At 38.6% G+C, this 144,179-nt stretch overlaps 9 protein-coding genes and 1 non-coding gene across 11 annotated transcripts in view; 3 read left to right on the top strand and 7 right to left on the bottom strand.

Annotated features, from left to right (window-relative positions):
* LOC135608735 (uncharacterized) overlaps positions 1-15,934 on the bottom strand; it is a 20,693-nt gene extending 4,759 nt beyond the window's left edge. The window contains exons 1-12 of the mRNA XM_065101771.1: positions 14,670-15,934; positions 12,480-12,623; positions 12,167-12,319; positions 11,707-11,822; positions 11,451-11,618; positions 9,284-9,514; positions 9,060-9,202; positions 8,878-8,944; positions 3,279-3,585; positions 2,293-2,913; positions 1,384-1,699; positions 1,014-1,293 (exon numbers count right to left, since the gene is read on the bottom strand). Coding sequence (XP_064957843.1) covers positions 1,014-1,293; positions 1,384-1,699; positions 2,293-2,913; positions 3,279-3,585; positions 8,878-8,944; positions 9,060-9,202; positions 9,284-9,514; positions 11,451-11,618; positions 11,707-11,822; positions 12,167-12,319; positions 12,480-12,623; positions 14,670-15,186 — 3,063 coding nt within the window. The 5' untranslated portion in view covers positions 15,187-15,934. The remainder of the gene's footprint in view (positions 1-1,013; positions 1,294-1,383; positions 1,700-2,292; positions 2,914-3,278; positions 3,586-8,877; positions 8,945-9,059; positions 9,203-9,283; positions 9,515-11,450; positions 11,619-11,706; positions 11,823-12,166; positions 12,320-12,479; positions 12,624-14,669) is intronic.
* Positions 15,935-27,908: 11,974 nt separating this feature from the next.
* Positions 27,909-30,472, bottom strand: LOC103982034 (uncharacterized). The gene is made up of 2 exons (XM_009398825.3): positions 29,551-30,472; positions 27,909-28,350 (listed from the first exon to the last, which is right to left on the bottom strand). Exons 1-2 carry the CDS (start codon positions 30,430-30,432, stop codon positions 28,045-28,047), a joined length of 1,188 nt encoding a protein of 395 aa, XP_009397100.2. The 5' UTR covers positions 30,433-30,472; the 3' UTR covers positions 27,909-28,044.
* A 23,680-nt stretch (positions 30,473-54,152) lies between these two features.
* LOC103982033 (protein trichome birefringence-like 28) lies at positions 54,153-57,064 on the top strand. Its single transcript, XM_009398824.3, has 5 exons — positions 54,153-54,941; positions 55,048-55,219; positions 55,327-55,526; positions 55,614-55,769; positions 56,548-57,064. The coding sequence occupies exons 1-5, from the start codon at positions 54,397-54,399 to the stop codon at positions 56,903-56,905; spliced, it is 1,431 nt and encodes a 476-aa protein (XP_009397099.2). The 5' UTR covers positions 54,153-54,396; the 3' UTR covers positions 56,906-57,064.
* A 1,157-nt stretch (positions 57,065-58,221) lies between these two features.
* Positions 58,222-86,503, top strand: LOC135610229 (clathrin heavy chain 1-like). The gene is made up of 30 exons (XM_065104475.1): positions 58,222-58,378; positions 58,683-58,887; positions 73,096-73,184; positions 73,298-73,376; positions 73,484-73,611; positions 75,724-75,822; positions 75,931-76,039; positions 76,683-76,762; positions 76,846-77,073; positions 77,159-77,224; positions 78,520-78,636; positions 78,884-79,081; positions 79,161-79,277; positions 79,553-79,612; positions 79,860-79,946; positions 80,111-80,194; positions 80,275-80,409; positions 80,482-80,544; positions 80,673-80,777; positions 80,871-80,983; positions 81,089-81,341; positions 81,505-81,641; positions 81,725-82,003; positions 82,114-83,116; positions 83,231-83,716; positions 83,836-84,006; positions 84,087-84,272; positions 85,524-85,646; positions 85,761-85,871; positions 85,968-86,503. Exons 1-30 carry the CDS (start codon positions 58,334-58,336, stop codon positions 86,127-86,129), a joined length of 5,118 nt encoding a protein of 1,705 aa, XP_064960547.1. The 5' UTR covers positions 58,222-58,333; the 3' UTR covers positions 86,130-86,503.
* A 13,922-nt stretch (positions 86,504-100,425) lies between these two features.
* Positions 100,426-101,037, bottom strand: LOC135609088 (putative calcium-binding protein CML19). The gene has a single exon (XM_065102178.1). The coding sequence runs from the start codon at positions 100,997-100,999 to the stop codon at positions 100,556-100,558; it is 444 nt and encodes a 147-aa protein (XP_064958250.1). The 5' UTR covers positions 101,000-101,037; the 3' UTR covers positions 100,426-100,555.
* Positions 101,038-101,712: 675 nt separating this feature from the next.
* Positions 101,713-101,784, top strand: TRNAH-GUG (transfer RNA histidin (anticodon GUG)). Its single transcript has one exon. It is a non-coding gene; the product is annotated as a tRNA-His (tRNA).
* Positions 101,785-101,876: 92 nt separating this feature from the next.
* LOC135608734 (RING-H2 finger protein ATL66-like) lies at positions 101,877-102,275 on the bottom strand. The gene has a single exon (XM_065101770.1). It carries the CDS (start codon positions 102,273-102,275, stop codon positions 101,877-101,879), a length of 399 nt encoding a protein of 132 aa, XP_064957842.1.
* Positions 102,276-117,201: 14,926 nt separating this feature from the next.
* Positions 117,202-120,101, bottom strand: LOC103982029 (ammonium transporter 2 member 1). The gene is made up of 3 exons (XM_009398821.3): positions 119,370-120,101; positions 118,981-119,266; positions 117,202-118,162 (listed from the first exon to the last, which is right to left on the bottom strand). The coding sequence occupies exons 1-3, from the start codon at positions 120,009-120,011 to the stop codon at positions 117,627-117,629; spliced, it is 1,464 nt and encodes a 487-aa protein (XP_009397096.1). The 5' UTR covers positions 120,012-120,101; the 3' UTR covers positions 117,202-117,626.
* A 1,520-nt stretch (positions 120,102-121,621) lies between these two features.
* LOC135609087 (uncharacterized) lies at positions 121,622-125,694 on the bottom strand. Of its 2 annotated transcripts, XR_010485679.1 has the most exons (4): positions 125,585-125,694; positions 125,277-125,442; positions 125,067-125,159; positions 121,622-121,767 (listed from the first exon to the last, which is right to left on the bottom strand). XR_010485679.1 is itself a non-coding variant. In XM_065102177.1 (3 exons), the coding sequence occupies exons 1-3, from the start codon at positions 125,610-125,612 to the stop codon at positions 125,120-125,122; spliced, it is 234 nt and encodes a 77-aa protein (XP_064958249.1). In that variant the 5' UTR covers positions 125,613-125,694; the 3' UTR covers positions 124,538-125,119. The 2 variants fall into 2 exon arrangements, 1 of the variants encoding a protein (XP_064958249.1); XM_065102177.1 differs by lacking the exon at positions 121,622-121,767 and having other exon boundaries at positions 124,538-125,159.
* Positions 125,695-135,745: 10,051 nt separating this feature from the next.
* LOC135610228 (uncharacterized) lies at positions 135,746-143,600 on the bottom strand. Its single transcript, XM_065104473.1, has 4 exons — positions 142,962-143,600; positions 138,086-138,571; positions 136,157-136,705; positions 135,746-136,077 (listed from the first exon to the last, which is right to left on the bottom strand). The coding sequence occupies exons 1-4, from the start codon at positions 143,508-143,510 to the stop codon at positions 135,997-135,999; spliced, it is 1,665 nt and encodes a 554-aa protein (XP_064960545.1). The 5' UTR covers positions 143,511-143,600; the 3' UTR covers positions 135,746-135,996.
* Between the last annotated feature and the right edge of the window lie 579 nt (positions 143,601-144,179).

Genomic DNA, 144,179 nt, shown 5'->3' with positions numbered 1-144,179 from the left:
TGAATTTTAAGTAATGATGTAATAGTATGGACTTTTCACCAATGTAGCATCCTCAAAAGGAATTTATTGAGGATAGGCTGGGCTGGCATGTGGTAGCTATCTGATTCTTGCAGCAGACTCTTAGCTTACTGGACTAGCATTACTTTATGGTTTCTGTTCTACTGCAATTGGGGTCTCATTGTGTGAAGAGCTTGGTTTTTGGAGTCCAATATGTTTCAGGTCTAGATGAGAATCCGGAGTGCAAACAAGAGAATACAACCATTCATCTCAGTGCTTGGCATGATCCTTGCACATACTTTGCCTTGCATGCACTTATGGATAAGAAGAACCTTCTTTGCTGCAATAACTTTATATAGAGAAGTTCAAGGACTCCCATATTTTGGAATAAATATGACATGTTTACTCCCTTGCATCTGTTACCACTAAAATCATTTGTTACTTATTCGTATTACAAAGCCTCCTATTGTCATCATTTACAGCCTCTACATGACTTTATGCTGCCCTTGCAAGTGAGAAATGCACTGAAGCTTCCAGTGCTAATCAAAACTCGTTTTTGTTCCACCTCCACTGTGATGGATGTCATGTCATTTATCTAAATTCTTTATGAGTTACAGATTTAACTGAATGAGATGGTCACTGGCAGTCTGTAATGCTTGCAATGCAGATCAAGTAAGATCATCTATGACAACAGAGTAATATGACATAGAGAACACACTGTTGATCAATCATCAGCATTAGCTACAAAGCAAATATAAACCAATGATCTGTACTGAATGAAGGGATTGAACAATGCTCAATGCAGATCAAGTAAAATCATCTATGGAAACAGATTGATTTGACATAAGAGTAAACCCCATCAATCAATCTGCAGCATTAGCTAAAAGGAAATATAAACTAATGATCTGTAGTCTGTACTGAATCAAGAGACCGAAAACGATACCTAGAAGGAACAAGGAAAAACAAGCGTTTGACATTGTACCGATGATAACATATACAAAACAAAAAATGCATACCTGATGATAGAAGTAGTCATAAAGGCGTAATAGATGGCGTTCATCAGAAGGATCATGCTTATTAACAAATTTGAGGAGTTTAATTTCATCCAAACTCTGGTCAAAAAAATCCTTATCGTTCTTTATTATTTTAAGGCACACATCTATGCCTGTATGAAGATCACGTGCCTGGACAACATCGCTAAATGCAGCTGAACCAAGATATTCCATGATATAATATCTGCCTGCTATAACTGAATTCAAAACTATTGACAAATCTTTATTTTCTTCAAAACCAGTCCTGCAGTTGATTGCAAATAATATGTCAGCACAATGATTTTGTTTAATTTGTTTTCGCAAAAAGTTCCAAGAGGAAGTTGTGGATCTAAACCTGTTTTTCCGATGAACTATTCTCAAGTCAAATACTTCCATCTCATCCTCACAAGAATTATAAAGTTGAAGCTCATCATCCATACCATCTTCTCCTTCAAGGCCAACAGCTCTAGAGTCCTCCAAGTCTCTACCAATTGTCCCATAATCCCCAAATCCATAAGGATAATTAACATCTTGTTTGGAAGCCTCCTCTTCAGATGGTGGCATACTATAAGATTCCTTTTGTAACTCTTCATCATCCATCTTGTTTACGAAGATTAGATTTCTGTTACATGAATCTCCTCTGAGATCTTTATTGTGTGTGGGATCATATTCTGCATTCAAAGACAAACATCAATGAGGATGATACTTCAAAAGTGCAACCACAAGTCACCATGGAACAGAAAAGAAATAAAAATCGTCCAGAATACATTCAGATGATCAATATGAGAGACTACGGAGTAGTTCTCACAGGACAAAAAAAGCAATGTTCTCTGATCGAGGTGCAGCAAAATTCAGGCATGCCAGAAGCACTGAACGGTAACAGCCTCATTAAAATGCAGACCAGTATAAATCATCTTTAAAGTTGTTACTCAGGAATTATATAATGAAACAAAACCAAGTCAAATAGGGAAGGAAGTTCCATTGTTCATGACCATGGTCTACTGATATGAGAGAATGGTCACCTTATAATGGTGAAATGAAAACACAAGAAGACCATAGGAGACAGCACAATGAAGATCTTATACACGAGTCTTACAATAAACTGCAAATTAATAAAAGAGGAAAGCTCCGATCAAAGTCCACCGGTACAAGCAACTTTATTCAAGTTAGACAGAGAAATCAATCATCATGCTTGTTTAAGCGATAAATAAAGCTTCTTAATTCACCAATAAAGAGGATTACAAGTGATAAATAGAAGACTTACTCAAGCGGTTGCTATCATCAGCTGCATTATTGTCAAACATCTGCAATTCCTTGTCCGGCAGACCTGATTCTGAGCATTCCTTGTCTTCTACTGGATTTCCATTGTGAAAGAAATCATGCTCCAGAACAGTTTCAGGCCGCTCATTTACCCTTATTGACTGGAACTCATCCCCCCCACATTCATCTAACATCTCCGTATGATCATCCAATATCTGATAGCGGCCATAAATAGCGGAGCTCGAGCTCCTGATCATGTCGGCAACCTCTCCATTGTCATGCATCTTTGATCCACGGCAGCAATCACAAATAGGGAATGGACAACTGTAAATCTCAACACAGCCCTCGCAACCTTCATCATCATGATCACTCGATGCAAAACCAAAAGTAGCTCGCTTCTTGAACTGCTCCTTACCCTCTGTAGACAGGATGAACTTGTCCTGGCTATGCGATCGGCCAGGGTCACTCATCACGAGGAAGGGATCATTGTGACACCCTCCATACTGGTCGTCGTACCAGTAGTTGTTGTATTCTCGGGCGGTCCCAAATTCTGAATGCTGATCAGTTGACTCGTCATCCGATCTAGCCCGAGCGGGTGACCAGACTCCATAGGGATTCAAAAGCTCTGTTCCAAGAAATCCAAGTAAACGGAAAGGGCAGATTGACCAAAACTCGATTCAAGATTTAATCTTTAGCGAGTTGTCCAACAAAAAGATGGCCTTTTTTAACAGTTTCCAATTGCCATTTTCTTTCTTAGGAAATCGACAAATTGGTGAAAAGGAATAAGAAAAAAAAGAAGGGTACTCGCTGAACAAAAAGGAGTGGTTTTCTAATTCCAGATATCATTAAGTTCTTGGTAAAAGATTCGGCTCTCTTATCGAGAGGCCATCCCAAGCAGCACGTCGGAGGCCGAGGTAAGGTGGAGCAAATCATTCCCTGTGAAAGGAAAGGGAGACAACGGGCGCCGAGATCAAGAAACGACCCACGTACCGGAAGGGGACGAAGCAAGGCTGACGAACGCGTCGGAGGAGCTCGAGGTGGCGCTGGGAGGTGCGCCCTCTCCGGCGCCGCCGCTGCCACGGGACTGCGGCGACAGCCTCAGAGGCGGCAGCCCGGATCCGACGTCGAGGTCAAGGTCGGTGGCGCCGTCGGGGGCGCAGCGGGAGAGGAGGTCGTCGCGGAGGGCTGAGGCGGCGGCGGAGAAGCCGCGTGCCGTCAGGAAGGCGATCACGTCCTCCACCCGCGGCGCCTCCATGGACGATGGCACTCGAAGCCGCGGAAGTATCCAAGCCGCATGCTACCTTCGAAGCGAAGAGGAGGAGGAGGAGGAGGAGGAGGGAGGACCGGGTGGGTGGACAAGCGACCAAAGTCGAGCGGCGGGCCCCTCTCTGAGCGGGGGGATCGCCACGGTGGCCGACATCCCCTGCACCTCATGTTGCAGCGTTGGCGGGTCCAACCCTCCTCCCTCTGATTCCCAAGTATGGAAGGGTTTATGATCCGCCGCCACGTGTGCGTCTAGCACCGATAGCTGCAATCCGCATTGTAGGGGATCCGATTCCCTCGAGCGTCCATTGGCGCGGGCGGGCCCTGCATGCGGTGAGGCGGGGAAGGGTGAGTTGGTGGGGACGGGGTCTATTCTTTTTTTGTCCCAAAAAAGGGAAAACCAAAACTCACCCTCTTGCTGACCCAACTTGTGACCAGCTGAGGGAGCGACGGTGCCATGTTTTGGGCCCCGCAGAGCCTGTCTCGAATTCTATCGATTCACCGTAACGAAACGGAGAGTAGAATTGTGTCGGGGGCTTTTCCCAGCCGCTGATACTTCGCTTTCCATCTGATGCTCAACCGTCGTCTCCGCGTGGTCCGGTCACCGCCCGGTGCCACACGCAACCCACACGATATATATATATATATATCGTGATCTCTTTTGCCACATAAACAAAAGTGAAATCCTTCAGAAATAATAACATACATAGTCTTTTGCCATTATTATTATTTTATTTGCCAAAAGGATATTTATTTTCATAAATGGAAAAGCTATTATTTTCATAAACTGTGCGCTGGATTTCTTCGTTATTAGTCGAACATTTGTCATGTCTTTTGAGGAAACAACAACCTTTTCGTGTTACGGTGGAGAGTTACATCTTACCAATCTAAGGACAAGTCAAGATCAAAGATAGAAAAGCATGAGCTTGCTAGGAATTCAGTGTGATCCAGCGATCAACATAATCTTCTTCTAAATCTTTCATTATTCAATCAAATTGACGGTGGTAAAAATGACACTTGCTGTCTACGCAATACTCATAAAGTTTCCGTCTTCTGAACCACGCTGCAATGCGTGTCATGATCCAAAGATCTGAACTGGCACCCAATGGACTTGGACATCAAATCTAACAGACATTATTATCTTTGTCCTCGGGAATCCAAAAAGGGCATCTTCTTTCATCCTCGTAGATTTTAGGTGACGGCAGAAGCTGGTGCGTCGTCGGATTTGCATGAAAGAAAGGATGACTGTGTTCTTAGGGATAAGCCTCGCTCTGCTGATGATTCTGTACCACCTTGTGTTGTTTCATCCATAAACCCACCAGCCACGGGAGCACGCCCCTGCAAACATCATGATTCCTTGAGGGAACAGTTTGACTCCGAGACGAGTTTAGCTATCTATCTATGTGAGAGAAGCATCGGCTTCCGGTTACATAGATCAGCTGGTTTAGCTGCTTTCATTGCCGTGTCAGGAGACACTACTGAAGGGAAAAGAGTCCGCAAGGATGGATTCACTGGCTTCTTTTTCTAGTTTTGAGTAGGAATTATGTTGAGGAGCATAGTGTGCAAACTCATATCGACGGTGTCTCGCTCTTGGAGAGAGAAGAAGATCTGAGAAAGAGAGACACCTTTTCCCCACCCATAGAGAAAAGTGAAAGAGAGAAAAAGATGATACATAAAGGAAGAACTTTTCGGTGCTTTTTATTTTGTACCATCCATCTATCTATCTATCTCTTAGATTTCCGGTTACCTCTTTTAGTGTGACTATTTTGAATGAGCTCGTTGGTGCGGGGATTAATTTCCTTCACGAACGATGCTATCATAAAGAAGATGGACCTTTCTTCTTACACATGTTCTATTTCTGAATCCATGGTTAATGTTGCAGAGTCCAATGTCTTTTTTTAGATTAACTGTAGTTCCTCATTTATAAACTAGTGGATAAACTTATTGTAACTTTACATATTGTTGTTATTGTTCACTTGTTAATTATTTTAAGAAAGATGTGGTTGGTGAATTACAAGTCATTTTCAATCTTCCCATTATGTGTCATTGTGTAAATCTAAGAAGAATTATTCATGAATAAGATCATCAAAAAAATAACTTTTGTTCTCCTAAGCAAAGAATAATGGGTAGTCTTATTTTCGGAATCGATGATTTTGATTTTCTAGAAACAGAATCGGAATTGACGATTCCAATTTTGGTACCAATTTGAATCGATAATTTTTTTAATTAAAATTTATAATATAATTTTTTATAATTTTATTTTTTTAATTTAAAAATAGATTATACCTATAAAATAATGAGTGTAATGATATAAAAAAATGATATTAAATTGAGTGAAATTGTAAATTTTAATCGCTTTTGATGTTGAACCATTTGATGATCCCTTCCGTTGATATGTCGAATACAAAGTCATTATCTATCTATTAGTTCGATTTAGTCGTCTTTTGTCCAATTGTTAATATATGTTTGAACTTTAATTAATTCAAAGGTCATGTTTAATCTAACTTTATGTGAGATACATACTTCTACAATATAAGTTTGCCCCATAACTATCATCGATACTAGAATCGCTAATATTTGCCTTACGATCATCATCGTCAAAATTGAAAATTTTATTGTATATCATGCCACTATTTCAAAATAGGAAACTATGTCCTTGTAGTGCTGTCACTAAGCTCAAAGAAATTGTTAGATATATATATATCAAGCTTTGAGTTTGAGCTTGATGATCTCCCTTTTTTTTTTTTTACTTTGTAACCAAAGATTTGCTAACTTAATCCATAGATTAAAAAAGTTTAGGAGGTATCATATTATATACTATAGTTAGCACTGTAATGGTCATATAATTTAATGAACAATCTTTTAATTTCTCTAATTTTATCATCAATATTAACATCTATTCCTGAACTTTCATAATAAATAATTAAATAATCACTTAAGCCATCTAATCTAGTATGAGGATAAAAAACACAAGCAACTAAATAAATTAATAATTTTTTAAAAAAAATAATTTATCCATTTTAATTTCATAACCATTATAGACATATTTAAATCATTATCATATAGATATTCTTCTAAGCCACCAACTATATCAATATCAACAACTAAAAAAATATGGGTAGTAGGATACTAAACACTAGACAAAATATATTTTATATTATTAAAAACATTTAAATATTTTGGATATAAACTAACTTGTCTGACATTATTTATAATAAAAACACATAATAATTCGTTTATATTCAAAAGATATTTTAAATCATTCATATGTATGTTCAATTAGGTAGCAACATCCTAGGAAATCTTTTGGATCTTTTATCATTTAATTTATAAAATATGACTCACCCTTTCATTACTTATGGATGATCCTATAAGAATCAAATAGCTTACTAAATATGAGAAAAAAAACTTTAAAGAGATCTAAGATGTTAACTATGCCTAACATAAAAAAAGAAATGACTATAAGCAAGTTAATATACTTCTTGTAATTTTGGAATAGAAAACGATACTTATCGTTAAATTATCAAAATAAATGAAAAAATTTTAAAAACCAAATAATATTTTTTTAAATTATTTTTATCATTATATAAATATTATCGATTGTATGTCATTCATCAAAAATTCTAAAAGTAATATTATTTTTTTAGCATAGTCTAATCAATACTAATCCAATGACTAGTAATTCACATGTGGAAGTGCATTTGCTAGTGATCGCTTAAAATATCAGCACAAATAAAAGCTCAAAAAATATTTTATAATTATTTTTTATAAAGATGATGTAAAGTGTTGGTAAGAGTGGTTTGAGGAACTCATCGAGCGATGAGATTCAAAACTTCTCGACAATAATCAACAAAACTTACTTTTCAACTAAAAGTAAAATATAAATATTCAACGAAAATTAATCTAGTTAATGCTTCATAAGTTTTTTCAACATAAAAATAAAAGGTGAGATTAATAGGGTACCCAAAAATTAATTTTTTTTTTTCCATACCAACTTGTGTTGAATATTTCATCACAATATGCTTTCAAAAAATTTCATATCCCCCTACTTTAAATTTAAAATTTTGGCCACAGTAGTTGCATATGATATATATAGAGGTATCGGTGTTTCGGATATTCTTGAAATACAGCCTAAAGATGTTTGACTTGACTTTGATCATCGTATTTATTTTCTTTTGGCATGTACTCAATATTTATTTTCTAAAGCCTCCTTGGTGGCAAAGTGGTAGGTTTCAGTTACCATCGAAATCAGTAGAGAGCCTAAGAGCTTAGGAGAGAGTATGAGAGCTTAGCAACATTCAAAGAATGCCTAATCAAATGTGTGAGGAAGGAGTTTGGGATGGTAGTTTTAGGATTTTAGGATTTTTTTCTTAAAATATCTCCAAAATGGATTGTTATTTAGCTATTAAAAGGGGCAAATCTTTTTTTTTTCATATTGTTTATATTTTATAAATTATAAAATGATCAAAATATCTCTAAAAATAATCGTTAATATGACTATTGAGAGAGAGAGAGAGAGAGAGAGAGAGAGAGAGAGAGAGAGATATTGATCATTTGTCCCTCCATAGACCGTTGGGCCAAGCGTTGACCAGACTGTTGGGCTAACCGTTTGAGCCCAACGATAGGTCAAAAGCTCTATTTTATTATATTATTGTTTAAAAAAATTAAATAACGGTTCGAATTGGAGCCAAAACGAAACGAAACCAAACCACCTTTTGTTTGATTTTTAATTTGATTTAAAATTGATAAACTATGGAAACCAGTTCGATCTGATCAAATTCAATTTCGATCCAAATCAAAAGACAACTAGATGTCATGTCTCATGTTGAATCTCAAAACAAGGACGACTAGATGTCAGGTCTCATCTCCTGTCCGATCACAAAAGTTCTTTTTATTGCTGCTGATCATCATCTGATTGTCAAATAATTCTATGCAAATATATTGATAATTGAACCATCTGATAAATCTCATATTTGAATCCATCGCCATATACGTTATTTAATATAATAAAAATTTCTTGTGTGTGTGTTTTAACTGAACCATAATTGTCAAGAAAACCAACCTACAACACCTAATAATCATATGAAAGGGCACAGAGAGTACGATGGCCTGATTCGCCATTGGAGCTTTGATTATGTACGATGCTTTGGAATGAAAAAAGTACTTTCGATTCCCTAAACCAGCAAACATCTCAGTAGGATTCTAAAGCAACCACGGAGGCACTCAGAATGGATATTGTGCATGCATCTGGTTTACAGCAAACTCTTTTTATGGTACAATATTTCCACAGCAAATACAACCCACTGTATCTATCAGACAGCGGCACCTCTATCATGGCGGTGGAGGGAGAAGTGATTACATAGCGGAGCAAATCAAATAAGAGTCCATCAAACCTTTTTGCCCACCCAAGATAATTAAGATTGAAAAATATTTTGTGCATGGAGGACCCGTTCTCAACTCTACAAATAAGCAGATGACATCTAGCTATTCTTTTTTTTTATTCATTGCTCAAATTTAAGGATCCATCCATCATTAGTCTGACACTTTAGACTACTATTGAAACTTCCTCTTGAATGGTGCCATGAAGCCTTCCTCCAATCTGCTCCAGTTTTCATTATCACCACAAATTCATCGTAGCTGATCCGGCCATCCTGCGATTGTACAAAAAGATTTGCTTGTTGGTGATCAAAGAGACTAACAGCATAGCATCGAGAGAAGGAAGGGATCACTACCTTGTCAGTATCAACCTCGTATAAGATATCATTGGCCAATCCCGTGCTATCAGGGGCTCCATCTTCCTCTAGTGCCTCACGAAGTTCCTCTGATTCAATAAATCCGTTCCCATCTTTGTCAAAATAGGAGAAGGCCCTTCGGAGATGCTCATCGTTTGTCATTCTTTGAAAATGAAGAGAAACAGCTACAAAATCTCCATAATCTAGGGTTCCTTTTCCCTTGGAATCGATCTGTTTGGCAAATTTGAATAATTAGATTCTGCAGTATGTTGTTCACTGCCAAGCAAAAAACATATCAGATATATACAAAAGAATCAACCTACTAGGCGCATAGTATATAGATAACCCTTTCTTATCATTAAGCATGTCGCCAAGTAAATAAAGTAGCTTGTGATCTCATTTCCTTGTACATCAGATGTACTGTGATCTATGATTCCGCTGAAGATTTTTTCAATAAAACAATGGAAAGCAATAATGAGCAGAAAAGCACGACATGGATATGCAATCAATGAGATCCTTCAATTTGATCCATTATTCAAGGCTTCCAAGTAACTTAAAACAAAAGAAAGTATTTGTCATCATCGATAACTTTAAGATAAGAGCATAACAACAGCCATAAAGGGTAAACCGGATCTACCATTTAAGAAAAGCACTAAAAGAGTTCCCACATCATTTGGATTTACATGAAGGTCGTTCCACTGATTTTATTTCCTGATTATATAAGGATGAACTAGAATCTATATAACCTCTATAGGCTTGTATCTCTTTAGCCTTTGGTAAATAAGTAAATTAATCTTGAAATATAAGTGTATACCTAAACTATCATTAAGCAGGGAAGGAACTAGGAACACGACAATCTCTCAAATATTTGAAGAGAAAATTAAGGATCCAAAGCATGAAAAAAGAAGTAAATTACCATTAGCCTTCTATCCAGAAGCTATTTTCACAGACATCAGTATGGTGCAAGATTTTCACAACATAAAATTTGGTAATTAAATCAGCAATGAACCCTCTTTTAAAGCAATACGAATTCAAGGAATGCCGTATCGCGTACCGGATCCATACCGGTCAATGACTGACCGGTAGGTACTAGTGCTTCGAAGACGAAGAAGAAGAAAAAGAGGAAGGAAGAAGAGGAGGTGGTGGAGGAAGAAGAAGGCGCAAGAGAAAAGAAGAGGAATCAGTGGAGGAAGAGGAAGGCACAAAAGGAAGGAAGAAGCGGAGGCGGTGGACGCATACCGAGAGGTACGTGATGGGAATGGCATCGAATAGTAGGGGCGAACAACAGTTGCGGCAGCCAAGGTTCCATGCTCCCCACAAGAAGAGTTGGGCCCGACTGCCCTAATTAAGTTTTTCTATATTTTTCTATCAGGTTGGACCTGAGCACCCAAAATGGGGGCGATCCACAAACTGGTCCACGAACAGACCAGTTTATCAACTTATATTGCAGCTGTTGTCACCCTAATCCCTTTGCCACATATACAGAACCTCCTAGATCATAATTTTCTGGAAATTAACAAATAATTTTTTTTCCAAAAATTCTTCCTAGGTTCTGGTTCTGTATACTTGTATTAACAATTAATCTAAAAGAAAATTTTCTTGCAAAACAAACCTACACAGAAAACAAAGATTAATGGTGGAAACTTATCAATTTCAAACAATTTTCCTAAAGAAGAAAGAGAAAAGATGTTCCTCCATGATCTGAAACTTCATTGCTGATCATAAGATAGAATTAAGCCAAGCTTGACGGATGGGTTGACCAGGGCACTTAAGCCAGTCCCAAACTGTAATCAAGCCAAGCTCAAGAAGCTCAGAAATATCTCCTTGAGGGTTCCTAATAACCACAGGACACCCAGAGTTTATGCTTTGAGTTAAGCAAGTCAGTAGAACACAGTTAATGGATGAAATGCTTATAACTATGGTTCTTTTGCCTAAACAATAAATAGTTACAAGTTAAGTTTTGAGCATTTAGATGGAAATTGATTAGAACACAACGCATTCAGCCTAGACATCCCAAAATACAAATTTCAAGCCTAGACATAAGGTTGTGGTGCTGCACCATCTTATCAAATCAAATACAATTTTCCAAAGAGGTCTTTCATACTTAACTTTGGCCATAAAATACATGAAGATTGTAAGATCTCATAGATATGTGAAATAGACTTACAGCTTCAATAAGCATCTGCATTTCAGACTCCACAAGGTGCGAATCAAACTTAGGAAGCCCAGCTTTAAGCTCATCATGGGAAATGATGCCATCATTATCAGTGTCCATCATCCTAAACATCTCTTTAATATCCTCAGCTTCTTCGATGGACAAGTGATCAGCAATAACCTAATCAAAAGTCAATCAAAATTAATATACACTCGGGTTTCCAAAAACATTTGGAATAGTTAACCAAGATTAATATAGTGCATCGAACCATCAAAGCTCTTCTTTTAAATCCATTCATCCTTGAAAACTGTTTGAGCCTTGACTTGACAACATTACCAAGAGGTACATTTGGAGCTTTCTTAGTGTTTTGAATCCAAGGATGTTCTGCAAGAAGAAATAAACATCTAAGAACAAATTCAACATAATCTGGATGAAAACAAAATTTTTGTAGAGGGGCAGTCCTTGTATGTACAATACAAGATCAGGATTTCAAAATACAGAAAAAGAAAATCATTCCAGTTAATTCCTATGATCTCAAATTTGTCAATACCAATGACATCACATATTCCTTCTGGATAATATAAGCAATCAAAAGCCAATGCAATAGAACAGATAGAAGAATCTAACGAATTATCTTGATAATTGTGGAAGCAAAATTTTATAAAACCTTGTACTAACTGGATAATGACTTTATTAATGCGTAAGCAAGAAAACACAATGTACCATACCAAGAACTTGCTTTGCAGTTAATCGTAACTTGGGGTCAGGTTCCAACATCTGTTGAACCAAATTCTTAGCACTTTCTGAAACACTAGGCCATGGTTGACATTCAAAATCTATCACTCCCCGAAGAATGGCTTGTGCAACACCTTGTTCGGTTTCTACAATTCAAACGTTATATTTCTAATTAGAAAGAAAATTTATATGCAGAATTAATAAGGTACAAGCAAAATTTACTTATAAATAGTAGATTTTATATTACAGAATGAAGTATTAAAAATATTCAGTAACATCGGATGGATTCATTATTAAGGAGCTTACCAGCCCAAAATGGAGGAACTCCACATAGGAGGATGTAGAGAATAACTCCAGCACTCCATATATCAATTTCTGGTCCATAACTCCGCTTTAGAACTTCAGGAGCCATGTAATATGGGCTTCCAACTATCTCAGAAAACTTTTCACCTGGAATGGACAAAGAGAAACAATACAAACTACCCATTGCATTAAATTAAAATGAGAAGGAAACATGTAAGAATTTGTTAGAAAACCGTACATAAAAAGACTTCATGCTTTTAGCAATCTATTAACTCTCAGCTCCAGATGGAACAACTATCTGATGACAAATAAAGTTATAATTTTTAACAAGAATCAACAGCATTAATCAGAGTTGATAGATATAAAGCTTAGTAGTATTAACATATATAGAGTACTCTGGAAAATAATGGCTATTAGGCACATCAATGTAATTTATTACCTAATAGAACCTTCATTCAGACAAATGGAGATGAATTATATGATAAAAGGAAATTTGATTTCCTTCCCATATTTGAACTTAAATCTGTGTTCTGAATATTTGTCGATCGCCCAGCCATTGTGCTTTTTACACTCATACACCATCCACCTATGTCACATCACTGAAAGAGACAAAGTCTCACCCCAACAAATCTGCCACACTAGCCACAAATAGAGGCCACTCACGGTTACAGAAGATGCCAACTATAAAATGGAGGCACAAGCACAATTTTACAGGTCTGATCCTCTCTCATCCTTCCCCTATCCACCTCGAGATTATTAACGTGGAAGTCCAAGGGATGTATCAAAAAACCCTCCCGACATCAGTCTTCGTGCAGGAAAGAGACCTACAGCAACTTGGTATCACATCAGGAGCACTCGATACTCAAAGACAATGTTGGTTTTTTCCTTGTGCAAGTCGGGCTCAGACCAGGTCGGGCTGGTCATTCCTCTCGAATGTGACCACCGACATCAGGAGATAACCTACACACCTACACTCATAATCTTTCACAGGTATACAACTAACCCTCTCATTTGAGCTTATAAAGGTATCCAAGAAGTCTTAGGTGGTTAAGCCTGCTCCTCAACAAAACCATGCTCATCTTCATTTTTCAATAACTTCTTCAATCCACGCTAGTACTTTCATACCCAAGAAACAAATTTGATTCATTTCCAAATGTATCTCTTTGTCATGAGGAGTAATAGATTGCAAAGAAAGCCCAATCCACCCTCTGAAAATGAAACTAAATAGCTGACTTTTCAATTAATATACTTTTCTTTATTCTCTAAATTTAAGTGTACATTATATCCACAACAGGTGGGGCTGTCAATAAGTTATGCCAAACCTCAAAAAGAAAAAAGGGCCAAAGAAGTAAGTTTGGATTTTTCAAGTGCCAATCATCAAAGTGACATTTTAGGACTGGAAGTCAAATTCCTCCGACTAGTCAAATCAAAGTTATTGTAGGAGTGCTTCATAGAGTAGTCAGTTTGGGCTCTTGTAGCACACAATCACAACTAGCAACTAAAAGAAAAAGTTAAGGACAAAGGCTGCAAAACTGTGTTCAAAATCATAGCAACAGAAAACCTGAAAAGGAGAGTAGACTATGATAAAACAAGGAATTATTGGGAGTGATAAGTGCAAGTGAGAAGGCAACAATCTGCAACATCAAAGGATAATACAAAAAAGTCAATTAGATTGTTATGGAAATGTGCAATAGGTGGCTCATTGAACCCAAATCAGCGCGAAAGACCTAAAAACAAAAAAGATGGCATTTTATAGAAAAGGCATTTCATGATAGTAATGCCACCAGAGATGCCTCTTAACCGGACTAATCAACAAAACATAACTGAATAAGTCAATACACAATTATATAACTGCGTATTGTAGCTTGGACATTTTGAACGTTCTTTCCATTATCTATAGATTTACCATGCCATGATGTACGACATCTAGCAACACCAATGCAATAGCCTGGGAACTTAAAAATACCAAATTCAGTACAGCTATATATAGATTCCTAGTAGGAGCATGGAAATTCCAGTTTATGAAACAACTTAGCACTGATAAATTCCTAAACAGAATCAGACGTTTAGCAGAACTCAGCAGCGACGACAAGGTCCAGAAATATGTGTTTGGCAAGTATATCATCACAGTTAACCACAAACAACTTGCAATTTCATCATAAACAGACAGATAGAGCAGAGAAATAGACCCACCAGGCTCGAAGAATATAGACAACCCGAAGTCAATCGCCTTCAACGGTGAGTTATCCTTCTTGTCCACGAACAAAAAGTTCTCCGGCTTGAGGTCGCGATGGATGACCCCGTGTCGGTGGCACAGCTGCACAACCTCAACGATCGTCCTCATGATAGCAGCAGCGGCACGCTCCGAGTAGTGCCCCTTGGCCACAATGCGATCGAAGAGCTCCCCGCCCTCACAGAGCTCCATCACCAAATGCACGGCGCGGTCGTCCTCGCATGCCTCCCTGAGGCTCACGATGCTGGGGCTCGTCGGCACGTGCCGCATTATGGCCACCTCCCGCCGCACGTCCTCCACGTCCACCGCCGTCCGCAGCTTCCGCTTGGAGATCGACTTGCACGCGAAGAGCTCCCTGGTGTTCCGATCGATACAAAGGTAGGTGACGCCGAAATCCCCACGGCCGAGCTCGCGGGCGAGCACATACCTCTCTTCGATCCTGCCGACAGACTTGAACTCGCTTCCTAGAATCGTCATCCTCTCGCGGTGGCCGCCGCCGTTCTGCTGCAGTTGGTGGTTATTATTGAAGCCGGCGTCGGGGAAGGTGGGACACGGCCGTCGACGACCGGCAGCAGACGATCATCCCGCGCTCCGGATCCGATCCCTTTGCTTCCGGAAAGAGATCGAACACCGACGCGGTCGCTAGGGTTTCACATCATATCTCGCATATAATAAATCCAATTTCTTGAGGGGTTGGATTTGGTTAACTTTAGGGGAAAGGGACGGGGAAGCTTTTAGAGTGGGAAAGCCGAGAGCCGAGTCTGCCAGAAGTTACCGCGGACGCAGGTGCGACAACATGGAACGCGAGGAACGGCGAAAGGGAAGGAAGGGGAGGAGGAGGAGGACGAGGAGGCTCTTCATAGTGGTCTCCGTCATCATTACGGCAAGTGGAGCCGTTCGGGTTCGACACGTTGACTCACGATCGAACGGAAGGTAAAAGATCCAATAAAAAGTAGTGCGGATGGGAGGTCAGTCGATAGCCCTCTTCTGGAGAATTCCAAGCACCGGATGCTTTCTCCCCTCTCCTCCGTGCACTTGTTCTTTTCTTGCGCGAGTATACCATCGTCTCCATGATTTCATATTCGATTATGGTCTAACATGTCTCGTACCTCTGAGCTCCGAATCTTGTGCTCGGACCAAAAACAAAGAAACAGATCGGTGTAATGGTAGAGATGATGCTTTGGCGATAAAAAGAGAGTGAGCGCTGTAAATCTTTCATTAGCGCTCAGAATTATGTGCTGCAGATAAGAATTAAAGAATAAAGTAATGTATGGATATAAAGAACAGGTGGTTCACGAACCGCTGTGAGCTACGCGAAGAGAGAGAGAGAGAGAGAATCACACACCTTAAGACAAAAGTTAAAAGAGTAGCAGTCGTTTCAATGTCGCAATAATTGAGTAGAGACGGCTACTCTAATAAGAGGAGGAGCCCAGTCTCTTAGCGCTGAAACCGCAAACGCATCATCGTTTACGTCAGAAGAGGCATCAGCGTGCAAAGGATGGAAGCATGCGATGATGCTGACTGTGTTTCTCCAATCTGCTCAATCTGCATACAACGCATGTGCCACAGGAAAACTAAGTCTTCTTTACTTCCTGGAGATGGACGCTATAGGAAATAAATATTTTAACAATAAATACAAATATAAAAAAAAACTCTCGACACATCATGCTGTGTAAGGATAAGGCATCTCTCTGGAACCTGAACCAGCTAGAAACAGTTGTATTTGATGTTTTAAGTCATCTTCGATCTCAACCCAATTAAGGAGGCTGCCACTGTAGGATCGATCTAATCAAAGGCGTTGTCAGGATCATCCTACCTCGGTACTGATATGAGAGAGACGACCTCGATTAGTTTTTTTATCAGCTCGTACACCTCAATCTTGTGAACTTACAATGGAGAGGATCTGCATAAACAAACATCAATATAATTCATAGAATTCGATATTTGCAAATATCAGTGTAGAAGATTTCGTATTGGCACATGAGAGAGTCCACCGTACCTTCATTGCAAAATCACGAAGAATCTGTCCTTCCATGGCTTCAGTCAATTGCCGTGAACTGTTACAGATTGGGCTTATGCTTACAGATACACCTTACTTCACGAATTAAACTGAAGTCAATGAGTGTTTGACCAGAAGAGCAAAAGGCAACAGTGATTTCAAGGTGGCAAACAATTTACATTTTCCGGATCATCACTGCCATCAATTTTTCTGTATTATTCTTCGTAGGCTTCCAACCTTTAAGGCCTCACGTATCACTTGAGTTTGCTACATGAAGAAAATGGCATGTGAAGGATCGTTACTTACCAATAATAGACAAGTTAAAGAAAGAATAATTAAAGTGTTAGACATTAGGTATAAAACAATTATTGTGCCAGACAGAGTACCACATTCAATTAGCATCGGGGAACAAAAAGGCTTTCTTATGACATAAAACTTTTAATGTCAATTAATTACTCTGATCCGAATGTCAATTAATTACTCTGATCCGATGCAGGCATCAAAACCAATAATAAATAGTCTCGGTATGAAGCTGACTGAAGCAGCATTCCAGGATAGAAAAATCATGAACCTGACAAAAGAGACCACCAAATGCGAGGCAGCAAATAAATGAGGAAGCAAATATGTAGCTGGCTTTTACATATGTGACGATAACATATATCATAATTAGAGAAGGTTGTAGATTTCAACACTAAGTCCTAGGGGATTGACAGTTTGATATCTGCAAGTGTAACGAATATTAATTTGTATGGGGTTCAGGTTCAACAATCCATTGACTCAATACGACCTTTCGGAAGGAAGTTTTGGTAAAAAGGAAAACTATTGCTAGGAAACAAGCGTGAAACCTAAAAGAAACAACCTCTATTACTTGTAAAAGCAATGAAATTAAAAGTGTGATAGAACACTTATAAATGCATAAGAACGCAGGTTATCTTTGGACAACACCTGGGTACTCTCGATAGTTTGCAAAACGCTATTGGTTTTTTGTCTCCTCGTATCTCGTTGCTAGAACCTCCTAAGATTTGGACAACAGGCTTTGGGGGCTTCTCATAGCAGCTGGGCGGAGCTTGATGCAAAGCTTTGGTTACTGGAACTCGAGGAAAAAGATTGCGGTTGGAGGGCAAGACCCTTTTCTGAACTCCTCATCTTTTGACCCTCGACGCAAGCTGAAAGGCTAGAGCCAGCTAGGGCTATTTCTTGGTTGCCGTGGGGTCTTCTTCTTGTTGTTGCCAAAAGTCTCTTAGAAAGAAATTAAGGCTAGCAACACGTTGGAAAAGATCTCTATAGTAAGGTGGCTCTAGGCAGGAAGAAGGGCTGCAGAACTTGCAAACCTTTTCCTCTCTTTGCCTCCTCCCCCTCTCAGCCTAGGGTCAATTGGCTTCTCAAGAGAAGGCACAACTTAGATTGCTTTAGATGGAGCTATTCTCCTTTTATAGCCGAGGAAGGGATGGAGTCCTAGCTAGGTTAGGGCTAGTTTAGGGCTGGCTTATGAAAGTCCTACTCCTATTAAGAGTTGACGCCACGCTCTCCTCGTGGCTACCCCTATTTGGGTGAGGGCTGCCCTAATCTTAATCCTAGTAGGATTGTGATTAAGCTGAGTGCGCTACTATGTATGATATGGACTTTGCTTGGCCAAATAGGGTTTTGAGGCTTCAAAAGGCCCTTCAATAGGGGTCAACTAGTATGGTTGAGTGTTGTTGAGATTGTCCCTAATCACGACTCCTCCAATTAGGCGATTCATGTCTCGTTGAATCTTACTTTGAGGCATCTTCTCTCTCCATCCAGAGTTGGAGGTTTTGCTTTGGCCCATCAATGTGGTCGGCTTCGGTGCTTAACCATATGTCGTCCACGTGTGCCATTTTGATGTGGTTCACTTTGTTGCTGATCACCATCAACTTGAGGGCTTTGTTGGACTTCTTGGGGCTTCAAACTTGCTGCTACCCCTTTTGGTTTCTCCTCGTCTCTATTGTTGGAGGTAGACTTTGGTTTTTTGCATGCCGAAGAAAGAGTCATGAGCTTTCGACAAGCATTCACCGTCCGCTTTGTTGGGTCGATAGATGTCGAATCCTCCGTCGAACCAATCTAATCTCATGTGACAAGGAACTTCCTTCCATCTTTCTGAAGTTATACTTCTGAAGTTGGCGAAAGTAAACAACATCTCGATCCTATAAGTAGGGGCTCCCAAGGATGGGTTGGCATATATCAAGTGGAATCGCCTCACATGTCACCTCATTGATGAATCCCTTAATGATGACAAAGCATATCATGCATTGTTGGTCAATCTTCGTCTCTACATCATTATGAAACCATCCAAGAGGATACGGGCGTAGATACAATGTCGTCTCTAGGCCGAGCTTCTTCACCAAGCTCATCGAGACGAAGTTCTTTTACCACCCGGTATGACCTACATTATTGGTCAATCTTCTCTCATGTATGACATGCAATTTTACAGTGTTAATAGAATGAATCACTTCGTTTTGAGGAAGAAGTTTTACCATCTCCAAAATTCTCTTGGGCCTTTGGGTGGCTCCTTTTAACCTTCTTTGTAGGCTTCTTGTTGTGAGTGTGATTCTTTCTCTCGATTGCCATCACTATGTTATAACTGATCGAAATATCATATACTTTGAAGAGGCTCAACTCTGTATGAATCTATTCATGAAGGCCGATAGTGTATTTCATCACTGTTGAGTAATCGTTGAGCGAGTTTCCAAGTGTCATCGCTTGTCATCGAAACTTAATAGTGTATTCTTACATAGACTGGTCCTAGTCCAATAAGTTTAGTGCAAAGTCATAAAGTTTCTCCAAAGTAATCCAAGTGTCATCGAAAGCTAGACGATCATGCCACTTGATAAGGAAGTGTTGAGTAATGCTAGTAGCAGACATAACAAGGCTGTCATAAAAAATGGCCTCTACGTCATTCTTGTGTTATAGGAGAATTGATGTTTTGGGATGATTGTCACCTACAGGAACATCGTTAGACAAAGGAAGCTCAAAAGTATCATGATATAGAATTAAATCCTCCATATTGAAAACTGGACTAATATTTAAGTCGAAAGACAAATCGAGCATATTTGCATTAGATCCCAAATTTTGGATAATGGGAAAAGAATCAATAGCTCGAGCATGCAACTTTTTGAATGAGTTTTTCGGGGATCTCTCTGGGCGAATGCGAACCAAGACATAATCACAAACTTGAAACTCTTGACTTCTACGATGTGCATTAGCAACATATTTGTAACTTTCATTACTTACGGTAATTTTACGTTGAATCTCAACATACAAATAATGAATATGTTAAGCGAAGGAGTGGGCTAGTTCTAAGGCCCGATAGTCAAGTGGAAGGAGTGCAAGGTCAATGAGGGTGCGAGGAGTATAGCGGAGGATAGTTTGAAATAGGCTTTTTCTGGTGGAGCGATTGACTGAGTTATTGTATGCAAATTTTGTAGTGGGTAAGGTTAAGTCTTAATTTCCAGGTTTCTCCTTAACTAAACATCTAAGAATATTTTCTAAAGAACGATTAACAACCTTTGATTGCCCATCGGTCTAGATTTGAAAGGTTGAAGATAACTTTAATGTTGTGCCAAATAGTTTCCACAAAGTTTTCTAAAAGTAGCTAACAAATTTCACATCCCTATCGGATACCATGGTTAAGAGCAAGCCATGTAATTTAACCACTTCTCAAAAGAATAATTTAACATTGTGTGAGGCATTATTGGTCTTGTTATATGGGATAAAATAGGTCATTTTTGAAAATTGATCAACAACAACTAAAATAAAGTTATGGCCACAGGTTGTTTTGGGAAGTCCAAGGACAAAATTTAAACTCATATCTTGACATATGTGAATGTGGAACGGGTAAAGGGGTGTATAGGCTAGTATTGTATTTGCGAGTTTTCACAATTTGATAAGTGCAAAACCGCGACAGCATTCGAGCAACATCTCGCTTTAAGGAAGGCCAATAAAATCCATCCTCGACTAATGTAATGATCTTGTCTCGACCTAGGTGACCTACTAATCCACCCACGTACATTTCCCAAACAAGTTTCGAAGGGAAGAATGGGGAACACACAATCTAGTAGATCAAAAAAGGTAACCGTCCCTAAGAATGAAGTCCATATGTTCACGACGCTTTCCATCTTGGACTTCTCAATATATGTGACTAAAGTCTAGGCATTAGGTATACTCTTCTTTTAATTACTCGAATCCTATGACCTTGACACTCATGGAAGATAGGATTGTAGAAATTCGACTATTAGCAATTGTTTTGAGTGTAAGAACAATGCTTAATTACAAAAGAGTCTTTGTTAAGAAGCTCAACCCACTTGGTATGTCGAGTATTAACTTCTTTTGGGCATTTAAGTACCTTAAGGCCTAGTGGTCAGACAACAAGACAAACTCTTACGATAGAAGGTAATGTCGCCAATACTTAAGACATTGCATAATCATGTAGAATTATGTTGTAGGTAGAATAATGTTGTTTTGCATCATTGAGTTTCTTATTGAAAAAGGCGTATCGCTTGACTCTCTTGACTAAGAATCCCTCCTATGCCTACACTAGAGGCATCACAAAGTGACCTCAAAGGGTTTACTAAAGTCAGGGTGCCTAAGAACACGAGCGGTGGTCATTTTCGTCTTAATGTCAGCAAAGGCTTTAGTAGTAGTCAGGGTCTAAGAAAACTCATCTTTCTTTAGGTATTCAGTGATAGGTATCATGATGGAACTAAACCCTCTAATGAATCTCTTATAGAAAGAGACTAATCTATAGAAACTTTAAATCTCAGAAAGGTATTAGGCTCAGGCTATTCTAAAATGACGTGAATCTTTTATGGATCAGTGGCAATACCTTAGGTAGAAATGATGAAGCCTAGGAATAAAACATGGGTTTGCATGAACAAATACTTTTTAGATTGACATAGAGCTCAGCAACTTGAAGGGTAGTAAGAAACTATCGAAGATGTTTTAAATGATTCTCTTGGGTCTTACTAAAAACCAACATGTCATCAAAGTATACTACAACAAATTTACCTATGTATGGTTGTAAAACTTGGTTCATGACGCGCATGAAAGTGTTTCGGGTATTGGATAGACCAAAGGGTATAACTAGCCATTTGTATAGGCCATCTTGAGTTTTGAATATTGTTTTCCATTCGTCACTAGATCTAATACGAATTTGGTGCTTTCCGCTTCTCAGATCAAGATTCGACAACTAACTAGATCTAATAAGAAGGCCTAGCATATCCTCAAGTCGAGGAATCTGGAAGCGATATTTGATTGTTATTTTATTGATTGCTCAACTATCGACACACATCCTCTAAGGCCCATCTTTCTTAGGGGTTAACAAGGCAGGGACAACGCAACGACTCAGTCTGTGTCGTACAAAACCTTTAGCCAAAAGTTCTTCAACTTGCTTGTTTAACTCAGTTTTCTCCTTAGGATTTATTCTATAATGCGGGAGATTAAGGAGCTGCGATCGTTGGATGAGGGCAATGGCATGTTGGATTTCCTATGAGGGTGATAACTCACTAGGTAATTCTAAGGGTATGACATCAGAAAATTCATCTAAAAATGATTTAACCTCAGAGTTAGGTCAAGAATGGTACAAGAGCTAGGAATTTCTCTAGCAATGATGGCCACACAAAATTTGTTGTCTAGGCTCTCAATTTTAAAAGATTTAGGATCTAGTAAGTGGAATCCATTAGTGGTTGAGACTTGTGGAAGAGACTTAGGAGTTCATGTTTTGTCCTTTTCTAACGGTTTTGCTAGTCACAAGATAATGTTTTTGCCTCTGTATTGAAAGACATATGTGTTTTCTCTCCAATGATTGGTAACATCAACGTCATACAACCAAAGCCAATCTAAAAAAATGTGGGCAACATCCATTAGTATGACATCACAATAAATCTCATCCTAGTAATCGCCTATTTTGATTGGTACCAAGCATCTTTTGGTCACGAATAAAGTGGTTTTGTCAACCCAAGCTACTTTGAATGGGGTTGGATGTGACTCCACCTTAAGGTTTAGTCTTTTGATATCAGATTTTGATACTACGTTCATAGTGCTACCCTTATTTATAACCAATTTGCAAGTTCATTCCTCGCTTCGAATAAAAGTATGAAAGATACTTGTCCTCTTCTATTCATTGGAATCGCTAGCAGTAGAGAGAATAATGTGGACAACATTAACATGGGCAACTTCAATTTCTAATTCGCTTTCGTTGCTTGAGTAGGCTTCAGGTTCAACTACTTGGTCTGCTTCCTTGATTTAATCCTTTGGTTCTTGTTTTAAGATAAGGGTATGCTGAGGACAATGAGAGACAATGTGACATCTATTATGGCAATAATGTCGCTAGATTGAAGATGAACTAGTTTGAGAATCAACAGTTAAATGGTTGGGCTAGAATTGTAGCTAGCAATGGGGATTTTTGGCTTGGTAGAGCCACTACTTGGGGTAGATTGGGAAATAATTCTATTGTCGAGAGATTGAGGAAATGCTTAACGAAATGGATAAAGTTTGATGTACTTCTCAATCTCAAGGACTCGTCCGAAAGCTTCCTTTATAGTGTCGGGAAAACTAAGAGAGACTTTCGATTGAATACCAAACCTCAACCCATTAACAAATCATTGGACAATGATGATTTGGTCCTTTTCTACTTCATACTTAAGTAAAAATTCCTCAAATTGGACCAAATACTCTACCACACTAGAATTCAACTATTTAAGGTTTAATAATTGTTCAACCAGCTAACTTCGAAAGTAGGTTGATAAATATTTTTTCTTAAGTTTTTGTTTCATGACTTCCCATTAAGTGATGGGACACTCTTGATGATGTTTAAGACTATGTTGGACATGTTGTCAATATTTCCTAGCGGACCCTATCAGTTTTATTTTTGTAAACCGTACACGTTCAATATCAATCATTCAATACCACTCATAGTAGTCTTTCATGCTATCTAACCAGTCAACAAACACATTTGGGTCAAATCTACCATCAAAGTCCGGCGCATCCACTTTGACTCTCGTAGTCATTTCCCCTAGATTGTCAGCAAACTGAACTCGTTAGTCCATTACTCGAGTTTGTGAATTTCTAGTAGGTTATAGGAATTTATCGTTAAGTTTAAAAGCTTGATCATTAGAAATTGTTGGAGCATGATTATGAATAGGTGCCCTATAGGTGGATCTAGGATTTGTTCGAATTGGAGCTTAGGGAGTTAGTAAAATTCCTTGATTTAAAACTATGGATTGCGGAGAATGGATATGTTGCCTAATTGACTCACCAACCTCCTCATGAATCATTTTTCATGGTGTTGGAGATCTCTTTGGACTTGGGTCATTTGGTCAAATAGCTAGTTCAACATTGCGTCATGATTTGCTAGTTTGGTCCTAAGGATGTCTACCTCACTCGGTTTAGAGATTCATCAGAATTGGTTTGGTTTTTACCTTGCTAAGTCATTATTCTAATGCTATCAACAATTTACCTTTTGGTAATGAGGTTGTTAATTGTTGCAATGCACCAGGTAGAAATGCAATGTTTCAAATGATTCTCACTTGTTTTTTATTTTTTGTTTGGTTTTTTTTAAAGATAATTTTCAAGGGTTCAAATTTTAGTGGTACTATAGTTGTAGCTAAAGGGGAGAGAGAGGGTGATAAATATAAAAAAAAAGAAAAAAACGAGAGAAAAGTGATAAAAACCATGATCTAATGAAATATATGATTTTTCTTTTCGATAAAAATTATTAATAAAATTTTTAAATTTACTCGACACTGAGAGCTATGTGGTCCACCAATTCCATAGAGACAGTCACCCCAATGTCCAACTCCACACACAAGGGGTTGACATTGGAGGTGCAAGGATCCCTGAGTGTTGATCGAAGCTTTTGCTACTAGTTGGAACACAATGGGGTTTAGGGCGGGTTTGTTGATGTGCTCTAATATCAAACTGATATGGAACAAAGTAGAGAGAAGAGAGAAGTACAGAGAAAGCACAAGAGAAATAGAGCAAGATAGTAAGAGAAGAGTGTAAGAGACTAAGAGAGAGAAGATGCAAGCCTTTCTTTATTCAAATCGGAAGTGCTTGATCCATTAACAAGCTCTATTATTTATAGGGGTTTAGGAGCCTTGATACAATTAATAAAGACAATGATTCCCTAGAGAGAAGAGAGAAGAAGAGAGAAAGAACAAGAGAAATAGAACAAGATAGCAAGAGAAGAGTGTAAGAGACTAAAAGAGAGAAGATGCAAGCCTTTCTTTATTCAAATCTGAAGTGCTTGATCTATTAACAAGCTCTGTTATTTATAGAGGTTTAGGAGCCTTGATACAATTAATAAAGACAATGATTCCTAAGAGTAATCTCCTAGGGAATTAGTATGCCTCTTAGAAATCCAAGATGTGACTTCTAAGATACCTAAATAGTAAATGAGTGCACTTAATACAAAAAGAGTCGATAGAAAGACCAAAAGACTTTTCAATTTTCAACACGACTCTTAGAATTTCTAGACTAACTAATTGATGACTTTTTGTTGATATCTTTGCCTAGAATAATTTTTTTCGAAATCCTTTATAAAGCTTAATAGTTCTCTATTAATAACCCAACTATCACACAATCTTCCATATTAGCTATCATCTCCGTTAGTAGTGCACAAGTTTCAAAATCTCTATAGTTGATTTTGGTAATCTCCAAAATTTATGCAACCTAAATATGAAGGTCTTCAACAAAATAACAGATTGACCAAATGCATGGGTCTCCCACCAATATGGGATTGGTGATTAGCCAATGTCTACAGGCTTACTCATGTAAGAAAAAATATTGATTTGATCACTAGAATGCAAGTCAACAACGTCATAAGGAGCAACTAGAAGATCTTTTAAGGACTCAAACCAAAAGATAGAGCCCAGAAATATAAATAGAAAAGCTGATGTAAGAATTTAAGAAATCAATACCTTTATGCTCTTGAAGCATGCCAAGGAACAGCTGAACAAGCAAAAAATAAAATATATAATGTTAATAACCAGTACAACTGGGACGAGCATCAAAGAACACAATAAACTAAAAGAAAAAGGTTGCAGAGTTCCAGTTACAAATTAACCAAATAAAAGCCTCACAAAGGTTTAGAATTGACTTGCATAGTTCTTGAAGCATGTCAGCTAAAAAGCTAGATCGACATAGAAAGTTGCCCCTTACCAGACTCCTCATTACCTTGTATATTAGAGAGGATTAGCGTGGCTTGTTTTAGGGTTTCTAATATTGTCTACACTACAACATACTTGTTTGGCCTATCACGTATAGTGTGTCTTACACACTCTCTCATACGCATGCACTTTCTGCACAAGGTCTTCTTCTACAAACTAAACTGCTTGGAGAAGCTTTTGTTACTAAATTTTACTGACCAGAAATTGCTCTGAAACATTATCATTGGTCTCGTGTAGCACTCGAGCTAGACAACAATCACTCTAGCGTAGCGTTCCTTTAAAAATATTCAACATTTGCAACATGTTTCTCCGTGAGCATTAACACGATGCAAATCAAGTATCTAGCATTTAGTATATAGACCCTCCATTGGAGAGAATTCGAGCATCTAAAGAGTACCCTTTTGAGACAAGATCATGTTCAACAACGTGACTACAACATCATCACCACCCTAAAAAGAAAAAGGAAGGAATAAGAAAAAAGAACAAACATCAACAAATCAACATCTTTTAGTCAAACGCTACAAGTAAGAGACACCAATTAATTTCTGCACCTACAGATATGCGATGAAGAAAGGGCAAAAAAGAGGTACGGAACATGATGATGCGTACTACGGGGCAAGGCAGCTGAGAAACTTGTACTTGGATTGCGCTTCGTAGCAGACCTCGAACTCCAGAAGGGGAGGACGAGGACTCACCTCTGCTCGATTCTTGAGCCCCCCAACTCACCACCCTTGTTGTTCTCCGATTTCACCGTCGCACGAGTTCCTTCGCCGACAGAGGCGACAATCGATCGATCGGATACGGTTTGGGGAACCTGTGAGCGGATGGATTGTCGGGAAGTGGCGGAAGACGCCGCTAAAGGCCTTCGGAAGCGGAGCGGGCCGGGCCTGTCAATGTTGTGGGTTTGGTGAATGATTATATTCTTTTATTTTTATTTTTTTTGGGGAACCAATTCCCGGAAGAAATATTTTTAAAATTTTTCCTGTCCTTTTTCATATTTCAATGGAGAATCTCATCTTTTTATAATTCTTGGAATATCCTTGACATATCATAATAATAATAATTTTTTGTTTTTATGGATCGGTCAATCTATCAATTTTTGACATAGTGATAGGGGACCATTTGTCCAGGAGCCAAGGGCTCAAGGGGGGTTTGGGCCGCTCTGGCCCCACGATAGGTGCCAATCTAATAGGGAATCACTTGGTTCGTCTCGGTACATCTTAAGGGTGCGAAGGATTGTCCGCTTTAGGTGAGTGTGATCGAGCCCGCATGGTTTTGTCCTTTCGAAGCCACAGAACTCCAAAAAACGACTTTGAGAGTAAGGAAAGCACGATTACCTTATGAGCCCTTGATTCCCCCACTCCTCCGATGTGGGACTAAGTTGACCCTAGGATGAATCAATCAAATTTCTTAGTTATTATGTTTTTTAATAGACATAAATTTTTTTTAAATATGAGTATATTTAAAAATATCATAACTGATGTAAAAAAAATTATTATTTTTCATATAAAATGATTCATTTTATTTTGAATCCATTTGCTTTCATCACAATGTTTTTACATTGTTATGATGAAAATATCATAAATACTTTAATAAGCTTTAAAAATATTATAACTTGATGGTGTTTTTCAAGGATGATTGGATGGAAAAAGAGAGAATTTCAAGATTAGTGTCAAAATTATAAAATATTTTACAGGATGTTTGGATGGAAAAACTGAGAAAATTTCAAGGATTATGAAAAAATGGAGATGCTTGTTGAAAAATATGAAAAGGGGATACCTCCCATCAAAAACCCAAAAAAATAAAAAGTAATCATTTTTCTTTCCTCTCGTTCATATATGATGAGAAAAGAACCAAGATACGACATTCAAAATTCAATACAAACTTGTGAATAGCTGAGCTTTTATCTATCAATTTTGAATCACAGATACTAAAGAAAATTTTGATACCCCACTCCTTGAAATCTGACGTTGTCCAACGTTTCTTTTGCAATATACCATCATGAATTCAAGGAGGAAAAAACCAGCCAATCTAACATAAAAATTTCAAGATTCTGAACCAACAGCACAAAACCAAAAGATCTCAATTCTACAAACATACCGAGCAAGCTGACAACACAAGAAGGTAAACAAAGTACAGAGTAGGATGATATTACATCCAGTATCTCAGCAGCGGATCTTTCAAAGTGAGGCGTTCATGGTAGACTTTCCAAGCATATTCTTCCAAACAGAAGGCATGAAACCTCTTTCCATCATCATCGTCGTCATCACCTTCGTCACCAATGTCGGCGACACAGCCATCTACTGATAAAGGCATTAGGGGGGAGATAACACTATCAAGTGGAATGGTCACCAGCACCGTCACAGATATGCAGCCAGAACCATCACGGCCATCAAAGGGCAAGGAAGGCGGTTCAGGCCTGCTCCTCACCTTCTTAAACCTTCCGTTGCTCCAAACCTTAGGACGAGCAAATTGTCACAGCAAGTTAGAAATATGCATCAAGATACAAACTGCAATTTTATCCTAGCCTTTGAAGTTAAGCTCACAAGTTTTCATTGTGCTTAGCTACAAATGCATTTGGTTTACCTAACAATAAACACAAGACAACACATTGGTAGATAATATGTCCACTAGAATCAATTGACACTGTTTTGTAGGTTGCTCTTAACTCTTAAGCATGCAGGCAGAAACTAGAACAGGCTAATATGAACTTGACACCAGATCTTCAAAGACAATTAAAATGAGTTCCTATGAGATCTGTTCAACCTGAGTCATTTTCTTCGGCGAGGGTCTATATTAAGTTCAGCTAGAATCTAGGCTTAGCTGTTCTCTTTTCTCTAAAAAGCTATCAAGTTCTCAATTGTGATTGATGAGAACAACTAATGCACGCTTCTTAAATTGAATTCAAATGTGACATCTTTCATGACCATAAGAAAGAATTTGAATGTGGATGAAACCCTTGTGGGATCTCAATTTTCTACTCTACCCATAACTAATCCTTTGATGTTTGTCAAGCATGTCTCACATGGAAAGAAGTCAATATAGGCTGCCCGTGTAGTGCAGTTCAGCTGTCAAAAGCATCTAATGTGTACTTAACACCAGACCTTCAAAGACAATTAAAACGAGTTCCTGATGAGATGAGTTCAGCCTGAGTCAGATTGGTATTCTTCAACCAGGGTCTACATTAAATTCAGGTAGAATATAGGCTAAGCTGTTGTCTTTTATTTCAAAAGCTATCAAGTTCTCAATCGTGATTGTTGAGAACAACGAATGAGCGCTTCTTAAATTGAATTCAAACATGCCATCTTTCATGACTAAAAGAATGAATCTGAATGTGGATGAAACCCTCATGGGGTCTCAATTTTCTGCTCTACAGGATAACTAATCCTTTGATGGCTATCTCACATGGAAAGTAGTCAACAGGCTGCCAGTATAGTGCAGTTCAGCTGTCAGCAACAGATGCTGCCTATTCTCGAGTCATAGCAAGGGATTATTTTCAGCAAAAAAAAAGAAAAAAAAAGGCGGTATATATAGTAAGTGCAACACTTGTCGTCATAGCAATCGATTGTCACACCTATCTAAAAGCATTCGATTTAGTTCTGACTTCAAGATGGTTAACTGTAGTAGGAGAAGGGGATTGGCAGCCAAGAAACTCACCTGAGCAATGTCCCCGAGTGTAACAAGTATAGAATCGGCGATGGGAGCGATGCAGATCCGCTCACCTGAGTCACCGATAGCGTAACAGGGCTGCCTCCACCAATTCATTTCGTACTGAAGCCCCACCACGTACGGGTAGCACTTGCAGTTCCCCGTCTGAGAGGCAAGTTTGCCCGTATTGCTACAATCGTGGTGAGAAGAGATCCACAACAAACACCTTGGCGTATAATTCCGCTTCTCGAAGGGGTTTTCACAAAACCCCCTTTCCATGGCCGATAGCATCTGTACCACCCCCAATCCCACCTTCTCCAAGCATTTGCTGAACTCTTGCAACGCTGGAAAAGATGCAAACCCGCCCGCGTCCCCGTTTTCGCTGGTATCTAACATCAAAATCCGATCCTGATCATCGTGGTCGAGGCTATCACCGTCGCAGTCGTCGCGGTTGAGGCCTAGAGATAAGAGATTGTTGACCGGGAGCCATTGAGATTGGAGGAGGGACCGAGAATCGGCTACGGCCGAGTAGGCGAGGTCGGAGGGGACACCGTGGCCGGCGAGGTGGAAGAACCCGAAGTCGGATGCGGCGGAGAGGAGGAGGTCGCTTCGCAGCGGCTGATCGAAGGATATGACAGGCGGAGAAGCCGGATGCGGGGAACGGCGACGCGGCGATGGGCGAGAGAGGGTTGGAGTAGCGAGAAGCTGGTGGAGGAGGCGGGAGAGAGCGGCGTCGGCGTCGGCGGGAAGGGAGTTGGCCAGCGATTGGTTCGACGGCGTCGGTGGAGGAGGCGATGGGATGGCTGCGTCGCCAAAGCTATGGTGGTGATCGTCACCGACAGAGGAGGACGAGGCGGAAGCGGAGGTGGTGATGGTGGAGGACGACGCCATTTGGAGGGAACGGTCAGACTTTTCTCGAGATAGTATTTCTTTTTGGCTACTTATCGAAAGAGAGCAGGAGATCAATGTATGCTTACTCGCGGAACAGCATAGGAGAGTTCTGGGCAAGCCGGTCGGGTTCAACCCAAACCGAACCAATTGGTTTTGTAGACCGAGACCAATCTTAATCTCCTCGGTTTTCCTTTTGTTTCACAGTGCATAAAATCTAACACATTCGGGAATTGGTCTATTTTCTGATTCGATTTTTCCCCGGCTTAACCGAACCGAATTAACGGGTCGAATCGGGGTGGCATCCGCGCAGTAATCTTTGGTCCTCGTCACAAAATACCATTTATTTTCTGACACGGTGACTTTTGTGGTATTTCTGTGCGTGTTACAAGTTGCATGCGGCGGCGTTTAGGCTCTCAACGGGAATTCTAATGCCCGGATTGCAAGGCGGCGCGGCCAGCTGGGTGACGCTTGGGAGGAGGAAACGTAAGCGAGCCACTCTGACTTCTGTGAAAGGTCAGTGATCCAGTGATGCAGAGTTGCGTGGCGAAAGACAATAACAAGTGCTCCAAGAAAAAGGAATCAAAGTTTTATACTTAATGGCTCTTGTAATGATCTCCGCATGCTTCACTTGATACGAAGGTTTCAGATGAGTTCCACTTTGTCCCCACCACGGTGCCATCTTTTTCTGAAATGTGAAGGTGGTAGGCAATAAACGAAAAGAGCAGCAGCTTTTGATGCTTGTGTTTGCGACGTATAACTCAGAGTGGAGAGACGGCAAGTGGGGGAGAGGGATGAGGATGACGCAACCGTGTGTCTATCGAGGCCAACCGTTCCCTTGTTATCAGCCTATTAAAGAGGGTCGTCTTCTTGGAAGCACAGAACATGGCGGGCCATGTATGTTCCTCACAACATTGGTCGATATCTGCACATCTTATGCTTGCAGAAATGCTCATCCACGGAAGTGATACCACTCAGATTGTCGTTTCATGGATGCTCTTAACACTCTACAGGCACACTGGAGCAGCTTCCAAAGATGTGCAAATGTGTGTGTTCCACAGATATTGCACCATGGATTACATCCCTGGGAAAGTTGCTCTTGTTACTGTCAATCCGGGATAAAATAAGCACAAAGACAATGTATTATGCGTTTGCTTATTCTCTCAATTTAGGCTGCGGACTTTTCTTCTGCCCTGAAACTCACATGACTAGGCAAGATCAGATGTTGAGACTCAGGTTTCCATCACAAATTTGGAAAAGACAAAGCTGATCGATCATTAGATGAAGAACTCAATCTCCTAATGCAAGTTATATTATTCAGGCCATCCTTGGGTCTATCTATCTACACCTAATGATTACATCTGAAATGTTGAAAGAGCTTAAATAACAAGAATGTTCAGCTCGGGAGACCATATTACTTGTGGAGAAGTGAGGCAAGCTCCCCCTTCTCTGCCATGGAGGAAATAATATCACATCCACCCACGAGCTCCCCGTTGACAAAGACCTGTGGGAATGTGGGCCAGTTGCTATAGTTCTCCAGTGTTTCCCTCAACCCGTGGTTGCATTCCTCATCCAGCACATCGATGGATTCAAAAACCACAGAGTGTAGCACTCCCTGATCCTTTGATGAATGCAACTATTTTTTTCTCCTTCACCAGCTGATCAATGAGGGACAGTCAGCTGGACATTACGTGCAGGTGTCACTCTTAGATCTGGCTGTTTGTGGCCGCCTTATCCATGTGTTATTTCCAGATTCATTTCCCAGTGTCTGCAATGTGCTCTTCAATCATAATTTCCAAGCACTGGTTAGAACAGGTTCAACTGCATCTACTAAGCCTACCTGCAACAATAAGGTGCAAACTTTTGTGAAGGAAGTTGCTGGTCATTGGAAATCTTTGCACCATTTGCTATTATTATGTATCCTAAATTCGTTCCCTTTAGATCATATTTTAAAATCAACTAAGGTGCCCAAAAAGCTGCAGTTATATTGTAAATGCACAGTGTGGATCCAAAAACTGCTCTAATCGCATGTCTATAAAGATTACTATATACTTTTGAAGTTTACATGGGTTTGATAATTCACATATACGGTCCAAAAAGCATAACATATCAATCATGTTGCACAACTTGAACTTAGTACAAGAGAAAGATCATGAAGTTTGATTCATTCAACCAACAACCCTGTTAATGTTGAACAGAATAGAGAGAAGGGAGAAATAGAGAGAAAGCAAGAGAAGAGTGTAAGAGAGTAGAAGAGAGAAGATGTAAACTTTTTTTTCATTCAAATGTAAAGTGTTTGATATATTGATAATCTCTAATATTTATTTTATAGGGGTTTAGGAGCCTTCATACAATCAATATAGGCAATGATTTATAAGAATAACTTTTTGTTGATTTATTTACCTAGAATAATTTTTTGTGAAATACTTTATAAAATTGAATGATTCTTAATCACCTGTCAACCAAGATATAATAAGTTTATTTCACCAAATATCATTCTAATGCATCACCGACATATGTGATATCTGAAAATGGCATCAATTGTTGTCTAGTTCTCAACAAAAAAAAAAAAAAAAAACAAACTTCCACCGTAACTACAAAAAATTAAATAAGATAATAAAGACTAATATTAAATCCCTAAAATTAAGGACTCCTAAAATTAAGAAATCCTAACATTTTTCACCTCTCCAAGATAGCCTTGTTCTCAAGGCTAAGCAGCAACAAATTTTAAAAATTTCTCCTCCAATACTTTGTAAGACTACCAATTGACATCTTCAATTAGTAAATTAGCCAATTGAATAAGCAACTCAATAATAGGATATCTATGATGCATTTCAATCAAGTATGGCCTGAGGTAGGATTTGAATCTCACCGTTAGAAGAAATATTTAGTAAATGGTGTTATACCATATCATCCTTGCCTAACTTCTTTTTAAGGCAAAATAAAAAAATAAAAAACTGAATATATCTTAGAGCTTGCTAGCAAGTCCAAGCGAGAAGCAATTGAGCCAATACATTCCAACACCTTATAAGGCCCAAAGAATCGAGGGGATAACTTCATAGAAAATCGAACCTTTATAGAAGTTTGCTTGTAAGGGTAAAGTTGAAGGAAAACCCAATCGCCCACTACAAACTATCGCTCACTATGATGCTTATCATCTTATTGCTTTATTTTAGCTTGTGAGACCGCAAGATTATCTCTTAGAAGTTAAATAATCTTATCCCTATTAAGTAATTCTTTGTCCACTTGATCAATCTTAGAAGAATGTATTTTACAATCATGAGAGGTTGACCATCAACTATTTCAAAAAGAGTCATTTTAGTAGAAAAGTGATAAGTTGTATTATACTACCATTCTGCATAAGGAAGTCATTTCATCCACTTCTTTGGTTTATTACTAGTAAAACATTTGATATTATTTTCTAGACATCTATTCATCTCTTTAGTCTGTCCATCTATTTGTGGGTAATAAAAGTATTGATATTCAACTATGTACCCTACAAGTGAAAAAGCTTATTCTAGAAGATACTAATAAAAACTTTATTCTCAATCACTAATAATAGAATATAAAATTCCATGTGACTTCACTATATTCTTAACAAAAGTACGAGCAATACTTAGAAAGAATATAAGAATATTATATAGCACAAATGAGCATATTTTGAAACAATATAAGAATATTGTATAGCACAAATGAGCATATTTTGTAAGATGATCCATAACCACAAAGATGATGGTTTTACCTAAAGATTGTGGAAGTACATCGATAAAATCTATGGATATGTTAGTCCAAACATCATCAGGAATAGAAAGAGGCTAAAGTAAACAAGAGGTAGCAATTATCCTGCCTTGTGGAACTAATAAATATTACATTCTATAACAAAACTTTTTGATGATTTTCTAATACCCTTCTAATAAAAAAGTTGACAGATGCATTTATATGTACGAAGAAATCTAGAATGGCCCAGGTGATAAATAAAACTCCTTCAAAATTATGTTCTAACAAGAAAAATTTGGCACCAAGATAGTTTTATCCTTGTGGCACAAATCTATAAGATCCCAACTATAATTAGGAATAGAAGTTGGATCTTTATCTAGCTTTTTAATAATGTCTTGAATTTTAGGATCATCCAACCATTTATTCCTAATATGTTCTAGCGTTTTACAAGTAGAAATAGAAATAGCCTTTAGTTCAGCTTACTCTCAATGGCGAGAAAGTGCATCTGTAACTAAATTCTCACTCCCCTTCTTAGAAATAATCTTGTAGTCAAAACCCAATAGCTTAGTGACCCATTTTTACTGCTCTAAAGAAGAAATCATTTACTTAAGAAAATATTTTAGGTTTTTATGATCAATTCGTATTTAAAACCATCAACAAATTAAGTAAGGTCTCTACTTAGTGATTACATGAATAATGGCTAACATCTCCTTGTAAAAATTACAAATAGAGAAACTCAAATAAGATAGGGAAAGTGCCTTGCTAGTATAAGCAATTGGATGGTCTTTTTGCTTTAGTGTAACTACAATACTCACTTCAGAAGTATCAATTTAATCATAAATAACTTGTTAAAATCTGATAAAGTAAGAACAAGTATAGTAGTCATTATATAATTTAGAGAAATAAAAGCTTGAGTAGCTTCTTCTATCCACTTAAATGCATTTTTCTTCAGAAATGATGTCTAAGAAGCACTGTTTTTACTATAATTCTTCACAAACTTTTGATAATAACTAGCGAGTCCCAAAAATCCCCTCAGAGCTTTAATTAAATTTGGAATTGGCTAATCTTTTATTACTTAGATTTTGGAAGGTTTAATTACAACACCCTTTCGAGAAACAACATGGCGAAGATACTCTATCTTATATTACACAAAGCTATATGTTCTCACGAAAAAAGGTAAAGACAACACACAAATATAATAAATAACTTTCTAAAGATAAACTTGAAAATCATAACAAATTTACGAAGATGAACTCGAAAGATATTATTCATTAAACTTTGAAAAGTAGACGACGCATTGGTTAACTCAAAATGCATTACTAAAGATGCTAGTCATATGTGACCTACAAGCCAATCATATGAGTGATGACACATGTGACTTCACATAGCTTTTTTGTTTATTATATTTTAACATTTATCACTTTATATATATATATATATATATATATATATATATATATATATATATATATATATATATTGTGATGTTCTTGGATCTATACAATGAGAATCAGATCATGATGAGATCATAATAATGAGATCGATTCGCCTTTAAACACATATCCTAAATAATCCCATCATAGGTCTGATAGTACTATGCTCGATATATGATCTTTGGGATATTAGATGGATGAGGGATTATAGGTACACGGTAATTGAGGACAAACATGTCCAATGGATTGGATTCCCTTGTATCGTCTCGGGACTACGACATACTGGCTAGTACGTTCGTAGTCGATGGGTCGAGTGAATTATTATGAAGAGAATAATTCATTGAGCCAGAAGAAGTTTTCACAAGTATGACTCATGGCCAGCCCGATATTTGGCCTAGAGGGTCATACATATATAGTAGGCGTTGCGATGAGTAGATGTTCGGATATAAGATATATGTCGGAGCCCCTATCTTATTGGATATCCATTGGTGGTTACTTATACTTCATTACCTTTACTGATGATTTCTCAAGGCATGTATATGTATACTTAATGAAGTACAAGTTCAAGACCTTTGAGAAATTTAGAGAATATAAGAATGCAGTAGAGAACCAGACTAAAAAGAGTATCAAGACTCTTCGATCAGATCGAGGAGGTGAGCACTTGAGTACAGAGTTCACCCAGTTTCTCATGGACTATGGGATTCTATTCCAATGGACACTTACTTATACACCTCAGCTCAATGGTATATCTGAAAGGAGGAATCATATGCTATTAGACATGATACGGTTCATAATGAGTTTCGCTGACCTACCCATCTCATTCTGGGGATATGCCCTAGAGACTGTAGCTTACCTTCTAAACAGAGTTCCAACTAAGTTGGTAGTGTCTACACCATATGAGATATGGAAAGGGAGAAAGCCCGATCTTAAAATTGTTAAGATTTGGGATTGCTCTGCCTACATTAAAAGACACAACCCCGATAAATTATAATCAAGGATGAAGCGGCGCAAGTTCATGGGATATCCCAAGGAAACTTGTAGGTATTATTTCTATCATCTCGAGGATCAAAAGGTCTTTATAGCTAAGAAGAGAGTGACGTTCTTTGAGAAGGAAAATATTCTTGACAGAGACAATGGGAGTATGATAGAGTTGAGCGAGGTTGGAGAACCTAGCTCAAGCACCACTCTACAACCCGAGCCTGTTCAAGTACCTAATACACAACTTTCAACTTTACGTAGGCCTGGCAGAGTATCTTATCCTCTTGAGAGATTTGTGAGATATATTAGAGGAGAGGATATTGAGGATATTGATCCTCAGACCTACGATGAGGCTATTATGAGTATAGACTCTAGGAAGTGGCAAGAAGCCATGAATTCTGAAATGGATTCCATATACTCTAACAAGGAACCTAGTTGATGTGCCCGAGGGTATTGTACTCATCGATTGCAAGTGGATTATTAAGAAAAAGATCAGAGTAGATAGAAAGGTAGAGACCTATAAAGCAAGGCTAATGGCTAAGGGGTATCGTCAAAGGCAATGTATTGACTACGATGAAACCTTTTTACCCGTAGCCATGCTAAAGTCGATCCAAATTTTATTGGCTATTACAACAACTATGATGATGAGATCTGACAGATAGATGTGAAAACTGCATTCCTCAATGAGAATCTCGATGAGGAGGTGTATATGATACAACCTAAGGGATTCATATCTAAGGACTGCCTAGATAAGGTGTGCAAGTTATTAGATTCATTTATAGACTAAAACAAGCTTGCCAAAGTTGGAACATAAGATTTAATGAGGCAATCAGATCTTATGACTTCGTTAAGAATGAAGATGAGCCTTTTGTATGTACATGAAGATAATTGAGAGCGTTATCACCTTTTTGGTGTTATATGTGGATGACATCCTGATCATTATGAATGATGTAGGAATGCTATCTATAGTAAAAGCTTGGTTATCTAGACACTTCTCCATAAAGGACTTAGGGGAAGTATTATATATCTTGGATATTCAGATATATAGAGATAGATCTAAGAGGATGCTTGGCTTGTCTCAGTCTAGGTATACAAACACTATTGTCAAAAGGTTTGGTATGAAAAATTTCAAGAGAGGTCTCATACCGATGAGACATGAGACGTCGCTTTCTAAGAGTATGTCCCTAAAGACTCTTGAAGAAAGGGCGAACATGGATAGGATATCCTATGCATCAATAATAGGGTTTATCATGTATGTCATATTATGTACCAGACCTGATATAATGCATGTTCTGAGTATCACGAGCAGGTATCGGGCGGATCCAGACTTGGAGCATTGGAAAGTAGTAAAGTATATTCTTAAATACTTGAGAAGGACTAAGGATTTTTTACTAGTATATGGAGGTAGTAGCCTCAGGATTGAAGGTTACACGAACTCGAGTTTTCAGTCTGATTTTGATGATAGTAAGTCGAATTCGGGGTATATATATACCCTGAATTGATGAGTAGTAAGCTGGAAGAGTTCCAAGTAAGATACTACAACTGACTCGATCGCGAAGTACATTACTGCAGTAGAGGCAACAAAGAAGGGAGTATGGATGAAGAAGTTCATCACAGATCTAGGAGTCATGTCAGATAGCAAGGAGTCGATTCCCTTATATTGCGACAACTACGGGACGATTACTCAAATAAGAGAATTCAGGTCTTATTAGAAGTTTTCTGAGGATGTTTCAACTTATTAGAGAGACCATGACTCGAAGAGATGTAGTAGTGGAAAGAGTTCCTTCCGAAGATAACATTGCAGATCAACTGACAAAGCCGTTGTCTCAGATTGTCTTTAAGCATCACAAGGGTCTGATGGGAATCAGACACATATGTGATTAACTTTAGGTTAAGTGGGAGATTACTAGTCATAGGTGCCCAGCAAGCTAATCACGTGAGTGATGGTACGTGTGACTTGACACACAATCATTTTGCTTATTATATTTTGATATTTTATCACTTTATATTGACTATTGCATATATACATGTATATATTGTGATGTCCTTGGATCTGTACAATGGGAATTGGATCGTGATGAGATTACGATAATGAGACCGATTCGCCTTTAAACACAGATCCTAAATAATTTCGGTCATAGGTTATTAGAGAGGGATATCGAGATAATTAGACAAACTGGTGTTATATATCGATCTATATGATAGATGCAGCTAGTATCATAGCTGCTCATGTGGGGACACTAGGGATATAATATATGTACTCATTAGAGAATGAGTTCACTTATTGATCCACTTACGAAATGCTGGATGGTTGATGATACCTTATTGTTAGATAGCGATTACGTAATCCCAATGGTGTATCTAGTCCTTAGACTTGAGATACCAAGGATATCCTATATGAGTGCTCCATTCTTTGATACTAGACTTATAGGTTTCGATATCTCAAATCTAGCACAACCGGTCTTCGGGAGTGGTAGTCAACCTTACGAGGGCTATTGAGTGTCGATAGAAGATCATCCACTCTCAGGTCATGAGAGGAATATCTCATGTGTTCTTGCTCAGACAAATCCTTAGCTAGAGTCATTCATATTGAGAGAGAAAGAGTTCTTCGGGAGAATCTAATTAGAGCAAGACTCGAGTAGAAACTATTAGGTATGACAGCACCATGCCCGGTATACAGTCTCTAAGATATTAGATAAATGAGAGACTGTAGGTACACGGTAACTAAGGACAGATATATCCAATGGATTAGATTCCCCTGTATCGTTTGGGGACTACGGCGTAGTGGCCTAGTACGTTCGTAGTTGATGAGTCGAGTGAATTATTATAGAGATAATAATTCACTAAGTCAGAAGGAGTTCTGATAGGTATAACGTATTATACACACACATATCTCTGCAATGATTCATGAATATACGATCTCCCTAGGTAACAATCTTTACTATACATAGTTTTCTGTTTTGCGAATTTTTACGTATCAATCTTTACACGACGACGAATAAATCTTTGGGGAATTGTGGATTTTGTTTTCTGTTCTTTCATTGCGCGTGTGATGTTGCCCCCAAAAAATTTCCCAACAAGGTATATAGTAACTGAGGACTGACAAGTCCAATGGATTGGATTCCCCTGTATCATATAAGGACTACGGCATAGTGGCCTAGTACGTCCACAATCGATGAGTCGAGTGAATTATTATGTAGATTATAATTCACTAAGCCAGAAGAAGTTCTGATATATATGACTCATGGCCAACACGATAGTAGGCCTAGAGGGTCACACACATATGGTAGGCGTTACGATTAGTAGAGGTTCGGATATGAGATATCTATCGAAGCCCCTATTTTATTGGATATCCAATAAGTCCTTGAATTATTGGATCATATGGATGAGATCCAATAAGAGCCCATGATAGATTATTGGATAGAGATCCACTAATCTGAGAGGCTTGAGTAGTTGGATGGAGATCCAATACCCAATATGAGAGGATCCATTAGAGTTAAGTTGATAGGAGACCTCTATAAATATGAGGGAATTAGTGGTTCATAGGCTAGAGTCTTTTGCTTGTCTCTCCTATTCTCCTCCTCCTCTCCACCTCAAAGTAGGCCTGGAGTTTTGAGGAGCATCGTCACAGCCATGCTATGTGGATTACCGCTAGAGAGAAGAGCGCTTGACATCCTTCACCTTCTCCTAGAGATTTACAAGGATTTGGGGATATACGATCTCCCTAGGTAACACAATTTATCTTATACGCAGTTTTAAGTTTCATGGATTTCATGCACCAATCTTTGCACGACGACGAATATGTCTTTGAGAATTGGGGATTTTATTTTTTGTTCTTCTATTGCGCATGTGATGTCGCTCCCAAGATTTCCCAACAAAAGATTCATAGTGACCATCATGTGTTGTAAAAGTAGTTTTATAAATGTCATCTTCATGTACACAAATTTGGTGATAGCCAGATCGTAAATCTAATTTAGTAAAAACTTATGCACCTCCTAATTCGTCAAATAACTCATTGAATAGGATACTTATCTTTTTCTATAATATTATTGAATACTCGATAATCGACACACATTTGCTAAGAACTATCCTTTTTCCTTGCTAATAAGCCTGAAGAGGAGTATGGATTGACACTAGCTCTTATGACCTCTACTTAAAGCATCTCTTTAATGATTTTCTCTATCTTTATCTTTTGAAAGTATAGATATCGATAGGGTCGAATATTAGTTAGTGCACTCCTAGGTAGTAAAGGGATTTAGTGATCATGTGATCGAAGAGATGGAAGTCCTTGTAGTTTTGCAAATATATCCATAAATTCTCCGAGCAATGATTGAACACTTTCATCTTGTTTATGTATTGTAATTTCCTTTTTAATGCTCTGTAATTGTACCAAAAATCCATGGTGTACCTTTCAAATAACCATCTCCATTATATGGCTAGTAATAATTGTAACCATTATATGGCTAGTAATAATTATGTCCTTACTGCTATGTTTTTCCTGATCACCGGCTTTCTATTGATAAAAAAATTTATAATTAATTTAAAAAAATTCTAAAAGATATTATTCAAAATTAATAGCTACTCAATTCCAAGCACAACCTCATAGTTGTCCAATGGCAATAAGAAAAAATCCATGAGCAATTCTGGACCCTACATAATAAGTTTTATTTTGAAATACTTACTATCACAAGTTAAAATTCGTTCATCAATAACTTTTACCTTGAACTTATCATAACGTTCAATGCGATAGGCCAGATAGGCCAATTGCACAATAACCTTGCTATCAATAAAATTATTGGTACTACTAGTATTAATCAAAATAGTAACCAATGGTATTTCAAAAGCCCTTCAACTTTTATAATTTCAAGATTAAAATAACTAGCTAATGCATATACAACATGTGCGATAGGTTCAATAATCTTATCATTATCAATACCTTCATAATTAGAGTCTAGAGTCTCGTTCCTCCTCAATTGATTCAATCATCAAATGTTTTTCTTATTTGTATTGATGCTCTCTACTTTACTTTTCATCATAATGTCAGCACAAATCCTTTGCTAATTATTTCTTGAGTTCCTCTTCGATCAGTTTTCTAGTATTAGGATTCCGATTAGGAATGATTAGAGTAGTTGACTTATTACTCACTTGTTTATTAACACTCAGTTTGATGATTTTTCATATTTATTTTTTCTTTATGTAATCATGTAAAAGAAATTACAACTGTCATGGTGTAAGGTTGGCAAGTCTTAACTTCATAATGAATATATGAATTATGACCTTCAATAAATAAATCTCATCAATTTCCTTTCAGACTAATCTTTAGCCCGATTTGATAGTCGTTTAAATCGACTTTGATACTTTAATATAGTAAAAGTCTAGCGAATCTTAGCAAGCTGTCCATCAACATTTTCATATTCGGATGGTTCAAAATAAATAAGAAGCTCTTTCTTAAATTACTCTTATGAGGAAGCTTCATGACAAGTTTCATACCAATTATACTATTGAATAATATCCTCATCTAGTTGGATTAAAGTTATTTCTATTTTAGAATCTTATAGAGTATTGTGAACAGAAAAAAAAATTTTGCTACTCTAGAAATCCAACCGATTGGATTTTCATCTTCTTATCTAAGAAATTCTACTTTTATATAAGGGTAGCCATTATCATACTCTTAGTAATTTTTCTATGACTTCATATCGATCTAGTTGTTTATTGATAAAAACCAAATTTTCATCTTGTTGACTTTTGCTAAAACTCTCAAGAAAACTTTTTTTAAAATCATTGAGAGTTTATTACAATCTATTTTTAATTTTTGTTTCCAAGGCTTCAAATTGAGATTCCATATAATTATTAATAATTATTACATATGATTGTAGATTTATAATTCTTAAGTTTTGTTTTTTATTTCGGGTTAAGGGCATGAGAACTATTTACTTGGCGTTGAAGGTGAAATCGTCGTTGGTGGTATGGGTATCAGGGCCTATGGCAACGTCGGAGAGAAGATTGAGGTAACATTGAGAAAATGTCATAAGATCTTTAGGAATAATGAGAAAATATCGTAAAAAAGTTTAGGAATTCTACTATGATACTAGATGATAAAATCTCAAGACTTTATCTAAGAAAATATATAGGAATTTAATCGCTTTGAGGGGATCAACCTCTAAATTGGCCAAAGACTTCGAGTTGTATTTGTTAACAGTATTATACATAATTATTCAATCCATAGTTAACTAGGAGTAAAAATTCTAACAAACGAAATAAATAAAAATATATATTCCTAATTTGGAGTCCTAATATAATTAAGAAAAACTCATACCATAACTAAAAAAATTAAATAAAAAATAAAAAATATATATCAAATTTATAAAATTAAGGAATCCTAACATAAACCCATGAAAGAAAAGAAGATCCTATTATAATCTCCATATATATATGAGATATGCTTTTGAATACAAATCTCTATCTGCCAAAACACATGTCAGCATGACAAGTAACATAAATATCAAGACAACATCAAGTCTTGCTTCTTTTCTGCCATAACCCCTAAATGCTTCTTTCTTCACTAACGATGAAGAAAGTGAAATCACATTCACTGCAGTGAACCTGAGCTCTAATGGTTATTGTCTTATGTGCCAAATGCATTATCCTTTTCAACATAGAATTAAAAGGTGATTAGTACTGCAAAGTTCAACGACAGGCAGAGGGATATATTCCCAGCTGCTGAGTTCCAGCCTTCAATGATGGCTCTCCAGAAGAGCACTCAGCGGCAGAAGAAAGCTGTGTTTGAATACACCCAGTCATCCTGGGGAGACGAAACTGCAAGTACATCCATGACTTTGTCCGAAGCTTTTAATCCTCTCTTTACTTTCGGAGATTCCTCCTTTGTTCAGTGCCACCACTTCTTGCCCCTCTCGGTGTGCCTCTCGCCCATGGAGGCAACCCAAAGGCTGAGTCGATCGAGTTGCTCCATGTTTGGTCAAAGGCATCATCCAATCCACTGCTTAGTTCGAGCAAGAGAACCATACAGAGTAACATGAGATGGTTTAGCTCCTCTCGTAGTTCTCTACTTCGAAGCCACTTAATATATACATTATATATTGTGGCTATGCAAGATAAGATATTACATAGTCTCCAATATTCATATCGATAGCCTACGTAAGTACTAAGAAAGTGTTGGGTCCAATGCTGATGAATCCATCGAGAACATCAAATGTTATCTGAATCCTCGCCTATTAGATGTTGCGGATGATGGAAAGACTCGACGATGGTGCAAACGCTAGGCAAAACATCGTCATACCATCCATCAGAATAAAAACAAAATTTGGATGAAAAACATCAATATCGTGTTATTGGCAAAGTAGAACAACGATACCTAAGTATCTAAAATGATTATGGCGAGTCGATAAAAGATAGTAAAGTTTTTACAGAAACTATTTTTTTTAAAATTAATATCTTTTAAATGATAAAAATAATAAAATTGTTGTTGTATGTGATAACATGTACATTATCTTCGAGACGTAAATAGAGACGAAATTAAATATTTTTATTTTCGTAATTATAAAAATATTAATATATATTTTTTAAAATATAAAAATAAAAAATACTAAATATAACTAATTACGAAAGATAATACTTTAATTAGTCCGTTTTGTAACCAGACAATTGTAAACGGGTTTCGCGTCAACGAGATTGCGTAAAGGGTGCCATAATGATCCGATTACCCGAACCGAATCCAATAATGGTCGCCGTGTCAATTGTTCGAGCCGAACGTTAAGCGGAAAATGTTGAACCACTTTCCGCGATCTCTGTCTCTTACCAATCAAAGCCTGCTATCGTAGTAGCGTCCTTCCGTGTCTTTTCTCTGCCGAAGAGCAGCGGCGGTGGCTCTTCGATCTTCGATGTGGCATCCTCGCCGAGCATTTCGTTATGAGGGGGCCAGCCGGTGGCGAAGCAGCCGAACCCTAGGGTCTGCGTCCCCTGCGGCCTCATCCACCACCGATGGCTGCCGTGCCCCTCCGGCCGCCTCCTCGCCCTCCATCGCGGACGACGGTGTCGCCGAGGCCAAGATTAGTTGCACGAAGGTGTGGGAGGAATCTGGGACGGTCGGGAGTCCAATCATCGATACTGCCTGCCCGGCTAGAAGCTGGAGAAGGTCATCTTTAGGAAGGAAATATTGTAGAAGGTCCGGGATAAGAAAGTGTGGAATTTGGGCAGGAAGAAGCGGAGGTCGAGTGTCGGGGGAATATTGAGGTTAACGAAAAAGAGGAGCAGCAAAGGAGGAGCTTTCGGCACCATATGTTGAGGTAAGATTATCAGATCTTTTACCCTTCTGCTGGTTAGGTGAATGATTCTGCAGATTTAAATTGTTTAGCATCATGGATGGATAGAGAGTTTGGGTTGGTAGGATGGCCGACTTTTTCATCATTGACATGCCTCCGATGAGATCATTAAGAAGAAAGGAAGCACCAATAATCAATGACATTGCAATCACATACTGAACTGTTGATCATTCTTGTTCATAGGCCAACAGTCATTAAAATGCTTTTCTAAAGTCGAAAATTATATGGGATACTCCCCGGAACTTCCTAGATCAGTAGAAATCAAAAGATACTGGTGATAGTTCGACCAATAGCATCATTTTATAGATATCAGATGCTGATCCAAGGGACCTAAGCTTGTAAAATTGTGGACGTTCGTGTATGACAATTAAATTCTTTCTTTGGCCAATTGTCCATGTTGGGATGGGGTTTCCCACAAATTTGCTCTATGGACAACGAGTTCTCGGACCCCCTTCTCTTATCATGGGTCATTATGTGAAATATGTATATGCTAATTGGTGTGCCTTGGTATGGTCTATAAAGCAGTCCAGGTATAAATTGCTCAAAAGCTTTGGTGACTTTTGACCTTATTCCCCAAGATTCATCAATGCTGGTATACCCTCTAACAACGTCTGTACAGACTGTTGGAATCTATCTGCTAAACCATGAAATCTTTCTTGTATAACTTGGGTAATTGCTTAAGATTTCAATTCCCATTTATTTTTCTGAAAGATGCATAAAGAATTTAAATTTCTTTTATATATGAACAATCATAAGTGACTAGTGAAATAGTAAACAAGGAGTTTAACTATTCTGCCAATTATGTTTCACCCATTATAATAAGCTACTCTTGGTTACATCATTTCAGCAAGTTGCTCCAAACATATCCATATGCTGGATGAATCAAAACATTTTGGTCATGAATTTTGCATTGGTCCTCTGTTACATCCTAAATAGGAATAGTATTATTCTACTGATGCCTTGGAGGGACAACATGATGTGCTGACAACACAGCCTGGCTAGCTGCTAATGGCAGCTTCTGCCTCACTTAAGCGAACAGAAAACATTTGCTTGCAGCAATTTCATGTTAATTCTTATCTCCAAACAAAATGTATCCTTAAGCTGTTTAAGACAAAAATATGTAGATTCAAAAAGCCGTAACAGCTACCATAGCTAGGAGTCATGACCATTCATCTATTTCTTACCTCATCTAAAGATTTAGGTTCTGTATTTTGGAAACAGAATGTAACATAAGCACAGGCTCTGTGGGGATGTCATTATAGTATTATGCTGCCTCTGGCTCATTAGTTTAGAAATATGTTTCTGTTTGGTGACAATTTTTGTTAGTTTTACCTTTTGTTTATTGTTATATGCTCAGTGTATGTAGTTCACTGTGAAATGCAATTAGACATTCCTTTGGTGGTTTCATGTGAGTTGTTGTTTTATACACCCACAACAAATCTGTAAATATTCCCTCACTGAAACAGGGGAGTTCTCCTGCTGACAAGAGGGATCATGCTGGCAAGAAAGCGATCAAATTTTAATCTTCATAAGAAGGCAAGTATGCTTGGGTCCATTTAAATTGTGTAAGCATAAATGTGATATGTAGACCTTATGGCCAAGGTTTTTTCATCTGGCCTTTTTAAATCATCAAATTGCTTTAATTTTCAATTGAATCTTTCTATTTCTTGCGGGATGGGGACGAAAGCGTCAAATAAGAAGGATATTATTTCAAAGTTTGCATGCTTGCTTGCTTAAATAATGTTCCAATTCTTAAGCCAAGGTTTTAAATTTCATTATGAGACCTGTACTGATTTATCGTCAGACTGGTTCAGACGTGATACGTAATGGCATTGCCAATACATGGAAATTGAGTCATATCAGTTGGCACAGACCTAATAGACGAGGAGAGAAAGAGGAGGAGGTTGTAAACAAGGTATATAGTTTCGAATGATACCGCTCGTACTGAGCGGTACGTACCGGTCCGACAATAAATCGGTATGTGGACCGCTTGCTACCGAGCGAGTTTTTTTAATTTATAAATAAATAAGTTATATATATAAAGGCAACGTCGTACATTTTTTTTAAATTATATATATAAATATATATATACACCGAACGGTATACCGAGCTGTATACCACTTGGTATATTGTACCGTACTGAGAGAATGTCGAAACTTCGGTACGATATGATATTTCAATCCTTGGTTGTAAGAATGTGCAAGAGGACTAACCTGATGCATGGTCTTAAATTTGGTATGGAATAATGTCATGGAACAATGCAGTCACGATGTTCAACACTTGTCCATGACAGTTTTTGGTTCTTGCTTCTCATTATGTGTGGTGTTTTCGAGTGTTTTGTCATATGCAGCATGTACAGGGTAGAAAACACTATTTTTAGCCCTATTTTTATTTGTTGTCAATGTTTTTGTTTTGTGTTTTCATCATGTAAAACTCAGAAACTTTTTTGGCTGTCCAGCATCGCTCAAAGGGGAAAATAACCCAAAACAACTCTATTTTCCATGTGCCATGGTCTAATTTGTGGTTAACGGTTTTGCGATGCGAAACATCAGCTGTCTCAAAACCTTGGAACTCTTGGGTAGCACCAAGGCGGTTAGGGCCTTGGGTATATGTCTGAGGAGTGATGCAATGTCTTTAGTGTGCTTGCTTTATGTTCGGCGAAGGTGCTAGGTGAATATTGGGCCTATATCTACCTTCGTAACCCCCTTTGTGTGTGCCTGTTTGCTCCTTTTTGAGAGGTTTTCATTTTTAATAAAAGCTGGTTGCTTTATTTTGCTTGTGATCCCAGATATCTTGCTCTTTTCGTGTGTGATAGTGGTGTATTACTTGCATATTTGCTTTTGTAACCTTTTCGTTGCTATGTAGGTCCTTTGTGGAGTGCACGAAGTTGAGTTCTAGGCTGACTCTTGCGGACGAGTATTGCTTAAGATTCGCATGCCTTAGTCTATCTCAACTAAGGACATGACAAAGTGGTATCAAAGCTGGTTAAGCTAACATTGGATTGCAATGGCAGGGCAGCTTGCCAAAACTAGCACTACTATACAAGATGGGCAACAGTAATGCATGGTCATTTGAGAGAAATGGATTGAGCACTCGTGTGACAACTAGCAAAGCTTCTCAAGAAGAGCATGGCATTTGCAGTGATGTTCTCACACCGCAAGAGTTCTCTCACATAAAAGAGGCACAAGTTGAAGGGCAGCCTGAATGACATAGAAACACCAAAGAAAGTGGCAGAATTGGAGTTGCAGCTCAACATTGTCAATCAAAAGTTGGTGGAGCTCTATGGAAACGGGGAGCTTTTCAAGATATGGTAGTCTGTCTAAAAAGAGTTGGAATCTCGATTGGATCAACTGGAGATTCGAGTCGAAAGGTTGACAGATGACACGAAAGAAGTCCATGCAATACTTACAAGAGCAAGTAAGGGACTTGAGGGCTCATGTGTCGGTACTCATGCAACCTATGAATGTGAGTAGCAGAATGTTTCGCGATCATCTCTAATCAATAGTAAGGGCTCCTGAATCGCATAGGTACGTGGGTGCTCGAGATGCTAAGAAGTTAGAAAACTTCCATTCGATATGGAACAAACTTTAGAGCGACCCAACCCGAATCAAAAGATTCCAAGGTGTTGTTAGTGATGATGTATCTCATTAGTGATGCAAAACTGTCGTGGTGCATATGGTGGGAAGAAATACATAAAGGCCGCTATAACATCGACAATTGGGATGTATTAAAGTGGAAGTTGTGAACTCAATTCATGCCAGAGAACATTGAGTTCGTTGCATGACGGAAGTTGCGGCAACTTCACTAGACCTCTACAATTTGAGATTTTGTGAAAGAGTTTTCTGCACTGATTCTAGACATTCAAGTTACGTCCAAGAAAGACAAAGTTTTCTACTTCCTTAGCGATTTGAAACCATTGGCTCAACAAGAGTTGCATCGTTGGAATATTTGGGAGCTAGCAGGTTTAATTGTTAAGGAAGAATGACTCATAGATTTCTCTACAAAGACGACCCAAAAAAAAGTATCCACTGGAGAAGGGATCTCCAAAATCTTTTTGATGGAAGGACTCGAAGAAGAAAGGTGCTTCGACGAGATGTGCGTTTGTTAAACTCATTGCGAGGTGAAGTCGGGGAGAAACCTAAACAGGAGCTAAAGAACACAGATTATTCAAGCTCGAGTTTGTTGGATTTGAGCAATGACAACAAATCGCCATAAGGATATCGCATTAGGGCAGTGCTATTGCTGAATGCCCTACAAGGTCAAGTGAGAGAGCAGTTAAAGGCAACATGGAAAGAGGCAAAGGCATATGACAACCCGTTGATGTTCGTGGACATCAAGTTGAAGGGGAAGGTGATTCGCACGATGGTGGACACAGATGCTAGACGCAACTTCATAGCAGATCGAGAGGCAAAGCAACTCGGATTTAAGCTGGCGAAGAGTCCAAGCTGTATAAAAAAAGTTAATTCGGAGGCGAAGCTTATCTCTAGATTGGCAAAGGGAGTGGACATCAAGATTGGAGATTGGAGTAGTATAACCAACTTCATGGTGTTTCCCTTAGATTATTTCTGAGTTGTTCTTGGTGTGGAGTTTCTACAAGAGGCGAAAGCAGTACCCATTTCATTCTTGAACTCTTTTTCTGATAGACGATGATTCTTCATATATGGTGGCACTTTCGAAGAAAGCTTCGAAGGAAGCTTTGAATGACATATACTCTTAGCTATGTAAGTGATGAAAGAATCAAGGTGGGAAAACCTGACTAATCCCATAGCGATGTAGCTGGAGTCATAAGCCCTTAGCACCGGGTAAGAGTCCATCAAGATGAATGCACTTGAAGAATATGTCGGTGTGCCAACAACTAGGTTACCAAAACCCTTTCCACAAGGGTGCAAGGTGGAATGGCAGTTCGAACTTTGAAAGAGTCAAAGATCTAGTCAACTGCCCATGTTGGATATCATTTCTAGAGTGAGAGAATCTTCGAGACCTCTCAAACAAGCTCTTGGATGATAGACTACTCCATAACTTATCTTTACTCATGGGTAATATGGTGCTTTCAAGAGACAAGACTAGGTGAGCGATCATCAATGTCATGCAAACGACTAAAGAATCAGAGTTAGCAGAGGCCCTGCAACAAGCGGACGATGGTGACTATATCGAAAAGTTGCAATCTAATTGGCGGGAGATCATAAGGGAAATGCTTCTCAAGTCATAAGGTGTGCTGAAGCAATTGATCAGTAAAGGCAAGGCATTGCAATGACCTCGAGTCCAAGAAGAACTTGGTTGATAAAGCATCGAAGTGAAGACCATAAACATCAGAGGATGAAGCATGGTACTTTAGCGGTGCGTCTTCCGAGCGTTGACCAAACTTGTGCTCTAGAGGGGAGAGCACAATTCTAGCTGCAGATGGGGTGTGTATGATCTCGTTGGCACGACCAAAGTTATCACCTAAGCACACTACAAGGGTGAAACGGTCCGAGTAACACTTCCAATACCCTAGAAGTGCGACGATGAAGAGTGGGTGGAGTTGAGCAACTACCTTGGAGCAAAGAGTATAACTTGAGGGATTTGAGCGAATACAATAAAACCAACTCAATTCTCCTCACCACCTATGTACTGGAGCTCTACAATGGTTGGGAGTTCCTTCAAACAAAAGATGCAAGGGGCAAACATCATGGGAGAAGGCCATAGACTCTTCAAGTTCTGCAAGGCAAAGCTCTTATACGGTGACACCTCCAAGGGGGCTTAAATGCAAACATGAAGGCTCTTCTCTTGCCAACCAACAGACTTGAAGAGTGGAGTTGAGTAACTACCTTGGAGCAAAGAGTATAACTTGAGGAATTTGAGTGAATCCAATAAAAGCAACTCAATTCTCCTCACCACCTATGTACTGGTGCTCTACAATGATTGGGAGCTCCTTCAAACAAAAGATGCAAGGGGCAAACATCATGGGAGAAGGCCATAGACTCTTCAAGTTCTGCAAGGCAAAGCTCTTATACGGTGACACCTCCAAGGGGGCTTAAATGCAAACATGAAGGCTCTTCTCTTGCCAACCAACAGACTTGAAGAGTGGAGTTGAGTAACTACCTTGGAGCAAAGAGTATAACTTGAGGAATTTGAGTGAATCCAATAAAAGCAACTCAATTCTCCTCACCACCTATGTACTGGTGCTCTACAATGATTGGGAGCTCCTTCAAACGAAAGATGCAAGAGGCAAACATCATGGGAGAAGGCCATAGACACTTCAAGTTATGCAAGGCAAAGCTCAATGGCGAGTTGCAACAAAGTAGGTGGATCGAAATTGACGACTCAATAGAAGCTGAAAAATAAGTTGCAATTGAGGATGATCAATTTTCAGCGTATAAGGAGGCTTTGATGAGGGCGTTAAAAAAAAGGAATAAGTGAGTGAGAATGTTATGGAACAATGCAGTCAAGGTGTTTGTCACTTGTCCAAGATGGTTTTCGATTCCTGTTATTCATTGATTGTGGTGTTTTCAAGTGATTTATCATAGGCAGCATGTATTGGGCTAGATACACTGCTGTCAGCCTCATTTTTGTTTGTTGTTAGTGTTTTTGTTTTGTGTTTTCATCATATAAAACTCAGAAATGTTTCTGGTCATGCGACGTCACTTGAAAGGGGGAAAATAGCCCAAAATAGTCTCGTTCTTGTGTGCCACGGGTTGATTTCTAATTGATAGTCTTGCGATACAAAACGTTAAGTATCTCAGCCCTTTGGAATCCCTGGGTGGCACTAGAGTTGATAGGGTCTTGGGTATATGTTTAAGGGGTGATGTAATGTTTTTAGTGTGCCTGTTTTATGTTCGACAAGAGTGCTAGGTGAACATTAGGTCTGCATTTATCTTCAAAACCCCCTTTGTGTGCGCTTGTTCAACCCATCTTTGAGAGTCTTTTGTGTCTAATAAAAATTGGTTTCTTTGTGTTGCTTGTGATCCTAGTTATCTCGTCATTTTTGTAGCGACGATGACATATTATCTACACGTTCGTCTTTCTAATTTTTTTTTTTTTTGCTGTGTAAGTTATTTGTGAACTACACGAGGTTAAGGTCTAAGTTGACCCTTGCAAATGAGTATATCTTGAGTATCTTATGCTTTAGGCAATCTTATCTTAAGAGGTGACCGTATGGTCTTAAGTTTGGTATGGATTAATGTCAAGTTGGTTAACGATGGAGAATAGAAGAATCTACGAGAATGGTCATTGGTTTGAAGGGATAATACAAAGGACAATGGCTCCCGAGATGACAGATGAAGACAGGAGGTAGGAGGAAAACAAACACAACAATTGCTTGGCAATACGACAGATGAAGACAAGAAGGGGGGAAAGAAACAGAAAGAAAGACTAAATGATATAGGACCTCCGAGCCCACCAATCCAAGTGCATAGTATGCTATGATTCATCTTCAGCAATGGTACTTTAGTAGTGCAAGAGTGTTTTTTCCAACAATAGTTGCAGCAGAAGATTTACTTGCACAGACTATCGAAGCAGATAATCTTTATTCAGAGACGACAAGAGATTACCAGAAGACAGGTATGATAAATACTGATGTTTCCCTTTCTATATCTTCACTCCTTAGGATTATACGAGTATAAAAGAAGAAGGCTTCAAAGTTCTCTATGTGATGCTGTGGACCATGAAGGAACATGTACTCCTAGGTCGGAGTGGCCCACTTATTCCTGCGTGACATCGCGCATGCTGTGCCCTTCAGTATCCCGCTTGCTTGTAACCTTGCAGTCGTCTCACTCACAAAGCTATATGATCTCTTGTGCCTTCTGCAGGACATGTGATGAAAGATTCTGAATAGGAAAAGATTCACAGGAGAAGACAAAATGCAGTCTGATCTCATCAACCGTGGCACAAAAAACCCAAGAAGAGGTTCACTGGGCTCTCCCGTTGGTATGACTTTTGACTCAACTGTGACTATAATCTTACACAGTTTGACCCCATTTTTCTTTTTTCTTTGGTTTTTTTCTCCACTAACAGTAGGCTAGAAACACAAATACATGAAGTTTTCTCTTCTCTGTAAGAGGAAATAGTAATTCAAGACTTTTTCTGATGGCCCCTCAGCAGCCTGCAGATCGTCCTAACATCAGAGGCATCTGCTTTGTTGCTTTCTTTCTTTTCTCTTTTCTGGTACAACCTACTGTCTTCGGTCATCGAGCACCGCTAGGATAGAAGGTTTAGAGAGCAAGTGAGAGTAACAGTAGCACTTGAATATGCAAGCTTCTCGCGGGAAGCGCATGAACACCACGAGCACTTTCCCTGCTGCCCCTACACGTTAGTAAAAAGGATGCAGAGGTGGTCCTCAGACTTTCCCAAAGGTTGGGTGGGTCAATTAGCATCGAGGATTTCTAAGAGTGAACGAGTCACTGCACTGGAACAGAGGAGGGAATCAAATCAAATGCTCATATGTTCTAAATATTCAATGCACCAGGCCCTACTGTGACCAGATCAGATCGCAAGGCTAGGGGGCTTGTCGGCTGTGGAATGGTGCCAATTGTTTATGCTGTCTTCTGCCGTGCATGGTTCCCGACTGAACTCGTATTGGCAAAACACAGCTGTCTGATAGTATAATATTCGACCTGCTTTTGCCATCACGTCGCTGGTGGTACATTGCTTCTCGTTAAACTTTGTATTGCCGAAATACCACTCACTCTGACATGCCTGTCTTCGTCGTGTCATCCCGTGACAGTATTAATCGGCAACTCGCCGGAGGCTGTGGGTGGGGCATCTCCGTTCAAGTGGCAGATGGAACCCATCTGGATGAAGAGCGTATGTGTGTCTTGAGAGAGAGAGAGAGCTCCGGTCATCCATTGTGCTTTGTCTTTGTTGCCCGTCTCTGTTCCCGTTAGGTTTCTTTTTCTGTGTGCTCGCTCGCAAGCAATCATTCGTTGTCCGCATGGTCAACCTAACTTTTGCCTAGTGCTGCGTTGCCCCTCTTCTTCTTTATGAGAGAGACTCCACTGCGGTATTGATTAGGTTTCTTTCCATGGATCTGAAATGGGGGAGTCGCTTCGTTCCCAGCAGTCCACAATACTTCATTATAGTGAGTAAATGACTACATGAATACACCTTATCGATCGCACTTCTTAAACATATGCTTATTATGCTCACCAAAATATTTTTGTTTTCCTCCGAGGAAAACATTAAAGAAAAAATAGTACAGAATAGGGAAAAAATATGATTCATGTGATGAAAGCCCACAAATGTTGACAAAACAGATTTAAGGTGTGATAGCTGGTTGACCTCCAACTCAGGTTTCCCCATCAAACACCTAAAGCACTGGCCCAGCTGCTTCCTTCGCTATTGCAGCCTCTCCAACTTGTAGACGTGAAGGCCGGAGGAAAGGCAGGCTTGTCCAAGTACCATATCCTCCCTCCTCTTACCAAATGATAGCTTCTCTTCTGGAGCCATAAGCCTTTGCTTTTCTACCCACCCTGACATCTCCCCTTCCCCTACTTCCTCCAGATCCAACACCTGGGAGAAGCACCATGCACACCCCTCGCCGGAAATCCCCGCTCGGCCCGCCGCCGGAGTCGTCGGTCACGGTCGCAAAGCTCGCGGCATCCTACGTCAGAAAAGGCGGCAACCTCCCGATCTTCGTCGTCGTGGTGACGATCTCCGTCTTCGCCTTGGTCATGTACAGCGAGGACATCAAGGCCATCGCCGGCTACTCCTTGTCGCGGTACAAAACCCAGGATGACGCCCCCGACGCCTTCTCCGGCGTCAACCTTCGCCATCAGACGCAGCACGGTAGCAGCAATCGCTCGACGCCTGGTCAACAGCCTCAGACCAAGAACGAGAAGCCCGGGAAGGGGCCGGGGCCGCCGGCCGGCGCCGAGATGGCGGCCGTGAGCGTGCCGGACACGTGCGATCTGTCGCGTGGCGAGTGGGTGTTCGACGACGTCAATTATCCGCTCTACCGGGAGGATCAGTGCCAGTTCCTGTCGGAGCAGATGTCGTGCTTGCGGAACGGCCGCCGGGAGGTCATGTACCAGAAATGGCGGTGGCAGCCCAAGGGCTGCTCCTTGCCCAAGTCAGTACACCGAACACCGTCCATCTCGACTCGTATCAGCTTCTTGACATCATCTCTGTTTTGGTTAATTTGGGCTGATGGTAAGTTAGGATTCTCGATTCGCCAGATTTGATCCGAGGCTGCTGCTGGAAAGGCTGCGGGGGAAGCGGATGATGTTCGTGGGCGATTCGATGAACCGAAACCAGTGGGAGTCCCTGGTGTGCCTCCTGCAGACCGTGACACCGCCGGAGAAGAGGAGCCGTCGGGTCGACGGCTCCCGCAGCATCTTTACGGTAGAGGTACTACTACTACTACTACAATCCTTCCGCCGCATCCATCAAAGCTCAGCTCGCCCTACGGCTATCATGTTCTTGGCTGATCCGTCTCCCACTGTGAAAAACCCAAGGACTACGACGCGTCGATCGAGTTCTACTGGGCGCCGTTCCTGGTGGAGTCGAACTCCGACGACCCCAACATCCACACCATCGACGTGAGGATCATCAAGGCCGAATCGATCGAGAAGCATGCTGTGCAGTGGAAAGGGGCGGACGTGCTGGTGTTCAACACCTACATCTGGTGGATGAACAGTCGCAAGATAAAAGTGTTGTGAGTAACCAGCAGCAGTCGATCGGCCACACTTGCGGTCGCATTTAGCTTCATGTTCTTACATCCATCATCTGTCTTTGGGAGCAGGCGTCCGGGGGCCAAGAATTGGACACACACCGATGACGTCGAGCGATGGGACGCGTACGAGACGGTTTTGAGGACCTTGTCCAAATGGCTGGATCGAAATATGGACCCCAACCGGTCGTCGGTGTTCTTCATGAGCATGTCTCCTCTTCACATCAAGTAAGCAACTCCTTGCATTCTTCTTGTTCGAGCATCATCTTAGGATCTACTGAAACCATGCCATTTGCACTGCGTCCAGCACAAGGACGAGATCCTTCTCCCGTGACCCATTACCGTTTGAGACATCAAAATGTGAGGCACTCGTCCAGCCTAACCCCCTTGGAAACAGAGATGACATGTTGACCCCATCGAACATACCGCAAGGGAACGAGTTAAATATTTAGTACTAGCTAGATCTTGCAGCAGAGTTTTCCTCGTGTTTTTCCATGTAGCACCATTGGTAGGCTTCGATGATGGGGAATGTAGGAACACCGTGCGTTGATTCTGGTAGGAAGACAGTGGTGTCACTGTGCGTGACATTGGCGGTGGCGTTCGAGCGAAGTTTCCTCGAGAGCTTCCAAACCGAAACGTAATGTCAGCAAGCGGTGCCCACGGCCCACCGTGATGTCCGGCTGCCTAACCTCTCCGGACGACCTTCTCGACATAGGCCTTCCCCATAAAGAACACCAAAACAACAGTCTCGATGCAAACAAGATTGACTTGGCTTTGTCACCATGTTCACTAAATTCTCGGCTGCAAAGTCTCTAAACTTGGGTGTGACGAGGTGACTCAATTACCACCTTAAGCTACCTGTCTTCCGTTAGCAGCTGTCTCGATGCAGCTGTCCCATCTTTACCATTATTCGGTGACCATGCGACAGGGAGTTGATTCTTTTCTTGCAATGCATAGAGAAAGAAAGGGTTCTGTAGCTAATTGATTTGGAGTTGCTGATGCGTAGGAGCTCGGACTGGGGTAATCCGAACGGGATCAAGTGTGCGAAGGAGACGCTGCCGATAAAGAACATGACCGGAGTCTCCGTCGGCACCGACATGAACCTGTTCGCGTTGGCAAAGAAAGTGACGGGGTCGACGGCGCGGGTGCCGGTCACCTTCATCGACATCACGGCCATGTCGGAGTACCGCAAGGACGCCCATACCTCGGTGTACACGGTGCGGCAGGGGGCGCTGCTGACGCCGGAGCAGCAGGCGAAGCCGGCCGAGTTCGCCGACTGCATCCACTGGTGCCTGCCCGGCCTGCCCGACACGTGGAACCAGGTCCTCTTCACCCGCCTCCTCTCCGCCCGCCCGCGCCACTGACAATCGAGTCCTCCTCTTTCTCTCTATCATTTTGATTTCTTTTCCATCGCCGGAGAAAAAAAATCCAAAATTTTACTCGACGCGAAGCTCGACGACAAGATAAGATTCAACTGTTGTTGTTAGAAAAAGGGAAATATATCAGGGGAGAGAAATTAATTATCTCTTGTGTTGAGCTTATTTATGGGGCGCATTCGGTGAAAGTGGAGCGTCTTGTTCCGATGATGTGACTGAGCTCCGACCAACCTTCATCATTCAAGAAAAGAAACGAGGATGAGTTCCTTTTCTGTAGCGTTCGGTTCGACCTGCCTAATTTATTTCCATCACACCAATAAATAATGGAACGTGGACAGCAACGGTGAGACCCACCACACCACACCACACCGGACTTAGCGCGTCACATGCGTTCTGGACTCATGTAGCTAAAAGTTCCCTATTTCTCGTGCCGTATGACTTTTATAGACCGAGGCCGAGGTGGGACGCCGGCTGTTACCCTAATTTTGGATTCGATATGCTAAATGATCCTAATCGAACTGAATAGTTGTCACCGCATAAATTATCTGCTTGCTAATCTATCTAAGAATTATATATTATTTATGCAATTTGAGACGCAAAAACCCATTATCCGTAGCAATTTATGGCACCAACTTAGATTTATTACCCTCACTCAATAGTCTATGCAACGGGACTTTGAATGATGGCCGCGATTTGTTGTTATCCCTCCTCCATCATGATTCACGAGTGTGTTCTTAATTGACGTATTCCGCTTCATTAATTAGAATCCGATGAGCATTTACTCTTCTCCTTTCCCCCGCTCGAGCCTAAGTCGAGGGTAGCTGATCCCGACGAATTAGGCGGTATTGGATTCGGACGAATCCGATTCCTTCCTCGATGCCCTCCCTCTACCGGGCTTTTCCATGTCACGCGGGGCCCATATTTATACCAGATGGCCTGACACCGGCTTTTGATTGGACCCACCATGTCGGATGGTGCCGCTGGGGATGCCAAAGAGCCATCTCGTACGTATGTCGGAATCGTCCGTCGAGGCTCGTGAATTGTGTTTAATTTTGATCTCGACAAGCTTGTTACGACATGATGGTACGTACCAATACGATGAAAGCATCCCACATTTTGGGCACACGATGCTGGCGATGGCGATGATCGCCGCAACATATCGAATCGGGACCGCTCGCTCGTCCTTGTGGATTCGTGCAGTCGTCTCGATGGATCCAGAACGTCGCTTCCGGCCTAAGCGTTTCGTGTCGCTTCCCTGCCCCACTCGGTCGTCGTCTTACTCTTCGCCTTCGGGTTTTTATTTATTTACCATATTGCCCTCCCCTTAGACCCTCCTCCTCCTCGCTCGTGTCCCGTCTTCCCGATCCTTCAGATCGCAGGAAGGCGGTCTCGGCCGGAAGCCCCGACCCCATCGCCATGACTTCCGCCAACGCTCCCATCGCCATGCGGGAAGCTCTCACGGTGAGTGAACCGAGCAACACCTCTCTCGATTCCTCTTCGGCGTTATTCTTCTTCACTTGATTGTTGTCACTACCATTACACGGCTCGAGTTGGGGCTTCGCAACTTTCATGATATTAATTTGGTCTTGGGGATGGTATCGATGTCGAATTATGCTACCCATCGTGTGGGTTCGGTGAGGAGTTCTTGCTGTTGTCTCTGCGCGCTGATCTTGTTCTTTGAAGAGATAAAACGAGAAAGAGTTCGGAGTAATTTACTGCATCCGTTCAAACCGTTGGTTTTGACGAGTGTTTGTTTTGATGTTAGCTTCCCAGTCTCGGAATCAATCCTCAATTCATCACCTTTACGCATGTGACCATGGAATCGGACAAGTACATCTGCGTTAGGGAGACATCTCCGCAGAACAGCTTGGTAATCGTCGATATGAGCATGCCCATGCAGCCGTTGAGGAGGCCGATCACGGCAGACTCAGCTTTGATGAATCCCAACGCCAGGATTCTGGCTCTTAAAGGTTTTTTTCCTTTACCTTCCTGTTTATGATTTTACAATTCCTTGTTGTAGTTTCATTTTTATCTTTATTTCTGTTTTACCGTTTTTACTCCCATATTTTTTCTTTCCCGTTGCTTCAATGCGTTTCTCACCTTTAGCTGTATCTGTTCATTTTTTAGTGCTTTAATAAACATAAATCTTGTGCTTAATGCACATTGTATTAGATAATTAATGCCATCCTGACTAAAGGATTTACTTAGTTGTAGAATTGGTAAAAACTATTATTTTACACTGTTTCTTCTATGGATGTCTCTGTGCTACTGGATAACAAATGAGTTACAAGCATAACCAGTTGCTGTTCCGTTTGATGTGATATGATTTAATTATGTAAATGAAACCAAGAAACATCAAATTTTCATGAGTCAATTCATTGCAACACACAATTCAATAGAACAAAGAAAAACCATTTATTTTTGCTAATCTTAATTTAGAATTTTGGTATATCTGCAAGCATAAAAAAAAGATTAACACATCAAATTTGTACTAATCATACTCAATTCAAACTGGAAGCAGGTTCAATATACAAACAAAAAGAACTACAAACAAAGAAAAAAGCAAGTAAACCTATTCCAAGCACTCTCAATGTCCTCAACATTTTTGATCTATTGGAATCAAATACCCTTTTTGATATTGATAATGGGGAGATCCTCTTTTTTTTTTTTGCTGTTCTCTATTCTTTCTTCCTTCTGCTGCCATGTAGAACAGGATCTAGGAACTATTGGAATGGAGATATCCTAAGATAGTCAACTTTTTTTTTAATGTATATAGGTATTTGAGCAACACATATTATCCAAGCCACATTAAACCCACTTGATATAATTCGAGGTGGGTTGGGCTGCACGGTCATTTGCATGAGGCCTACAGTTAAAGGTGCTTTTGGTGGGCGTATCTATGTCGGACATGTGTTGAACGCAAATACGTCGTCGACACGGTCGAACACATATCTAGCTGTGCCTTTTTTATTTATTTTTATTTTTTGGACACGACATTGCTCTCGAGTGCTTCGTTGTGTGGTGTTCGCGTGCGATGCTGAGCTCACATGGCCCTCACGCAAGAGCCATTTGCCTTGTGGAGATAGGTTGTCGGCATGAAATCTTGTGATTCTTGGAGGATTTCTTGCCACAATTGCATGGCCCTCTATCGTCGATAGTTACTAACCGATTCATTTGCAAGGTGTGCAACAAGGGGTTCCAACGGGAGTAGAACCTATATTTGCATCGACAATGCCTCTTGCCCTAAGCCCACTTGTGTCCATGACCACTTGGATTCTAATGAGGTGTGCATTGTATTTTGATGTACCTTTACCCCGAGCCTAGTTTCATCCACTACAATCTATCACGCGCCCTCGGCGACGTCATGAGCAAAGCCATTGTCTCACCCCAAACCAGCATCGCGGGAATCCGATCTCATCGTGTCCACTCGGAAACTTGATTTGTCACATAATGTATGCATGTCATGTGTCAAGTTATCACTCGGGCGTGGCGTGATCACCCCTGTTGAAGGGGAGGCCGAGCGGAGAGCGATAGTAGAGGAGGGGGAGGAGGAGAAGCTCGAACGGCTCCCTCTTCCTTCTCGCTTTTGACACAAGTTAGCTATTGTCATCATTGTGGTTAGGAAATGGAATCTACATCTTTTAATTGGGGTTTCATGCTTATTTGTTTGCTTAGTATACTTTCTTCACTCTGCTGCCATAAAAGGTCTTCTTTTGATGATATATGTGATGATCCTTACATTTATGATATTTGATGAGACAATATTGACTATATTCTTTATTTCACTAGATCTATTTATGATATGCTTCGATTTTATGACACAAATTAATCAAGTCTTCATTTAGTATATGACATGTACAATAATATGATTGAGAATGTGAAAGAAAAAAAATATAGACATGAAGGAACAAAATCAGATAAATCTTCATCCTTTTTTGATGTAATTTTCCAAATTCTTACTAATTTTTGGACAAAGAATAATACTCCACCTTATTGATTGAATTATTCATTAAAACCTAAGTGTCTACTATTTTTTTTAGTGATATTTTTCACATAATTAGGTATATTTATAAAATTATATATTTTTATTTGTTATTTCGGATATTATTATCACGACCCGAGCCTGATGGGCAATTAGCCTATCATATCTAAAAAAAATCAAATATGATGCTAGTTCTTTGCTAAAAATGTTATGTACTGATGTTTTATCTTTGTATACATAGTTCGCATTATCGGTCTCTACTAGTGTACCGATCAGCTGTTGGTATGGTATGTACCAAGCTATACTAAGTTGTACCAACACATTGTCACGAACAGTCGTCACGCACCCACAACAACTCCGTTCAACGAACCGTTCTGTCACGGACTTAACTGGTTTTGCCTAAGTCGTGCGGCACCCTTGCGTGCCCGTCCGCAAAGGTTGGCCTCCCCGAAGCCTCCCATTGTCCCTTAGGACCACCAAAAGAGAGAACGAGTTAGAGAGAACGCCTCAATCGGGATCCACAAGCAAACATCTCCGAAAAACACTTCATAGACAATGCAAATTACCAACAGACTTTACAAGCTCTGAACAGTTGCACAACAAAGGGTAGAATGGTCCATTACAGACCGAAAATCTCTCACACGTGTCCACATGACACAACCTTTATTTACAAGCCTAAAGAGGCCACCAACCCAACTAAAATGGGACTATTATACCTTCGACCGCCCCTCTACATGCTGTACAAGGCATGAACATGCCAAAAGACACGGACATACATAAGCATTACATCAAACATCCCGTTTCGAAGTTTGTCCGTGACATTCTCCCCCACTTATTCCTTCGACGTCCTCGTTGAAGCCTTTGTCGACACTGCAACTCCTCGCCTTTGCTGAGTCTTCAATCTTCTGCTCCAGCTACAATGCGCCTCTTGGCTCCTAGCTGCTCTCCGCTGTTGTTTTTGAGTAGTCGAACCTTTGATCCGCCATGCTGCTTCAACTCACCAATGACTTTGACTCTGGTGTGGGGTTGGCTGAGTTGTGTTGATCCTTGTTGATTCCTGAGGATCCGCCAGATGAAGGAAAAGACCATCCTTACTACGCCAGTCTCTCAAATTCCTCATGCTGCTTGAACTGGGTGGATGCTTGTTGGAGCTTTAACGAGCATCGTCTCGCAAACTTCTGAAGTTTTGGGTCCTTCCTCCACAAAATTTGCTCATTGACTCTTCTTTCACTTAGTTGTCACATCCAAGTAGGTTCGCATCACTTCCGCTTTCGATTGGCATTTCGTTGGGAAATGAAGCGGACAATCTACTCTCAATAGCACTGATCACCGTTGGTGAGGATTTGACAACTATTATCTTCCATTATCTTCGAAGGGTCTTTGAACTTGTGCAGAGCTCCTCTGCTGGATAGATAAGAGAATTGGGGTACTCGGTTTCGCCCATTCTCTTAAGAGTTGAGAAGGCAAAGGTTACTTGACTTCGCCCGCCTCCTCGAGGTTGTACTCCATGCATCGAGCTGGTTACTGGCCTTCGCTTGCTCTTTGCTCACACTTCTGAAGCACTTGAAGTGTTTGCACTCCTTGCGTTGAGTTAGTTACTGTGATTCACCTTCTCAATGCCATCGAACTTCTGGAATGCAGGAAGTTTTCACCCCAACTTGGAGTAATTCTCTCATAGGTTTGGTCGCCTCTGGGATTGTACCGTCTTCTCCATCAACCTTGCCGCCTACTCCACTGAGTAGCAAAGGTACAACATCACGTACTGCCTGCTTCGTTCCTTGGTTATGCACTCTTGCATGACCCGAAGTCCTTCACTTTCGGCTATCTTGATGAGAAGCTTATTGACACCGGTCTTACGAAGTTCCTCGGCCTCTACCCTTCAGCCTTGTCTCGGTACTTGGAGATTGCCTCTGCATACTCCACCTCCTCGGCCCCTTTCACGACCAAGCGCTCTCCCTCCATGAGAGCAAGGGATCAATGACTTTCACGGAAGTCCCGCTTCTGCGGTACCATGGCGCTGCCATGCCCATGGCACTACTATCCGTCGCCTCGCATCTGCATCCCTTTTCTTCATGATCAGTAGATATGTCTCCGTGACACTCCTCTGAGTCCACCTCTATTCTAACTGATGCTTGATTTTGGGTAGCTAAGTCCCTCTGGACTCGTCGTCGCTTCCTCGCCCCTTTCGACCCCCTGCTTCAACACCTCTGTGTTCTCCAAGCAGTCTGTTTGGTTGATGGAAAGACAGACTGCAACTCCCATGCATGGCCTCTGCCATCACGTTATAGGGTTTGCACCGATTCTGTTCTCCTTAGCTTCCTTGGTAGCAACGTTCGCTTACTCGACCTTGTCCTCTGACTTGCCGGGCTCCCTTAAACGAATATGAGCTCTGGAGCAGTCCAACTCTCCAGCTGCTTCGATCATACCTCTGCATGATCAAGTCCCTCCCATGGAACTCACTGGTACTTGCATTCGAACTTTTCCCTTGGTGGAACACAGCCCCCATATGCTTATGACCAAGGCTTTCATCCGATGCAAAATTCGATGCACGCACGGAAGACCCGCCTCTGCGGTACCATGGCCTTCATTCCTTGAATCCATAGCCCTTCTTGCCGTCGTGTTGTTCACCGAAGTGGAGCTTTCAGTAGCTCCCGATCATACCTCCGTATGATCTAGTCCCTCACAGGACTATGTCTTGTGTATCGCATTGCCACGAACTGTTCCACCACGATTCGTTGCACCATGTCGCCTCCTGGTGACATCTCCATTGCATTCTGATCCTTGTGGAATAAACACGAATTGTGAACCCTCCATATGTGTGGCCTCTGCCAATACATCACAGGGTCTCTTCCACCTTCGATTTTGTTCGCTCCTTTGGCAATCGACCTTCATCCACCCACTCTTGGGTCACACCTAGATGAAGCACCGCTCTAGGACAGTCCGTCGCCTAGTAGCTCCCGAAGTCCACCGACTTCACTGTAATTTGTGCACCATTGTCTGGATCCTGGGCCTCTGCCCCTACCAGCACAATCTCCGCTGCGCACCGCTTCCTTTATAGCAACTTGAATGACAACACTGTGGCATATTCTTCAAGAGTACCCGCCTCTGCATCCTCTTGCCCTGTGCTAAGGCCTTCTGAACCCAACTTCGTCTCCGTAAATTGAGTCGCCTTAGTTCTTCCATCAAATGCTTTCCTGAGATAAGGTGTATGTGCCCAGAAGCTCCCTTCATCTTCAACACCATGCAAGATGAGTCCGCTCCGTCAGAATGAAGGACCCATGGAACAACATGATCCTACTCTTGCCTCTCCAAGAGTTCATGTCCTTGACCTCTGTCTAAGGAAAGCACTGTGCCTCTGCTCCATGTTCCAACTTCTATGTTGGCTCCCTTCATGTGGCTTGAGTACTTCGCCAAGTTACACCCAAGTTGCTCCGCTCCTTGTTTTCACATTGAGTCGGTGGTGGCCCTCGCGCCCACCATTCCACGGGTCAGCCCTCCCTTGAGTTCGATCTCCACATCGACTCCAAGTATGCCTTCATTTAAGTTGCTTTGGGTCGCTCCCCCACTTGATCTCGCAATGCATCCACCAATGCATTCTCTCAAGCGAGATCATGCGACGACTCCTCGCCGCTTGCTCAGTCCATCGAGCTTCGTGGAGTTGTTGTTTGTTGAGGTACTCCTCCTCAACATGTGAGGTCCGTCTCACATGATTCTCCCTCTAGAGAGCCGGGACTTATCCCTCCTGGATAACTGTCCCATTGGAGCAACATCTCTCTTCGTTTCGGAGACCACCATCCCTTTGGACTACTCCGATCTGCTGAACAAACTGTGCATTGTTCTGCCTCCTGCAAACGCACTTGCTAGATTGCGACTCCCCGTCAATACAGCCCCTGCTGCACCCCTCAAGGCCTAGCAACATGCTGAACTCGTTGCACACTTCAGCCTCCTACGGAAGTATCCTTCACATGCCGAAGAGAAAGTTTCAATGCTCCATGGCGCCGAGTTTCGGTCGCCTTGGGATGGCCACGAACATTCTATCGTCCGCATACAAGCCCATGCATGAGTACCGAATTCTTTGAGTTAGCAATTCCCCTCACCTCTGTGAGCTTTGTATAACTCTTTCAATCGCTGAGCAACTCATTCCACCTTGGATGGTCTCATCCTTTACCAAGCGCCTCGCTTGCCTTGAGCACCATTAAGTATAGTTGTCAACGTTGAGCCGTAGCTCAAACTCAGCCATCCCAACCTTTGTGCGCTCCACATTCTTCCAAGCTTGCCTGTTCTCGTGGTGCCTCTTGCGCGAAGGGTTGGCCATTCCTCTGAATGCCAATCTCAGATGCCCGCTTCTCCGAGCGACTCCTTTTCCCTACATCTCCATGCCCGTTTTCCCCCAAACGGTCGCGCGTGTGCTGATTGCCCTCAACGCAGCCCCGCTAGGTCCCCCACGTTTGCATGCTAAGTGTTTCTATGAGTGCTTGTCCCGCTCTGATACCATCTGTCACGGACTTAGCTGGTTTTGCCTAAGTCGTGCGGCACCCTTGCGTGTCCGTCCGCAAAGGTCAGCCTCCCCGAAGCCTCCCATTGTCCCTTAGGACCACCAAAAGAGAGAACGGGTTAGAGAGAACGCCTCAATCGGGATCCACAAGCAAACATCTCCGAAAAACACTTCATAGACAATGCAAATTACCAACAGACTTTATAAGCTCTGAACAGTTGCACAACAAAGGGTAGAATGGTCCATTACAGACCGAAAATCTCTCACACGTGTCCACATGACACAACCTTTATTTACAAGCCTAAAGAGTCCACCAACCCAACTAAAATGAGACTATTATGCCTTCGCCCGCCCCTCTACATGCTGTACAAGGCATGAACATGCCAAAAGACACGGACATACATAAGCATTACATCAAACATCCTGTTTCGAAGTTTGTCCGTGACAGTTCGTCGCTCTCATCTACATGTACAGTTGCTTGGCAGCATGTTTTGGCTGGTTTTAAGTCCTTTTGCTTGTAAAAATGTAAGTTCGAATAAGTTGCAGCGCTATAGTGCGACCGCTCACCGAACCGAGCAAAACAGCTCTGTTTTCGCGTGCCACGGGCTGTTTTCTATAGCCCGCTGCTGCACGCGAAACATCAGCCATCTCAACACCCTGGAACCACTCGGGTGGCACCATGGGGGATGGGGCTTCGGTATAGTGTCAGGCGTTGAACAATCTTTCGTAAGTTCGCACGTTACCTTGACGGGAACTTGTTGTCGCGCCCGTCACCCGGTGAGCTGCTGTTTGTGGACTTGCAGCTATTCGTTCAACCCTCTAAAGTCCTTGTTTTCCTCCTCTCCCTCTTTTCTCTTGTGCACGCAAGGTGCTCACTGAATTGCTTGTAAAGCTTCCCCTTTTCGCGAGACGTCGGGACTTGTCCGTTGCTCGTTCTTCAAACTAATCAACTTTCTCTTTTACAGGTCCTTCGGGACCTGTGAGAGGTTGCAAGTGGGCTGATCTTTGCGGATGCAAATCGCAAGGGCGAAGCGCGACTTAGGTAACGCAAGCTAAGTTCACGTCTTTACCGTGCATCGCGACTTAGGCAACGCAAGCTAAGTTCGCGTCTTTGCCGCAAGGGTGCCTCACGACTTAGACAATTCCAGCTAAGTCCGTGACATTGTGGTATCAAAGCGGGCAAGCACATCGAGCGAGCAGCGAAAGAACTTCGCAACTTCGCTATGACAAAGCATCGTGGCGAATCAAGCAAGACGGGGCAAGCCGGACCCTTGCCCCAAGCAGCCGCAGGTGGGCTGCAAGTGCACACTCGCTCTCATGCTGTTGGAGTCGCTCAGGAGGAGCGCGACGGTGAACATGATGAGCGAGAAGTCGGCTGCTCTCTGCGAGTGGAGGAGGCACAATTTGGAGCGCCAACTGGGAAAAAGAGTCATAAAGAGAGACTCACAACGACGGAAACCCGCTTGGATGTTCTTGAAGCGAGCTTGGAGGAACTCTACCATGGCCAACGAAGGCTTGTTGGGGTAGAAAGTGCGTAAGAAGAAGCGGAGTCCAGGATCGACAAGGTTGAGGCCCTTGTCGACCGATTATCAGATGACACCAAAGACTCCGTGCAACACCTGCAGGAAGTTGTAGCGGAACTCACTTTAAGGGTGACCATGCTCATAAGAGCACTAAATGCGGGAGGAAGCAAAACCCGCGTTGCGCCGTCACAAAACTTGAGGGCACCCGAGCCTCATGGTTATGGAGGGGCCAGAGATGCCATCTTCAGAGGAAACAAAGTCGGTGAGCCTTTCTGCGACAACAATTGCCCTGATCACATCGGCGACATTCCTTCGATGTAGTTCTTGTTGAGCCCTTGGCTTCAAACCATCGAGGAAGCTGAACAGTTTGTCCTTCTCGGACATGTCCTGTACGTCCAGCATTAACGCAGAAAATTGCTTCACGTAGTCTCGGATGAAAGTATTTTGGCGGAGTTGTCTCAACTTCCTTCTTACGACGAACTATGTATTCTCCGGTAGTAATTGAGTTCTCAACTCCCGCTTCAGGTCCTCCCACGTGTCAACTTGACACCGACCTTATTAGATCTCCTCCCAACGGGTTCGCCACCAAAGTTTTGTATCTCCGTTCAGATACATTATTGCTATAGAGACTTTGGTTTTTTCGGAATCAGGCCTCGTAGCTCGAAAGTATTGTTCCATGTCGAACAGGAAATTCTCAAGAAAAAGGAAATAATCTTCAAGCAATCGCCCTCCAAAATATTCTCGAGGGAAGGAGCTCGGGGGCGAACAAAGGAAGAAGAGTTCCCACAAAGGGCCAAGCCCGAAAGGCAAGACCCCAAAACCTGGCGGATGCTTCTTGTGTGGAGGGCCGCACATGGTGAGGGAGTGGCCATAAAAGCAGGCACTCAATGCTTTAACAGCTTCCATCCATATCCTCCTCCCCCGGATCGGACAAGGGCAAGGCTGTCGCTCTTAGTTCGAGTAGTTCTGAATCCAGCGGCGATGATGAGGAGTCGCAAGAACCCCGGATGGGAGCAATGTGTTTGTTGAACACCATACGAGGTCAAGTGGGGGAGAACACGAAGACAAGGCTACAAAAAGCAGGAAGTGGTGAGCTGATGTACGTAGACATCAAGCTCAATGGCCAAACAACCCGTGTAATGGTGGACACGGGCACTACCCATAACTTTATTACTGATCGAGAAGCAAAGCGACGGGCTGATCTTGGAGAAGAGCTTAAGTCGAATGAAGGCGGTGAACTCGAAGGCCAAGCAAATCTCCGGGTTGGCAAAGGGAGTTCCCATCAAGATCGGAACATGGAGCGAGAGCACAAACATGATGGCGATGCCATTGGATGACTTCCAAGTGATTCTTTGAATGAAATTTATGCACGCAGCGAAGTTAGTGCCAATGCCGTTCCTTAACTCCCTATATGTGATGGGAGGTGACGACCCCTGTGTGGTTCCCGTCTCTCGGAGAGGAGCCAGGGAACCCCAACATATATCGGCATTACAACTGAAGAAAGGGGTGCGAAAAGGTGAATTAACATTCGTGGCTACTATGAAGCTAGAACTACTCGACGAGAAGGCCATTCATGAACCTGTTGTGGTGGCGAACGTCCTGAAAGAGTTCACTAACGTTATGCCACCCGAGTTGTCGAAGACTTTTCTGCCACGCAGAGGTGTGGATCACAACATCGAGCTGGAGCCGGGAGTGAAGCCTCCAGTGAGACCACCCTACCGCATGCCCCCGCCAGAGTTGGCAGAACTCAGAAAGCAGTTAGGTGAACTACTAAGCGGTGGTCTCATCCGCAGTTCTACAGCACCATTCGGAGCTCCAGTTCTCTTCCAGAAGAAACAAGATGGGAGCCTCCGACTATGCGTTGATTACCGAGCCCTCAACAAAGTGACGGTAAAGAACAAGTATCCCATCTTGCTCATCGTGGACTTGTTCGACCAGTTGGGGAAAGCCAAGTATTTCTCAAAACTTGACCATCGGTCGGGGTATTGGCAGGTGCGCATTGCTGAAGGCGACGAAGCGAAGACTACCTGCGTGACTAGGTATGGAGCGTTTGAGTTCTTGGTGATGCCTTTCGGCTTAACCAACGCTCTGGCCACGTTCTGCACTATCATGAACCTGCTATTCAAGGAGTATTTGGATAAGTTCATGATCGTCTACTTAGACGATATCGTCGTCTACAGTCAAACGCTCGAGGAGTATGTCAAGCACCTTCGGACAATCTTCAAGGTTCTCAGGGAGAACACTTTGTTCTTGAAAAGGGAGAAATGCTACTTTGCTCAAACGGAGATCTTATTTTTGGGGCATCGAATTGGTGATGGCTCCATTTAGATGGACAAATCGAAGGTGCAAGCGGTTGCGGAATGGCGAACTCCAAAGAAGGTGCCAGAGTTGAGATCCTTCCTTGGCTTCGTCAACTACTATCGACGCCTCATAGCGGGATATTCGAAGCGTGCAACTCCACTAACGGAGTTGCTGAAGAAGGAGCAGCCTTAGAGGTGGTCTGATAAATGTGAAATTGCATTCCAAGATCTGAAAGCTGCCGTGTTGGAAGAACCAGTGCTCAAATTGCTAGACTATGGGGATCCCTTCGAAGTCCATACAAATTCTTCAGACTTCGTTATTGGGGGAGTACTCATGCAGGAAGGTCATTCGATGGCTTACGAGAGCTGCAAACTCAACTAGACCGAGCGACGGTATCCGGTGCACGAGAAGGAGATGACAGTGGTGATCCACTGTCTACGAGTTTGGCGACACTACCTTCTTGGATCGCGATTTGTACTAAGGACATACAACATCGCTTTGAGCTATTTCCAAACTCAGAAGAAACTCTCCCCAAAGCAGGCATGATGGCAGGACTTCCTGGCTGAGTTTGATATGGCAATGGAGTATAAGCCCGGAAAGGCGAATTTCGTGGCCGATGCATTGAGTCGGAAAGTGGAGCGTGTGAATGCCGTACAATTAGAGGGCAGAGGCCAAGCAAGTCAGTTGCACTCCAACTTCCTTTCCAGGATCAGGGATGGACTGTACAGTGATCCCCAAGCAGAAGCCCTGATACAGCTCATTAAAGAAGGCAAGACACGACGGTTTTGGGTCCAGGAGGGACTCGTTTACACCAAAGGGAATAGGGTCTATGTTCCTCGAGTGGACAATTTGAGACGTGAACTCTTAAGAGAGTGTCACAATTCCCTTTGAGTTGGACACCCAGGCATTCATAGAACCTTGGCTCTCGTGGAGAGGGCCTTCTATTGGCCGAAGATGGGGACTGATGTGGAGAAATATGTTCAAACGTGCCTCACTTGCCAACAAGACAAGGTGGAGCAACGGAAGCCGATGGGACTTTTGGAGCCATTGCCCGTACCAGAAAGGCCATGGGAGAGTATTTCCTTGGACTTCATATCAAGCTTGCTCGCAGTAGGGAGACTCGGATCGATACTTGTGGTGGTCGATCGATTTTCTAAGTATGCAACTTTCATTGCTGCTCCCTTACACTATTCAGCAGAGGAGGCGGCCAAGCTGATGATGTAGGATGTGGTGAAGTATTGGGGAGTCTCGCACAATATCATTAGTGATCGAGACGCTCGGTTCCTGGGATGATTCTGGACCGAGCTATTCAAATTGTTGGGGTCAAAGTTATACTTCTCCACAAGCCTCCACCCCCAGACGGATGGCCAGACTGAAAGGATAAACTCGCTCATAGAGCAATATTTTCGGCACTACGTGAGTGCCAACCAACGAGATTGGGTGAAGTTGTTGGACAATGCCCAATTCTCCTACAACTTGCAGCGGAGCTCTGCGTCCAACAAGAGCCCCTTCGAGATCATTACAAGGCAACAACCGTCAACTCCTCACACCATGGTAATTGGGTATACTAGGAGTAGTCCGTTAGCCTACCACTTTACAAGGGAGTGGCACCGAAATGCAGATATTGCGTGGGCTTACTTGGAGAAGGCGGTAAAAAGAATGAAGAAGTGGGCAGACTTGGGAAAGCGACCACAAGAGTTCAAGATCGGCGATTTGGTGTTGGTCAAGCTCTAACCAGCATCACTCCAATTCTTTAGGAACAAAGTACATAAAGGATTGGTGCGCAAGTACGAAGGGCCCTTCCCAATTATCAGCAGGGTGGGCAACGTCTCCTACAAGTTGCAGCCAGGGTCTGCCGTACCGAGCCGTACCGCCCGGTACGGGCGGTACGTACCGGTCCGACAGGTTTTCGGTACGCGGACCGACTGTTACCGTTCCGAGGTACTGTAGCACTGTAGTAGTGCTACAGTACTCGGTACACCCATGTGTACCGCTCGGTATACCGTACCGTACCGGTACCGAGCCCAGGTCGAAATACCGGTACGGTACGGTATTGCGAACCTTGGTTGCAGCTGCCGGCGTGGTTCAAAATTCACAATGTTCTTCACGCCAGCAACTTGAAAGCCTATCACTCGGATCCGCATGATGCTTCCCGAAGTGTTCTAACTCGGCTACCCCCCACCACAGCCTCCTACGAGAAGCGAGTTGAAACCATTTTAGTGGATCGCAAGATAAAGCTACCCACTGAAGCTGAGTAGACCGAGTACTTGGTGAAGTGGCGAAAGCTTCCCCGAACTGAAGTCAGTTGGAAGCTTGAAGACGCCCTACGACATGAAGAAGCAATCATCAACAACTATCAACAAGCGTCGACGAGGGCGTCGACAGTTTGAGTGGGGGAGAATGTCTCGAACGGTCATCGCGCACCCGCAACAACTCCGTTCAACGAACTATTCGTTGCTCTCATCTACATGTACAGCGACTTGGCAGCATGTTTTGGCTTGGTTTTAAGTCCTTTTGCTTGTAAAAATGTAAGTGTGAACAAGTTGCAGCGCTACAGTGCGATCGCTCACCGAACCGAGCAAAACAGCTCCGCTTTCGCGTGCCATGGGCTGTTTTCTGTAGCCCACTGCTGCACGCGAAATGTCAGCCATCTCAGCACCCTGGAACCACCTGGGTGGCACCATGGGGGATGGGGCTTCGGTATAGTGTCGGGCATTAAACAATCTTTCGTAAGTTCGCACGTTACCTTGATGGGAACTTGTTGTCGCGCCCGGCACCCGGTGAGCAGTTGTTTGTGGACTTGCAATTGTTCGTTCAACCCTCTAAAGTCATTGTTTTCCTCCTCTCCCTCTTTTCTCTTGTGCACGCAAGGTGCTCGCTGAATTGCTTGTAAAGCTTCCCCTTTTCGCGAGACGTCGGAACTTGTCCATCGCTCGTTCTTCGAACTAATCAACTTTCTCTTTTACAGGTCCTTCGGGACCTACGAGAGGTTGCAAGTGGGCTGATCTTTGCGGACACAAATCGCAAGGGCGAAGCACGACTTAGGCAACGCAAGCTAAGTTCGCGTCTTTGCCGCAAGAGTGTCTCACGACTTAGGCAATTCCAGCGAAGTCCATGACAACATGGTACACTAGGTTATACTGATGTACCGCCCATACCGGTCTTTTATCGGACCAATACATATTACCCGTATCGAGCGGTACGCTTCGGTATGTCAAACCTTGTTAATATATGACTTCTTTGTTTTTGATCATAAGCTTCTTCCATAGTTTGTCCCAACACAGGGAAATTCTTTTTTGAAGTGCACAAACATGACTATAATGATGCTGAATTTTTATTTTCATGTGTCTGCAATGCAATGGGTGAAGTTTTCATTTAAAGTAGAAATGGAGGAAAGAAAAAAGAAACAAGAATAAGGAGAGTGTAAACAACCTAAATATGTTTCTTGACTTCTTGAGGCTCTTTGACCTTGTCACAACATGTAATGTATATAAAATCATATCTATATTTATTTATAAATGTGGTATCTTTTCATATATTGTTTCTTTGGAATGCTCATCAGCATATCTTTATGGTATATCTGTTATTTTGCAGTCAACTTCTTGATTATTGACTGTTCAAAGCAGGTTACAGAAGCAGAATGTTTATGCTGCTATATTTATTGTAAAGTATTAGGTAGATGCTTGTAACATTTGCCACTAGAATTTTTACAACTAGAAATATACCTTCTGGGATTTTCTTTAATGGAGAGCTTTTGTGAAATGAAACATTACTTACTTTGGGGGTTGTTAGAGGAGGTTCTTTGAAATTTCTTTTGTCGTACTATTGTTATGTTTGAACTGGTATTATTTAGTCTATTGTCTTTGGGGATATGCAGCACAAATACAGGGAACCATGCAGGATCATCTACAGATTTTCAATATTGAACAGAAGACTAAAATAAAATCTCATCAGATGCCTGAGCAGGTAAAATTAGAATGAATTTAAATGCTTCCATTGCCCCAATTTTCATTTGTTATTTCCTTTGGTCTGTAATCTTTGAAGAGCTGAATTCTTTATTTAATTTGGAACATGTGCAGGTTGTCTTTTGGAAGTGGATTAACCCAAAAATGTTGGGGCTAGTTACACAAGCTTCAGTCTATCACTGGTCAATTGAAGGTAAACCTCATCTGCGAAATGAATCATTCCAAGTTTGAATCAAATTAGTTAACCATTATTGTCATGCTGTGAATTTTGAAATCTGTGTTGTTTTCCCTCAAATCCAGGTGACAGTGAGCCTGTTAAGGTGTTTGATAGGGCAGCTAACTTAACAAACAATCAAATCATCAACTATCGGTGCGATCCCTCAGAAAAATGGCTTGTTCTCATTGGAATTGCACCTGGAGCTCCTGAGGTCTGCTGACTTACCATCTGGTTGCACTGAATTTAATTTATAAAATATTATTTTGGTCAAATAACTTCTTTGCATATTGTTATGCAATTTTGCTGTTGATTGTAATACTTCATCAGTTCATCTTGAGCTTTGTTGACATTTCTTTATTTTTTGTTTGCATAAGTATGTCATGTTGGATATAGAACTTTGGGTTTATGAAATGCAATGTCTTCCTCTGATTTTTGTTAAAAGCATTAGTTTTTTGAAACTGCAACCACAAAGCTGAACAATCAGTAATTTTATTTTGCTACATCCTCAACTACACAGATAAGTAACCTCTAATGGCAGGTAAAGATTAATAAATCCAAATCAATAACAGATATAGAATGATGGATTTGAATTAGAATTGGCTTTGGGATGAATGTGGTTCCTTTACTTGTTATTTCTCAATTCTTCTAGCCTCTTGGAACAAACTTGAGCTTCAACCAATTCACTGATTTGTTTAACTGCTAGCTATATTTTAGATTTTATGGAAATCCATCTCTTGCCCCTTGATTTCCTGTTAGGAACTGGGTTTCTACCTTTGGAGGATTGATGTTTGGTTGATCAGTCATAGGATCTCACCATATCTTCCATAAGCCTTCTCATTTTATATGGCTGACACCATACGAGTGAGGAAAGGCTTGAATGATGCTGACAAGTGACAAATAAAAGAGTATTCGAAGAAGAATGATATCTTTGTGAACTAGATGGCTAGAGTTTGAGTCACGAAAATAGCCTCTCTCTATACAAGGATAAGGATGCATACCTTCTAAGATATTGCATTGGTAGGAGCCTTGTGTTCTAGGCTACTCTTCTACTACAAAGAAAAAAAAGAATGCTAATTATATATCCAAACAATCTTTGAGGAGTTGACATATTTGAAAAAAGCAGACTCCACTCAACTGAGCACATCATTTTGTTTCTTAGACTGAATAAGTGCAAGAAGTAATTAAATGATCTAAATGTTGGCTACAAATGAATGTGTCCAGAGTAAGGTTTAAATTACTTGTAACTAACTATTTCTTACTGCACCTGTTGGCCCACTAAAGATTGACTGGTATGTCATCCGTATCTGTAAGTACAGCACTTCAGTATATGACAATTCTCCATTATACTGGTGCTCAATTAGACCATGTACAAAGTGTTTTCTAAGACATGGTGAATAGCGGTAAGGTGTGATTAAAAATTAGAATGCTATTGGCATAAGACTTGATGTAGTATCGCTTAGTTCCACAAGTCCATGGAGTATCACTTGGTATGAAGCCTAAAAAGATAAAAAAAGGTGCGACCATGCAGGAGGCAGGGGCCCCATATGTAGATCTTATTTATAATGGAAGTTTTAACTAGACATGTAAATTAGTCTCATAACCAACATGCAGAATAGAAGATTGATATTGAGTTGGAAATACTAAATAACTTGAGCGAGAGTTAACATGATATTAGGACTCCTTATGGTGGAGAATACTAGAAAGAAGGCTCTTCTTACTAGAGAATACTAGAGGTTGTATGTGACTATGTGTTGCATTAGCTTGTCGATAAAGTTGTTTGTGTTGCATTACTAGAGAATATGCTAGATGCAGGTTTTCTGGGCAAGCTTGATGGTGAAATGGAACTTTCATTTGTTGACTAAAAGGATGGAAAATTTTGATGTTAGTATATTGGGGAGTTCTAAGAAAGACTTGTACCTGGATTGATTTCTTCATTATTTTGTTTACATCTTCTTGTTTCTAGCAATTGAACTGCATGGTTGAGGTGGGGTATAGACAAGCAACAGGTCAGCTAAAAAATTACATGTCATTCAATTTGTGACCATCTTTTAATATGCTCATGGCAGTCTTCTTAGTATCTTCTTGCTTGACTTCAGAAAGCTAGCCTTCCATGTTGTTGTTGTTCATCAATCATAAAATCTTTATCAGACTTCGGTTGCCTTTTGTTGCATTTATGCTGTTTTCACTTCATCAGTTCATCTCTTCATTTAGGAATACCCTGTTTCTTCCAACTTTGACATCCAGTTTTTTTTGTTTTATGTGCCGTAGTTACTCTTCTAAGTGAACTAACTTCATATCCCATGCCATACATTTGGTGCTGCAGAGACCCCAACTGGTGAAAGGAAATATGCAGCTTTTTTCAGTGGAACAGCAGCGCAGTCAGGCACTTGAAGCACATGCTGCATCTTTTGCAACATTTAAGGTCTTTAATTTGATTCTTTTTTTTTAATATTCTCCTTTGGTTGATGTGCTTGCTTGTTTCATTTTATGTTTTCCTTTTGTATTATTTTTGAACTTATATTGTAAACAGGTTGTTGGAAAAGAAAACCCCTCCACTCTCATTTGTTTTGCCTCAAAGACCACTAACGCTGGACAGATTACCTCTAAGTTGCATGTGATTGAACTGGGAGCCCAACCAGGTTGTATAAAATTCTGAATATGCTTGTCCTCTGAATTTGGAAATTGCTATTTGAAAATTTTGAATAATGCAGTTTTTTTAATTTTCCCTTGTGAAGCTATATGTTTGATTGCGAAGAATCTTGTAAAATCTATAGAAGATATTGCAGATGGCAATCATTTTCATATAGCCTTGGATTTTCTACTATGATTATGCTACTAGTATTAGAAACATGTTTTTCATTTCTACATTCCTAAAAAGAAATTGGAGAAGGTAAAGCACTTTCTGTTGGAATCAAATGGAGTCTTTCAAAAAATTAGTTAACTTTGTTCTTGTTCACCTGGTGTTTGCGGGAATTAAGAAGTAATGTTTCCCTAATATTTGGAAGGTTGTCACTGTAGAAAACAGTTTTCAGTGGAGCAAATATCAGAAAGTCCTTTTTCCCTGATGGGACATCTTTTCTCCAAGTGCTCTCTATAAAAGCTATAGTTACCTCCTTGCTTTCGCCCTCCTTTCTTGGTGTTTCTTCAGTCACCAAGTAACTTCTTTGGTGCAAATTCATGAACTTAGTCTAAATGTACCAACTGGTTTTTTCTGAAGGTTTTTTGTTTTCCTTCTTTTTACTAGTTTTAACCTATGTTCTGAAGCATAAGTTCCTTTTTCAGGTAAACCAGGCTTCACCAAGAAACAGGCAGATTTATTTTTTCCACCAGATTTTGCTGATGATTTCCCAGTGGCAATGCAGGTAATGAATATAATCTCTATTCTTGTAGTCTCCAGTAGATGTTGTTGATTTGGTATTAACATATATACATTTTTTTTTTCCAGATCTCACATAAGTATAGTTTGATATATGTGATCACGAAGCTTGGTCTGTTATTTGTATATGATCTTGAAACAGCAACAGCAGTGTACAGAAATAGAATTAGTCCAGATCCTATATTCTTGACCGCGGAGGCTTCAACAATTGGTGGATTTTATGCTATTAATAGGAGAGGACAGGTTTTATTGGCTGCTGTTAATGAAGCAACCATTGTGCCGTTTGTCAGCAGTCAAGTAAGCACATCAGTATTTATTAGTTGGACCATTCAATCTTATGGCAGATGTTGAAATATTTTTTAGTATGTCGTGCTTGTTGCAGTTGAATAATCTGGAGCTTGCTGTTAGCCTTGCTAAAAGAGGAAATCTTCCAGGGGCAGAAAATTTGGTAAATCACAAGTTCCAGTTTTTTCCATGTAATTTCTTTATAATGTAAAAATTCACTTGTTACATATGTGCATATATCAGGGAGCTAATCTTTTTCGTCGGGGAATAGGCTTCCATGAGAATATGGGAGTAGGAAGGATAACAAAAATTGTAAAGAAAGAAAAATTAACCGTGGCTCTTGGTTTTATAAGTTCACTTATTTATAGGAGTTATGGGAAAAAGAGTAGATCTTGTCACCCTATAAAATTTGCAAAAAGAAACCTGTCCTATTCTTTAAATACGAATCTTATTAGTAAAATAACTTGTCTAACTTATGCTATCCTCATATAGGGAATCGAGGACACTAATTGAACTCAAAATCTCACCTCTAGAGACTCCCCTAAAATTGTTACCAATAAATAGAAGATCAATGTTTGAAACGGGTGGCCCAGTCTACAAGCTAACTGGTACGTGGACCAGGCCGTTTCGGGGTATGCAGATTTTAAGGTTATGTATTGATTGGTTCGGGTGATGTATCGGTTGATACGGGTAAATCGGGTCAAGTTTGACCCGAACGGTCAAATTGATCATTGGGGCTTCTTTTGGGGCTTTAAATCCCCTCCTTCCTCCCTCTTTCACTCACTCTTAGTCACTTTTATTTCATCTCTTCTCACTCTTCCTCACACTCTCGCTTGTAATTAAAGTTCCTAATCAACAATTAGTGGTAATCAAGATATTGATTTGGATAAAAATGGGATTAGAACTCAGGATCTAGTGAAATTTCCCTCAAATTCGAAGGTATTTAGCTTCTTTTTGTTTTTATTTATCATTTCATATAATTAGAGGCATTACTAATGCATATTTACAAAGATTAAACGTGATTAAGTTTATTCTCTTGCCTTTGTCCCAGTTATGTTTATTGTCTTACATTTTGGCCCAAAATGGGGTATTCAAGGTTATTCATAGCCTTATGCATTTATTTATGCCTCATATACACTCTATTCTTAATTAAATATAATAAAATTACTATTCAATTAGGATAAGAAACCTAAAAAAGAATTTTTGTGAATTTTCAGTAATTTTTAACCTTTTCTCCAAAAACTGGTACATACCGGTGTACCAACATATGATATACCGGTACCAATCAGCATGTACTAGTCTGCCCATGGATCGATACCACCGGTCAGCATGGCACGACAGTCCTTGTAGAAGATTTTAGTAACGTGTATTATTACACTGGAATTCCTTTGGCAGCCAAGTTTTAAAGCCTCCAGGATTGATGTAAATATATTCCTAATTAGTTTTGTGCACCATCAGGTTGTGCAGAGGTTCCAAGAATTGTTTTCCCAGACAAAATACAAGGAGGCTGCCGAACTAGCTGCTGAATCTCCACAAGACATCCTGAGAACTCCGGAGACTGTGGCAAAATTTCAAGTACTTCAATTCTGTTCTTTTATTCTTCTCTTTCTTTGGTTTTTTGCATTGAACTTGTATAGCCAGCCTGTTTGTTATCATTTGAATTTTTTTATTTTCTACAGTTTAATAGAATCATTTGTCTATTTCTACTAATAGATACTCTTGACAAGGAAAAGTTATGTATTCACTCAGACCAGATCTTGAAATGCTTTACAGCTTGAGGCTTGGTGCACCATTTACTTGAGTGTCTTTATACACTGTGCAGAGTGTTCCTGTGCAAGCTGGACAGACACCTCCTCTTCTACAGTACTTTGGAACATTGTTAACCAGAGGAAAACTAAATGCCTTTGAGTCTTTGGAGTTATCTCGCCTTGTTGTAAATCAGAACAAAAAGAATCTATTGGAAAATTGGTTGGCTGAAGACAAGCTTGAGTGCAGTGAAGAACTGGGGGATCTTGTCAAGGTAGATATGTGACTTTCTATAGGGAAAGCTGTTTTTTCTGTTCTCTATTTTTCAACTTCGATCACCCTTCCACCTGTAGACTGTCGACAATGATCTAGCACTAAAAATCTATATAAAAGCAAGGGCTACCCCAAAAGTTGTTGCTGCTTTTGCTGAACGAAGAGAGTTTGACAAGATACTTATCTATTCAAAGCAGGTACTTTTTGGTAATTGTTTCAGAACATGTCTACTAAAGCACATGCTTGAATTTTTTTTGTTTTGTGGAATATCTGTGCATATCAGCAGCAAATGTTATGCATGTGCAACCACACAAACCAGAGCTCATGCACCTGTAAGCCACACAACTTGTGAGGGTGGAGTAGAAGGGGAAGAGGGGAATTACAACATTCATATGCATTTTTAATTCTCTGCAGAAGAAAGCTTTTGTAAAATGGCCACCTGAAAGTGATGATCATACACTCCTGAATGCAGGTGGGATACGTGCCAGATTACCTTTTCCTTCTGCAAACAATTTTAAGGTCAGATCCTCAGGTAAGATTCTGTTCTTGGACTAATCAACTGTTGATGGTATTGAAGATACTCTTATAATTTATTGCTAATAGACCTTTGACCTCTGCATTATTTAGTATGATATATTATATTATTATTTGTCTTCTGAGTTGCTCCATAATCTACATGCACCATGGATTTTTTTAAGCCTTAAATCCACTTATTCATTCTTGTCTAAATTTCCATTTTAGTCTTGACTTATTGACTTAGTGATACCTTTGCATTACAGGGAGCAGTTAATTTTGCTCTTATGATGTCTCAAATGGAGGGTGGCTGTCCAGTGGATTATAATACAATTACTGATATCTTTCTTCAGGTTTATATATTTTGTCGGGGTTCTTTGTCTTATTCTTCTGAAATACTTAACCAGTGTTTTAAAAAGTGCATAGCATGACATATTTTACTTGGTTAACTCTTTAGTTTATTTAGTAGATGCTAAAAATATGTTCTTTTTTTCTTGGTATAATTGTTTTTCTTTAGAGAAATATGATCCGAGAGGCAACTGCCTTTTTGTTAGATGTCTTAAAGCCAAATCTACCTGAGCATGCCTTTCTTCAAACTAAGGTGATGCTTTCATGGTTATATTTGTTAAGTAGTCTTCTTGCTCATCTCAGTTATTTTCCTAATTATTGTCAGCATTGCAGGTTCTGGAGATCAATTTGGTGACATATCCTAATGTTGCAGATGCTATATTAGCTAATGGAATGTTTAGTCATTATGATCGTCCTCAAATAGCTCAGCTATGTGAAAAGGCTGGCCTATATATGCGAGCCCTTCAGGTTAAATGCTTCTCAGTAGTTATCTTGAACTGAGTTCTCTTGTTACAATTTATTAAACCAATTCTATTACAGCATTACACAGAGCTGCTTGATATTAAGCGTGTCATCGTGAATACCCATGCCATTGAGCCACAGGTGTGTGATCTATGGTTATATATATATATATATATATATATATATATATATATGTATGTATGTGTATGTATATATATATATATAATTTGATTTATGGTTGGTATTAGAATAGATCTACTGGTTTTTAGGCACTTGTGGAGTTCTTTGGGACCCTTTCCAGAGAGTGGGCTTTAGAATGCATGAAGGACCTTTTGCTTGTGAATTTGAGAGCAAACCTTCAGATAATTGTTCAGGTATAACTTTATTTAGTTTTCTCACACTGTAGAATAATTTGATGATTGATCACTTAACTAATATCTACTTATGACGATCTTATGTTTTTTCAGACTGCCAAAGAATATTCTGAGCAGTTAGGTGTGGATGCTTGTATTAAACTATTTGAGCAATTTAAGTCCTATGAAGGCCTTTACTTCTTCTTAGGATCATACTTGAGTTCCAGGTACTTGGTTTGACATGCAATGTATTTAGATGGGAAGTTTAGTACTATGACTAGGTTGTTAACCTTTTTCTTTTCCACATATTTCTTTGTATTCAATTGAAACAGTGAAGATCCAGATATACACTTTAAGTATATTGAGGCAGCAGCCAAAACTGGTCAAATCAAAGAAGTTGAACGTGTAACAAGAGAATCCAACTTCTATGATCCAGAGAAAACAAAGAATTTCCTGATGGAAGCCAAACTTCCTGATGCAAGGCCTTTGATAAATGTTTGCGACCGTTTTGGTTTTGTTCCTGATTTAACTCACTTTTTGTACACAAACAATATGCTTCGATATATTGAAGGTTATGTCCAGAAAGTAAGATGATCTTTTCACCATTTTGCCATTTTTATTTTCTGCAGTACTGTTTACACTCATTATATACCCACTTGGGACAAAAAAAGATTGCTGTGGTCATGGCTAGTTCACTGGAACTATCAGATCTCATAGATTAACAGTTTGCTGTGTTAATCTATTATAGGTGAACCCAGGTAATGCACCTTTAGTGGTGGGACAGCTGCTAGATGATGAGTGTCCTGAAGATTTTATAAAAGGTCTGATTCTTTCTGTCCGTTCTCTCCTTCCAGTTGAGTCTCTTGTGGTTGAATGTGAGAAGAGGTATGTGACATCTCATGCTTTACTTAATGAAATAAACTCTCTTAACTAATATCTTTGGTGTTTGCTGCATTATGGCCTGACAGGAACCGTCTGCGGCTACTCACACAATTTCTGGAACATCTTGTGAGTGAAGGAAGCCAAGATGCACATGTTCACAATGCTCTAGGAATGATCATCATAGACAGCAATAATAACCCAGAGCATTTTCTGACTACAAATCCGTATTATGATTCACGTGTAGTGGGTAAATATTGTGAAAAGCGGGACCCCACGCTTGCAGTTGTTGCATACAGACGAGGTCAATGTGATGATGAACTAATAAATGTCACTAATAAAAATTCATTGTTCAAGTTACAGGCTAGGTATCGTTCTTTTTTCTTTCAACTTATTTGTACTAGAAGCATCTATCTTTATCTTCTTTTTTATCATTATGGTCCGTCTTAATTGATTTGTTATCTTTCTTTTGTGACAGATATGTTGTTGAAAGAATGGATGCTGATCTATGGGAGAAAGTTCTTGTTCCTGAAAATGAATACAGAAGGCAGCTTATTGATCAGGTTGTTTCTACTGCATTGCCTGAAAGCAAGAACCCGGAGCAAGTCTCTGCAGCTGTTAAGGCTTTCATGACTGCTGATCTTCCTCATGAACTGATCGAATTACTTGAAAAGATTGTGCTCCAGAATTCAGCCTTTAGTGGGAATTTCAATCTGCAAAACCTTTTGATCTTAACTTCCATCAAAGCAGATCCATCTAGGGTCATGGATTACATAAATAGATTGGACAACTTTGATGGCCCTGCAGTGGGTGAGGTGGCAATTGAAGCTCAACTGTTCGAGGAAGCCTTTGCCATTTTTAAAAAATTCAACTTAAATGTGCAGGCTGTTAATGTCCTCCTGGACAACATCCAAAGCATAGAGCGGGCTGTAGAATTTGCATTCCATGTAGAAGAAGATTCTGTATGGAGTCAGGTGGGCAAAGCTCAATTACGGGAAGGGTTAGTAAGTGAAGCAATTGAGTCATTTATTCGAGCGGATGATGCTACTCAGTTCCTAGATGTTATTCGGGCTGCAGAAGATTCAAACATTTACCATGACTTGGTGAAATACTTATTGATGGTAAGGCAAACGGTCAAGGAACCAAAAGTGGATAGTGAACTCTTATATGCTTATGCAAAGATTGATAGGCTGAGTGAAATTGAGGAATTCATTCTGATGCCCAACGTTGCTAATCTCCAAAATGTTGGAGATCGCTTGTTTGATGATGCCCTTTATGAAGCTGCCAAGATCATATTTACTTTCATTTCCAACTGGGCAAAGCTAGCTAGTACGTTGGTCAAGCTCAGACAGTTCCAGGGTGCAGTGGATGCTGCTCGAAAAGCAAATAGCTCAAAGACATGGAAGGAAGTCTGTTTTGCTTGTGTTGATGCTGAGGAATTCCGCTTGGCACAAATTTGTGGTTTAAATATCATCATCCAGGTAATATGAATTTATAGTAAAAACCTTTTCTCAATCTAGTTTCTTGTCACTACTATGTTATCTAGGGACCTCATCCTCCCTACTGGATCCTAATCACTAAAATTTTCACTTCAGGTGGATGACTTGGAAGAGGTCAGTGATTATTATCAGAACAGAGGCTGCTTTAATGAGTTAATTTCTCTCATGGAAAGTGGCCTTGGATTGGAACGCGCACACATGGGTATTTTCACGGAGTTAGGAGTCTTGTATGCTAGATATCGACCAGAGAAACTTATGGAGCACATTAAACTTTTTTCGACTCGCCTTAATATTCCCAAGCTTATCCGTGTTTGTGATGAGCAACAGCATTGGCAGGAGCTTACCTATCTGTATATTCAGTATGATGAGTTTGACAATGCTGCCACAACTATTATGAACCATTCTCCAGATGCATGGGATCACATGCAATTTAAAGATGTAGTTATTAAAGTTGCAAATGTTGAGCTCTATTACAAGGCAGTGCATTTCTACCTGCAAGAACATCCAGACCTGATTAATGATCTTTTGCATGTACTTGCTCTTCGTGTGGACCACACTCGTGTTGTAGATATTATGCGGAAGGTGTAAATCTGTACTCATAATTTACTTTCACCATCGTAACTTTCATAGTGAAGGGTATATACGGCTACTGTATGGTTAAAGTTAGGTTATCTGGATAACTAAACCCTTGCATGTACCAGGCTGGTCACTTGCATCTTGTCAAGCCATACATGGTTGCAGTTCAAAGTAACAATGTAGCTGCAGTTAACGAGGCACTAAATGAAGTTTATGTCGAGGAGGAGGACTATGACAGGCTACGGGAATCAGTTGATACGCATGACAACTTTGATCAGATAGGCCTCGCCCAGAGGGTAAATTTGTCCTACTCTTTTACTTTGAATTGCAATACTATGGTGCAGTCCTGAGTCCTGATGAGTATTTTACGAACTAGATTGAAAAGCATGAGCTTCTTGAGATGAGACGTATCGCTGCATATATCTACAAGAAAGCAGGAAGATGGAAGCAATCCATTGCACTATCGAAGAAGGACAACCTATACAAAGATGCAATGGAGACATGTTCACAGTCTGGTGATCGTGAACTTTCTGAAGAGCTGCTTGTTTATTTTATCGAAAAGGTACTGGGCTTGATAACTAGCACCTATTTGTCAACCTTTGGATGTGCTGATATTCTTTTACTGTTCTGTACTCGTTGTCATATATGGAAGGAATTCTCTTCATTTCCTCAGCTATATTCAAATTTTGTTCCTCAATCATCTTATTCGGTTCTTGCCAAATTGAAGCTACCTTTTTATTTGGATTTATTTATTTATTTTGTTGATTATATTGTTGAATTTGATGACTTTGTAGTTGGTTATTTGAAAGAAACCTCCTCTAATCAGATATCAAAATAGTTATGTTACTTCATGTTCACTTATTGTGGATACCATGTTATATGAATGGTTTTCATGTCAATAAAGAAAGGAGTCTGTTATGTGCTGCCATTTGATGTGTGGCATCAAGTTGCTTCATTGCAGTCTTCGGTGTCAAGAGTTACAGAAACAACCTATATATCTACATGCAATGGGATGATTGCGTATGTTTGTCACTCCCCACATTCTGGATTGGCTGAAGCCTGTAAACTGAGTGCCTTGTACTTTTCCTACCAGCATTGTCCTTACCCTTTTAAATCATACATGTGACAGTTCATTTTGGGAGTAGAATGGTTGTAGAACCAGAACCTATGCAAAACAGGGATTATTTTCATAATTTAGTCCAGTGTGTTGACCAATGACTATGTGGGTAAGAAAGAAATTTTTTTTTTTTCAATAATGTCATTGCAGGAACCAGAGACCAAATCGTCATCTTCAGATGTGCTATTCAGTTGAAATAATATACGGAAACATAATGTAATGTGAAACAAATGAATGGTGTTCTCATATGTTTAATTAAGCTGGTATACAAAGTTGATATCGGCTGGTTCTGTAATTATAACAGTTGCTTGCATTATGTTTAATAATTCGTGATTACAAGAATCCCTGATTGCTTGTCGCCATCTAGTGGTTCTTTCGTATCCTTGTTTTCACTGTTCAGTCTAAACTGTTATTTGCCATGATCTCTGGTGGTCGTTAGTGTTAGGGTAAGAAGAGCAAGTTCTAGATATTATATTAATCATAAACAAATTCAAATGCCTTTATTTCCTCTGTAGGATTAATGTTATCATTTCAACATTAGACATAACTAAATGCTGTAATTAGAATTAGAAAAACAAGCTTTTCCCTTATCCATTCACTTATAATTGTGCTTGGATTATATCTGTGCACTCTCTTCCATTTGCTATTAACTGTGCATCGATGGTATCCTGATGATTTCTTGGTTATTTATGGCAGGGAAAGAAGGAATGCTTTTCTTCATGTCTTTTTATTTGTTATGACTTGATCCGTCCTGATGTTGCCCTTGAGCTTGCCTGGATGAACAATATGCTGGATTTTGCTTTTCCATACCTCTTGCAGGTGATTGCTGTATATCCTTGTGGATGCAGTTGGGTTGTTTTTCGAACCTCAGTAACTTATGTACATATCTTTCTGAATCCTGTCGACTCTGATGTGATTGTTGCATATCTACAGTTTATTCGTGAGTATACTAGCAAGGTTGATGAACTTATTAAAGATAAGATTGAAGCACAGAATGAAGTGAAAGTTAAAGAAAAAGAGGAAAAGGATTTGGTTACTCAGCAGGCATGTTTGGTGCATTCTTGACGATCTTTGTTCTGTAATTTATTTTGTCTTTATTTTTTCTGTTGCCTAGCAATGATATTCATCTCTCATTTGCAGAATATGTATGCACAGTTGCTACCCCTTGCATTGCCAGCTCCACCAATTCCTGGTGTGGGTGCTACTGGCATGGGTGGACCTTATCCAGCTCCACCACCTATGGCTGGTATGGGGATGCCCCCGGTGCCGCCATTTGGTATGCCCCCGATGGGAACGTACTGAAAGAACATTGTAGGAGAGTGTTTGCCAGGAAGAATCCAGGGTATGTTGGGCACATATCTTCATAATGTCATTATCTTGTCAATCTCTTTGTTTATTTCAGGCATTTTGTGATTATGTGGAGCTCCGCATTAAGTTTCTGTATGAATTATGCTTTAGAGATCAGAGGATGGACGGTAGCTGGATGGCATACGTATAGGTTTTCATGTTATTTAGCATTTCTAGGCTTACTTTGTGTACATAATAAGTGAAATAGCAGTTGTACCCTTTTATTGCAGGTTGAATTTCTTGAGGTTGTATGAGATAGCTTGTCTGTAATACTTTATTATTCATGAGTTTAAAGTTTTTGGCTATCAAAGGAATGTTTGTTTGATTACTATAGTGAAGCACATGTCGTTTTTTTTTTTTTTGTTTGAGTTGAGAAAATAAATTCTGTTAATGAGTTTTTATTTATGCATTGTCAATGATAAAAATCTAGAAATTATTACAGCAATAAAAGATATGTTTCTAGATGCACATCATTGTTGCTATATGATTCATCTTCGCGAGAATTTATTAAGTGACATATGAGATAAGGAAGCGATTAAACTTTTTTTTTGGTCTACTATAGAGAGCACCAAATCAAGTTGAATGAATGTATTTAAAAATTAATTATTAAATTATATTAAAAGCTATCATTGGATTTCTATTTTTTTTTTAACAATGTATGCGACGTTAAAAATAAAAGACTCTAAAAGCATGAATTTATTATCGAAAGATATCCGTCGATTTTTAAAACATTATTGAGTGGTCTTAGTTTCCTTGTCATACTACCAATGCTATTACTATTATATTGACACCCTTGATTGAGAAAAGAAATTTGTAGGTCTAATGAAGTTGTGAAAGTTGTGAAAGTTTGAGATAGTTTAATGGAAAAGAACTTTGTTACACTCAACGATGAACAAAAATACACTAATTTATAAAAATCTATCTAAAAACTACCACAATTTCAATAGAACAAAGGCTTGTGTGACAACAAAACCAAGTGAAAGAACAAATCTTACAATATGGCTAATTGGTAAAGTGTCAAACTCGAATTAGTTGTCACATAATCAATGTGGCAAAATATATAAATTAACTCAATTCAGATGTTGTTTTTTACATAACTCAACTCATGCATTCTTACATATATAAAGTGTCGAACATGAATTAAGGGGGTGGGTTATAACAATTAATTAGGAGCAAACATATGCTTACTTGATACAGTGTCAATTAGGACTATGTTAACCAAGAGGACATAAAACTAAACTATTCTATATGTCCACAGAGAATTGATCCTCTCTATTTAGTTGCTACCAAACACATGCAATCTTCACAACAACGGTAGCATAAATCATAAATCATATGATTAGTCATCCAACCATTGATACAAAGAGAATTCAGGTTAAAATTTTTAACCTTTAGATGACAAAAGGTTGAAGGACTGGATGGCAGTAGGTAACTTCTCAATGCCTTCTTAGTAGTGATGCAACAAGAAGGCAGTGATAGAGGTGAGATGTAGGTGAAACTTCGTCACTTGAATCATGTGAGTGGTTAGAGACGGTAGGGTCTCCATAGTCACGCAAAAGCGCCCAAGGGTTGTCATAATCATCAAAGGATCATAGGCTTCGCCAAGAAAGCTTTATTGACCAATCGTTAAAGATGGTCTATAAGCCAAGGGTTCATCGAGGAGACATCATTGAGACGAGGGTTAGCTAAGGAAGATTCATCGAGGAGACCAACATTGAGTAGGGTTCACCGAAGAGATGTCATCGAGGAGACATTATCGAGATGAGGGTTAGCTAAAGAAGATTTCATCGAGGAGACTAACATCGAGTAAGGTTCACCGAAGAGATGTCACTAGCAAGGTTCGTTGTGGTTAAACTCGAGTCGCCCTAGGATTATACTCATTTACACTATAATCGAAAAGACGTTGTTGATATGATTTAAATTGAACCGATTCATTATATACCAGTTCAATTCCAATTAGTATATTATAAATTGGTTCAAGATGGCCATGGGTTTGATTGACCAAACTCAAAAACTTTTTTATTATTTGAAAAAAAAGACAAGGATATCATCTTATTACTGACAGTTTGTTGAGAAGGTGTTCGATATAATGTTTATATATGTTTATACTTTTCAGTCTTATTCATACCTTTGATAGCTTATAATGGTTTATAGTAAGCTTGGCAACTCTAGTTTGGTTAGGTTTTGTGATTATTTCAAGCTTATAAATACAATATCTTAGACTATCCAAAGTATACGAAGAGGAAAGTTGCTCCAATATGATATATATCCAAAGGGATATATCTTGACTCTCTAGTGGGATATTCATATGTAGTAGATCATATATGTTGAGGGATGTACTTCAAGATAGAAGCTCCATAAAGCAAATGGTAAGGAGTCATTATAAGATCTTACACGAAGTGATGTATTAAGAGACACATTACGAGATTAAGTGGGGGAGGGACCAAAGATAATACCAAACGAATACACACTTGAGTCGATGAGAAGATCAAGCTCAACGGATGTTTGACCTTTGGAATGATGGACACAAGGACCATCACCATCTCAATACAAACCGAGTGAGATAACTTGAATGAGACTTAATGAAGTACCTATTGGGTTCAGCCCATATGTGGGCTTGGACTGGACAATTGAGTCTTTAAGCCCAAATCAATAATTAAAAAAAAAAAAGGAGAAAAAGGGACATGCATGCAGTTGAGGGCAGCGAAGGGTTTTGGCGTGCAATAGTGGTAACGAATGGTGGTGGAGCATAGGGAGATAAAAGAACATAGAGAGAAAGAGGAGAGAGATAATTAGGATTTTGAGTTTTTCTGCTTGATTATTAGTGGCCAAACTTTATTAGTTTTGACCCAAATTATATGTGAAGATTTTTTACAGTAAACTCTATAATCCTAATGGTGTTGATCTACAGTTTATCCTCTCTAAGATACTTTTCTACTATACCTACTAGGTGAGATCTAAATTTTTTTTTTTTTATGAGATCCATCCATATGATGATGATATAATATTCTTGAGCCAAGATATGTGGTCTTAATGTTATTATGATCCTCTTGTTATTTTAGAGAAGATTTATTGTAAATATATTATCATTACTAATGATAGTAGAAGTTTAAAGTGGACTACGGTCCCGTGATTTTTTCCGTATTGTGTTTTTCAAGTTAAAATTTGGTCTCACTTTATGATTGATTCATTGTTATACTATTTATGTTGTTCTGGTTAATATGTGCTTTTGATATTAAGTTGGTATTTTGATAAGGAATCCATTTTGATACACAAAGAGTGAAAAAAATTATTCCGCTATAACAGGTTTTTCCCAACAGTACCCAAGCCTCATGAATGGAGTCAATGTAGAAGATGAAACATAGAATGAAAACACCAACTTTAGGAAGCTTTCTTTAAACATAGGTCAAGAATATGAACCCTTGTAGAGGCCAGAGCAAAATTATGTCGTTCCTTAGTTTTCTCATTCTAATGGAGTAGACTAATCTTGCTTGGTGCCAAAATTGAAGGGGCTTCAAGGTACATGCATCTTATCTAAATGAGGTAATTAACGAAGGGGCTAAAGTTGGGGATCAACTCAACTTGCAACAATGAAGTTGGAGTTGAGAGGCCTTAGCATGGGGCAAGAGGCTAAATAATCTAATGCTCTTGAAGAATTTGTAGAGTGCTGCAATTTAAGTTGCTACAAAGAGAAGCTATATGTAACAAAATGTTGTGTTAGGGATAGAGGCCTAGGATCTAAATAATGACACATTAATTTTCATCAAAGTTAGCGAACTTTGAGAACTAGTAGTAGATAAACTAACTCAAAGCTATACTGTATGTAAATAAAGATCGATTGTCAAATGAGCAAATATGGTCAGAAGTGAAGAGGCCCTACGGTGTGTTTACGAAGACTACATAAGTAGAGGTTATTGTTTGAGCTCATCACACCAAGATCAAATTATAAATGAAGATATCACTGAGAGGTGACATAGTGCAGCGAATAATAGTGGAATAATTCCAAACAATACGACATAACAAGAAAGTCTTGTGCAAGGCTTAATCAACTAGAGAAACGATTAGAGCTAATGGGAACTTAACTTTAGTAACATGATGATAAGAAAGACTATTAATTTAAGGAGTGAATATCATGAAATTGCACAAGCAGATCTTTTATGCATGCACCAAATTTTATATCGAATGAAAACTTTAGACATCAACAGATAAGGCTATATACTATAGAGATAGATCTTTTGAGTGTAACTACTAGTGAGTCCTATAAGGGACTTAATCATATAGAGTTATAATTAGAGTTGTCGGATGGTGGATTACTCCAGAGCTAATATTCGCTCAAGAGAGTTCGATAAGTCAGTGAACAATGCCAAGTGAGTGAACATTGCTACCGATAACGCAAAGGATAATAGAATCGATGCGAGCTCTACAACATGATGGCGAAGGCAATGCATTAGGGTTACAATATGTCTTTCCATTGACCTAGGGTGAACTACTTATAGAACATAGAGATGTTAAAACAAGTGACCAAAAGGAGTGAGAAAACAATGATGAGTTTAGAGAGACTTAGTTACCCAAAACCGAGGGACTAGTGCATAATAGGGAACATCTTTTTTTTCATATAAATGATCTATATATGCTAATAAATGATTCCATACTAGAGTTAAGAGTCATTAGAAAGTTGAAGTAATATTGATGGATCAAAGTTTGATTACTTAATAATAATAACGTACAACAGTCAAAAGCTGAGAGATGCTTTATAATGAAAGCAAATGATTGAAGATGCTGTTAGGATCAAGAACACTAAGAGGGGGAGTGTGGGGGGGGGGGGGGGGGGGGGGGGGTTGTGAATTAGTGCAGCGGAAAACTTTCGACGATTAAAACTGCATTCGTACGTTGAAATTCGATTTCGACATAAAAGTCATTTCGTGCAGATAATAACTTTGAAAACTTACGGAAACATATTTGAAGTAAAGTAAGGAATAAAGTTTGCAGTTAAGATAAATAGCACAAAGGAAATACAAACCAGATTTTAGAGTGGTTCGGTCAAATGTGACCTACATCCACTTTCGGCTTCCTCCTCCGACGAGGTCACTAGCGTCTACTAGAGGCCTTCCTTCAATAGGCGAAAGCCAATCACCCTTTTACAGTTTCACTCCTTTTGACTGGCTTAGGAGACAACTCTTATAGAATTTTCACTCCTCTCTTGAATTATCGAAACATGGAAGAAAAGAGGGAGGAAAACTTTTAGCTTATACAACACTTTTGAGCTCTAAAAATTACAAAGTAAGATTAGATTTTCGGTGCCCTTTCATGCAGGAAAGGGTAGGGTATATATAGGCCCCAAACTGGTTTGAATTTAGAGCTCAAAAATATCATTTTCCAGATTTTCGGGGTCCTGGCGGTACTACCGTCAGACTGGGTGGCAAGACCGCCTGACAGAGCTCGGAGATCGAGCTCTGGCGGTGCCACCGCTTGACTGGGGCGGTTCCACTACCCAGTCTCACTAGGAGACTGAGCCCAAGCGGTGCCACCGCCTGACTTGGGCGGTTGCACCGCCCAGCTTTCCTGGGAGACTGAGCTCTTGGGCGGTGCCACCGCCGGCCAGGAAATCTGGGTCCGAATGGGCTGATCCATTCGGCCCAATTTGGGTCTGTCAAGGGCCCAATTGCCCCCAGATTAAGTTAATGAGATCACCTCTCATTCCTAGCTTAATCTGTATGCTAACTACGATATTTCTTAAGACATTTACTGCAACTTGCTCTGGTGCGTCAATCGCTTCTTCCGACGAGCTTCCGGCGAACATCCGACGAACCCTCGACAATGTTCCAGCGGACTTTCAGCCAACTCCTGGACTTGCGACGATCCACTTGGTGAGTTCCAACGAGCTTCTTTGGCAAGCTCTTGGACTTCTCGGATTTGTTCCCGCAGAACCTCCGACGACCATCCGGACTTCCGTCAAACTCTCGAACCCCCAACGTGATCATGGTCTTGACTTCGGCGTAACTCCTGCTGCATGTCTTACTTCCATCATAGTTAATCCTGCACATGTAAAATAAACTTCGATATAGACAATTAATACTAAGCATTAATCAAGTTGTCCGGCATGTCATTAGTCCCTCGACGCTTCATCCGATTCTTCGGCGCATCGTCCTCTCCTGCAGCCTATTGCCCAATCGGCCAGTTGACTCCGTAACTCTGATATCCTTAGCATAATACCCGCTCTTCTTGGCCCAATGCCCGAGTCCATGGCCCGAAACCTTTTGTCGATACGTCGACCAATTTACCGGCCCGACGTCTAATCTTCTGACATGTTCCTCTAGCCCAATATGATTTTTTCTACTTTAATTGTCTCATCCTGATTGAAGCATCCTACGTCACTCAAAATGCAGATCAAAACATAAACACAATTATCAATTGGTTTCATAATCAAAATACGAGATTCAACAATCTCCCCCTTTTTTATGATGACAACCAATTGATGACGAAGTTAAACTTAACTCCCAGAGTTTAAACAAACTCTCCCTATCAATATACCATATTGATAGAACCTTGAATTCAAACTGAATTCAAGTCATTGCAATATTCATCATGAATACTTGTAATACATCATATTGAACTTATGCATAAACTTATGCATAACAATATACTTCTCCCCCTTTGTCATCAACAAAAAGGAAAAGTTCCAACTCTAATGTGTTTGTAGTATTAATTCAACTTATTGCATGAAAAACATAATATCAAGTTTTATTATCATGCAGTTTTGAAGTTAGAAAATTTAGCAAGTGTTACATCATGCTTAGAACATTCAAGCTATTGAGTTTTAGATATGCAAGTTTTACAGCATACAAGATAGCACTTTTGGTAATGTTCAAGATAACAAGTTCTACATCATTCAAGCTAGCAATGTTACAACATTTTAGAACATGCAAGCTAGCAATTTAGAGATGTTCAAGAAAACAACTCTTGCTTCTTGAAATATGCAAGTTTTACAATATACAAGCTAGCAAATTCAAAGATATGCAAGTTGGCATATTTGCTTTTCTTTGCGATAGGTAAGATAGCACTTTTGCTTCTAGAAATATGCAAGTTAGCAATCTTTGCTTCTTTTTGAGATGAGCAATTTTTTTTGCTTCCTTTGCAAAGTTTGAGTTAGCAATTTTACTTCCGTTGCAAAGTGCAAGTTAGCATGTTTTGTATCTTGAGATAAGCAAGATAGCACATTTTTATATTTTCTTGAGATTTCAAGTTAGCAATTCTCGGTGATGTTCAAGATAGCAATTTCTTCTCTTTTGAGAAGTGCAATTTTTGCTTTCTTCTTGAATTGTACAAGCTAGCTATCTCCCCCTTTGTCATTGTCAAAAAGAAAGGAAGACTCTTTATGTCAATTTCTAAATCATGACAAAGGTGAGTAATCATTCTTATTTCAAAATTTCATAGTTGAGATAAATCTTGAATTCAAATTAAGGCAATTTTAATCATGATTCACATCATATGCAATACATCACATACATCATAATAAAAAGCATAAGTATTGCATGCATCATTTTAGCAATAAATCATAGCATTTCATCACATGGCAAAATATCAGCAAGTAAAATTATGATGCAAATTCTTGATATCTTAACATGATTCAAACATTTCAAGTGTTTAACAATCATAGCATTTCATCGCAATGACAAGATATCAGCAAGTAAAATTACGATGCAAGTTCTTGATATCTTAACTTGATGCAAACATGGCATATGGCAATCATAGCATTTCTATCATCAATTTACCATATATTTCGATGCAAGCTTCTTTTGATATCTTAACATAATTCAAATTCAAATATGGCACTCATAGCATCAATTCACATATTTCTCATTCAAATATGGCACTTATAGTATCAATTCATATATTTCTCCCCCTTTGTCATTAACAAAAAAGAGAACGATATAAGCAAATTTTAAACGTAAGTGCGGTAATGATTCATGTCATAACTAGGTTTATGTCATTTTTCAACAATGAGTGATAGGATATCAATTATACAAACATCTCAAGGAAAATATGACATGGAGATAGCTTTCATTACTTCTTCCTCTTTATTTGTTATTATCTTTTTGCATGGAGGAAAGTCACTTGTGAGCTTACTCAAATGAAGTTAAAATTGATAAGATATTAAAGCACACTTCATTTTTACAAGGATCAAGATATGTGTGTGAATCAATCCTTACACATAAAACTATTTCTCTAAAGATATAAGAAGGAATCATCAAATCCATTTCTCGAAAGATATTTTTCACATGATAAGTCTATGAGAGATGCATTTGCTAGTTGATTCTATATGTCAAAAATCAATTATATGAATCAAACTCGATATGACATATGTTTATTAAGTCCGAAAGAGAATAATGTATCGAGAAAATCCGATTGTTAGGATCAAGAAGATCCGAAAATAAAATTTAACACTTTCATGCATTTGGTCAAGGTTTTGCTATAGATTTTCAAATTTAATCATGAAGATAAAACATGCTTATTATCATGAAAATTTTTGTATCCAAAACACATAATTTCCAACATATTATTAAGGCATTTAATTGTGTAAAATCATCATGGCAATTAAGTGATTTGATCATTGAATCAAGAAAGTCCGAAAAATTATCTTAGCAAGTTCATGCATTCGGGCACATTTTTGTCATAGTTTTTTTAATGAAGATAAAACATATTCATCAACATGGAAATTTTTTGTATTCAAAACATATAATTTCCAACATGTTATTAAGGCATGCAATAATGTAAATTTCTCATTATAGCAATTATATCTTACCATGCATGATCAAAATTTTTCCCATTTTATCATTGTAAACAAGAAAGAAGAAGGGAGGAGCAAAATAGTGTAAAATATTTTAATCATTTCAAGGCATACAAGCCATAAATACAATCACATCATGTCATGAAAGATAAAATCACTTGAATACCAAAAGACATGATTCATTTTGACATATTTCCTCTTTAAATAAAAAATGAAAGGAATTCTTAGGAGATCATGATATAGATAAAATTCATTCAATCTTGTATGAGAACAAGATATTAATTTAAGCATATAAAATTTCTTAATTCATTATGAATCATAAAAAAAATTATGGTTCTGAAAAATCATGATTCATTTAGGAAAATTTTCTCTTTAGTACACGACAAGAAGAAATATAGCAATGATACCAATCATGATTCATTTGGATGGTAGATGACAAAAAGAAACATTGAGGATAAAAGATCTCGATTTTTATAGAGTAAATCTCAAGTTTTAAATCTCAAAAAAATCAAGATAAAGCTCATTCAAATTCAAATCATCAAATCAAAATTATTTTCAAGAGATTCATAAAAAGATGATAAAATAGATTCATCAAAGTCAACAAGATAGAGAAAAAAAAATTTCAAGAAAAATATTTTTCTTTATTTAGTTGTTTCATACAAGAATGCCTTTGTCCTTTTTGTGCCAAAAAGAATATATATCATCAATCGTTTAGGATCGAAAAATAAATTTCATCATAAAAACCATCAAGATCAATAAACCACAAAAATCATCATCTATAACTTTAAAATCTCATGCATAAAATAAAATCATCAATCATGGTATTAAAACATCATTATGCATTATTAAATCATTTCATATTTTCAATCAAAAATTATTTTGTTTGTTTATCATAAGATATGCATTTTTCATGATTATTTAAAATCATTGGAAAGGTAAGCATGATAAGCATAATCCTAATTCATTAGCATTTTCATTATATTATTTAAACATATAATTTTCAAGAAAATTAATTCTATACTAAAAAAGAAAATACATTATGAAAAGCATCATGTAATTTCGAAATAAATTAAGGGGGTTTTGATTACCTCATCGTTGAATATCATTAAGGCGTAGTTTGCCACCTTGCCTTTCTTGATTTTCTCCTCGTCTTCAGAGGAGCTCGATTCATCCCACTTTGTGTTCTTCTTCTTGCGTTCAAAAAAAGTAGTTCTGTTCTTTTTGTTCTTAAATTTTTATTTTTTTATTTTTTAAAATTTCTTAGTGAGTAGTTCTTGTTCACCATCACTTGAGCTTATGCTCGAGTGGTCTTCAAATGTTCTATGTCCCAAATCCTTCCTGTTCTTTGGAAGGTGGTTTTGTTCATCATGTTCATCATGTGCATTGCACACCATTTCATATGTCATCAATGAACCGACAAGTTCTTCAAGTAAAAAAATATTTAAATCTTTTGTTTATTGTATTGCCATTACTTTTGATTCCCAAGCTTTAGAAAGTGATCGTAAAACTTTATTAACAAGTTCAAAATTCGAGAAACATTTGCCAAGAGCTTTTAAACCATTGACGACATTCGTGAAACGGGTGTACATGTCAACAATGGTTTTGCTCAGCTTCATTCGAAAAAGCTTGAAATCATGCATCAAAAAATTTACTTTAGAATCTTTTACATTACTCGTGCCTTCGTGTGTGATTTCAAGAGTGCACCAAATATCGAAAGTCGTTTCACACAAAGAGACCCGATTGAATTCATTTTTATCTAAGGCACAAAACAAGACATTCATAGCCTTTGTATTTAGAGAAAACTTCTTATTCTCCAAATCATTCCAATGGTTCATTGGAAGAGAAGACATTTTAAAATCGGATTCGACAATGTGCCATAAATTCAAATCCAACGAAAGCAAGAAAACTCTTATTCGAGTTTTCCAATAAGTGTAGTCTGTCCCATTGAAGAAGGGAGGACGAATGAGAGAGTGACCCTCTTGGTTGCCGAAAAGAGTCATTTCTCTTGGGTGTTAATTCAAGTGAGAAATAACGAGGCTCTGATACCAATTGTTAGGATCAAGAGCACTAAGGGGGGGGGTGAATTAGTGCAGCGGAAAACTTTCGACGATTAAAACTGCGTTCGTACATTGAAATCCGATTCCAACGTAAAAGTCGTTTCATGCAGATAATAACTTTGAAAGCTTACAGAAACGTATTTGAAGTAAAGTAAGGAAGGCAGCTTGCAGTTAAGATAAATAACACAAAGGAAATGCAAACCAGATTTTAGAGTGGTTCGGTCAAACGTGACCTACATCCACTTTCGGCTTCCTCCTCCGATAAGGTCACCGGCATCTACTAGAGTCCTTTCTTCAATAGGCGAAGGCCAATCACCCTTTTACAGTTTCACCCCTTTTGACGGGCTTAGGAGACAACCCTTAAAGAATTTTCACTCCTCTCTTGAATGATCGAAACTTGGAAGAAAAGAGGGAGGAGAACGTTTAGCTTATACAACACTTTTGAGCTCTAAAAATCACAGAGTAAGATTGGATTTTCGGTGCCCTTTTATGCAGAAAAGGGTGGGGTATATATAGGCCCAAAACTGGTTTGAATTTGGAGCTCAAAAATATCATCTCCTCGATTTCTGGGGTCCTGGCGGTACTACCGTCAGACTAGGCAGTACGACCGCCTGACAGAGCTCGGAGACCGAGCTCTGGTGGTGCCACCGCCTGACTGGGGCGGTTCCACTGCCCAATCTTGTTCGGAGACTGAGCCCAGGCGGTGCCACCGCCTGACCTGGGTGGTTGCACCGCCCAGCTTTCCTCGGAGACTGAGCTCCTGGACGGTGCCACCATCGACCCAAGCGGTGCCACCGCTGGCCAAGAAATCTGGGTCCGAATGGGCTGATCCATTCGGCCCAATTTGGGTCTGTCAAGGGCCCAATTGCCCCCAAATTAAGTTAATGGGATCACCTCCCATTCCTAGCTTAATTTGCATGCTAACTACGATATTTCTTAAGACATTTATTACAACTTGCTCCGGTGCATCAATCGCTTCTTTCGGCGAACTTCCGGCGAACATCCGACGAACCCTTGGCGATGCTCCGGCGGACTTTCGGCCAACTCCTGGACTTACGACGATCCACTTGGCGAGTTCCGACGGGCTTCTTTGGCAAGCTCCTGGACTTCTCGGATTTGTTCCCGTAGAACTACCGACGACCGTTCGGACTTCCGTCGAACTCTTAAACCCCCAATATGATCATGGTCTTGACTTCGGTGCAACTCCTGCTGCATGTTTTACTTCCATCGTAGTTAATCCTGCACATATAAAACAAACTTCGATCTAGACAATTAATACTAAACATTAATCAAGTTGTCCGACATGTTATTGGTCTCTCGGCGGTTCGTCCGATTCTTCGGCGCATCGTCCTCTCCTGCGACCTATTGCCCAATCGGCCAGTTGACTCCGCAACTCCGATATCCTTAGGCCAATACCCGCTCTTCTTGGTCCGATGCCCGAGTCCACGGCCCGAAGCCTTCTGTCGATATGTTGACCGATCCACCGGCCCGACGTCCAATCTTCTAACATGTTCCTCCGGCCCAACATGATTTTTCCTGCTTTAATTGTCTTATCCTGATCGAAGCACCCTGCGTCACTCAAAACGCAGATCAAAACATAAACATAATTATCAATTGGTTTCATCATCAAAATACGAGATTCAACAAATGCAAGAAAGGAAAGGAGATGCAATGCATATAAAGGCTTCGATGAGAATGTCTAAGGAATAAGTGTGGAAGAATGTCATAAATAGTTTGTATAAGGTTTTCAATATAATATATATGTATGTCTATGCTTTTAGATTTAGTTTATGCCTTAAGCAACATTTAAGAGGGTTATAGTAGAATTGACAAACTCATTTTAGTCGGGTTTTATGGTAAGCATAGTATGTGTTTGATCATCACATAGAAGCAAAACTATTCAAAACAAAAGCCTTTGGCCAACTAATTTAGGGGCTTTCTATGAGTAGAGTATGGCCAGAAACATCAATTGTTTCAATATCTTAGAGCTACTCGCGTGCACATGACTAGAGAAGCTTTTGGGGTAGTGTCTTGGGGTGGTGTCACACTCAGTTCCACATGATGTCATATGAGCACATGTTTGTGAGGACTTTTGGATGTGACGGATTGCCTTGGACCCTTTGTTATACGATCTTTTAAAGCTTATGAAATTTATCTTTGTAGTTTATATTGTCTATCAAGTATTTGCTCGTAAAATATTGATTTTAATGCTTCTATCAACTCATTTTTTATTTTACATGTCTTTAGGGGATCTTATAGTTACGAGATGACTAACTTTTTATAGATTGATATGTAAGGGTTTGGAATAATTTAGATAAAACCAACTAAGCTCGTGACAATATAATAAAAATTTAACAATAGAATATTTTTTTGGGTGAATTATCTTAAAGTAATATAATTTAGAGATTTCTATTTACAATCTCATTTTAAGTTTCTTTTAATATTTTTAAGATATCCTTTTATAAATAGATGTAAATTTCTCCATCATTTTTTTCCCTCTTCTTAATAACAACAAGCGAGCCACGAATAACATTGAACGACGCCAAATGGTATCAACTTATTAGTCTTCTTCTTTTCCTCCTTTTGCTCATATTCTATTCCGGTGACTTGACTCTACCGGGCACCTTGTTGAACACATCAAATTCAGTGTTGTTGATGCCTATATATATATATATATATATATATATATATGACATAAACCTCTAAAGAAGTAGGATTATCCCGACCCGTGGGTTAAAAAAAATTGAGTCGACTTAAATTTTAATCAATCTGCAGACAGGTAAATGAAGTGGTGACTCCCTTCTTGCCTAACAAAAAAAGAAAGTGGTCACTCCAATGGTGGGGATTAATTCGATTATATATTGGCAGCAGCCACATTGACAGCTAGTGGGCAAGAAAGGTATCGGGTATTAATTGTAAGAAATTACTGTAGCTAATCCTGTGACCGGTTAACATCAGCAAACCTGATTTTCGCTTTTGTTTTATATACTAATATACATGTATATATATGGTGTTCAATTGCAGTATTCTGTCAAGATGCAAGCAGTTTGTAAAGAAGACTATTAATTAAATATATGTGCACACTGAATTATTACACGCTTTCGTTTGGTCGAGGGTACCGACGCAAATAATAAACGTCAACAGTGCTGTAAGCCTGTAAGGGTTTTGGATTTCCAATTTAGGTCTCCGCTGCTGTCTTCTGGTAAGTCATGATTGATCGAGCAGCACAATAATCTCGACTGCTTCAATATTTAAATAGCATTTTCATGTTGCATCGGTCAACTCTAATTGTGGTGCAGACATTGAAGAAATATACCCAATCAAATGAACGGCTATGTAGTGTATTTGATAGCATGGGAAGGAAGAATATTGTGTCTATGGAAATCATGATATCTCAATATATAAATAAATAAATAAATTTGTTTGAATAGAAGAATGGTTGTACAATATATAACGATGAGAAATACAATCCTCCAAAGACATGCACGAGTGCAACTCTTGCTATTACTACATCTGATTCTCTATCAAACAACTGCTTATACCATCATCATCATGTTTCTGAACTCGTCAAAGTTCAACACTCCATCTCCATTGAGATCGAACCTGCAAATCATGGTCCTGCACTCGTCGATGCCCCTCGACGTGCCCAACCGGCTGAGCATCCTCTTCAGGCTCCCTGGTGTAATGCAGCCGTCGTCCCCTTCATCTTCATACATCTTAAACGCTGCTCTCAAATCTCTGTCCCTCTCTTCCTCCCCTTCCACCTCCACCAACTTCACAAAATCCTCCAAATCTAACAGCCCATCCCCATCGCGGTCGGCTAACTCGACGAAGGCCTCCGCGTCCTCCAGCGACAGCTCCTCGCCGATGTTCCTCATGCAGGCTGTTAGCTCGGCGGCTGAGATCTTCCCGTCTCCATCTTTATCGAAGGAGTGGAAAACTGAATCGAGGTCGGTCACGTTTGAGCAAGGGGACGCCATGGTATCTTGAGAAGAGAAGATAAGCCCCTAGTCGAGAGGCTTCTCTGTATTTATAGTTGTGGAGAGCGAGAAAACATGCGTATGCCATGGTCTGCAAAGAAGTTTCTGGGTGGGTTTGAAAGAAAGACGCGTCTGCTAGGCGAACTTCATGTACATGCGCAAGGAATTTGCTGAGAAGCCGCAGAGCATTGGACAGAAGTTTCTCGATCTGGTGACAAAGTCGGTTAACTAATTTGGTAGGCAATAGCTTAACATCGAGCCGCTCTTTTGTTCCCGCACGTTTCTCCCTCGACCGCCATACTTTACGACGACGCGGCGGGGGGAGTCCTCTGGACCCGTCGATGTGGCTCTGCTTGTCGCTCCACGCGAGAGAAGTCAAGCCATTGAGCGAGTCCACGGAGACGATGTGCCTGTGGACAACTCGGTTCACCGTGGGCCACAATCTTAAGTCGAAACGCTGGTATTTGCGTGTGTCGCGTCTTTAGGACGCGACAAGTCGAAATTAGTTTTTATTTCCAGATATGTAATTGTGACGCGTATTTAGTTGTACGTAAACATCAGCAACAGCGATGACGATGACAGGCATCATCGTTAGCACGTTGGTGATTCAGACGACGTCTGCGAATCACTAAGGTCTCTCTCAGCGCACCTGCCGAGGAGGCTTATTTTTTAGATTTATAATTAGATTTTATAGGATGACAGAATCACATCAAGTGGCTGTAGTTTAGTGGTTAGAATTCCACGTTGTGGCCGTGGAGACCTGGGCTCGAATCCCAGCAGCCACATTTTTTCCTTAATTTTTTTTAATTTTAATTATCTTAACTTTAAGCCAAAGTTAATTACATCGCCTGTTCCCTTTTACATTCTTCATCGATCTCTAATTGTTCTTCCCCTCGAGCCACAGCCACCCCGCCCTGCACAGTGGGCAGCTCGTGTGAGCCCTTGACCACGCGTCGACGCACTCACACACGAAACCCATGTCTACACAGCTGGGCAACACCTTCACCTTGTCTCCGTCTCTCAAGTTACTCAGGCAAATGGGGCACTGCGCCTCCTCTCCTCGCCGGTCCCTGACGCTCGGTGCAAGTGCACCGGGAAGATATCGCTGATCTGCGGACCGAGGCCAGATGCCGGATGCGAAGTCGCAGAAGGTGACATGCTCAATGAGCCCGTATCGGCTGCCAAACGGCGGTAGTGACACGCCCATCTTTCGTACGTACAGGCAGAGGAGGATGATGCATAAGAGGATGGAGAAGGAGGAAGGTATTGTGGCCATGGACGCGGTAGTTCTTGTCGTCCAACTCGTCGTACTTCCAGTGGAAGGGTTGAGCCTCCTGGGCTGCCATGAATGCAATGATCAAGCGGCAAGTGCTGTGATAGTGTTTCGGCCCATGCATTCCTACTATTCACGACTATCATTATGTGTATGCATTAATGGTAAGATATATCCACTCATGGAACAATCCCCACTACAACGGACTTCGTCTTCTCAACTACTAATTTCGAATAAATTGTTGACATTTATAGGTTGTATATAATGTTTGTTGGGCTGATGGCCCATATTCAGCCCATGTGGGCTTTATCAGCCCACAGCCCACACCCTCTCTTAACCTAACCCTAATTAGGGGGGTGTGGTGGCTGCGTTTTAGAGGCAGATTAAGGCTATAAAAAGGCAGCAACGAGGCAGATCTTTGATGCCACGGGATTCCAAAGAGAAGAAGGAGATCAAGGCAGAAAAGGAAAAGAAAGAAAAGGAAGAAGACAAGGACAACGCAGAGAGACTGTTCACAATCATCTAGCAGTGTTCTCATCTCAGGTTAGATCAAATATACAGTAGACTCTTGCTGTGATTACTTGGGGAGGTTTTAGATATTGTGGGCAGTGACGTGATCCTTGTATCCCAGTTATTCTCTTGTGGTTGTTGCTAGGGTTTTGGGCAAGAGATTGAGATTTGTATATTCATTATTCTCATAGTGGATTATCTCTAGTTTGCCCCGTGGTTTTTACCCTTCACATTGAAGGGGTTTTCCACGTATATCTTGGTGTTCTGTTTGATTGTGTTTCCATTTTATTCCGCTGCATATTTTGGTCTTCTAGTATTTGTTCCTATACAAAGGTTATTTCCTCTTTTTATCCCCATCAATGTTAACATAACTATCTTAGAAAATGTTAGGAGCAGTTTAGAAAATAAATTATATGAATAGGATTCTCAATTAATAAGATTATGGAGAAAACAAAAGATGATATTGTTGTAATTTTGAGATCGAATGAGGAGAATTCAATGATAGATCTTCTTCCTCTTGTCTTTGAAATCTAATTTACCATATTAATGCTATAAAGTACATAATTTTTATCAACCTTGAGACTAAGTTCTAAGGAAGAACAAATTTTTGGGAAAGATTGATGAGCAATAGCAATTCAAATCTCAATCCATAACATGTAAATGTTTAAATTTTCAATGGTAAAAACTATGATTTCATTTATGAATATGAGAATTATGCTTCTTTCACTTGATCTATGGGTTGTGATTGAGAATGATTATGATGATTTTGACAACATGGGAACCAAGATAAGTGATCAAACAATTACATTAAAAGAAAAACAATAAAGAGAGAAAATATTAGTAAAAGTCTTTCTAATGTAATCTTACGAAGAATTATGAGGACTACAAAAGCAAAAGATAAATTCAATGAGGTATGAAAGTAAGAGATGTCAAATTTTAAATGATAAGAGATTTAAAGAATATGAAAATAAAAGATAATGAGATATTGAATGACTTGTAAAAAAGCCTATGAAGTTGGTCAACTAAATGAATTTTTATGGTGAAGATATTAGTGATAAGAGATTTGCAAGGAAGATCCTAATTGGTATCCCAGAAAAGTTTGATCTCATTATTGTAGTGATTGAAAAAACCAATGACTTCTCTATATTATATTGGAAGAATTAATGAGTTCTTTGAAAAATTATGGACAAGATTGATTCAATGTTGGTTTCAAGAACATTAAGGAGAAATCAAATGACCAATCACAAAATAAGAAAGTAAGAAAGAGGAAGAAAAAACGCAGCACTCGACACTTATTGTAATGCTCATTTGGGTAATATAACTTAATAACACAATCTGGGACTACAACTTTGAAGTTCACAGTCAAGTAAATTCCTAATGTTTGGGATAAACGACATCCAAATTGGGGTCTTAGATATATTTTTTGTTATACTTAGCCAAATTGTAGATATTATGGGGCTCATTGTTTACTTTTGCTTGGAATAGTTTATGTGTTTATCATCATAACTGGGCTTGCATGTAATTCATTTTGTTTTGATACATAAACAAGTTTATTTAGATAGCAAAAGAAACTAATACCGAGCCACGAATTTAACAAAAGCCAACATAAGATTAGATGGATTGTACAATGAAGTTATTGCATTTGATAGGATAAGTGTTGTAGGTTGTTCTTTTAGACCAGAAAACAGAAGATTAACCAGATGGGAGGACAAAGTGCATGATGGAGATCATAGATCAATTCATAAGTGTATAGGTAAATGCAACTTAATAAGAAAAAATTTAGAAATATTCTGCACTTGTGCTAGCTAGAGAAAGTACAATTTTCAACCTGACTCAAGAAAAGTACACACTAAATGGTGAATTCTGGTTAGTCTTAAGGAAGAGTTGAAATTGATCTTGCTAAGCTAAAGTCCTCACCACAAGAAGCTCCCTTATAAACCTCCTCCATGACAAAGGTAGCTAGTAATCATTGTCTCCTCTTGTATTAGTTTGATCATTCTCCTCTTGTATTAGTTTGATCATTCTCATGCTAGTAATCATTGTATGTCTGTGAGAGGGAGAAAGATTTGTTCTTTAGCTTCGTGAGAGAGGTTGATAAGAATCCAGTTTCACGCATTAATTTTCATGTCCTGTTGTATACATTTTCAACAAGCAGATGTTCGTGACATATCAGAAAAGATACACTTGAGGATGATTGATGAAGTCACGTTAGATCTGACCTGTAATAACAACTTAACATTTCTTGGATTAGCCTTCGGATGTTTCATCAAATACCCTGTCAGTCAACGGAAGCATTTCTCTTGGGTGTTCCAGAACAAATATGCAGTATCGACGTAATACTAGAAGAAGAAGATAACACTCGTGCAATGTACTGAATCAAATCAGCTCAAAGACATTGTAAATTATATAAGCCCATCACATGTGAGATTAAAGATATTAAACCACTACCAGAGCAGGTGTTTAACGCATTTGGAGAGACAATGTACATGCTACATAAGATAAAGATGAAATGCAACTTCGTGCGTAAGATGACATTTCCAGTTGAGGGGTTCTACGTAGCCTTTCATTCTCTCATGTTGAGAAAGTACATCTGGTGAAAAGGATCTCATACTAATGCTGGATAGTTCTGATAGCCAGAGAATGAAACAAGTACAACTACACTGATATTTCTCCATTTCCATGCCTTCTATATCACTCACTGGGTCTCCCCACGCTTTGACCATTCTAACAAGATGACATTTATGAGAAAGAGTATGATGACCTTTCTATACGTGCTTATATCTTAGTTAGAGCTCGAGAGAGATGGATGAGTCATAACCGATCGATCTAGTAGATGAAGCTTCCATGGTGGAACATTTCGTCTTCTCCTTCCTGGAAAGAGCAGTATGGGAAGGCGGAAAAAGACTGCTGCGGAGGTGCTGTTGAGAAACTCGACATCTGGTCGTTAGGAAGCATCAAACAGGGAGTGCTACAACTAGCATCGACGCCGGCGTTGATAGTAGCAGTACCAATAGCGTTAGCGTTAGCACTTAAAGCAGGCGATGAGAGGGATAACAGGGAAGAGCAGTCGTCAGAATGCAGCATCAGCGCAGCCTGATGGAGCCATATCTGAGACTTGAGGAACTTGACGTAGTTTATGGCCTCCTCAAGCATCGACACCGTGTCCATCTTGCTTCCCCCAGGAACCAAGCTCTTGAGAATCTTGAACCGGTCACTGATTCGGTGCCTCCTTTCCCTTGCTGCGACACTCTGCGGGTCCGTCGACAACTTCACCCCTCCCCCTCTCTTCCCACCTCTTCTCCTCTCCTTGGTGATGAAGCCAAGAGAAGAGGTGGGCTCTCCCTCCGCCACCCAATGGGAGGTCGCAAGAGGAGGACACGAATCGCTCGGCTGGTAATGATAGCTTTCCATAAGCTGAAAGTGGCTGTCCGCGAATGGATCCATCCCTGTAGCTCCTTGGGCGATGGGTGCGGTAGCTTGTGGAAGAAAACTACGGCCTTGTTTGAGTCATATATAGAAGAAGGGAGGAGGAGATGGATGCATCACCAAAGAGTGAGTGCAGTAGTCATGTATGAGTCAGTGATATCTGGCACCAGACATGGATGACATCTACGGTTGGACAGACAAAACCCTAGGGTTTTGGTGGTGCGATGAGCGGAGGGGAGAGAGAGGTTTTAGGGTGTCAGTGGAAGAGGAAGAGTACACCTCGTGTCTTCATTCCTTATGCAATTATACTGATATGATATGATAAATGTTAACAAAAGAAAGATAATATAAATATTCACAGATCTGGTGATATGATATAATTTAATGGGTTGGTCTCGAGTTTTCATTCACTGGTACGGCTGACGCACCAACACGGCCCCGAGCTCGTAGGCAGCACGATCTGTGACAGTGTTTAAGGTGACTTGTTATATTCTGGTTTGGTACCCTGGTATTCTTCCCAGATTTATGTTTGAAATGTGCATCCATGATGCGTCCCTGTGTGCTTGTTTGAGCTGAAACATTCTTCAATGAACGTGTACGTATAACCAGACGTTGGCAAGGATAAGTCCCACTCAAATCTGCCTTTCCTTTATGCGTACGCACCTCTCTCGTGTTTAGACATCAAAAACAAGCAAGCAGGATTTATTTGTTCACGATTTTCTCTTCTTTTGATTAAATTACTCAAACTAATCTGGACGTTTATGAGCTTCATTTCGATTCCCCATTCAGCAGCTGAGCAGATTCATTGGTTCTGAATACATTTTGCACCCACATGATTAAAATAATGGATCGGAAATCGACATTTATGTAGTGATTGACAACATGTTCGTAGGAAGAACAGAAGAAGATGTCTAGGATCAGAATCGATTTCTTAGGTTCTTGGTAGCATGGCAGGTATACAATATAACAATAGAGACGCACGGTGCATAGCCAACCTTATCCCGTGAAATAAACTTCCATATTTGGACTTATATTGCACATCAGATGATCTTGTTCGCTGGCTGGGTTGTCAGGAGCAACGCAAGTGAGTCGTCACCTTTATCGTCCTCGCCCTCCACATGACAATATTATACAGAACAGATATCATATCGGCTCAGAGCGTTAAACATGATGATGATGATGATGGTGGTGGTGGTGGTGGTGGTGTGATTGAATGTGATGTGGAAGCTGCGAGAACTGTGTGGTGCTCGCTGTAATAGAAGTCTTATTTTTGGTATATGGAGTCGAAGAAGGAAGTGGGTGGAGGAGAGGAGTCGCTGGCGGTCCGTCCCAAGTCGAACAAGAATACCCATCGGTCCTCTGCGTTGGGGGTAGCAAGGGGATAATACGATACGAGAAGAGAGGAGGACAGAGGTGACGAAACAAAACACTACTCCGCTGTGTTGGCTCAAAGGAGAGAAGGCTGCAGATGGATGGAACAGTGTGATTGGATTTGGCTGCTGCAGCTCCGGTACCACTTCTGGCAACGTTACTGGCTGCCACTCTCCTCGATGGCTTCGTCTTCTTTCCTCGGCCGGCTTTAATGGAGGAAGGAGCAGTCAGTCGTTGCCATTTCAGATCGAACATTAGGTTGTGATTTGAAAGAGGAGAAAAACAATACATGTAGATATATAGATATAGATAGGTAGGTAGATATATAGATATATATATATATATATATATATATATATATATATATATATTTTTTTTTTTCTTTTTGTGAGAAGGGGAGAGGCACACGTATTGTGCATAATAATGTGTGTGTGTGTGTGTGTTGGGGGGGTCACCTACTCGATCGCACGGATGTGCATAGTAGGATAGCAAGTTGTACAGGTTATTTCTTGTAGAACTGTGAGTGCAGGACGGGAGCAGAGCAACCCTCACTCTGAGGGGAGAGGAGGAGAAAAGGGGAGATATCCAAGTTGACAAGGACTACATACAGACCAGACACAAAAGACCACTTTGACTCTTTCGCTCCTATGCTCCTTTTGCCTTCCCTTAGCCTATATATCTTCAAATCTAGCTTCACCTCTACATATTAACAACAACGAGTTATCTTCGCTAAAGTCTAAGGGCATATGAGATGGGTGGCGTGTGCTTTGAGAGTCTTCAACATTTCTTAGAATTTTTTTCTTTTGTTTTATTGGGACATAGTATCTTTGAGTGTTCTTTTCTTATGGAAGTTTTTGTCAAAAAATAAAAAATCAATATCTAGCTCTAATCCTTTAGGGAATGGTGTTTGGGTTAATATAGGAGATGATGTTTCTTGATTTATATGGAACACTAAAATTTAATTTAAATGTTTTCAATGGAGACGGCTCTAATCCTTATATGATTTTTCTTAAAGTCATTAATCTTTTTGGTTGTGAAAGGGCTAGAGAGAACTTAAATCTCACGTATTAAAGATAATAATGATGTTTTTTTATCCTCACTAGTGTTTTATGTACTTTTAAAAACTATTTTGGAGTCAGTTGGGAACCCCAAACTTAACAAGATTAATACTATATCTTGAGAAGACCTTTCTAAACTAAAGAGATTTGGGATTCTCTTAATTATAAGGGTAGAGGAAAGAGTTTTATTAAAGTATTGGCCGATGATTGCTAGCTGCTTCCATATGGTTGTGCAATAGTTTCATACTCTTAATTATAAGGGTACTGCATTCTTATTGGTCCCACAAACTTTTCTTGTATTTATTCCTAATGTTCTCAAGATAAGGAAGTTAAACACTATAGACCTATCTCCCCTTGTAGTTTTAGTTATAAAGTATTAGTTAAAATCATTGCTAATTAGATTTATTTTTTTATTTAATTATTTTTAAAGAATAATATGCTTTTATAACTTATATAAATAAATAAATATCAATATGAATATCCTTATTGCTTAAGAGATTGTGCATCCTATTTATGCTTCAATAATAGTAAATCATATGTCATGCTTAAAGCATATATTAAAAAATTTATGATCGATTGTCTTTTAGGAGGGTATTATTGCTTGGATTTTATTATTTTTATTTGAAAGTTATTTCTTGGATGCATGCTTATTTGTCTTCAAACGATTTTGTATGTTTGGTGAATGGTCAAAATTTTAAGTTTTTTAAAAATTATAAGTATGTTAGTTAAATGAGAGGATCCTCTCTCCTTTTATTTTTGTATTATTGTTATATAAAGCCCCATGGTAAAAAAAACTTATTTTTTCTATCGTAAAAGCACTCAGAAGAGAGAGGAGGAGATGAATTAGTAAATACTTACAATGTGAGAAGGGATAATGAGCAATAAAATCAGTTAGTAATAGTGAGAAAAATTATAAAGAAAAATATAAATTAAATTTATAGTGGTTTGGTCATCTCGACCTAAGTCCATCCCCGATTTCTCTTCTTTCAAGACCATCGGTTTTCACTACCAATCTTTTTTTCAATGAGCGAAGATTAACTATTATTGTTACAACTCTTTCTCCTTTTCACTACCACCGGCTTTCACGCCTTTCTTTTATAAGAAAACCTTACACCTCCCTTAGAATGACCTCTAAACTCAAGAAGGAAGAGGCTCAATACTTTTCAACAGAGTTTACATACTTTAGATCATAAGTTTTTATGCTTTCAGTAAACAAGCATGAGTGGAGTATTTATAGACCCTAAATGACTTCAAAAAATAGAGTCAAAAATTTAAATTTTCGAGTTTTCGGGGTATTGATGGTACTACCACCGTACAGATCTTGGGAACCTGGACTCTGGCGGTACCACCACTTACTTGGGTAGTACCACCACCTGCCTAGGTGGTACTATCGCTTGATAGAGCTTGGGAACTTGGGCTCTAGTGGTACCACCATTTGCCTAAGCGGTACCATCATCTGCCTAGGTGGTACTACTGCCTGATAGAGCTTGGGAACTTGGGCTCTGGCAATACCACTATTTGCCTACGCGATACTACTATCGAGATTTTTGAAAAAGTATAATCCGTACTTTTCGACTCTCAAGTAGTACCATTGCTTGGGCCTGGTAATACCACTATCCAACCCAACCCTATGTCACTGAATTGACCTTCCAATATGTTTAATACGACCCTGGTTAAGGCCTAATGGACTCTTAATCAAGTTGGCATGGTTATATTCCAAAATCAATTCAATTAGACTTTAAATGACTTCGATCAAGACTTAGTAACTCTAATTACAATCATGAAGCCTTCAACATGTTGTTTGGCATGTCATTTGTTCATTTAATACTTCGTTCGAATCTTCGACGCATCGTTCTTTCCTTCGACGTATTGTCTGATCCATCAGTATATTGACCTCCCATAACATTTGATCTTCTTAGCGCAATACCCGATCCTTCCGGCCCGATGTCCAATATATGATATGATGCTCTCCAACCCAATGTCTGATTCTCCTACTTTAACGATTTGCCTTTCGCTGGTTCAAGTCTATGATCGAAGTTTCTCCTGTATCACTAATATCAAATTCTTATTGGTCAATAAACTTATCAATTGATTTTATCATCAAAATTCAGGATTCAACACCTACTTCTTGGTCAAATGTATATTTAAATTATACTGTCTAATGTATATCAATACTATTCTTTTAGCTACTCCTATTTCTAGCATCGTTATTAGATAAATATTTGAAAAAATCTATATCAATAATATTCTTATTATATGGATATTTTAAATTATATTGTCTAAGGTATATCAATAATTCTCTTTGCCAAGCTTTCCAACTTAAGAAAGGTAATATTTAAATAACTCAATTCTTCTTTCCTAAACATATTGATTGAGAGTTCAAGAGGAGTGTCTATAGTTTTTTCTACATTCTTGTCTACAGATTTTTCAGGGTTGAAAAGGGGACTTTCCCTTGAAAGTGGGCGTTCTCATTTCTCTCACAAACGACATAGAACATATTTTAGATAATATTAAAAGAAGACTTGCCCTTTAGAAGGGTACTTTCACTGTCCTAAGCTAGTAAAATGATTTTAATTAATGTTGATTTGAATTCTATGCCTATTAATTTACATAGTATTGCTTGTCTGGTTGATATTATCTTTAATAAAATAAATCAATTGATTAAAAACTTTCTTTGGGCAAGGGTGAGAGTCACAATCGTTTACACCTGATTGGGTAGGACATAGTAACCTCTAGAAAGGTTGATAAGGGGTTTACACATAAGGACATTTATTTTACTAGATTTACTCTTCAAAAGGATTAAACTAGTTGAATAAAATTAAGCTCATTAAAAGCTTCTTCCTTCAAGAAAACAATATATGGAATAGTCTTATTAGTTCTGAATTAAGAAAATATATTTAGCTTTAGCTATACATTGTAGTGATTGATTTAATAATCATAGAATAATATATAAAATTAAAGCTAGAAAAATAAAAGATACCTTAAAGAAAAATAAGAATAACTAAGTGAATGGGGTCTGATGGTATCCTTATTAATGTTTAAAAATATTTATGAGATAAAATAGTAACTTAGTTAACTAGTTTATTTAATAAAATTATGAGATTTAGAAATATGCATGATAAATAGAGAAAGAACTTTTAGTGCCAACTTACCGGTGATATACAAAATTATTCTAATTATAAAAAAATTAAAATCATGAGTTATACTACGAAACTTTAGAAAAGAGTTAAAAAAGAAAAATAAGCTTTGAAATAAATAATTTTAAAATTTAATTTAATTTTATACCTAAAGGATCAATAATAATTGTTATTTATTTATTAAAATAATTAATAAAAATACAAAGAGAAATATAAAAATTTATATATGATCCTTATTGATATAGAGAAAACCTATTATAGAGTTCATAGAGATTTAATATAAAAATTTTAGAAAAAAGATATATTCATAAATTATATTGATGTTATTAAAGATATATATGATAATGTAGCTACTAGTATGATCAATATAGGGCGTATGTCTAGTGAGCTTTTTGTTAGTATACGGTTACATTAAAGATTTACATTAAGTTTCATATCTTTACAATGATAATAGATTAACTTACTAATTATTTATAAGATAAACCTCCTTAGTGTATATTATTTATTAATAATATTATATTATATGAGAGTCCAAATGAAATTAACTCTAAACTTGAGTTGTGGAGGTAATACTTAGAAAATAAAGGTTTTAGATTAAGCAAGACTAAAATTAAATATATAAAAATATAATTTTAATAATAATATGAGTAGACAAAAGGATATAGTTAAGTTAGATAGATAAAAAATTATTTATGTAAAAACTTTAAGTATCTTATATCAATTATTCATAGAATAAAATAAAGATGGTTAAAATAATGAAGAATATCAAGAGTTTTTATGTGCTTTCATATACCTTTGATATTAAAAGAAAATTTTATAAAATAATTATTAGGCTAATAATATTTTATAAATATGAGTATTGAACAGTCAACAATAATATATATATATATATATATATATATATATATATATAATTTATGTTGCTAAAATAAGAACGTTAAGGTCAATGTATAGAATTAGAAGGAAATGTATGAAAAGTAAAACTTTTATTTATAAATAATTAAATATTATTTAAATATAAAATAAAATAAAAAATTATTTAAGATTATATGGATATGTACTCATGAGACCTATAGATGTGATATAAAAAGATTATCATTAGCGGTACGAGGAAAGATGTGAAAAGATTTACAATAATATTAATAGAAATTATAAATACTCTTAGCTTAACTTATAATTTTTTTTACAAATCTCATTGTAAAAAATTCATATAGTTCATCATGAATAGTTGAAACTTTACAATTTTATTGTTGTTGTTATTATTATCAATTTGATTATATTTGAAATATTTAATATCCTAAAAAAAAGTCAGTTGGAGTTGACGTCTGATTTTGGGAAGTATGAAAGGACTTAAAAGAGGGTTTTGGGATGGAAAAACTACTAAGCTTTTCTTCCATTATATTTAATTATTTAATATTTATATTAATAGTAAACCTACTTTTTATTTTATTGATATTCTTAACTCTATGTTGAATGATCTTATGAGAGAAAATTTTAAAAATTGAGAAATGATAGGGATGTAATTTTTTAGATTGACCCAATCTCTAATAGTATTGGGGTCCTTATCTTCAATTCTCCTTACATTATTAATTTCATCGATTAAAAAAATAATATGTATTATTATGTAAAAAAAACATAAACAGGAAGAATAAAAATATAATTTTAATATTTTTTAAATTATTAATTTTATATAAACTTCTTATTGATTTCCTCCTCCCCTCTTTTTCTAACTTGCTCGCCCATCACTCATTTTTTATTTGCAAGGTAATGGTCATATCTTCACTATTAGATCTAAATTATACTTCTTACATTTTTATCTAAATCTTTCTCAACATTTGTATAGAGATAGAATTTTGATTGGTAGACTTTAAGGTAACAATTTGTTTTTCTTGGCACCATACTAATCATTAACAACTTCTACCATAATTAGCAATTTCTGTCGGGCTTTGAAGACTTGTGACATTGAAGACCTACATTTCAACTTGTTCTTGATGGAATAGTTTAGAGATGGTCTCTAGCTTTCACATGTGGCTGAGAGACATGCAATTAGGTGTATGAGAGGTGCCTAACTTTGGTAGATATTTGAGCTTTTTTCCAAGAAGTAAAAAAGAATTTGAGAAGCTTACAAAAAAGACAAAGATGGATTGTGTTGGAAGGAAGATGTGATTGAGCAAAACTTCTGCCATGTTGTAGCTTTTAGATTTTGGTGAATGTAACAATGGCTGCATGATGACCAATTCGATGTTTTCTTAACCATGCATTGAACTACATGTAATGATCAGAAATTAATAGTTTCTTGTCGGCTGAGTAATGGATGCTTATGATGTTGTTTTCATTATCTGTACTTGCATGCTGCACTATTGTGAAGCTTTCCTGATACATAGACAAATTCACTAATCTCTTTCAAGAGGTGAAAGCTCTAAAATTATCACGATTAAATGAACCGTTGTCAATATTCTGGTGTGCGATTAGGAATAACAAATAGAGATTTTTTTCACAAATTATTATGTTTTATATGCGTATTTAGTTATAATTTTTACCATGATATGCAGTACCGAATGGTACCATTCGGTATGGGCAGTACGTACCAGTCCGACGATATATCGGTACACGAACCGCCCAGTATCGTTACAGTGCTACAGTATTACACTGTAGTGATGCTACAATATTACACTGTAATAGTATTACAGTAGTATAATGCTATACTGTGCTACAGTAATAAAGAAAATATACAAAATTATTCGGTATATCAGGGTGTACAGCTCGGTACATCGGTACCGTACTATATCGAGTCAACCTCGAAATATCGGTACGGTACAATATTACATATTTTTATTTTTATTGTAGATGTAGTAGTAGTAGGTGTCATCTCTAAAGGTAGATAACTTGTAGTAGAAATAGGAGATTATAGAAAATTACCATTACGAGTCATACTCTAATGAATGGCAAAGTTCATGAACCAATAAGAATACAAATTTTTGCCATCAATAAAAAGTTATTTTTTATGATGGTATATAAGACATGACAGTTCCACTTTCCCTCCAAATCTCATGCCAATATATTTAAGTGATTTACACAATAATACTGAAAAAACTTGTATATTATCTCCTAGGGTAAAATAATTGCATCTTATGTTCTTAAAGAAAATAAGGAAGTGCAAGACCCTCAATGGCTGTTCTTGAAGCAAACTCTTGACATCAGTTTGCATGCTTTGATTTTTTGCATATAAACTAGGTTGTAAGAGAAGAACTCATAATTCATGATTAGTTTGATAATTGGCTGCAAGATGAATCAGTTTTTAAGAGCTATGAGATGTAAGTGGTTGAACTAATTCCAAACCCAAAAAGAAATTGAGATAAAGCTTTCTCTATCTTTAGCTACTTGAAACAGAGCATAAGAAGACACTATGTTAATAAGAAACAAGCTGGCATTCTCACAACCATATGTATGTATGTTATAAATTCCATTGTAAAACCTTTACAAGAAATATATATGCTCCTCCTTTTATTCCTCCAAACTCATAAACTTGGAAAGCTAAATTCTTCTATGCAAGAATCAAAATGTAAGGAATCTACACGAGGTCTAAGAACTCGTGGACCTTGGTGAACAGTGGGAGTGCCGCCCACTGCCGCAACGCCCTGACCGTTGCCTTCTTCTCTAGATTAAATTACAGAGGAGAGTTCAATATACAAATGAGTTCATCTTCTTCACGACTGTTGCAGAAGTAGAGACACAGATGTCATATAAAAGCAGCAAGTTTCATTGACAACGACAAGACCCTAGTCAGCTAGGGCTAGGATGATAGAGCGACGAGCGAACAGATGCGACTGGCGAGCAGGTGCAACGGGCAAACGATGAGCTAGCAAGTGTGACAGGCGGGTAAGTAATGGGCGAGCGGGAGCAATAGGCGAGTGGATGCGACGAGCGAATAGGTGTGGCATGTGAGTAGGTTGGAAAGAGAGGAGAGAAAAAATCAATCAAAAGTTTATATTAAATTAATAATTTAAAAAATAATAAAATTATATTTTTATTCTTTTCATTCATGTCATTTTTATATATGGATTTTTTTTATTGATGAAATTGATAACGTAAGAAGAATTAGGGTTAAATGTTTCACTTTCGTAAGTATATCAACCTCAATTATATTTTTTAAAGTATATAGATTGAAATATTAATTATAATTAATTATAGATAATTACCCCTATTTACTATGAAATTGTTGCAGGTAGAGGACTCATAATAATGCTTTGGTGAAGATTTTGGACCATAACATTATTCCTGGTACATATAGAACATCATCCTTCTATCCTTAATCAATCACTGATTTGAGAATCAATTTCAAATTTAAAGAACTGATATGGTTAATACATGATTGAGAAAAATCTCTTTTCTATAAATACTTATCTCTTTTACAACCTATTTCTTAATTTAATAATTAGCTAGCTTAATGTGTTCATACCATCAAATCTGACATATTTTGGGAAGAACCAACTCTCCTATGCAGGTTTTGAACTTCTCTAATAAGAAGATGAATGTATTCGTTTGGAATCTTAATATAGTTTTATCCTTAAAAATAAACGGAATTGATAAGAGAAATGTTATAACGAAGACTTTGCCTTGAAGAAAGGACATGGTGAGAAAGGTACTCACAAAGTTAGTCAAGCTTGGGACCTAAATAGTGTAAGGAAAATATCGAAAGGTCATTTCTAGATGATAGCAAACTGGTTTTTTTGTTTTTTGTTTGTTTCCTTTTTGTTGACACAGGAAACATCAAACCCATTACGTTGAGATAAACTCTTATTTTTTGATAGTTACTTAGGTTTTGGATGCTCATGGAATTAAGTTTATAGAAACCCTATTGGTTGATGAGATGGATGGTGGGGTCTCTGTGGGCCAAATTGAGCTTGGCATCCCAGCCCATAATTTATTAACGCTAGCAAATATCGGGTTTTTATTATAGGGCGAATTTTTTAGAAAATATTTATATTTTGAGTGTGTTAACAACAAAAGGTATTCTCTCTTTTATTTTTTTTTCCTTAAGATATCCTTCAAAAATTTTAAAAATACTTAAGACACCCCTCAAAAAAATTTTCACTCGCCAAATTTTTCATCCCTTTTTTTTTTTTTTACCAATTTTTAACTATTATAGTATTTTTTTTATTTGGCTTGTTTAAGGTGTTTTTTTAATAATATTTGTGATATTTTACTAAGATACTATTTATAATATTTTATTGAAAAATACTCTAGCTTAGTCCAGATTAATATTTTATTTAGATTATTTATAATATTTTCAAGTAGATCTTATAGTATTTTTATTGTTGTGACAAAAGTAACAGATCAAAATACTGTAACAGATGAAAATATTTTTGAGGGATAATTTAAATATTTTTTAAAAATTAAAAATTCTATTTAAAAAAATAGAGATACTGATGGGAAAATATCTAAAATATTGAGAATTTATAAGAAAAACGTCCTTTATTTACAATATATATATATGGTTGGTGTGGGTGTTGGGTGTTGGGCGGCGGGCGGCGTTTCTCTTTGATCCGTTTCTGCAGTTGGACCACACGCCACCGTTGACCAGGAAACAAAGTTGAGACTGATGACGAGTCTCCGTCTTGCATCTTCCAACTTGCTCATTTTCTAAAGGTCGGTCAGCACATGTAGTTGGCAGGTGGCGTAAGACGCCGACGCTCGACGACGGAGACGAAGCGGGCTGAGACCCAAAGTCTCATTCCCACATCGACCGTGCCTTACCGTACTGTGAATCCCATTGAGAATCGTGACAGAAAACCGATGTAAAAAAGAAGAAGAAGAAGAAGCACGTTTGACCACAAGCTACTGTTATCTATCTATAGCTGGATGGTTAATCCTCTTGCCGTGTTGGAGTCTCTCATTGGGTGCCTGGAGTCGTCCGCCAGCATCATGGTGACTTGTCGCGTCGCGTCGTACCTCTCGCCGTCGCCCCACAGCGCGTAGGCCTCCTCCCCGTGCGCCGCGTCGTCCCCTATCATGAGCTGGTCGTCAGGCATCCGGAGCGGCGTGAACCGGGCGATGGCCAGCAGAATGGCCGTGGTGGAGATGAGGTTCCACCCGATGATGAAGAGGGCGCCCACCACCTGTTTGACGAGCTGGAGGAAGCCGCCGCCGTAAGCGGTGCCCTTGGAGCCCGGCACCGGGAGGATGAGGCGGCACAGTGAGGGCTCGGCGAGGAGGCCGGTGAGGAGGCCGCCAAGGATTCCGGCGACGGCGTGGGTGTGGAAGACTGCGAGGGTGTCGTCCACCTTCTGGAGCAGTGCGGATTTCTTGTGGAGGATCATCATGGAGATCCACGGGATGATGCCCGCTAGTATTCCCATAACTATGGCTGCCCATGTCTGCACTAGACCTGCCATTTGCCACACTCTAATATCATACAAGTGCTAAACAATTACATACAAATTTGGAGGGACAAATTATGTATTTCCAACTATGAAAGAATAGATGTGAAAAAAGGCCCATTCAGGTCCAAATCATTATTAGGTACATAAAATGTCTACAGTTTGAATGTAACGGATGTTTGGATATCTAAAGTTGATAGAGGCCAGCCAAAACTTTTATCTCGGTCAATGACGACAGATTCGACATGTCGGAGCATCCCGAGAGATTGACAAGTTATGTCTCTTCATTACTCGGGTGGATCTCAGCGGGCCCCGTGTGAGATCCAACGTGAGGTCGGAGAAAGTCGTACACCTAATGGGCTTCCCCCGCCCGTTTACCCATTAACATGTTACATGGAATACTTGATGTTGCACTAACACGTACGGCCCGGTTATTAGCTGTCATGGAAATTTGGTTCCTCTATCAAGCGACATGAAATCGTCATAAAAAAGAAGGGGAAAAAAACATGAAATCGTCATAAAAGTAGACACCAATTTGAAGGGTCATGCGATCTCGTTGTTGAACTTTTTGTTTATGGACTAAAGGTACGAAAAAAAGGACATTTTGACCGCTTTTTGAGTCGGCATTACCATTATTATTATGTTGGAGAGAAGTATGAAAGGCTCCTAGCGTGGGTTGATAATGGGTTGTACAACTCTTTGACTTTTGAATCGCCAAACTCATGCGTTGATCGATGAGAAGGCTGTAAAGCTTACTGATGGTTATAATCCTGGAAATACTTATATGTCGTATGTACGAGGAGGGTAGATTAACGGTGAGACGTACCTGCCCCGGGAGTAATGCAGACGAGGCCGGTCATCATGCCCTGAACAGCTCCGATGACCGACGGCTTCCCGAAGAAGGCCACGTCCAGGCAAGTCCACGTCAACAAGCTGGTGGCGGCGCAGACGTGGGTGTTGAGGACGGCCACCGACGAGGTGATGTTTGCGGCATATGGCGCCCCGCCGTTGAATCCGGACCAGCCCAGCCACAGTAGCCCGGCTCCGGTCAGCATCAGCAGTATGTTGTTGGGGGAAAACCTCTCCCTGTCACTCTTCAACCTCGGTCCGACCTATGTACGTGTACAGGTAGGTGATTTTAGGATCTCGGAGGACTAGTGAGTCGACTCAGCGAGTCACAGATGTTTTCCCTACGAGTTTCGGGACTGAGTTTACCCAGTAGGCGGCGGTGAAGCCGGAGATTCCGGAGGCGAGATGGATGACGTAGCCGCCGGAGTAATCGATGACGCCCCAGTGGAAGAGGAAGCCGCCGCCCCAGAGGCTGAAGGCGCCGACGGTGTAGGAGAAGATGAGCCACAGGGGAACGAAGGCCATCCAGGCCTTGATGTTCATGCGACCCAGCACCGAGCCGGCGAGCAGGATGAGCGTGATGGCCGCGAACGTGAACTCGAAGTAGACGAGGGAGGCCTGGGGGTAGAAGGGCTCTTCCATCCCTTTCTCCAGCGTACCGTTGCGGAAGTGGTGGGGGGTGGCCAGCATCCGGGCGCGGCCGACGAGGTAGCCCTGGCTGAGGGCCGGGCCGGCCTTGCCCCAGAAGGGAAGGAGGCGCTCGCCGAAGGCCATGCGGAAGCCGACGAGGACCCACACGATGAGGGCGGCGGCGAAAGCGTAGAGAGCCATGAAGGCCGAGTTGACGGCCCACTTCTTCTTGACGATGCTCCCGTAGAGCACCACCAGCCCCGGCATGCTCTGCATCCCGACGAGCGTGGCCGCCGCCAGCTGCCACCCGTTGTCGCCCTTGTTGAGCCAGTCCGGCACCGCCGGGAGATTCGCCTGGTACGCTATCGGTGTGGCCATGTCGAGCGGCAGAGCTGCTGGCGTCCGGTGGTGGAAGCTGGAAATAGCAGCAGGAGGAATTCCACAAAGAAGTCGAGAGAAAGTTTTATGTCCACATATAATCTCATATATAGTTTAAGAACACCTTTGGCTATTTAGTCAACGAAACTATTGGCTTCGGATTAATGGTGTGTAATGAAAATGAACACAATTTCGTGATTGGGTGGGTCGTTCCGTCCTCAATTCTCTACGCACGTTTTATAATTCCAAAAAGGTTCCGTGGAGGAGATTTCTTCCACGACCTTCCAATCTTGGATGGCCTACGCGTGCACTCGGCGGCTTCGGTGTGATTGACTTCTTCGGGGCAATAGCATTTCGTTTGAAAAAAATAATAAAGCGGTGGATGATTATTATGATGGATGCAAATAATTGGACAACCAACTCTCGGAAGAGACGATTCTCAAAATTCCGAGCTAGCTAATGCTTCCACATTGGATTTTGATATAGGGGGACATTAAAGTTTCAATGCATCACGAGAATCTACTGATGAAACGCAAGCATATGATCATCAGCTATTCAATGGGCGGGGTGCGAAAGTGGTCCACCCAACTAATGTTTTAGGAACACTGTTTTGCTACTCACTTTTCGTATCTTATGGGTGAGAGAGAGGGAGAGGGGATAACAGAGGATTGGAGGGGCCATCCAACTTGTCCCTCCGATCATTTGTAGGGTAAGGTAGAAACAGGAAGGCTTTCTCCCTGTTAAGAATCGGACAGCACCTGAGGCAACGGCATGTGCTGTCAAGCCTCATCTGTCACTACTCTAATCTGATGGGCTCGAGGGCCACTTAGGTGGTTCCAACGCACCGGCAGAAGCTCGAGGATCCTTGGCAATGTGACACCGGGAGTCGGACAAGCAGATAAACGAAGATGGCCACTCCACATGGATGCACATGGCGATCATCGTTTCACCACAAGCGGCCTACGATGTTTAATCAGTGCCACCTCGAGAGCCTCAGTGAAGCAGAGATATCCATGTTTCGGGCATAGCATTTTAAATGGTTTTAGACAGCTCATTACGAGACCGGGGTGAGTACATCTGACAGGGCAAGCATGATTCTTTAAATCCGATCATAAAGTTGGAAGTTTAGCAGACTTAAAGCTTCAGGCCGACCACTCATGATCACGAACCAGTAAAGGAACTTCTACTCGGAGACGGTGACAATCCAGTCTTTGATTTTGGTGCAACATAGCAAAGACTATATTTTCTGAAACTGCACTCAAAATTTTATACTGGAATACCCTCTTCTTCGAAATAAAAGGATTTCGGTTCTGGCACATAGAGTCCATTCAACGAGGGCAAGAAAAATTCTCGAGGTGCTATTAAGGAAGACAGCAGAGCTGCCCAGGAAATAATTGTTGATGGTACTTTGCCAAGTGTGAGCTTAGACAATGACTATCGGAGTCTAGTAGTATCAGACACGTTAGTAGATTTCGAGCTGATTCAGAAGACAACGGCATTCCTTGTTCACATACAACCAAGTCACTATGACTCCTGCCTGCATTAAAGATATGAAGAGGAAACATCTCCAAGATCAGTTACATCCTGCAAAATCACTTCTTTTCTTTTAGTTTCCTAATTATTAGAACATATACAGTATCAGCATATGACAGAAGCTTCCAGACCTTTTTTTTAAGCGAACTGGGAGACCCTGCTTGCGGAGATATGGCTCCATTTCATGTGTGAACTGCTCCAGCGGACCCTCTTTTAGTTCAACCTGCAATAAGAATTTACACAAAATTCATGGGTATGATTGAACAAAAACACCTTGTTACAGCGACAGGAGCTACAAAGACCTTTTCGGTAGCCACATTTACTGTCCTTGCAAAATCATATTCTTGAAACACTCTGCATAAGAACACCTCTTTAAAAAGTACAATTTCACTGTTGTAAAGACTAATTAAAATTCATGAGTAAAACATGGAGGATCCTCTTAATCTTGATACCTTATCACTGTCATAACTGAGCATGCAAGAAAACAAAAAAAGAAAAAGGAAATACACATGCAAGATTATAATAATAAACATAAATAATCTAATGTGGACTGGACATATCCGGAGAAGGACCAACGATGTGCACTGAGTCACTTCAGTGTGAAGGTGTCGGGAAGATGCAAGTACAGACCAAAAACACATGATTAGATACATTAAGTTACGTGAGAACCAGAGAGTAGGATTATTTACTAACACAGCCCTCTTGCTGAGCTCAACAACAGAAAGGACCCATGTAGCTGATAGAAGATAACATTTTCCCACTATATGAGGAAATCTTATCTATTCTGTGAGGAAAATCCTCTATTCTGTTGAGGAAAATCCTCCCTCTTAATCCTATAAATAGGATAGGAACATGTTAATGTATTCAAGCTAAAGCTATTTCATTTCTATAATAAAGCTTCTTATATTATATTGTTCTTATCTTCTATTATTTCTATCATGGTATCAGAGCCGCTTGCCTAGAGCAAGCTCTCTTCTCGCTGCCAATTCATCATTGGTGTTGCCACTTTGCGCCAACGTCCGTTCCCTTCCGCTACGGCATCTCTAGTGCTGCTCATCAGCACTGCCCCACCTTTCTTCGTCGTTGTAGCTATTTTCCTTTCTCTTCTGCTACAGTTTCCTCTTCTACTACAGCTTCCTCCTCTGTTGCAGTTTCCTCCTTTGCTGTAGTAGCATCACTGCAACATTGCTGTAGATTTCTTCTCTACCGTCGCAGCCGTCGTAATCGCAACCACGACCAACGTCGTTGAGAAAAGCGAAGCTTCGCTCTTGCCTTCGGCAAGCGACCAACGTCGCTGAGAAAAGTGAAGCTTCACCCTTCGGCCAGCGACCAATGCCGTTGCATTCCTAAGAGGCTCCGTGGTCAATCCTCATCTTCCTCACCGCGGTAGTCTTCGCTGATCTGTCAACATTCGGCAGACTTAAGAAGAATGAAGGGAACGCCTGTGCCATCACAACAACAGCAATCGCAGCAATAGCAGCAGCGATCTACACTTATCTTACTCACGAAGTCTCTTTCTTACCGATCCAAGATTGGTATCCTTGTCAGGAGCACCATCTTGCGGGGGCATGATAGAAGATAAGATTTTCCCACTATATGAGGAAATCTTATCTATTCTGTGAGGAAAATCCTCTATTCTGTTGAGGAAAATCCTCCCTCTTAATCCTATAAATAGGATAGGAACATGTTAATGTATTCAAGCTAAAGCTATTTCATTTCTATAATAAAGCTTCTTATATTATATTGTTCTTATCTTCTATTATTTCTATCAGTAGCGACCCACAACAAAGTCATGACTTAATGTGTATTGTTCTCTTGTCACTGATATATAGCACACAGCCAACTCTCTCGTGTTTTGTTCTCCCAACAATATGACTGATGCAATTCCGAAAGTTTGCCAAGGTTTTGCTTTCACTTAATAAAAATAAGCCATTAACTCTAAGACCATATAGGATACTAACATCATAATTGGTACCTTAGAGATAATTTGGTTGGATTTCAATGGACACCAGAATTTACTTTTCACTTAGCTAAAAAAACTTGAAACCAAATTTAATTCCTTAAAAATTTTCTCATTTTCTTTTGAGTAATTTAGGGTGAGGGTTTAGACTCCACTAGCCCTCGTCACGATTCCTAAACCAATGATTTAAGTTGGTTTCGGCTTTTCAAAACCAGCAATCGAAAATAGTCCAATTCAAACCGCTAATTTTTTAATTATTTATCAAGTTAAAAATAACTTAAATATGAAAAATTTCATAAGTATATTTTTGAATAATTTAAAATCACAGAACTAGTGGTTCGGTGGTTTCCAGTTCCGGTTTGATCGGTTCGACTCGAATCACCAATTTTTTTGTTATTTTTTAATTTAAAATGACTTAAAATATATTTTTGAATAATTAAAAAAATAATTTAAAATCATGGAATTAGTAGTTCGAACCCGAACTGGAACTATCAAATTTTGGAACTACGTTTGCCAAATTTGAGAATCGAAATCAAATCATTCAGGCCAGTTTGATTTGAAACTAATGAATTGTCGGACTGGTTGGATTCTAGTTTCACCTTGGCTCGATTATTTTTCGGTTTTGGTTCAAACTGAATCGTAGTTAGGGCTAGACTTCCACTTATTTTTTAAAAAAATATAGGAAAATAGAAAAGGACCATTTTATCCTCGAAAGCTGATAGTTGGCAAACTTGATCATAGCAAAGGTGGCAATTGAATTGAGTTTTACCATCTAAGACAACTTAGAAAACATCGACAGTCGCCAACATCAATCCATAGCAATCGCACAATAAGAGATTTCAATATCAGTAAGCTACCTTAACACAGGGAGAGAACAAAAGACTCATAAAACAATCAGCAATCGCATCAAATGGTACCATAAAAGGAAAGACAAGAAAGATAGATCATATGCATGTGGGAATGTGGCAGATCATGTATATAAATGCAGTTGTTTGTTACAATTTAGCATATAATATAGTAGCGGTGGTTGGAAGAACCCAAAAAAAAAAGTCAACAAACAAATAGCAGAACGTAGAAACAAAATAAAGAGGTCTAAAATGCATTTGCATTATGACATAACTCCATAACTCAAGAATGCTGCCAACACAAGCCTTTGGTGGGACAGACAGCTGCATACACCTAAAATCTGAAGTGACCTTCAATGTCTGCATAATGCAGCATAGCTATTTAACCAAAGCAGTAGGTTAAGTGTCCCAAGGGCAGCCAGTGTGCAAGGCTTCCGCAACTGCTACAGAATGGTCTTGGAAGGGTACAATGGCACCCCACCTCGACATGAACCCATTATAACCAGGATGTCCAATGAAGAAGCACATATAGACACAAAAGATTGAACAAGTATATTGAAACAAATATCCAGGACTACGACCTTTGAACCTCCTCGTTGACAAGATTAGTCCAGATACAGTATACAGATTGGCTTGCATGAACAATGATAAAAAGTCATGAAATCTCTACCAAATAACAATGACAAAGTTTAAAAGGGGAAGAACATGAAAATGCACCTTAGAAAGTTTACAAACGCGGGGCTTTTCACTTCATCGGCTATGGATCGCCCTTAGGCTATCTGCATGACTTTGTTCGACCCAAGAAAGAACCTACCAAAGTAACATAATGTTCGAACATCAAATGAAGTATAATATGACAACATAAAATCAAATTCAAGAACAACTGGCTCAGCCATTGTTTCTCCTGGTAAAACCTAATCACAAAACCTGCTGGTGGATTTGAGTCGCTCCCTGAACTCCTTCAACCTCTGATTCCTCATGTTCTGGAGCGTGAACACATAGGAGGAGTCGGAATCCTCCAGCGCCTGCTTGATCGCGTTCGCCACCGCTTCCTTGTGTTTCCTCCCCTTCTTCTTCGTCTTCGACAGTGTCACTGCACGCGGTTAATCGATGCTTCATCAGACATTACAAAAGGTCCACATCAAAAACCTCTTCTACTTTCTCTCGCTTGTCGAAGACTTCCACATCAAGCAAAGCCCAATCGACGACGAGCAAAGAGATGAAGCAGGTCTTACCGGTCCGGTTGCGGTTGGATATCGGCATGTTACCGGAGTCGGTTGGGCCGCGTTGAGCGGCAGCCGAAGTTCGAGTAGGGAGTTCGGCGTTCGATGCTGCCGCCGCTTGCTCGCAGTTGTGTCGGAGAAAAAGTGTTTTCGCCGCGGAATTGGGACTCTTAGTGAGCCCAACTACGAATCAGACCCTTCGGCCCAAAGCCCAATTCCAAATTGTTGAACGTGGTCAACCATTTGGAATTAATGGCCCAACAACTTCAGACGGAAGCTGTTCTTAGGTTTTCCTTTTTTGATATTTTTAATATTACTTATTTGGATATTTTTAGATAATTAATGGCCCAACAAATTTTTTGGATAATTTTTAAAAGGTTGAATTTAGCCTAAGACTTTCTCTTTTTTATTTTTGATCAATCTAAAGTGATTCTAGAACTAATTTGGGTCGATAATATAGTTGAATATTATCAGAGGTGATTTTATAAAGTTTTAAAATATATCTACCTTTTTTTAATTTCAATTACACTGTTTTTGAATGGGCTTATATTATTTTTGTGTCCTATTCAAAAACAGTGTAACCCTGTTTAAAATCCATATAATTACAATTTTTTTCATAAATTTTAAAATTTTTATGAAATATTTTTCTATTTTTCGAACATTAAAGGACTTATTTTCAGTTTTTGAACCTTAAAAGCTGAATTTTTCTCTTTTTTTTTTATTTTTGATCAATTTAAGCTAAATTATAACCTTTTCCTCTTTTTTTTTAATGAAACATTAAAACTATTTATTGAACACCTAAATAGCCACTTTTATATTTTTGGACCATTAAAACACCTATTTTTAGATAATTGAACACTTAAAGAGATAAATTTTGTAAATTTTAATTTTTGACCAATTTAATCTGAAATTGCAACTTTTTTTCACCAAAAGTTTCATGACATCTTGCAAATATTTATTTTAATACCTAAATGATCATTTTTCTTTTTTTTTTTACCACTAAAGGACATAATTTCAGTTGTCAAACCTAAAAGCATTATTTTTATAATTTTTATTTTTGGCCAATTTCAGTTGAAATTATAACCTTTTTGCCCAAAATTTGTATGAAACCTTGAAAAATATTTATTGAAGCACTAAATGACCATTTTTCTATTTTTTAATCATTAAAAATATAGGAAACGAATTAATTAACAGAGAGTAAATATTGTAAATTGATTCATGTGAGCTTCAAAATTTGTGAAATTTAGTTGAACTTAGAAAAAACCAACCCAATTGCATGCTGAATTAATCCAGAAAATCTCATTTAAAATCTTAAAAATGGAACATCTTATCATTTAATGAATCTGGAATCATTTCAAAGGTTTTTAGAAACTTTGAATATGTTTTGACAAATTTTGGAACAAATTATATTATTTTTTAATATGATCCAAAAATAGTGTTATTGTATTTGAATCTTATTATTTTTAACCCAAACTTTCAGACTTTCTTCTAAACTAATTAACAAGTGTAAATATTACAAATTTGTTTGTGGATTCATCAAAATTTATCAAATTTAGCTAAATTTGAAAAAAAAAATAGCCTATTCATATATTGAATATACCATAAAAAGCTCATTAAAATGGGTAAAATATCAACAAGTGCAAATTTTGCATGTTGAATTAGTTAAAATTAGAAAAATCTAAATAATCTCCATGTTGAATTAATAACAAAAGGCTCATTTAAAATCCCAAAATTCAAAAAATCTTATCATTTTGGATACATGTGATCATTTCAAAGACTTTTAAAAAATTTGAATTTTTTTTGATGAATTTTGAACTCAGTTGCATTGTTTTTCTAATAAAGCCAAGAAAAATATAACTGTTTCGAAATGCTCTTATTTTTTTAAATAAACTATCAAAATTACTTCCAAACTAATCAACAACTGTAAATGTTACAAATTTGTTCCATATTCATAAAAAAATTATCTAAGTTAGTTGAATTTATAAAAATTCAACCCATTCAATATTATACTGTTTTTTTCAATAGAGCCCAAAAAATAGTATAATTGTATCCAAATCTTATTATTTTTTAACCAAACTGTTATAATTCCTTACAAACTAATTAAAAAGTATAAATGTTATAAATTTGTTAATGGATTCATCAAAATTTAATTAAATTTAGAGAAATGGTGAAAATGAGAAATCATATCATTTTGTGCATGTTAGATTATTTCAAAGGTTTTCAGAAAGTTTGGGTTATACTATTTTTCAATAAGAAAAAAAAGTGTTATTGCATCCAAATCTCAGTATTTTAAAACCAAACTTTTAGAATTGCTTTCAAACTAATTAACAAAAGTAAAAATTATAAATTGGTACATACAAACATCAAAATTTATGAAATTTTGTTGAAATTATAAAAATCCAGCTCATCACATGTTGAATTAATTATAAAAGGGCCATATAAAATCTAAAAAATTGGAAAATCTTGTCATTTTGTGTATTTGTACTATTTCAAAGGTTTCTAGAGTCCCTTTGTACTATTTTTCAACAGACACACAAAATAATGTACTATATCTAAATCTTATTATTTCTAATCCAAACTTTCATAAATAGTTTCAAACTAATTAACAACTATAAATGTTCAAAATTAGTCCATGAAAGCATCAAAATTTATGAAATTTTATTGAAATTGAAAAAATAACTCATTCACTGACTGAATTGATCACAAAAGGCTCATTTAAAATCCAAAAATAGGAATCTTGTCATTTTGTGTATTTAAGACCATTTCAAATGGGTCAGGAAAGTTTGGGTTTGTTCTGATAAAATTTGGATCCAGTTACACTATTTATCAATAAGGCTAAAAAAATAGTATAGTTACATCCAATTCTTGTTATTTTCAAACTAAATTAGTTCATAGATTCATCAAAATTCGTCAAATTTAGCTGATTTTTTGTAAAAAAGCATTGCATTCACATACTGAATATACCATAAAAGGCTCATTAAAAATGGTAAAATAAAAAATTATGTCATGTGTATCTGAGATCATTTCAAAAGGTTTTCAGCATGTTTAAATTTATTTTGGCAAGTTCTACACAGAATTAAATTATTTTTCAATAAAAAAGTAGTTGTATCCAAATCTTATTATTGTTAAACCAAAATTTCATAATTCCTTCAAAAATAATTAATAAATATATATTGCAAATTGGTTCATGAAAGCATCAAAATAAATGAAATTTAGTTGAAATTAGAAAAATCCAAGCCATTCTTTGTTTTAATCATAATAGGCTCATTTTAAATCCGAAAAATGAAAAATCTTCTTATTTTGTGTAGAAGGTTCCAGAAAATTTAGTTTGTCTTGATAAGTTTTGGTCCAAATCTTATTATTTGAACCAAGATTTCAAAATTGCTTCCAAATTTCAAATTTTGTCTTGATAAAAAATTATGTCATGTGTATATTTCGCAAATTGGTCTATGGAAGCATCAAAACTTATGAAATTTAGTTAAAATTAAAAAAATCCAACCCATTCACATGTTAAATTAACCACAAAAGGCACATTTAAATTTTAAAAATGAAAATGATCATTTTGTGTATTTTGGTTGATTTCAAAGGCCTTCTTTAAAAAGTTTGGATTTATTTTGATAAGTTTTGAACACAATAACATTATTTTTTCAATAGAACCAAAAACAATGCAATTGTATCCAAATCTTGTCATTTTTTGAACTAAATTTTCAGAATTGTTGCAGAACTAATTACTAAGAGTAAATGTTGCAAATTGGTACATGGAAGTATCAAAATTTATGGAATTTAGTTGAAATTAAAAAATCTAACTCATTCACATGTTGAATTAGCTAAAAAAAAGGCTCATTTAAATTTTCAAAAATGGAAAATCTAATAATAATTATTATTTTTTGTATCCAGGACCATCTAGAAAGTTTGAATTTATTTTGATGAGTTTGGGACTCAGCTACATTATTTTTTAATAGGTCCCCAAAATAATATAATTGTATCCAAATCTTGTTAATTTTTAATCAAACTTTCCTAATTGCTTGAAAACTAATTAACAAGTGCAAAGGTTGTAAATTAGTTTAGAAAAGTATCAAAATTTATGAGATTTAATTGAAATTAGAGAAAAAATTAACCATAAAAGGCTCAATTTTTTAATAGTACTCAATATTTTTTTAATGATAGGTTGTCTATATATTTAGAATCTCAAATATTAAAAAAAATATTACATGGATTTAACATATTTTGGTAGAAATAAAAAATTTAGAGAAAATAAAAAATACACATTATTTAGATTCTAAATAAATCAGAAAAATATTAAAAAAATTCTCCAAATTTGGAAAAGGAGAATAGATATCTATTTAGTTTATAGGATACATTATTTTTTATTTGACCCCAAAAAACAGGACATTGGATATTAGGGCTTAATTTTTTTGATCAATTTTTTATCATAGTTATCCATCTATTTAGAAAATTAAATGTTAGTAACCATTGTAGGGATTCATCATGATTTGTTGAAAATAAAAAAATATATAGAAAATTTTTTATAAACTATTCAGATTCTGAATTGAAAAAAAATCAAAAGAACTATCTAAAATAGAAAACTAATAACAGTGTCCATTTGGGTCTAATTTAAAATTAAAATTTTAGAGTATTTGGACCTGTCTTTATACGCAATGCATTTTTTTTGGTTTAACCACAAAAATAATATATTAAAAATCAGGGCTTAATATTTTTGGACCAAATTTTTACCAAAGATTGTCAATATATTTAGAAGCTCAAATATTAAAAAAATACTACATGGATCCAAAATATTTAATAGGAAATGAAAAACGCATAAGAAATAAAAAAAAATCATAAGCTCTTCAGATTATGAATAAATAAAAATATCAAAAATGATCTTTAAATTATTAAAAAGATTACAGATATCCATCATAATATTTTTTGTGCATTTGTACCGATCATAATATGCGATACACTATTTGTTTTGTTTGACCGCAAATATAGTGTATTGGGTATCAGGACTTAATTTTTATGAACCAAATTTTAATCAGAGGTTATCCATCTATTTAGAAGCTAAGATGTGAAAAAATATTGCGTAGATCTGTCATGGTTTGGGGGAAATGAAAAAACAATGAGAAAATAGGAAACTCGCACACTATTCAAATTCTGAATAAATAAAAAATATCAAAAAAATCCTATAAACTAGAAGAAAAGATGATAGATGTCCATTTAGGCCCAATTCAAAACTTTCTCGAAAATTTTCGTGTATATATATATATATATATATATATATATATATATATATATATATATATATATATATATATATATATATATATATATATATATCTTTTAGTTTGATCTCGAAAAAAATGTATTGTATACCGAGAGTTGAATTTTTTAGACTAAATTTTTATCAAATGTTGTCCATATATTTAGAAGCTTAAATATTAAAAAATATTATATGGATCAATCATATTTGGATGGAAATAATATATATATATATATATATATATATATATATATATATATATATATATATATATATATATATATATATATATATATATATATATATATATATATATATATATATATATATATATATATATAGGAAAGGCACAAATTATTTAGATTCTAAATAAATAAAAATGATGAAAAATTCTCTAAATTAGTCGTTGTATATTATATATTATTTTTTAATTTGATCACAGAAATACTATATCATATACTAGGAGTTGACATTCTTAGACCAAATTTTTACCATAAGTTGTTCATCTATTTAGAAGGTCAAATGTCAAAAAATATTATATGGATCCATCATTTTTAGGTGAAAATAAAAAAAACATAAATAAAAAAAATTCTTCAAAATAGGGTATCAGTGAAAGATGTCCATCTAGATCCAATTCAAGGTTTTTAGAAAAATTTCAGAGCATTTTAATGAGTCCGTATATGCAATACATTATTTTTGGTTTGACCTCAAAATTAATGTTTCAGATATTAGGGCTTAATATTTTCATACCAAATTTTTACCATAAATTGTCTATATATTTAGAAACTCAAATATTTAAAAAAATATTGCATGGATCCAATATATTTTGGTGAAAATGAAAAAACTTGGTGAAAATAAAAAAAATCACAGACTATTCAGTTTTTGAATAAATAAAATATCAAAAAATATTCTAAATTAGCAAAAAGATGATAGATATTCATCTAGGTGCAATGCATTCCTTTCTTGAAAATTTTTACAGCATTTGAACCAGTCTTTGTGATATATTCTTTCTTGAAAATTATTTTTTATTTAATTTTTAGGCTAAATTTTTACCATAGGTTATCAATCTATTTAGAAGCTAAAATATAAAAAAATATTACAAAAAATAAAAAGAAATCCGTATACTATTCAATTTTAAATAAATAAAAAATATCTAAATTAAAAAAAAATGATAGATGTCCAACTAGGTCCAATTCAAAGCTTTATTGAAAATTTCAAATCATTTATATTAGTCCCGGTATACAATACACTTTTTTGGTTTGACTTTAAAAATTATGTATTGTATATTAGAAGTTGATTTTGTTGACCAAATTTTTATAATAGATTGTCCATCTACGTAAAAGTTAAAATTATTGAATCTCGAATTTTGATGATGAAACCAATTGATAAGTGTTTATGATTTAATCTGCGTTTTGAGTGACACAGGATGCTTCGATCAGGGAGAGACAATTAAAATAGGAAGAATCATGTTGGGCCAGAGGAAAATATGTCAAAAGATTGAACGTCGGGCCGGAGGATCGATCGACGTATCGACAGAAGACTTCGGACCATGGATTCAGGTATCAGGCCAAGAAGAGCAGATATTGGGCCAAGTATATCGGAGTTGCAAGGTCAACTAGCCAATTGGGTAATAAGCCACAAGAGAAGACGATGCACCGAAAAATCGGATGAAGCGTCGATGGACCAATAACATGTCGAATAACATGATTTATGCTTAGTAATAATTGTATAGATTGAAGTGTATTTTTATGTATGCGGGATTAACTACGATAGCAAGGCATAAAGCAAAATGAAATCCCAGAGTCAAGAACGCGATTTCGTTGGGAGTTCGAGAGTTCGTCAGAAGTCCGGACGTTTATCGGAAGTTCTACCGGAACCAACCGAGAAGTTCAAGAGATTGCTAAAGAAGCTTGTAGGAACTTTCCAAGAAGATCGTCGTGAAGTCTAGGAGCTTGCTAGGAGTCCGTCGGAATATTACCGAGAGATCGTCAGAAGTTCGCCGGAAGATTGCCGAAAGCTCGCCAGAAGAAATTGGACTTACCTTAGAATATGTCTTAGGAATCATAGTTAGCACATAATTAGAGTTGGGATTGGGAGGTAATCCCATCAACTATGTTAGGGGCCAACTGGCCCCGAAGTTGGGCTGGTTTGGACCAGACTCAAGGCCCAACCTAAGTGCTGAAAGCCTGGCCGACGGTGGCACCGCTTGGGAACATCACCCCAGGAAATCTGGACAGTGGTACCGCCCAAGCTGGGCGGTGGTACCGCCAACAACAATGTGCCAGCAGTGGTACCACCCCTGATCGGTAGTGGTACCGCCTAATACCAGATCCTACGGCGGTAGTACCACCCAGGAACGGTGGTGGTACCGCCAGTACCTAGGAAACCTGCGATGAGACTTTTTTAGGTTCCAAGTTTGAATCAACTTGAAGCCTATAAATACCCTTCTCATCCCTGGTTAACATATACAAGCACAATAATTTAAAGAGGAAAAAACGCTATTGTAATCTCTTGTGAGAATTCTTCTCTTCTAGTTTAAGTGTTAGAATAGTTTGAGAGAGGAGTGAATGCTTGTAAGGGTTGTCTCCTAAACCCAGTAAAAGGAGAAGAGGGGTGTAAGAAAGAGGTTGATCTTCGCCTATTAAAGGAAGATCGATAGTGGATGTTGGTGGCCTCGACGAAAGAGAAATCGGAGGAGTGGATGTAGGTCACGACGACCGAACCACTATAAATCGGTTTGCATTTCTATTTTGTCATTTATCTTAACCGTAAATTGCCTTCCTTACTTTACATCAACTATACTTCCATATGCTTTCAATTTAAAGATATTTCCGAAATAGTTTTCGTCGAAATCAGATTTTATCGTACGAAGGTTTTTTTAACCGATGTAATTTTTACCGCTGCACTAATTCACCCCCCTCTTAGTGCCGACTCGTTCCTTATATTTGAACCAATCCTTATATCTTAACTGCAAACTGTCTTCCTTGCTTTACATCAACTATACTTCCATATGCTTTCAATTTAAAGATATTTTCGAAACAGTTTTCGTCGAAATCAGATTTTATCGTACGAAGGTTTTTCTAACCGACGTAATTTTTACCGCTGCACTAATTCACCCCCTCTTAGTACCGACTCGTTCCTAACAAAAACATGAAAAAACATAATAAAGATCCATCCATCATGTTTTGCTGCAAATGGAGAAAATACGGAGCAAATAGGAAAATCATAAGGTTCAAAATTTCAAGTATTTGAACCAATCCTTATATGTGATATATTATTTTTGGTTTGTTCATCTATTTAGAAGCTCAAATATTAAAAAATATTACATGGATCCAACATATTAAAGGAGAAATAAAAAAACTTAGAGAAAATAGAAAAATCACAAACTGTTCAGATTTGAATAAATCAGAAAAATATCAAAAAGATTGTCTAAATTAGAAGAAAATAATAGATATCCATGTGGATCCATCTAAAAGCTTTCATAAAAAAATTAGAATATTTGAACTAGTCTTTATATACGATACACTATTTTTAGTTTGACAACAAAAAGAATATTTTGTATACAAGAAGTTGACTATTTTAGATCAAATTTTTCCCATAGGTTATCCATCTATTTAGAAGCTTAAATATTAAAAAAATTACAAGGATTCATCATGTTTGGTGGAATAAAAAAAGCAAAATTAAGAAAATTATTAACTATTCAGATTTAGAATAAATCAGAAAAGTATAAAAAAAAACTCTAAAATTTAAAATAGTCATGGATATCTGTCTAGATCCAATTCAAATCTTTTATAAAAAAATTGAAGTATTTGGACTAGTTCTTATTTTTTGTTTGACTCACTATAAAACAGTGTATAGAATATCATGACTTAATATTTTTGGACAAAATTTTTACTATAAGTGATTCATCTATTTAGAAGCTTAAATATTAAAAATATCTTGTATGGATTCAACATATTTTGGTGAAAATAAAAACAGAGAAAATATAAAAAATCATAAATTTTTAGATTATAAATAAATCATAAAAATATAAAAAAGATTCTCTAAATAAAAAAAAAGATAGATATCCAATGCAATGGTTTCTTAAAAATTAGAACATTTGGACAGGTTCTTACATGCAAGATTTGGATGTAGTTATATTGTTTTTGGGCCCTATTGAAAATAGGTTCGAAACTTGTCAAAATAAACTCAAATTTTCTAGAAATAAATGGTCTTAATACACAAAATGATATGACTTCTCATTATTGTTAAAAATATTTTTAACGAGCCTTTTATGATAGATTTAGTTTGTGAATGAGTTGAATTTTTACAAGTTCAACTAAATTTGATAAATCCATGAATCAATTTGTAATATTTGTACTTATTAATTAGTTCGAAAGCAATTATGAAAGTTTGGTTGAAAAATAATAAGTTTTGGATATGATTATACTGTTTTTTTGGTTTATTACAAAAAATAATAAAATGGAGTCCAAAACTTGTCAAAGTAACTTCAGGAAACTTTGAAAATAATATATGGTTACAAAAAGCATTGAAAACTTTTCTTAGCGAAATCAAATTTTCTTTTTATGAACAATAAACTCTATATCGACAAAGTATAAAATCACAACACCATAACCATCCAAATCAACACAAGACGAGACCAACAATCAACTTGCCAATACAGCTTCGGCATAAGAATGGATGGTGTCGAGAAACGCCAATTGCAGGTGCGAGTAGAGGATGACAGCAAACACGAAAGCTTCCCACCTCCAGACACAGTGAACAACGACAGTCACCTCTAAGTTGACTGATACCATCTCTAGTGCTACGAACGACACAGAAAACTTCAACTCACACTTAGCGTCCCATACATCATCAGAAATACAGAAATGATGATGGCCACACCACTTTCTAACAAGCTTGACTTTTCTTATACCTTATGAGTAAAAACCAGCATGGTGGATCCACTTCTAATAGAGGAATCAGTTGAGCAAATTATTGTGGAGATACATGGAGCAAAGTCCGAGAAATAGTCAGTAAAAAACTTCATATTGAGAAAATTTATCAATCAGGCTTTTCTCTTGCCTTTGGAACCAAGCTTCTCATTTTAACAAAAGCAAAACAGCAAAAACACAGACTAGTGCAAGACTGGAAAAAATCTGGAGCTTTCATCGTCGAATAGGCAAATCTATGGAGTGGAGAAACTAAACTGTATGCCTGTTTTTCCATGGTCATGCTGGAACTGTTTCAATATATAACAGTAGTTAATCTGTAAACAAAAAACACATATTGTTAGAGCACAGAAAAATTTAGAGACTGTTTTGCATGAAAATTAAAAAGAGATGAACCTCCATTCGAAAGAATCTGGTGGGGAAAATTATGCCAAACCCAGCAGAACTCCTAAACATCTCCAAGAACCTCTTGACTGAGAAATTCTTGAACTCATCGTCCGTTAATTTGACAAGATTTCCAGCATTGATGAACACATGACCATGCACTCCAGACTCTCTGAACACCTTTAGAGGTAGATCAAATGAAAGGTCGGCAAAGGCAGTAACTGCAAAATCACCTCCAGTTACATCCCTGCCTGGAGACGTAATGCTGCCTGAGGCATCCCTTTCAGAAGAGGTAGTAGCTTCATCTTCACCACGTTTGGGTGGAATCACTCTTCGTAAGTCAGATGGTCCTAATCCTCTTAACTTAAACCCCAACAACGAAGTAGGCCCTCCCAAGTTGCAAACAGGTGAAGATTGACCACCCATGTAGAATCGTTCAGATAATGGTGTTGTCGAGTTCATAAATCCACTTCCCCATGGCAGTATAGCACCTGCTGCAACTCCAAAGTTGACAGCAGCATGGTAAAATCCCAGGGGGAAAGCTCCTCTAAGATCAAACTCCTGTTACAAGAAAAAAGAAGCAGAGAACAATGAGAAATGTATACATTTCAACATTTATTTGAACAAGAAAAATATTCATATGCCATTGACCAGGAACATGCCTGATTTTGTACTCTAAAATGCATATACCAACAGTTATCCTACTAAGATATCTAAAAAACACAACTTTAACCACTAATTAATACCAAAAAGTCAGTGAACAGTCTTGTGAGAGGACAAATCATCCCAACAGTCCTCACCCATTAGCTCCTAGACCTCTGCCAACCACAACATGAAATAAGAATATCTACACCTTGACCAGTAAACTGTTCCCACATTGTATAGCATGGCTCCATCGTAAGGTAATCACATCATGACTCCAAGCCAGCTCTGAACCCATCTTCTAATCAAATGATTTTTATATTGTAATAGTACATCTCCATCTTTACATAATTTCTAGTTAGTTTTGATATGAATTATCACAAATTCACCTGGTGACATCCTATAAACACATTAAAGAAGAGCTTGCATTCTTCCATTCTTTTTTATCTCACAGGGTGTAAATACGACAGTGACTTTTGTATTCCCTAGTAAAGAGTTTACACCAATAATTAAAGTTAAAAACTATTAAATGCTTTCATGCTCTGTGAATTTTCTTTAGTAGCTAAAAACAACATATGTCAAAAACAAAAAAGTTTTTATGCAGGCATTATCCATTCGTCACAACCTCATAATTAATGTCCTTCAAATTTACTTATGAACCTTCTTGTGAATTATTACAAGAATTTATTTCAACATCAGCTACTAATTTACTTAAATCTTCTGTACCTATCTTTCTCCACCTTCAATAAGAAATGAAATACTCTAAATGAAATATTGAAATTCTATCATAGATTATTCTTGCCAGTTGTTTTACCAATATGATGGGTCAGTAAAATGCATCAAGATTTCATACATTAAAATTGCCATCTTCTACACCACTTATCACCTCCAATGGGAGTGAACACCAATATATTATCCCCCAAACCTTGCAGGGGGCAAAACTCCAAGAGGTGTAAAACTCTGATGAGATAAAATTTGACACAGTTTGTCTGCCTCCTAGTATAACCATATAAAACATAATGAACATCCCTTCCATTGTAAAATTCTTAAAAACTAAACTAATCATTTGTCTCTTCTATCACCAGAGTCGAGGCGGATGAGAAAGGACAACAATAAACTTTAATATCAACAGTTTTACCTTAAATTAATAGATCTTTTACTCAGAACAGCAAAATTAGTATATCACATTACAATTTCAACCATCAGAAAAACTAAATACCATATAAGTTATCACTAAAACTCCATAACTTGATCCAACTTCTATGTTACAAGAACAGGAGAGAAGATTTGCAATTATACCTGCCTAATAAATCGCAAGATCCTACTATCTGGTCCAAGACCACCAACTTGAGAAGTTGATAGGAAAGCAAATCCACGTGTTGGCCTCAGATGCGAATCTCTATGATCAACCCTGAACGTGTATTTTACTGAGGAGAGAAGACTATGTCCCAACTGTCTCCGTATTGATTTGGATGACACACGTGATGGATCGGATAAGTTTCGCCATGTAAGATTGTAAGTCAGGTCATGATTTCTAGTTGATATCAAACCAAAAGAAAGTCCCAATAGCCGTTCCTTGTATGATGAAAACTTCAACCAATCATGAGAGAGCAATGAAACTCGAGCCATAAGAGGAGTTGATATTGCTTTGAATCTGGGTAAGGACACTCCAGCACTTATCTCGGATGTTTGATCAAAACCATAAGCCCCAGAAGCATCCAAAATATCACCATAGCCAAACAAGTTTTTGAGCTTCAGTGATCCTTCAAGTGACCAAGATCTAGCCTGCAAAAGTCACAACTATGAAATGCATGAACAGAATTCCAATCCCAAAAGATTAGTTATCTCACAAAAAATGCATCAAGCCATCCATCAACCTAATAAAGTGTTTTCAGAATCACAATCATTACCCCTTTTCAAGAACTTGACCTTTGATATCATCAGTCAAATGTTATGCAAAATTGCAAATAATTCAAACAGATGACTAAAAGACACATATGGAAATAATTAAAAAAGAGAAGATAGATGCAGATGTAATATTACCATGAAAACCATAAAAAGGACATTTTTCAATTGTTTCCACATTAAATACATCTACTTTTTGCTAAGTTAACCATTCTACAACAAATGCCTTTATTATATGGACTACTAGCACATAAACAGAGCATCATATATATTTTTTAAAGTTTTGTCCTACATGCTTAAAAAATATTATATGCAAAGATGTATAGAAGATTACAAAGAAGGGAATTTTTCAAAACTGTCTCCATATTGACCTTAAGAGGTAGCTACTGGAAAAACAAAATGCTAATGTTGAGCCATAAAAAGGGGATAGAACATCAGAACAAGTAGTAAAGAAATTTGCAATGTAAGAATTTTTATTTTCCATTTCCAATTAGTTACCCTATAAATCTTGAAGCACAGAAGAGCTGCTTTCTAGAGCCATCATTACCCTTTATATGGCCTCTGGTTTCTTGTAAGTTGTATCTAAGCTTACCACTTGGAAATGGTATTTTTCCATATCAATTAGGGCTACTTGTGTTCTTCCAAAGACCTCCAAAGGGCAAAAGATTGGGTTAAGGTCCATTTTAGACCCTATGGTTTTGGCCATGGACCACTTAAGCCATTATGGTTTATTTGTGTCTAAAATAACCCTTATATTTTTAAAAATATAGCATATAAGCTCCTCCCGTCAAGTCTGAGTTAACAAACGTTATAATTTGTTTACGTGACATACTGACTCACAATAAACCATTAATATAATGACACATGTAATTTAAGTTAAAAAAAAATGAAACCATCGTCAATGACGGGAGAAGGCATCGTCGTGGAAGCAACCACCAGCAACAACACCGAGTCGCTACTGCCTAGTAGGACGTCATACGCACATAGCCTCTCCCACATTGATGATGAGCTCAGGAGCTTCCGATCCTGCCTAAGGTAGATGTGCATCGACCAATCCAAAGCTAGGCACACAGTAGTCTCTTGGTCCCTCTTCCTCTCTTGAGCATCTTCGTCCCCACCGCCTCTCATTTCGTCCTCTCTTGCGCCCCACCTGTCGCGCCTACGACGTGGTGGTCCAACCCTCCCTCACCTCCGCCTCTGCCTCTCCGCGTTCGTCCATCATTACGACCTCCGTCGCTTCCTCTTCCTTAACAAGATGGACCTTAACCATTTTTTAAACTTAAATTACATATGTCATTATATTAATGGTTTATTATGAGTCAGCATACCATGTAAGCAGACTCTAATGTCTGTTAACTCAGACTTGATGGTAGGGGCTTATATGCTATGTTTTTTAAAATGTACGGGTTATTTTAGACACGAGTAAACCATAAGGGCTTAAGTGATCCATGGCCAAAACCACAAGGGCTAAAATGGACCTTAACCACACAAGATTCCTACATCAGTCTTGAGCAACTTAATACATGACAAAGGCAAGGATCAATAGGAGGAAAGTGGCACATTTACTATCATTTTTCATATATTTCCATCATTCCTTTTAACTGATACTTAAGAAACTTTCCAAGATCCTTTTGAGTCTATTTGGTGTTGAAGAGTCCTCATGTTTAGACACATTACTTTTCTGTTAGGACCTATAAAAGTCTCTTTTTGTATGACTTGTAGGATGGCAAGATATGTCACTGGATGTAAATGCAGCAAGCATTGTTCAAGACAGTTTTTTTATTATTGCAAGAAAGCAGTTTAGTATTTCTTCTCTATCTCGCTTTAGAAAAAGAATTCTTTGTGTTATTACTGCAATAATCTTCTTTCTCTATCTTTATTTAGAGGCACCCCTCTCCCTCAAAGAAGAGAAGCTTCCAGTAGGAGACAGTTCACACTCTTTCCCTTGCTTGTTTATTACTGCAGATTGGGTTGTGTCCTATCCTGATCCTCTTCTCCATCTCCTCTCCTTTTTCACTGTTAGCTGGCTCAGATACATCAGCCGAGAAAACAGAGTAGTGTTCTGCACTTTTCCCCTTTGCCTTTTCTTATTGTTCGCCACAACAAAAACTTTTTCCCACATTTTTGTTTTATTTCTCTTAATTTTCTTTCGAGGGATTATAAAGGGGAACAAAAGGAAGGATTCAGGAGTGTCAATCTAATCCAATCCCAGCCATATCAGAATCAACCAATTTTAGTATGATAGAGGTTTAGGAAAACGTTGAGGCCTCTGACTTGCTAGAAGGGTCGAAGACGAGGGCTTGCACTAGTTGGCAACTCGAAACAAGGATCTCAACGGCCTGATTATGGGTAGCAACGCCTCTTCTGCTTTCTCCTCTAGTTCTCTCAACTAGAGCAGGCTCTAGACCGGTTGGACTTTGAGGGATCTTATTGGAACACCTTGACGAAGGATCGTCGGTGGCCGTCAATAGAAAGGATCTCTCTTGGCGATAGAATTATGGTGTTGTAGGTGGCCAACGAAGGAAGAAGGCTTGTTTCTCTCGTGATTTGGCTTCTCACGGAGAAGGGTTTCTTTCATTTCTTGAGAAGGCAACAATCTCTTCATATAGGTATCAATTACCTAAAGTCCTGAGGAGATCAGGTGATGAGATAACTCCTAGGCACTCAAGGAGTTGCGGGTGTCTCCTACCTGTGCAACATTGTTCTTGGTCGTCCATCTTTGCTAGAAATTGAGTCCTGCTTGGACTAGGACTTGGCCAAGTTGTGTGGTGATGTGGGCCTAACTTGGAAAAGTCACCTCTTGCTTCAACAACGGAGATTGGATGTGATTTGAACGAGTTGCATCTTGCTTCAACAATGAGGATTTGACTTGACTTGAACTCGACGAGATCATCTTGAATCACAAACGCCAACAACCCTTAGGTAACCCGTAACCCTAGAGCTAATTAGTAATTTATCCCCTCTTCTTTCCCTTCTAACCCTCTTTCCTAGTTTTCTTAATTGTCATCTAGAGGTAACCCTAATTTCTCTCGTTCCTCCTCGCATTCTTTGTCCCCCTAAAACAAGTCAGTACTAATTTTACCAAGGCATTCTTTATATAGGATCAACCAAGGATATTTTTGCAATAATGGCACATTCAATAACATATTTGGAACACACTAACTCGTAAAGAGTCTTAGTTTCCCACCCAACTTAATTCTTGGGTTTATCCTTTTTAGGTGGAATCCATCTCGTGTCATTCTGAGAAATACTTGAAAGGGGGATTTTGCTCAATTTGACCCCTCATAGTAGATTTCCAACAATCTAAAGAAGGTAGCTTATCTCAAGAACAAATTTGCAATCTTCAAGGCAAACACACACACAACAGATATATGCATACATATAAAATATATTTAAAGGATCTACCGTTATTTTCTAAGGGAATGTATGTATAAACAACTTTACCTCAGGTTGAGGTTGTCACATCAGAGTTAGGAAGTTTCCATATTGAGAAAATCTTGATGTATTGTCTTTGGATTACTTTTCTTGTTCGTAATTTTCCACTAGAATTGTCAACACTAGTTTTCAGTAATCCAAAATAACCATAAAAAATGTGAGGATAAAGCTTTAAGCTTTATGCAGTAAGAAGTTTATGATGATTAAAACATACTACAAATCAGGAAGTGCCATAATATGTCCACAATCTGCTAAAGGTAAGTTAAGAATCCCTAGAATAAGAAAATATTGTTCCAATGCTGCTTGGTGATATTCAAATAAGATACTAAGGGGTGTTAGTAGTTTGTGAAGAAATATAATGTCTTTTAGCCACTATCATTTGAGGTGAATTTCAAATATCATGTCCTCTATTCTTAGGTTCAAACTAATGCTCTTTTCATCCCTACGCATTATGATCTGTCCTATCACAATACTGCATTAGTTCAAAATTTTCAAATACCAGCATCTTTTTCATGGACTCATCATACTCTATAAAGTGGGTAAAAATACTTTTCTTTTCTGTTTGCAGTCTTATCACAATGACTTGGTAGTTGTCCAAATTATTGGCTATTGTAAACTGTCAGGATGAAGCAACAGCATGATACTTGTCATCTATCTTCAAAATCCCTTCAATACTTGCTGAAGCCCTAATGTATAATTTTGTTTGTAACAGAGAAGAATTGCAAATCAAAGTTACAAAATATAATATATATCCAAGCGATCTAGTAATATAAAGGAGTTAAGAGATTGGAAAGGACAAATAAGATAAACAAAAAAAATAAATCGAAGATCTCACCTCCGGCTTCGAATACACCCCAAAATCACCCGTGAGCGGATTCTTGGCCTCGACAATATCGATGACGACATTAGCAGTGCCAGGGAGCTCGGAGGGGCCGGAATCGAGCGTAATGTTGACGGAATCGAAAATATCCAACTGCCGGAGGCGCGTGTTGGCGAGGCCGGCAGCCTGGAGAAGCTCCTGCATTGAAGAGGCTGTGCGGAAGGCGTCAAGGACCTCGGATTCGATAAGGGCGTCCTTAGTCTTAGTGTTGCCCCGGATGATGACATCGTGGACGCGGAGGCGGACGGGACCTCCAGAGAGGCGTCGGAGAAGGCGATCGAGATTCTTCCTCTCGGAGGAGGGGGTTACTTTTTCCTCCGCCTCCTCATCGCCGTCTTCTTCCTCGTCCTCCTCGATCTCGTCCTCGTCCTCGTCCTCGTCCTCTTCCCCTTCCCGACCAAGGCCATTGGTGGTATCCTCAGGCACCGCTTTTCCGTCGTCCTTGTCCTTTACTCCGCCGGGCTTAGGGTTCGGGCCGCCTTCGGAGTCGGAAGGGATCGCCATGAGAGGGGGGAGGAAAGAAAGACGGCTATGGTCTAGGCCCAGTGAAGTCGGAGCGACCGAGAGAGATCCGTTTGCATTAGGAGGACTTGTTTGTGTGCCTTGTTGTTTCTGAAAACGAAGATATAGAATACGTTTCTGAAAACGTATTTGGTACTAAAATTGTTTTCTTACTGTTTTTAAGATTTTATTTTAGTAAAATATACTTAATTGATCGCTTTAATTATATTCATAATCTTAATTAGAATATCTATCCATAGACTTGATTCGATCTGCTACTTCGGATAATTGGGCTTTTCAGTATCGGCTGTCTTTGCTTAAACCCAACTCTCCATCGAGAGACAGAGAAAGAGAAAGAAAGGATGTGACCGAAGAAAGAGAATATATGATGCAAGACTTCTCAGAAGTATATCACGGTGTGTCTATTCTAAGTAAACTCTTCCGTCAATATGTAATATTAAAATAAGCTTAAATTTAAAAAGAATGATAATTTTTTAATATTAATATTTAAATTTAAGTAAGAAACAATTTTAATAATTTTCTTTCTAAAGATCACATGTAAAATAATCATTTCACACTTCGTATGCATAGTTACATCATATGCATTATCTAAAAAAATAATAATCTGAACGAAGAAATGTATTATAGATCTACAAGTTATTATGGATCTAG

This window comes from Musa acuminata, chromosome BXJ2-4 (assembly GCF_036884655.1).
Source record: "Musa acuminata AAA Group cultivar baxijiao chromosome BXJ2-4, Cavendish_Baxijiao_AAA, whole genome shotgun sequence".
In the NCBI taxonomy this organism is placed as follows: Eukaryota; Viridiplantae; Streptophyta; class Magnoliopsida; order Zingiberales; family Musaceae; genus Musa; species Musa acuminata.
Note: the sequence above shows the minus strand (reverse complement) of the source record. Positions and strands in the feature narration are given on the sequence as shown.

What these genes read in the sequence shown, in the direction of transcription:
- LOC135610229 (XM_065104475.1), top strand. Translation starts at nt 58,334, where the DNA reads ATGACTTCCGCCAACGCTCCCATCGCCATGCGGGAAGCTCTCACG. An exon ending in TTACTGATATCTTTCTTCAG is followed by an intron (nt 79,947 to 80,110) that starts GTTTATATATTT and finishes GTTTTTCTTTAG; the next exon opens with AGAAATATGATCCGAGAGGC. An exon ending in CCCATGCCATTGAGCCACAG is followed by an intron (nt 80,545 to 80,672) that starts GTGTGTGATCTA and finishes ACTGGTTTTTAG; the next exon opens with GCACTTGTGGAGTTCTTTGG.
- LOC135608734 (XM_065101770.1), bottom strand. Translation starts at nt 102,275, where the DNA reads ATGGCCACAATACCTTCCTCCTTCTCCATCCTCTTATGCATCATCCTC.
- LOC103982029 (XM_009398821.3), bottom strand. Translation starts at nt 120,011, where the DNA reads ATGGCCACACCGATAGCGTACCAGGCGAATCTCCCGGCGGTGCCGGAC. An exon ending in GCTTCACCGCCGCCTACTGG is followed by an intron (nt 119,267 to 119,369) that starts GTAAACTCAGTC and finishes ACACGTACATAG; the next exon opens with GTCGGACCGAGGTTGAAGAG. An exon ending in CTGCATTACTCCCGGGGCAG is followed by an intron (nt 118,163 to 118,980) that starts GTACGTCTCACC and finishes GGCAAATGGCAG; the next exon opens with GTCTAGTGCAGACATGGGCA.
- LOC135609088 (XM_065102178.1), bottom strand. Translation starts at nt 100,999, where the DNA reads ATGGCGTCCCCTTGCTCAAACGTGACCGACCTCGATTCAGTTTTCCAC.
- LOC135610228 (XM_065104473.1), bottom strand. Translation starts at nt 143,510, where the DNA reads ATGGCGATCCCTTCCGACTCCGAAGGCGGCCCGAACCCTAAGCCCGGC. An exon ending in GGGTGTATTCGAAGCCGGAG is followed by an intron (nt 138,572 to 142,961) that starts GTGAGATCTTCG and finishes TGACTTTTGCAG; the next exon opens with GCTAGATCTTGGTCACTTGA. An exon ending in TCTTGCGATTTATTAGGCAG is followed by an intron (nt 136,706 to 138,085) that starts GTATAATTGCAA and finishes TTCTTGTAACAG; the next exon opens with GAGTTTGATCTTAGAGGAGC.
- LOC103982034 (XM_009398825.3), bottom strand. Translation starts at nt 30,432, where the DNA reads ATGGCGTCGTCCTCCACCATCACCACCTCCGCTTCCGCCTCGTCCTCC. An exon ending in CACTCGGGGACATTGCTCAG is followed by an intron (nt 28,351 to 29,550) that starts GTGAGTTTCTTG and finishes GCTCGTCCTAAG; the next exon opens with GTTTGGAGCAACGGAAGGTT.
- LOC135609087 (XM_065102177.1), bottom strand. Translation starts at nt 125,612, where the DNA reads ATGCCGATATCCAACCGCAACCGGACCG. An exon ending in ATCCAACCGCAACCGGACCG is followed by an intron (nt 125,443 to 125,584) that starts GTAAGACCTGCT and finishes AACCGCGTGCAG; the next exon opens with TGACACTGTCGAAGACGAAG. An exon ending in CGACTCAAATCCACCAGCAG is followed by an intron (nt 125,160 to 125,276) that starts GTTTTGTGATTA and finishes TTACTTTGGTAG; the next exon opens with GTTCTTTCTTGGGTCGAACA.
- LOC103982033 (XM_009398824.3), top strand. Translation starts at nt 54,397, where the DNA reads ATGCACACCCCTCGCCGGAAATCCCCGCTCGGCCCGCCGCCGGAGTCG. An exon ending in AGTCGCAAGATAAAAGTGTT is followed by an intron (nt 55,527 to 55,613) that starts GTGAGTAACCAG and finishes CTTTGGGAGCAG; the next exon opens with GCGTCCGGGGGCCAAGAATT. An exon ending in ATGTCTCCTCTTCACATCAA is followed by an intron (nt 55,770 to 56,547) that starts GTAAGCAACTCC and finishes GCTGATGCGTAG; the next exon opens with GAGCTCGGACTGGGGTAATC.